Source organism: Malaya genurostris, chromosome 2 (assembly GCF_030247185.1).
Source record: "Malaya genurostris strain Urasoe2022 chromosome 2, Malgen_1.1, whole genome shotgun sequence".
NCBI lineage: Eukaryota > Metazoa > Arthropoda > Insecta > Diptera > Culicidae > Malaya > Malaya genurostris.
This window is the reverse complement of record NC_080571.1, coordinates 228,083,143-228,214,177: the sequence shown is the minus strand read 5'-3', so window position 1 is coordinate 228,214,177 and position 131,035 is coordinate 228,083,143. Positions and strand designations below refer to the sequence as shown.

At 36.2% G+C, this 131,035-nt stretch overlaps 1 protein-coding gene across 1 annotated transcript; it reads right to left on the bottom strand.

The window, feature by feature from the left end:
- Window positions 1–30,716: 30,716 nt before the first annotated feature.
- LOC131427903 (myosin-I heavy chain) lies at window positions 30,717–116,258 on the bottom strand. Its single transcript, XM_058591481.1, is given in 11 exon segments — window positions 30,717–31,891; window positions 31,962–33,352; window positions 36,405–36,571; window positions 36,634–36,869; window positions 37,257–37,619; window positions 37,683–37,855; window positions 37,920–38,091; window positions 51,751–52,124; window positions 67,042–67,195; window positions 67,371–67,729; window positions 115,163–116,258. Coding segments are annotated over 11 exon segments (3,777 nt in total). The 5' UTR covers window positions 115,254–116,258; the 3' UTR covers window positions 30,717–31,594.
- Between the last annotated feature and the right edge of the window lie 14,777 nt (window positions 116,259–131,035).

The following is a 131,035-nucleotide window of genomic DNA, read 5'->3' as shown; positions in this document are numbered from 1 at the left end:
TTCCAGACAGCTTCCTAGCTCGTCATACAAACACTAAAGATTCTACCTACAACCCTAAGAAAAAGAGCACTACTAAAAAAACTCAAAAGCAGTTTTCTCTAATATCGTTTGATAAAACTTCATCATTAAAAAATTGAATTAAGGAAACTGATATTTCTTTTTTGGAATACCGCTCTACATCAGCGGAGAAGAGCGAATAGAGTGTTTCTGATGTAAAAAAGTCTAGCAAATCGATTGCATAGTTTTAATGACAGCAGCATACTCGATGTACCGTTTTACCCCATTTCTAGTTATAACATTCAGTTGAAATATGATCTACAATCCAAAAGCAGATCCAAAACAATATTGATTCATATTACGTACAAAACATCTGTGATCCATTTAAACAGAATGGGAATGACAGTACTAGCCTGTTCAACCCGTTTTACTCCAATTTATATCAAAAGTCGTATTTCTGGTTAAACTTTCTTTCGCATACCGAAAGCAGGCTGATTACGGTTGGTGAAAATCGATTGATATTACGAAGAAAGACCTTGAAATAAGATTACGAACTATCAATATTGGTCCATATTACGTAAAAAACTTTAGCGATCCAAATACATTTTATGGTTTATAATTGTCATTGAAGGTTTTATAACAAAGGAGTCTGGTCGAATCGATTATTGATAAAACAGATTGGTTATATTATACTAACATTTTGTTGAAAATACGCAGTGGCTTAAGCAGCTCTTTGAACATTTTTCCAGTAACATGATCAATGTACCTTGATTTGAAAAATGAAAATTCAACAATAAATACGACTTATGAAATAAATTGGGGTAAAACGGTATAATCAGATTCGTACGGTCATTGAATTCATTTGTAATCTTATTTGTAGGTCTTTCTTCGTAATATTAATCGATTTTCACCAATCGTGATCAGCCTGTTTTCGGTATGCCAAAGAAAGTTTAACCAGAAATACGACTTATGAAATAAATTGGGGTAAAACGGCATAACAAGAATCGTGCGGTCATTGAATTCATTTGTAATCTTATTTTTAGTAATGTCAATCGATTTTCATCAATCGCAATCAGCCTCCTATCGGAATGCGAAAGAAAGTTCACCCAGAGATACAGCTTATAAAATAAATTGGTGTTAAGAGATTCCCCTTAACAACGGGTTAGTACTGTCATTCTAATTATGTCTATTTGGATCACTGAAGTTGTCTACGTAATATGAACCAATATTGGTAGGTCATATTGGTCTGCTTCGGGATTGTAAATCTGAATTCAACCTAAAACTATATTTGTGGGACTATTGGGGTAAAACGATGTAGCACGAAGCATGCGATCATGGAGACTATCTGTTAATTATTTTTTGATGTTATATGCGAAACATTGAGCTGTCTTGTTCAACCATAATTGGTCCAAACACCCATCAGTAGAACTTTTTTTCTATAAATTTATGGAAGAAGATGACTGGGGGTAAAACAGATAACAGTCATTTGCGATCATTCTTACTAAATACAATCAATTTATCTTACTTTTGCACATGTCAGGAATACCTTCCGATTGGTCGAATTCAATTTTTTCCAGAGTTTCATAGTTAGTTTTCGAAATAAATCAGAAAAAAAGGAATTGGAGTAAAACTGGCATGATAGTGAAACTGATTCTACGGAAAAATTTGCATAAGAAATACTAACTTTGATAATATTTGTTTTGTTTTTTATAAAATTATTGAGCAAAGTCGCGTTTTTGGTCGTTTTTCCCCACTGTGCAACGTCCCTCTACAATGGCTGCCTTTCTAAGCCTGTTAATTTTTCTCTTAATACAGATTATTTAGTAAGAGAATATGTGTGCTATAGCAATAAAATTACGCACTTTATTCTAGTGGAGTAATTTTATTGCTGACGAATCACCATATTAGAAACACAGACAAAGGACGTAAATAAATTGGGCTCACCACCACGAAAACGACTAAGAAAATACATGAAAAAATAATTAATTAAATTATTTGTTCATGTATTTAAGCTAGTGAAAGAAGCCTGTGAAAAGAAGAAAACTAAAAACAATAACTAAACGAAATACTTTCAGCGCTGCTAACGAATCACGTCATGAGAATGAGCGATGAGAAACGCGTATGAACTGAGCTCACTGAAACCTAAAGTGAATGAGGAATAACATGAAAGAAGTAAATATTTTTCCAGATTGGGCTATTCTTGAAAACTCGAAGGAACAGAGAAGAAAAAGTTCTTTTGAATATTAGGAATAAATAAAAACACTTTGTGAAACAAAGAGCTAGTTTTGAGAAACAGTGTTCTGGTTACTGAAAGTAGGAGAGGGGAAACTACACTTGGCTGCACTTTTTTTGCCGCCGGATTCCACACGGCCTCTAGACCGGTCCTGTTCGGAGAGAGATATCTCCTATATGACCCAAAGTCTAGTTATCATTTGCCTATCTTTGCGTTCAGTGAACATTGTCCGTGATAATTGTTGTTCCAGCCAGCTGTGAAGTTCACAGGAAAACTTGTTAATCCGGATTCAAAAAATAAAGAGAAGAAATATTTCGTTTATTTTGATTTTTAGGATCTTGAGCTGTGTTAAAGAAAACGATAGAAACAATCGAACTGTTAATTTCTGGATGTAGGGCTATTATACCAAAAGTCATCTCATGAGTAGAATAATCATATTATTTTGCCTATTACTCGATTTTCAACCAACGAATTGTTAAAAAATCGAATATAATATCTTTGATTTGGCTCTAAAATGCAATACCGCAGAAAAAATAGTTCGAAAACTGTGCAATACTGTTGTAATAGCGACGCGAAAACTCGAAGCGAACGCTCCTAATTTCATCTTACTCTTATAATCAACCTATCGAACAGAGACAGCAGATCTCACTCTTACTAATGGCATTTTTTTCCTTTAGCAACTGTGATTGTGTTAAATGCGCAGGTAACTTTATACATACATTTTAGGAGTATTTACGCACCCATTTTTCTCCAGACGGCGCTTTTGGTGTCACGGGTTGCTCAACTGCAATATTATTACACTGGGACATCTAGATGTATTTTATTTATGATTATTGGTTATAGTCAATCAATACTGGCTACTACAGCTACTGCAAAAAAAATTATTTAGAAGGAATGATACATTATTCGTGTACCCGCATCCATTGGTCGGGAAAGAAGCGTCGCTTGTCGATGTCTCATTACGCCTGTCGTTGCCTCTGGTAACGATTATAAATCCATAAACAGCGCCTCTCGATATAAACTGTTTACTTTGCTACCGCTGCATTTGCGCTTTTCTCGGGTACATCGGTAGAGTGAATAGTTATAACGAAGATTTGATTTATATAAATATAAGATTGGATATAAATAAAACACATAAAACGAATATTTATACCTTTTTTATTGAGAGAAAATGTTGGATATAAGCAAAATAGCAATAAAACTTGTTTGGAACATAACATCTAGTTGGTACATTCTCCGATTCATGGCTAGCTAATTACAAACTTTTCTGCTGTGCTTGAGGTTTCAATCCTAAAGTTTCGCATGCATTGTTCATTCTAAACTTCTGAAATTGTTATTAAATAAAAAAGAAGAGGTAAATGTTATAGGAAATCAAAGCATTTAAGTTCTTTTTATTCGATTATTTCATTTTAAAAGTTAGGAACAATTGAACTGTGAGTCCATGACAACTGTGTTCAACTTATCTAAGAAAAAATATAACGAATCAATTGATTTCGGTGCATGCAATGTAGTTGTGATTGTCAGCACCAGATTCCGCGAAGTTTTGACAATTTTTTATTTTCAAATACCTCACCTCAGAGTGCCTATGAACAGAGTGATGACAGCTAGAACGACTTTTGGAATGACTGCTTTGTTCCAAATGAGCAAACGACCTGTCAAATCCAATGTAAAGCTAACAACAAAACTGCCAATTGTGCGGTGTATTGTCACTATTGTGTCTATATTCATTTCGCTGCTAAAAATATCAATTTTGGGCTTACTGTTGACAGATTTCACTGATGAATTCCTCAAATATCCACTTAAATCGTAAACATGCCATTGCACTTTCTATTTTTTTATTTCACACATATGAAGATATGCATTTCATTTTACAATAATTACGTGAAATTTCATAGGATGTTCAGTTAATGAAAGTATTTTTTACAGAATTCTGCAAATAAAAATACTATTTAGCACATGATCAATCGTTTGCAAGAGAAAGACAATGAAACTTTTGGTAAATATTCTTTAATTCACAAGTAATAAAAATTTTCCAGCCCATAGTTTTTACTACCGGGAGCATATTTTGGGATATGTGGCTGGTTACAATAAAAATATCCAAAGCACAATAGTTAAATGAAAAGTTATTTTCTATTTAGAAATCCGAGAATTTTAATCAAAACAACTAATTTCCGAATCATTCGTTAGCTGGCACCACTGAAATTACTGAGCTGTTCGGTAGTTGTTTGCCTGCTTAACAAAATCGGCATTACTGAATTCTCAGTTATCAATTTATTTACCGAACAGATTACCGAACGTTCAGCTGTTAATAATTCCATAAAATATACAAAATTCTGTAAAATTTTCTATATTCCTGTTTCCACTTTAAAGATTTGTACTCAATATAGTTTATTTTGCCTTTCTCCATAGAAAAGTAATTGAATTGCTGGAAAACCCGAATTTTGACCTCAGCTCGACGAGATCGGAAAATGTCTGTGTGTGTGCATCTTTCAACGAATTCTTTTCGCGTTCAATTTTCTTGAAGATAACAGAACTTATTTCAATAACCTTAGGCTCGTTTGAAAGCTACTATTGAGGCATTGATTAAGTTCGAAGATCAAATGGCTGTGACTTCTGGTTCCTGAGATATAATAATACAGAAATTTCATGAGAAAAAGTTATACGACCTCTCAGAAATTCGTAATTTCTCCATAGAAAAATATTAGACATGCATTTTTATCATTTTGCTATTAGGATGATCATTTTATTGTTATGGTGGACAAGAAATCGATTTTTTTGGAAAAATGCCTCTCTTTCTAATTCATAATTTGGTAACCACAGAAACGATTCTTCAATTTTTGGATATGTTGTCTAGAAATGTCAATAATAGTCAATGTTTTGTGATTGCTCAATTGCTTACGGTTTTAGCTGTTTTCATGGTTTATAGATAGAGGGCGATATATTTAGTTACATTTTTTGAAAATTTAAGCCTTTCTACAGAACATATCGTAACTAATTTTAAATCATGCATTTATCAACCATGCTCAATATAAAAAATCATAACTTTTGAATGTTTGGATATGTTCTGCAAAAAATGCTTGATGATTTCAAATTTCAAATCTGAATTTGGTCGATAGATGCAAGACTTGAAATATTCAAAAATTTATAGCTGAAAAACGAAAAATTTCGTTCGGCTATTCTTTTAATATGTTATGTAAAAAAGACTAAATGTAAGAATAATTTCTTCTAAAAAATATAAAAAAAATATCGCCGCCAAAACGATATACAATTGACATTATCAACCACAAAACTTTAACTTGATTTATTTACGAATCTGTTTTTTACAAATTTTGAACATTTATAGAAAACATATAAGAAAATTGAAAAAAAAACGGTTTAAAGGTTGCCAAATTCTGAATTTTGAAAAAAAAAGTTTTCCAAAAAAAAATAATTTTTGATCCGCCCTAACATGTCACCCTATAGCAAAATGAAAAATATGGGTCTAAAAGTTATTATTAAGAACGATTGTATCAAATATTGGGAATTTCTGAGAGGTCGTACATTTTTTCTCATAGAATAACTGAATATAAGAGACGTAATCGGCATAATACGTTATTTTTTTACCGTTCAATTTTCTCCCAGATGGCTGAACTGTTTTAGCAAGCTTTAGTTCGCTTGAAAGCTATTATTATGCTTTTATTCAAGTTCGAAGATGAAATGGCTGTTACTTTTGATTAAAAGAAAACATGTTTTCACAATAAAAATTTACTTTTTCTTTGTTAGGCCCGGGACTTCACATTCCATGTAGTAGCTGAACCGATGTCAACAAGCTTAGGCTCGTTTGAAAGTTTCTTTTGAGCCACTGGTCCAGTTCGAAGATCAAAATGGCTGTAACTTCTGGATCCGAATATATAATGTTATAAGTGACCTAACCGACAAAATGCTCTTTATTTCTTAACGATCAATTTTCGCGGAGATGGCTGAACCGATTTCAACAAATTTAGGTTTGTTTGAAATCTTCTATTGGGTCATTGATCAAGTTCAAATATCAAATGGCTGTGATTTCTGGTTCCGGAGTTATAATGGTATAAGTGACTCAACCAACTAATCGCGCTTTTTCTTTACGCTCAATTTTCTCGTGATGGCTGAACTGATTTCAATGAAGTTATTCCCATGTGGAAACTACTATTAATTAGTTAAACAGGTTTATTGTTCAAATGGTTGTCCCGTAAGTGATATAATGGCATAAGTGACGTAAACGTCAAAACTCATTACCAATCAATAACCGATGTCAATAATTTTAAGTTCGTTCGAGACTGTGGGTTGATTTCGAAGACTGACATTTCAAATTTCGGAGGTATAATCGCACAAGGGACGTAATCGCCAAGTAATTGTCTTTGTCCGTATAATTATTCCAGACAGTGGCCTATGATCACGTTCAAATGTTTTATTGCTTATACACTGGGTTTGAGAAATGTTTCCGAATATGTGACATAAATGCTGAAGCTGCATCAATCTGAAAAAATTGATGTTAAAAATGAGCCCAAATTAGTGTTAGAAATTATCTGAATAAAACGGCAGAAAACATTTCGATGAGACTGTGTTGATGAAGAGAAAGGCATTATCACAACACTAGGTGGATTAAGAATGGGGTTTTAAATGTATTGTTTATAGCGATATCAATTAAATTTAAGTTGTTCATCAAAAGCTTCAGAATAACGGAACTTACAAACACAGATTCTCATCAAAGGTTTTTTGGTTTCATAGCATGTTATAACATGTTAGTAGGTTACGACTTCCGGTTTTGGAACTATAAGGTGAGGAGTGTTAAAAATTTAAAGTTTAAGTTTAGTTTAAAAAAAAAGTTTAGAGTTTTAAAATCTAAAATGGGCTTGCATCCAGTTCTCATATTACCGGTACTGAGAAAGGTACCAATTTAAACATGTTTTTAAATAAATAGTCTGTCCGATTTATACACATTCCTATTTGACTAATTTTTGATCTTATCACCCTTTTAGTATAACGTATGATATCAACTAGAGAAGGTCAAATCAGTTCATTTCTAACAATCGCTTAGAATCTAGGCCTCAGTTTCAGCGGCCTCAATTTCAACGATAACCTCTTTATTCCTGCGAATTTTCTTACCGGCAAACATTTTTTTTCAGTTCTGCCAGCCAGTAGTCGCTGGGAGCCAAATCTGGTGAATACGGAGGATGTGGGAGAAATTCGAAGTTCAATTTATGTAGTTTTGCCATTGTTTTGATTGACTTTTGGCACAGTGCATTGTTTTGATAATATAAAATTTTGTTCTTCGCCATATGCGTTCGTTTTTTGCAATTTCACCCTTCAAACACTCCAATAAAGCTTTATAATATTTACTGTTAATGGTATTTCCTTTCTCAACTTAGTCGATAAATATTACACCATGCACATCCCAAAATACCAATGCGTAACCTTTCCAGCTGATTGTTGTGCTTTCGGGCGCTTTGGGTGAGGTTCGCCAGTTGCTGTCCGCTCAGATGACGATCGTTTTGATTCCGGAGTGAAGTGATGAATCCATGTTTCATCCATTGTCACATATCGACGCAACAATTCCGTTTTTTTACGTTTAAACATGACCACACACTGCTCAGAATCATCAACACATTCTCGTTTTTGGTCAACAGTGAGCAAACACGGTACCCACTTTTAACAGAGCTTTCTCAAATGTTCATGCAATATAAAGTCAACGCGTTCTTTTGATATCTTTACGATGTCAGCTAATTCACGCAACTTCACTTTTCGATCATTCAAAACGATTTTGTGGATTTTTTTAATGTTTCCTGGTGCTGTTTGGACATCCACTGCGTTCTGCATGATCGGTGTCTCTACGACCACGATTGAAGTCAGCAAATAAACTTTTTTTGTTGTTTCTGATGGAGCGGAGTTCCCATAACACTTTTAAAGCCATTGTTTAGTTTGAGCGATATTTTTCCCATCAAGAAGCAGTGTGAAATTAAAACACGAAATTGTTTTTGATAGATTTTTTTCTGAAAATAAAATAGCGTCACAATAACTCACAACCTAATGAATAGAATATCATGAAATTTTAACAGTTGTCTTTTAAAGATTAGTTTCAACTGAAAAAGGTGGCTTCCATCTATGTGTTAGGCCTGGGAGTTTTCAGCCCATGTGTTAAACATAAACATTTTGAAAAATTCAGTTTTGCTGATCTTTGAAAATGTTACGAATACATTTTATCGTATTCCTAAAAACTGTTAGACATTTGCAGTTCATTTTCATATTCTCTTATAAAATTGTTATCACATTCTTCAGAAAAGAATAGATAACTGATGTTCCTTTCTCTTTTTACCTTTTTCATATAGTAAAGCTATGCAATCACTGTGAAAACCGACTTTTTTACCGAGACCCAGAGGGCCGAATGTCATATACCATTCGACTCAGCTCGACGAACTGAGCAAATGTCTGTGTGTGTGTTTGTGTGTGAGTGAGTGAGTGAGTGTGTGTGAATGTGTATGTATGTAAAAAAAATATGCACTCATTTTTCTCGAAGACGGCTGAACCGATTTTCACAAACTAAGATTCAAATGAAAATGGTCCCATAACCTGCTATTGAATTTCATCCCGATCCGACTTCCGGTTCCTGAGATACACTCACTGCACTCACTCACTTTTTTCAGAGATGCCTGAATCGATTTCCACAAACTTAGATTCAAATAAAAGGACTAACAGTCTATTGCTTTCTATTGAATTTTATTTGGATTCGACTTCCGGTTCCGGAGTTACATGGTAATATGTGAAAATTAAAGAAAAAGTGTGCGCTCATTTTTCTCTGAAACGGCTCAACTGATTTTTACAAAACTGATCCGTCCTCCGGTTCCGGAACTAAAGCATGATAAGTGGAAAATTACCAATTTCATGAGTATTTTTTCACAAACGATTATCAAAAACGGGTACAAATCCTATAAGACTGTCTGATAAATTATTCTAGTTTGCAGAGCTTGTTAGTTTGTGGGCATAAAAACTTAATTCGGCACTGATCCCCTTTTTTCCTGTTCCGGAAGCATCGATTTCTCTGCGATGCTTGAACCGATTTTCACAAATCCTGATTTGAATTGAAGCTCATATTATCGTTAAAAAATACTGTGGAATTTCATCCGAATCTGACTTCCGGTTCCGCAGTTACAGGGCGATGAGTGTCAAAGTTTTCAAATCGCCATATAGATTGACAATATGTACAACACCGAAAGAAGAAGAAAACACAATTCAAAGCCACATTTGTAGTGAACCGATTACACATGCTGACTTTGACTCAGATCATCTTCCTGTAACATTCAGACTTTCCAACGAAGCTATAATTAATCATATTAGTTCTATATTCAACTATCATAGAGCTAATTGGTTGGATTACAGATCTCACATTGAAAATCATGTGGATCATGAAACTATTTTAGAAAATTCTGCGGACATCGACACAGCAATTGATAATTTGAATCATTACATTATCGAAACTAGAAATCTTTCAGTTCTCAAAGCTCAAACTAAATTAAATTCTCCTATCATCGATGACAATCTTCAACTGCTCATTCGGTTGAAGAATGTTCGTCGACGACAATATCAACGGTCTCGTGGTTCTGCTATGAAAAACATAGTTAAGGATTTACAAAAAGAAATTAAACCAGAAACCAATTCCTGCTCTCAAGGAAGGAAATCAAATACTTCTTACAAATGGCGAAAAAGCTCAAAAACTTGCTCAGCAGTTCGAGAGTGTCCACAATTTCAATTTGAACGTTGTGAGTCCTATTGAAAATGAAGTCTCACTGAAATATGATCATATTTCAACCCAAGTGTTATCACAAGATGACATTATTGAGACGAATTTTGATGAAACTTAATCAATTATTAGGAAACTTAAAAACATGAAGGCTCCTGGTAATGATGGAATTTTTAATATTCTTATTAAAAATCTTCCCGATGTTGCCTTGAGACTCCTGGTTAAAATTTTCAACAAGTGTTTTTCATTAGCTTACTTCCCAAATAGATGGAAAAACGCTAAAGTAATTCCTATCCTCAAACCTGATAAAAACCCAGCAGAAACATCAAGTTATCGACCAATTAGCTTACTTTCTTCTATCAGTAAACTTTTTGAAAAGATTATCTTGTTGAGAATGATGTCTCATATAAATGAGAATTAAATTTTTTTATCAGAGCAGTTTGGATTTCGTCATGAACATTCAACTACTCATCAACTTGTCAGAGTAACGAACATGATAAAAGCAAATAAATCTTCTGGGTTATCCACTGGAGTTGCTCTTCTAGACATAGAAAAAGCATTCGACAGTGTTTGGCACAAAGGTTTAATAGCAAAAATGTCTGATTTCCAGTTTCCTATTTATTTGATCAAAATGATTCAAAATTATTTAATTGATCGTACTCTTAAGGTTAGCTATCAGAATTGTAAATCTGAATTGCTACCCGTACGAGCCGGTGTTCCGCAGGGTTCGAGCGTAGCTCCAATCTTGTATAATATTTTCATTTCTGATCTTCCAAATCTACCCGTTGGTTGTCAGAAATCGCTATAGACCAATCCACGTGCGAATGTGTTGGTGTGGCTATTCTCAGCAGTTGAAAGGTTAATGCTAGTGTGAGTATGTCGCAATAACCCAGTGAATTTTGTCGAGCCGCATCGTGTCAATTATTGAAGACATATATGCAATAAAAAAACACTGCAATGCCAAGAGAACAGATGAGAAAGACAGAAAATCATTCATGAAACTCTATATCACGTAATGGAACTGTCTTCTACTTGGTTCATTTGTTCATAGCTTACGAAATTCTATATGCATTTTTCGCAGTGTATGATTATGAGTTTTACCTCAGTGTAAAATTGAACCCACACAAACATTCTAATTTCGTATATGAATAGATCTGCGCACTCTGCATCGGTGTGAGTAACAGAGACGTCAAATTGCTCAATTCTGTAACGACACAAGTCTGTTAGCCACAGGTAGAAATCTAAGAGTGATCTGCAGTCGCCTACAAAGAAGTTTAAATTTTTTCAGTGATTATCTGTCAAAATGGAAAATTAAACCAAATACAGCAAAAACACAATTAATTATCTTTCCTCCTAAGCCAAGAGCTTCTTTTCTTAAATCAAACAATAATCACATTCTCAAATTGAATGGCTTGGAATTGACATGGTCTGATCAAGCTAAATACTTAGGTTTAACGTATGACAAAAAAACTCACTTTCAAGGATCACATTGAAGGAATCCAGGCAAAGTGTAATAAATATATTAAATGTTTATATCCTCTTATAAACAGAAATTCTAAGCTCTGTTTAAATAACAAATTGTTAATTTATAAACAAATTTTCAGACCAGCCATGCTTTATGCAATACTAATTTGGTCAAGTTGTTGTTCCACCAGGAAGAAAACGCTTCAAAGGATTCAGAATAAAATTCTGAAAATGATTTTGAAGCGTCCTCCCTGGTTTAGTACAAATGAGTTACACAGACTCACAAATATAGAACCATTAGATGTAATGTCACATAATAGTTTAAGCAAATTCCGACAAAAATCGATGCAATCTTCAATTGAATCGATTCGCTCTCTGTATTAGTTAGTAAGTTAGTATATAAGTTCCTTTTCCCCATTACACAATACAAGTAGGTTTAGAATTTTCCCTACACAAAAATCTTAGAATTGCGGAAGCAAATGATGTCCTCATGGTAACAACCAAATCATATATATAATAGGGCTGAAAAGTCACCACTTGTGGCTGAACACCCAATTTAAATCTTAATAATTCAATTTTAACTCATATTCCAATAAATAGTTATAAAAAAAAACAAACGATGCGTGCTTTTCTATTTCTATTTCATATACGCTATGAAGGAATCGAAACGGTTACGGATCTCTGCTAATGGTGTGTGATATTGGAAAAAGACGGTGAATTGAAAGAATAAACGAATGTCATTGAATTCAACTTATTTAAAAAAATATGCAATTTTCACCGCCAATAGTGCAGTAATACCGTGCCGGTGTTGTAATGATGTCAATAATAATATTAAAAGTAATAATCCTATTACATGTTTTATGCTGCTGATTCATGCTGTTCATGATTTCAAAATGGCCACATCGATTTTCACAAACTTATAGGTTCAAAGGAAAAGTCTTACAGTTTCATACGGAATTCCTAAATTTGTTGTAGATACTACTGCCGGTTCCGGAACTACAGGGTAAACAGGATTTGTAGAGTTTGTTGAATTAGGTCCGAACAAACTTTCCTATTTCTATTCAATAAACAGTTGTTTTAGCGAATTCCACAGTAATTTTTTTGATGTTATGAGTGATATGAGAAAGGCATCATTGAACCACTAGGTGGATTAAAACAGGTTTTCTTAAAAAGTCAAGTTCTGTCAAACCTTTCGTGAACCAATTGCCCGTATATAGTATCGATCTCAACGTATACAAAAATTTCATTCTCATGTCCTCAACTATCACATAACTTTAGCAGAAGAACTTTCACATCATTATGTTGTTTTTTGAATTGTTTAATTATTGAATTTTTAGCTGCAGTTAAATGAGTTTCTGCAATCTTCACTTAGCTACGCTAGGAGACGTTTGTTGGTTTAATATAACTACAAAGTCAATTATTGAAGGTCTAATAAACCAACACTGATTTTTTTAGCACCGCCCTTGGTGGCTCTTTACTAAATGGAATTATTCATTTCGATATCGATACACAGTGCATCCCATTAGTCTAACAAGATGATACTATTGCATTTAGCGAAATTTGGTTTGAATAAATCTACAGTCATATATTTCAAATAACTGACGCAGACGGATGAGGTTATTAATAATCAAGTTTCAGCTTTATTAAATCTTGCAACAGCTTGTAGGTTTTCTCAATATGTCACAGCTTATTTAATTTTCGGAGCTAATTTGATTTAATTTATTATAACCATCGTGCGTCCGCAGCGTATTTAAACGAAATTTTCCAACTTGTGTGGCTCCAATCATTTCACATCATCAAATTGTAAAAGCGCAAGAAACAGTGCTGCCGAGTAGCTAGTATAAATATTCGGCATTGATTAAATTAGCAGTTCATGAATCACAACTGCAAACAATCGATTTTTGTTTATTTACAAAATAATATATATTAGAACTCGTTCCCGGGCAAGCTGCAAAAGGCATCGTTGCACCGATTTCCGACTCATTTCATTTCGCACCAACAGCACCTCCAACTGCTGACCCGTTCCACTCCGCTGAGCGTTGATCGGGTGAATGAAAGTACGGAAACGATGTGAAGTTTAGCTGCTAATCCAGACAGCGAAAAAATAACCCTTCCGATGATGAGCAAGACTTATTCGGTTTTGCTTCCTAGTTTCACCGACCACGAACTAAAAAAAACATCTGTTTTAATCCATCTAGTGGTGTAATGATGCCTTTCTCATATCACTCATATTCTCATGTATAATACTGTGGTGTTCTTCGAAATGATTTTCATTGATTCTTGAAAGAAAATAAAAAAATTATGTGATGCACATACTAGTATCAGATCAATGAGTTAAACGGAGGGGGTGGTTATTGGTTTTAAAATTCTTCTGATTTTCTGGTGCTTCTTTCCAATCAAAACTACGGCTTTTCACGAAAAAATCCGCCATTTTGTAGCTGTAAAACCTCCCCATAGTAATAAACCACAAAAATTAAAACATTGGAGTCCGGTATTTTGCATGCAGAAAGTGTGTGCAAAATTTGAAAAAAGATTGGGACAGTAGTTTTTGAATGACGATGGACACGGACTTTTAAAATCTGCTTTTTATCTATAAAATCGATGGAAACATTTTATTACTCTTGGGAGCCCGTATGGTCTAGCATTTTAAAAAAATCACATTTTTTCTTTTGTATTTTGTTATAATGAAACTTTTCAGGAATGTTCTTAAGTCAATCGAAGCAGAAATTTTGAGTCAGCAAAGATTTAAATAATTTACTGAGTTTTGTTCCAATAGGCTTGAAAATTTCACAGAATATTCTTGAAATATTTTACTATAAGAAAATGTCAAAAAAAAATGAATGATTTTTCAAGTGTAAGACCCTACCCGCCTCTTAAACGACGGTGTAAATTTGTGTTGCATCCGAGGCACAAATCTCGAATTGACTAGGGGAACGTGCCACTTGAGCCAATTAGTTCTGATTCCTGAAGTAACACATGGATCAATAAGTCCCGAGACTGAAGCAGAGATGGCGCTCGTAGTAAACCAGTAACCACGTCTTTCTAGAGTACTAACCTTTGCTTGAAACGGGTCAAAATTTTAAGTCGATCCGACCAGAAACAGCTGAGTTATCGAGGTTGGAGTAAAGTCGTTTTGTAGTTTGTTTAAAAAATGGAAAAAACCGAGTTTCGTGTTTTAATAAAACATTGTTTTTTAATGGGTAAAAACACCGTGCAAGCGAAACAATGGATTGAAAAATGTTATCCGGACTCTTGTCCATCAAAAGCAACGATTTGTCGGTGGTTCGCCGAGTTTAAACGTGGTCGTACCGACACAAATGACGCGGAACGCTCGGGTAGACCCGTGGAAGCCGTTACACCGGAAAATGTGAGTGAAGTGACAAAAATGATAATGAAAGATCGTAAAGTGAAGCTCCGTGAGTTTGCTGAGATGACACAGATATCATATGGAAGTGTATTTACTATCCTTCATGAAAAATTTAGCATGAAAAAGGTTTTTTCCATGTGGGTGCCGCGATTGCTTTCGATGGAACAAAAACAGCAACGAGTCGATGATTCAGAAAGCAGTTTATCGAAAAAAAACGTTGGAACCATTGTATCACCCTAAAAGGTGATTATGTTGATGAATGAAAAAAAAATTTGCAAAAAAATGTTGTTTCCATTGTTAGTCTCGGGACTTATTGATCCATGTGTTAGTACCATAAATCTAGATTTCCCACTGTGCGAAGACATTAATAGATTCTAGTGAGAAACGGGACGGAACTTTTTCCAATAGCTACTATGATTGTGTAAAATGCGCAGCCGAGTTTAAAAATACATTTTAGGAGCATTTACCTTACTATTACACTAGGGAATTGATGTATTTTATTTATGGTAGTACTAAGCAGTAGTAGGTTTGACAGACAACTGGTCGTTTTGTTGTTTTTAATAATCGAGATTATTCTGCGTGAACATAAACTTCTTCGAGAGCAACAACTCTGCCCTGGAACAGTATATGGGGCATTTTATTTCAATATGGTACGTGAAATTTTTGAGATATGATTTTTAGGAATTTCGCGTGTTCGAAAAAGAGCCTTTTTTCAACAGCCTATACTGTAAAGTCTAATAAAGATACAAAAATTCGTCCAAGACATGAAATGTGCGTTTTTTCCTTAACTTTCAAATAAGCGTTAATATAATGAAAAAAGTAAAAAAATTTATAAACAAACAAAAAAAATTCAAATTTGGGCCTAATTTTTTTTCTTTTTCTTTTTTGTTGAAAAAAGAAACCTTAGGGGTTTAACTCAATCTTGGCCAGTGCAATTTTAAGAGTGGAAAGATCAATACTTTCGGAAAATCAAATATAAAAGCATTTTGGTTATAAATTGAATCTTAATTGACTACATTGACCGTCATTAGTGCCAGTGCCTATTAGCAAACAAAACTTGTCGTAAGCCCACTGTGCTCAATCACTGGAAATATTTCGTATTTCTAACATATGTGTCGGTTTTGCACGATACGCTTTGTGCGATGATTCGTTCAATTCATGCGGTTGGAATTTTGCGCGCCTTATTTTGGCACTGAATTTTGTTTTAATAATCTTAATGTCAAACATTTTGAAAAGTACCGTTTTGAGATATTTGTAGTCTCTCATACTACTTAAAATTTTATTATAAATTTCTGAACACATTCCTGATGGTAACGCTAAAATTATGGATATCGGTCAATCCATATCCTGAAAATTGACAGTCAGGCAGCTCTAAAAGCACTCAGTTCGAATGATTCACGGTCTAATCTAATGATCGCATGTCGAACTCGAGATGAATTTCAAATGCTGTTCTTCTAGCACAAGATTCGTTATTGGGCTACATTCAAACATGCCTAACATACTGTCGCAGCTTGAGAACTTGCGCTCAGACAAAGGCATTTTTATCAGATTTGAATCTGAAAATGTCAAAATGTATGACTGGACATTGCAAACTCATCTATCACATGGCTACTATTCAGTGTACTATTCGTGTGATTTGTGTGAATGCGTTTACGGTACTTCATATCATCTGATATGTAACTGTTCCGCATTCACGCAACTACGCATCCGGGTTTTTGGTTCTCCATACATGGTTGAGTCTGTGTATGCGAAGCTAAAACCAAAGGATATTCTATCGTTTCTCTCCCAAGGTGGTAAGGAGCTATAGTTAGAGAGGTTCATCGTTCTTCCTGGATTGGTTTCCTTAAAAGGTTTAGCAGATTTGATTGGGGTACCGAATTTATGAAAATGATGAGAAGCCACGGCATGGCACAAATCTCCAAATAACTAGGGGAACGTGCCACTTTAGCCAATTAGTTTTGATTCCTGATGTACAATTATATAACCGGAACCTGAAGTCACAGCCATCTGATCTTCGATCCTGATCAGTGAATCAACATAGCATAGCTTCAAAACAAGCCTAAGTATGTTGTAATCGGTTCAGTCATCTCTGAGGAAATTGAGTGGCGAGAAATATAGTGCATTTGGTCGATTACGTCATTTATACCATCATATCTCCGGAATCAGAAGCTATTTAATCTTCGAACTTGATCAATGGTCCGATAGTAGCACAAAGACATTTTCCGATCTCGTCGAGCTGAGTCGAATGGCATAAAGCACTATGGTGTTCGAGGCTCCGTTCAAAATCAGTTTTTGAAACAATTCTAATAAGTTGCAACGTGACGACAACTTGTTTTTAATCGATCTCCAATACGTCACTATTCACTAGTCAAAACTGCGCTTCATGTGTCACGCAAGCGGTTCGATGTTCACTCAAATTTGTTGTTGCAAACTAGTCGCAAATAAGCAACTGTAACAAAAATTTTTACTTGAGAGGAACGAGTACCGGGAAACTCAAGAGAGCAGTATTTTTGTTGTTCCGAAAAAAAGCGGAATGTTTTGTAAGAATGAGTCAAGTAAGTGGTAGGAAAGAACCTCTGAAAATAAGTAAAATTCATTGAACTTTTCCGGTCTTTCATATCTGTTATCTTATGTTATCTGTTATGTTATATTTTGGCTAGATTATGCAAAACTCAATCCACCCAACTACCCTCGATTCAAATCGAAGTCAATATGTTTTCTTTGGCCTTAGTAAGCTTTATTACTGAAACATAAGTATGAAATTTGCGCAATGCTTCGGTTATAATTATGTGAGATTAATGGTGGAGTTAAGTGGATTACGGTACCCTTAAATTCTATACCAAGTTATAATTTAAGTGCATGTATTTAGTAGAAATATCATTGTAATGGAACGATTGCGTTATCTCTCAATCAAACAGTTGAAACGTCGCAGTCATATTATCGGAATTCCTACGCTACAGCACCAGTGCATTTGTCCAACAGGGCGTCAACTATCAGAACAAGGCTTAATTTCGTTAAGGAATTGAATTTCTGTGATTTCCTTTTGCTCTCGTGCAAACTTCGGCATATCCGGCAGAACGATTCAACTTTCATGACACAAGTTCCGATCACGTAAAGCTTTGTGAGTGCATTGATGACACGGCGACTATTGCCTTCTACGCTCGTAATAGCATAGGGAATAGTCTTTTAGTCTAGATGAAAAGATTAAAATGCAAATACGTTACTAATCTCTGTCGTATTCAATTTTACTCGAAACTTTTTGCGAGCCATTACTGGGAATGCTAACCAAGTGTTGTGTTTTAGCAATATAGATTTACTCAACTTTGCCACTAGAGATGAAAGTTTATTTTCTGTGACAGTAGCAGAAGTGCTAAAAGGGGCTCCGTCATGTAATTAGTTTAAGCATTTTGCATTCGTATGCTCAGTTCAGAGCTTCATTTAATGGTATGCGTATGAAACATCATGTTTGAAAAGTGGAAATTTTGTGAACAATGTATGGATGCAAGATCTGTTCATGACTAGGTAATTAATTCAAATGAAACTTTATTTTGGGGTTAATGTAAGCTGACTTGAGAATTTAGAACTAGATGAGATGTTTCGGAGAAAGCTAGTTAATGTATCTAGCAGTGAGATGATACCTTTATTCTATCGTTCCGAATATGTTTATTGCATCAATATTGCTTTTAGTTTTATTATAAATTTTTGTTTATTTCGTTTTTTTTTAAACAGGGAATTAGGAAATCATTTGTTGTATAAAAATGTATAGATTTTAAACATGCTTTTGAACGCATTGAAATTTCCGTAAATATACTGTATTATTTTTATAACAAAACATGTTTCGAAAAAAAAAATTTGAAGATAATTTATTTCCATTTTAATTTTTACATGTTTGCCATGTTTTCCATGACAATCACAAAGACAACAATCAGACAACCATCAGAGCATGGACAAGAAGCTCCAAAGGAAACTGAAGAGGAAGACCGAGGATAAAGTGGCTACATCGTTGCGTGCGCTTGACCGGGAGGTCGGTGCAACTGGCCAAACAGTGAATAAGTACCTGGTGAACTTGTACATACATGTCAGGAAGCGGAAGTTGCGTCCACTGGTTTCGGAGCTACAGTCAATGACGCAGCGGCAGTGGCTGAATAAAATGGTTAATCCGATTTTCCCGGCGAACCGCGACGTGGCGGTGGTGATGGGGAACAAGACCTATCTCACCCTGGATGGCACCGACTGACAGGGCACTTCGTATTTTACTCCCCCTACGAAGGAATGAGCTCCGAAGTGAAGTTCATTTCACACACCAAGTTCCCCAAGAAGGTGCTGCTGTGGCTGACAATCAGCGAGAAGGGGATGTTAAAGCCGCTCTTCTTTCGCTCCGGACTGGCAGTGAACGGGAAAATTTATAGTACGAACGGCCTACCGGAGCTCCAACAATTTCGTCGCGTAAACTGAGGAGGAATTATTAAATAAAACGAAGAAAGAACTTAAAAACATGCAAACACGCATGCTTTCGTCCGCCATGGCGAATGTTTCGATTATCTGCCGGAAGGCCGCTCGCGAGGGTGTAGAATTGTTTTGCAAGTAAGCTTAAATAATTACTTTCCATAGGAAATTTATCAAACGCAATTATCTGTCTTAGCTATTCAAATGCAAACGATAGTAGACTATAAGATCTTTCATTTGAATCTAAGATATTCCCACATTTCAAGAACAAATCATAAGTGATCAGTTCACTTTCACATCTCATCCAAGTCAGTCGATATAACAAAACCGCTTACGTTCAAGACGGAAGAAACCAAGTACAGTATTGTGTAGTGAACAATAGAACGATCTCGATATGAGTGATCCAAACGAACAAAAGCTACCGCCGTCACAAAAGAATACAATTATTGTTGACTGCAGGCAAAATTCGACCTTCGATACGAGAACTTGAAGATTTGCTTAAGGAACAAATGCATCTTGACATTAAACTTGCATGCAATAAGACAAATAATGTTATTTACATCCAGTTTTATAAAGAGTTGGATGCAATTCAATTCACAAAGGACAATAACAATGTGCACTAAGTGGAGCACGAAAACATTAAGTACAACATTCCAGATAGTACTATAGAAGTGCGTGTGATCTTCTTTCAAGCGTCATCGATCCTTATATTCGCAAAACTATGTCCCAATGCGTTGAGATTCTTTCTATCGAAAAAGAAAAATTGAAGAACTTTTTTCCGGTGTTCTAAATGGCGTACGTTTGTTACGCATGCGCTTGAAGAGGGCTATACCTTCTTATGTGACTTTCGGTCAGGATACAAGAATCCCGTAGAAATCACTTGTTACCAATGACAATCAGATGACCACGTGTCAATATTGCCAAAAAGCTGTTCACTACAGTAAGTCGTGTGATAAACTGGCCAAGAAGACAACTACACCAAAGAACAACGGTGCTTCCTTCACACCAACCCCAAGCAACCCCAGTACACCTGTGACAGCCACCAACAACAATGAAGTATCCCTTCCAACGAAACCATCAATATCCCCTATAGAACAAAGTACACCAGCTGCAGTTATCAACTTACCCAACGCCTGTGAAATAAGTAACGAATAATCCGCCGATAACAGTGATGCCGAACCAATGGACGGGACCGTGAATAGCGAACCACTGCTCCCCCTTCATTTGCTAGATAACAGCAAAAGCGCCTCTCCTGCAAGGAAAAAAATTACAACAAGATCCAGCAAAAAAAATTTATTTATTGTGAAACGGCCGCGTTAGCTTAAGTGCAAAATAGCCGAATATAAAAAAATTATAAAAAAAATCATATGCTTTTTTGTCATATTAGCACTCCCAGTCGAGTTCGCATGGTATATCTTACATACAAGTAAACGAGAAAAACTCTTGTGTGCGGGGACGGTTAAGTCGATGCTGTTTTTGCAGCCCTCCTGGGCTCGATTCTCTACCCCGCACATAGGGTTAGACAGTTTCTCTGGCCCGAAAAGGTGAAAGGTTAAAACCTCTATAGGATAAAATGGGGAGAAATGCAGCACTTTTCTTTGAATTAAGATAAAATGAACAGGTAGTAATGAACCATTACTGTGTATATTTTTAAAAATACTATAAACATCAGTTATTAATCCAATATATTTATTTGGAGAAAAGTCAATGATTATCATAATAAATTATTGTCACCAAAAATTTTTTTGGTATTAAAAATGCCCTACTTTTTACTATATGGTGCCGGGGGTCAATTAAAAGTTTCAAAAATAGTCGCGTAACCTTTTTTCGCTTTAACTTTTTTCGTGTAATTTTGAACGTTAATAACTCAGTCATTTGTTGATGGATTGATATAATTTATCAACCAATCGATTCGGAAACTTTTAACTTAAACATGTATGGCAACGTCGTTTCAGTGTTTCAATAGCATACTATTGAAAAAATAGTTAGAATTGACCTATGTTTTCATTCATCAATCCCAGCTGACCAAATTGACGTCATTTTCTTGTTCGGCATAGGAGGCTTTGCGTCATGCATAAAAACACCGCATCATTCTGCGTAGTTCGAAGAGGAATCTATAAATATATGCTGCAAATCATTTCTTGATTTCAGTTGATGCTTGACTGTGAATGAAACAAGTTTCTCGTCCAGTGAGGTGATGACTAGATTGTATATGCGTTCGCTCGTTTGACTGTCGCTTTTGCTAACTCTTCACTGTACGAGGCTGGGTGTCAGTTTAAAAAAATGCAAAAATGCGTAACCTTTTCTATCATAATTCTGAACACTTAGAGCTCAGCCATTTGTTGATGAATTTATATAATTTAACTATCAATCGATTCGGAAACATTTAACTTAAACTTATGCGATAACGTGATTTAAGTGTTTCAATTGCATACCATTGAAATATTGGATCGAATTGACCTATGTTTCTCACGAGCCAATGACAGTCTCAGTGAATGCTGTCAAACTCTAATCCGATTTGCGCAGTATGAACTATAACACAAAAGGGAATCTATAAATATATGCCGGAATACATTTCTGCTTTAGTTTACTCATGGCTTATCTTGATTCTCCGGTAACTAGCAGGCCAACTTAGAATTATCGGCGATAGATTTTTCGAACCTAATTTGAAGCGCTTGTATCTCTGTGATTTATTGATAAATTTTCCTCGTTTAACTTGATTCGAATGTTTTAATTTGTCAACGGGTAGTTTGCATACTGAAATCTCTATTTACATACGAACAACACGGTGGCACGCAAATAAATTCAGTATAAAGTTGTGTTTTGATGATAATCATAGATAATTATTTTTCATTAAATGTGGCTAAATACAAGGAACTATGTCTCAGCATAATCCCTCAGACCCTATTATTAAACCAAGCAATAATCGTGTAACCTAATTGAATAGTTACAAATTGATTTAGTCGTATAAAGCATAATATTTTGGTCTAATCTTGCTTCCAAAAATCTTACAGAAGGGATCCAGACTAAGTGTAGCAAAAATAATGCAATGACAATCGTTATACAGTATCGATTTGAACAAGCTGTTGTCCCACCAGGAATAAAACACTTCAACTGATTCGGAACTTAGTACAAAAAAGTTGCACAGACTCACATATATATAATTATCAGATGCAATAAAATACAGTATGAGAGATAAACTCAAGACAAGCTGATCTGCAATTTTACATGTATCAATTAAATCCTTACTAAACTCGGGTCACCGCCAGTTTCAGTTAAATTATCGTTTACATCAAAACAACAAGTGTCTTTTCACTACATGCGTTGTAACAATGATAATGTTCGTTCATGTATTAATAAAATCTAGTTACAATATGAACAAAATTAAGGAATTTTGTTGCGTATGCATTGGTTCCTTAATATGCAAAAGTGAAAATTAATTAAAGTAACAAAATATGTTCTGCGGACTGTGTCATTGTCATTTTCTTCCTTGTATTGCTGCCATTCTATTTTCAGACACTTTCCGAAGATTATCGACGCTTTTTAACGAAGGATCATCAAAATTACACTATTACTGAGTTTATTGGTTGACGGTTATTCAAATTTTTCACATCGACATTTTTCGATAAAAATATTTAAAATCTTCTCTAATAGCTGTTTATAAAATGATTAAGTTTGTATGTTCTCTGTCTTGAAAATTATTATGACATGAAATCGTTTCATTTGTCCAGATTTATATCTTAAGGGTTGTTCGTATCCAAAATTGATCTTTTATGTAACTTTGAAATCATCATAATTGACTTTCATTTAAAGGATATTTTCCAAAAATTTGTGAAAATCTGTTGATGGCATAAAATAGAGTAGAATCAATTGTTCTGAAAGAATCTAATTGTCATTTTTATCATTCGCCAAAAATGTAAACACTAAAAATAGAGCAAGTTTGTAATTTGTGACTTTTAGTGCATCCATTATCATCTTTAGTTTTGTATTTATTATGGGTACCTTAGAATTATTTCATTTTTAAGGTAATCGTGATCGGTCGTGTCTTGCATACAACCATCTATTTTTTTTTTTGGGAGAGATGCAGGGTGAACTGTTAACTGATTCGAGGTAAGTAGAAGAATTGAAAATATCTGCTGTTCATCTTTGATACATCTCTTGGTTGCTTTCAAATTTTCGCGTGACCACAGATTTTGCATTACATTAGCCATTACGTCACGAGTTTCATATTGAAAAGGACCATGACCATGAAAGAAAAAGGACAAATGACCATGCAAAAAATAAAACTTTATCTGTGATTGAAAACAATACCTTCGGAAACGTTATGTCATTATTTTAAGATGGATTTCGCTACCATCTTTTGCGCGGCGCGGAATAAATATTTCGAACACAGCAATTGAACTAAAAACTTACTATCGGTTATAAATATTTACAAATAAAATATGATTCGCTACTTTTGCTTACCTTCGTTGTCGTCTCAAGAAGTGAATTCATATTAACGCTCACAACTCTAGAGCACTTATGAAACTATAAGCTCAAAAATGCTGCAACTCTCCCAGAGCGGCATCTCAACCCCTACTTTACCCTAATCGAAACAAAAAAAACTCTTGTACGAAAGAAAGTCAACTATATCCGAGATGGCTAAACCAATTTCTACTCGTTTGAGAGCTACTATTGGGTTGTGAATCAAATTCGAAGATCAAATGGATATCGCATCAGGATTCGGTGCAATATTGGTATAAATGACGTAACCTACAAAACGCATTTTATTTTCTCCATTCAATTTTATCGGAAATAGCTTTGAAAGATACTATTGGGTCATTAAATCAAATGGCCTTACGTAACCGACAAAATACCAGTTTTTACCACTCAATTTTCTCGGCCAAGGTCGAATATCAAATGGATGTTTCTTCAGGTTCCAGAGGTGAAATGGTATAAGTGACGTAAACGACAACACTTATTACCGCTCAAATTTCTCTGATTTGAATGAATCAATTACTTCCGGAAGTAAGCAATGATCAAGTTCAAATGTATTATTGCTGAAACATTTGGTTTGAGGAATGTTGCCGAATTTGTGACGCAAACGCTGAAGCATGACCCGAAATTCGTGTCAGAAATTATCCTAATAAAATAAGGCAAAAAATGTTTTAATAAGACTGTGTAAATGACAAGAGTAAAGCATTATCACTAGGTGTATTGAGAATAGGTTTTTATTCATACTAAAGATATGTGCAAAGTTTTATCCAAATTGGAAAAAGTCGATCCTGATTTTGCCGCCTTTCCTGTTGTTCATTTTCGGAATTGCTCACATTCATGTTAATATTTCGAGAAAGTATTTAATTTCACATGATTCAGTCACAAAATTCGAGAATTGTCATGCAGAAGAGGTACACTCACAATTACAATTTGTCAGTTTAGTACAAAATCATGTAACTCCCGTTCAAGTACTCAAAACGTGTAGTTAAATTATTAAAATAGTAGACAATACTGGATAGTAAGTTCAGATGGTCTTTTTCGTGAACAAACCTGCCGAAAACCTGCAACAACCTGTTGCAAGTTAAACTGTATTTTCAAGTCTGTGAACTTATTAGTCAGGGTAAACGTCACAAGGCGACTCGTGCAGTCGAACTCATAATCCTTTCTGAGTATGTAAAAATATCGTATGATGGCATTTTGCCGCTCTAATTCGTCTCCTTCGAAAATAACTGCCCTGTCCTATGAAAATTAATAAGCATCGGAAATGTCAATCGCGGATTTACGACTTATGTTTAATAGATTTTCTCCGCTTCCAGCGGCAATCACTGCCAGGAAAAATCGGACGACGACGGTAAAATGAAGGAAATGGCTATTCATAGGAAATAGTAAAATGTGAGCACTTTCATATTTTCGTTTTTTCTTCCCTCTTCAAAACGTGTTCAATAATAATTTACCGCCGTCACTTCTACCGCCCCGGGTACATATGGACTTATCATCCCTGGTCCCTGACCTGCACCCGGCGGACCAGGTCCAATCGGTTCAGGGTGACGGGCCAGCAACGTCTTCAGTGGCAATTAATTTAATTGGACTGGATTTAACAAATCCGATCATCGAAAATCGGCTGCGTTCGTCACCGCCCGTGATGCGCAATTCGACTGCCCTCGTGGCAAACGTGCATCAATCGGCTGAGACCGTCAACGAAGTTTCTGGTTTAAGTGCGGGAAAATTTTAATTTTATAAATAAATGTTGGCACTCGGTTTCAGGTCGATTGTGAACTTAACGCGGGAACTTCCAAACCTTGATTCGTGTGTGTCACCTCACCAATAGTGAAAGTATTTATGGGCATATTTGCGCCCATCTAAATTGTACTCCGACAATTGGTATGAGGTAGTTACTGTTCAAAACGGCGAGAGAATGTCTGGAATGTGGGGAAAATAGTCAAATAATGAATGTCTGGCGAATGACGCAAAGTTGCTTTGTATTTTACTCAATATTTCATGCGCTGTACACAAATGAGCATTCCGGAGATTCCAGAGGTAAAATTTCAAATGAAAATTTTCATGATTTTACCAGAACTATCAACAGGTAATTTTTATTTTTATTTCTTTTTTGTATATTCATCCAAATGCTTCCGTACTTAAGAATATTAAACTTTTTCATCCAATATTGATAGCGTTGAAAGCTCACACAATTCCGACTGAGACTGAGATTTCTAATTCCAAAGACAGAGTAACTAAGACGGTTATTTTTAATGCATCAATGATTGTACACAGCATTCGTTTCTAATGATAAAAAAAATTGGTGCTGTATTATTCAAGAAATCACAGCGTCTCCTTTGAGTTGGAATGCCAATTTTGATTATATCAGCGATTGGTTTGGAATAAGAAAACCAATAAGTTGCAGTATGAGTGTCACTTCGGAGGCGCTCGTTGTCACTTTGGAAGGATAAATGAGACAGCACATTTCCAGCAGAAACGTTTCAACATTTATTCCTTCGAGTGATTCCGAGTGGTGTTTAGAGAGACAATAAGTTTTATTACGAAATCACTACCATTACCTTAGCCGTTGGAGTTATTGCTGTGGTACAGTGTGGTCCCTAAGGACAATATTCCAAGTATTTCTTGAATCTTGGAATTACTCTCACGGTTTTCTATAGACTCCGAATATACTTAGATGGTTCTATGTTATTTATACTAAAATCGAATGCAATTGAAAAAAAAAACGCTTCTTAATCCACCTAGTGGTGTGATAATGTCTTTCTTTTCTTTCATAACAGTCTCATTAAAATAAATTGCATACTTTAATTAAATAATTTCGGATACTAACTTTGACACCAATTGATTCAGATTGATTCGAGTAGTTCACAAAAGCATGCTTCAGTGTTTATATCACACAGTCGGTATCATTTTTCCAACCTAGTGCTTGACTTTTGCGTTGCCTATTTGTATGAGAAGAGTGATGCTAATCTAAAAAACATATTTGAATCCACCTAGCAGTGAGATGATACCTTTTTTTTATCATCCGCATGTGTTTTTTGCATGAATATTTTTCGGTGTTTTAGTTCTCATGACATTGATTTGATGATCGTCGTTTCAAGCGGCAATTTAAAGTTCTATTCACTCATTACCCTGTAATGTCGAAACTGCAAATCGAATCGAATTTGAATCTAAAAGTATAATAATCGATTAAACATTCCATGATATTTTGAAGTAAGTTCCACTTTAGAGTTTTTCGCCTTTATTTACGGTACTTCCATAACCGGTATTCAAGAACCAGCATAACCGAAAACGATTCGTATGACCATAAATTGATATGACGAATAAATTGTAATAGCTTTGAACTTAACTTTGAAGCTTTTTGGTATTGTCATCTTCTATATCGGTATGAATTTTAAAAACTCATCACCCTGTAATTCCAGAATCGGAAGCTGGAATCGAATAAAACTCACCAATTTTGTATGGTACCATAAGGAACCGGAATTCGAAAATCGGTGTAGCCGAAGTCAGTTAAATCCACCTCAGGAGCTGTATAGTTTACATTTGATTCAAAGTGTTTGAAAATCAGTATAGTCATCTTTGAGAAATCGTAGTGCGAATTAAATTTTTGGGTACCTTCAGAATCGAAAACTGAACACCACTACAACTGAAATAAGTTTATTTGGTTATCGACTATCCAAATCTGCAAACCTGATAAGCCTGATTAATTTATGTGAAATAGACATTTTTATATTAATCACCCTGTATCCCCAAAACCGGAAGTTGGGTCTGACTGAAAAGCAAGATGTTTTATAGGATCTTAGAACTTTTCATTTGAATCTTAAATTATTCTTAGATTTCATTTGAATCTTAGATCGGTTCAGCCATCTACGAGAAAAATGGGTTACACAATTTTAATTTCGTTTCACATTTCATCCTGTAGTTCCGAAACCAGAGGTCGGAACCAAACACAATTCTGGAACCTTGTTTAGGACGACTTTTCATATGAATCTGAGAAGAACGTATTGTAGAAAACGGTTGAGTCATCTCCGATAAAAATTGAGTGAAACTATTTGTCACACACGCATTTGCTGATCTCGACGAACTGATGCGAATGGTATTTGAGTGTTATTTTCTTCCAACATTTATTGCTGTGAGTAGTTTAAATCAGTATAATTATGGAATTGCTTTCAATTGGAAAATGCTACCATCATGTGGTTTACATATGTCATATTCGAATGATTATGTTGCCAAAAACGAACCGTGCTAAATTCGGTCCGAAGCATAATGTCATGAAAAAGGATGCTGTATACAGTCTTTTTAATACTTAGAAACAATTGTATGTAACAGTATAAAAAATCGTGTCTCACTTTGCTCCCAAGCATTGCTTTGTCATACAGCGCTCAAAACTCCTACTGCTGGAATAGGAGGAAAAGACGATATCTCCGTTGAAAATGGACGGATTCTAACAATCTATGGCTTGTTGGATAGGTATTATCGTACGAAATCTAAGTCTGGAAACATACTCTGTTTTCAAGGTCAAATGTGACAGATACTTTCAAAAAGATACTGAAAATTTTGACATAAAACTTCGTATTACTTAAAAAGTAAACATCCCATCTCAAAACCATTCAATAGCGTTCTGGGTAACGGGGAGACCTTTCAGACCACACACACACACACACACACACAATCGATTGGTATATGACAATCGGCCCCCTGGGCCTCGAAAAATTTTTCTAAAGTTTGAGCGAATTCTGTACCTATTTTTTATAATATATAAAAAAGCTAAAATACCTTCTTAGTCCATATATCTTGAAATATCACAATAGGGGGGGGGGGGTGTGGAGGGTAATTTTGATGTCAAAAGTCTTAGAATTGCATGAAACGTCGAGATTTAGTGTCATCTCGAAAAAAAATTTCTTAGTCCCAGAAACTCGATTTTTTCAAAAAAAAATTTTTTTAGATAAAACCAAGGATGGCTTTCATCGTATCAAGGAACGTTCACTAGCAACTCTTTAACGATTGAATCAGTGCCATCAAAGAGAGTTGGAAATCATCGCAACAACAAAAACCCGGCATGGCTCATTTAACATAGAATCGACACCAGTGCGAGAGCGAATTTCTCTCGATGACATTTCTGAGTATCAAATGTTATCACGCTGCTGTGGGAATCTTCTCTGAAGCAACAAACGGTCGCTTATTCTCGTTTCACGATCCGATAATTGCGATAGCATCATTTTACTATTGCCGCTTATTCTAACTATGTGCATATAATCTTTGTATAAGTTGTGTCTATTAAAATGTATGTGAATGCTCCACACAAGGGTTTTGGAATATTGCAACCTAGTATGAGAATCATCAAGTTGAATCATCGACTCGATTTTCTGCGATAATTGTCAACTTGCGATTCTCTCTTGGGAAATTCCACACAGCAACGATCATTATCAGACTGTAATTTTTTTAAAGGGCCGTGAAATACTCAGAGTATGAAGTGGAGCGAAGGAATGTAGAAAAATTCTCTCGCGGTTCATGCATTGAGAGACTCGAGTTCTTGTAGCATCTTCTACCGGATTTAAAATGTTGTATACAATATAGATAAATATCGAACAGCTTCTATCAAATTTTCGGCAATCGCCAACACTGGTTGTGATATTATGTCGAATTCGCTGCACATCAGTAGTGAGTAGTGATGTGCAGGTAATTTCGATGTAATATCACAAATGTGTTGGTGTCGTTCTAACATAAAGTTTGTAATATTACACGAAAAGATGCATATTTTCCTATCAGAATCGTCTAAGTATTCAGTCAAGCTGAGGTAATGTACTCAATACGTTGTTTCGTTGTAATAACGTGTGATTTATCTGCCATATTTTTTGAAATTATTGCATTTGATGTTTAGTACGTCTAATTTTTTTTCATATCGATTAATAACTACATTGGGATTGTTACAATTCTTTTTTGCTGTGTAGAAACGAACGCGATTCCTGTGTAAAAAAAAACGATCGGCAGAGCAGGTAGTTTTTTAGGAAGATTCCAAGCATAAAGGAAGTGCCGAATCCCACATAATAAATAAATATCGTACTCAGGACCAATTTTCTTCAAGTCGGTAAATGAAATTTTCAAATTAAACTTCGTGCGAAGTAAAAAAAACATTTCAAATAGCAGTCCGGTCAGTAGTATCAGCGAAAAATATGTTGCATTTTTCTTGCAATGTTGTCATGTTTTCGATAGTCTACATATTTTTTGCATTGGTAAAATCATGCATATAATATAAAATCATCCGTTTAAGATAAAGCCATGCATTTTATATAAAATAATATATTTTCCATAAAGTACCAAATAGATGTGTTTGATGCGTAAAAACTTAGAATCACGCTTATATTCAAAGGCTCGCCAGAACAAACAGCATTTTACTATGGCTGCTATGCTTTCTAAATGTTTTAAGCAAAACACGAATCTACGATTTGATTGCAAATCACCTTTAGATTCGAAAATAAATTTGTTGGAAATCGGTTAAACTTTTTTCAATGTGTTCGAACGGTTGATTCGCAACATTAAACTGACGAATCGAAACCACGGCATTTCGTCTATTCGTCCGTAAACAAGAATGACACTTTTCGATCGAACGAATGATGTTCGAATATACGTATCGTTTGAAGCTAAACTGGCATACATTCTAGCGTTTCGCATATAGTTAATCACAAGAATTGGACTGATTTCATTAAGACTTATCATTTATTTGAAGAAGTTTACTAATATTTGAATATTTTGTGGCGAACTAGTCGCGTTCGAGTTCATTCGTTCGAAAATACCCGTTCGTCGTATGGTCGATACGGACGTGAACAAGAATGAGGGTGATAAGTCGTTTGAGTTGGGCGAAAGTGGTATTTCTTTTCTAACAGTAATAACTTATTCAAATAGCAGGATTTTTCTTTCATTCCAGTAAATAATAAGCTCCAGTTTGAGTAATTCAATATATTGATATTTTATTATAACTCAACGGTAGATTTTTCGAAAAAAAAACTTTCACTGGTACTCATAAATGTTTGTAGTTACTCTCTAGGAATTACTTATCTATTTTTGCATCAAATTTTCGGAATACGTGTCTCAGAACTGAGAAAAAATAAAGCTTTAAATTTGAAACAGAAACAGTTTTACAGATATGGTCTTTCTATGACTATGGCTGGGGTAGGATGCATTTCGTCAATAGATGTGTCTTCTTCGAGAGAAGCGTCTGCATTTCAGCTATTTACATGGCAAGTTCGACATATTGTTTTTTTCCTGTTTTTTTCTAAAATTTTAGGAAAGTTGGACAACGTTTTGGATTGGTATTACTGACATTTTTCGAATAGTTCTATTACGTTGCAGATGAACCCTCTTCCTAGAACAGATGCAGTACACGAAATATTCAATTTTCACGGTTTACTATCGGTAAATATCCTACATAAAAATGTTGGCACTTTTGAATCCTCATAGAATTAACGTTTCTATAAAGTGTGGTTCACTTAAGTAATAAATCAGTATGTGAAGAGAATCTTCCTAACACCTATAAACTATCCTACCAGTATTTATCAGTCCTAATATGTAGTACTTTTATCGTTTGCATTAGATACATGATAAAATGGTAAGTATAACGTTGTTTGAACGATTGTATCTGATTGACCTTACGGACTACTCTAGTAAATGCTATCGATGAATGCTTACAGAACTACGATGTTATTAAATAAACCTGTGGTTGAAGTTGCATTCTGCGAATGGAAGACATTGGGACAGTAAAACTAGGGCATGCAATCTGCCGTAGTAAGTAGTATTAGTAGCGATCGTGGGAGCAATGCAATGGTTAACAGCATAGAATAGAACAAGAGTATCAAACGATTGGTTAAATATTAACAGCAGTCGCATTCGGTGGTGCTGGTGAAGTAGAATTTTTAACCAATTCCATATACTGGAACGGCACATGCAAACTGATGCCGTTGTGTTCAACAATCAGATGGCCCCGGCGATGTGAAGCTCCGGTAACCGTAACGGCTTCTCCCTTACGTAGTTGCTCACTCACAGTGGAAGTGGCAGAATCCTCCGGAAAGTTCATTTTCATGATACGAGTCTGTGGATAACCGAGCTTAGAATTTCCAGTTACTGTGTACGAACGAGACGGTGGCACTGGAGGCGGACGTTCCTGAGAAATAGATATCGATTTTTGTTAGCAGCATAGTAGAAAATAAATTATCACGTTTTAATTTACTTACCAAATCTAACCCAAACAATGTGCAAGTCTGTGCGATTATTTTCGAATCACATTTTTCATTAGGATCTGGCGGTGGTGTGCCCGCAATTGGCTGTGGCCTAGGTCTTGTGGCGGTACCGGTATTATTTGCATTAGTGTTTGGTGTTGCAGTTGGGGGTCTTGTAGCTGCAAAAAAAAGTCACAATTGTTCAGAAAGATATTTAATGTATTACAATTAATTGAACCTACCGGTACTTTTATTTATAGTTAACATTCCACTGCCTACAAGTTTGATGTCGTGTGATCTTCGAATTGTGCCCAGCCGCTTTCTCAAATTCCACCCACGCCACGTGGCTTGAATGAGGGTGGCGCTTTTCATACGCACCTCAGTCCTCAGCATTTCCAAATGTTGTCTAATGCCTTCGCTTAGAAAGATATGTCTCTTGCCGGGTGCCCACGATAGTGTCACTGATCCATCTAATTCGGGTGGGTTTTCCAAGGCGAAATCTAAGATTAATTTACAGTCTTCCAAGGCTTTCTCCTCACAGCGCCTCAACAGTCGGAAAGGTGCCAACATTCGATACCTAGCCGTAAACTGTTTGAATCGCATACGGTGTGGGAAACCACTAGCCATCAAATTCACTGTCTCCAGCACTTGAAGAGCACGAATCTGTCGCACAACTGTGCCGCGGTCAAAACCACCCGCTTTCTCTGCTATGTTGCTACGGATGCATCGAACGAAGTGAGGTCGAGCGTGTACAAGTGTCCTTAGCAAATTATCTAATCTTGTGTGGAAATCTTGCGTCAGGGTTGAAACTGGTTCATCCCCATTCAACAGGTCAGTATGGGATGTGGGCGCAATTCTAAAACTTAATCCACGAGGTACATTTTCCTGGGCATATAGAGCTTTTAGTTCGGTGCCGAAAAGATGCGTTGCAAATCCAAAGTTACAAGTGTGCTTGTAAAAGACCGAAACCAAATCGTCAGGTACTACATCCCTGTTTGTGTCCAAAAAGTCAGTCGTATCATACTCAACTCGACCAGCGAAGTGTCTAATAGCAAACATCCTAGGATCATACGGTTCTGAGGCTCTCTGTTCCAAACGTGCCGAGTTTCTGTGCTGCACCTTAATCTTGGCCACGTAGCTTTCCGCCGTACCCCGGACGGAGCATTCGGCGTCTAGCATACTCAATAGACCCGTCCGAAGCGAAGAAATCAGATCGATACAGGGCACATTATCAACATAGTCCACCTCGGCATCGCAAATGATACCCTCCTCTCGACACGATTCGACGGAACTCTTGAAGATATGCGTGTTGTAAAAATGTTGCATTGTTTCCGCGCACAAATTTATGCACAAGTGTTCCAACTGTGCTGGTCGTGGTTCCTCGAAACCGAACATGTCCAGAATGCCTAAAAATATGATAACAGCGTGATTGATGTTAGTTAGATGGCTTGAAGTACAGAGTGCAGCACTGAACACCGTCGATAACAATTCGGTTCAGGTACGAGATAACTGCACGCTAAACTAAGAAGAACCAATAGAGTGTAAAATGAAAACAACCTATTCAATGTTTTATTTTTGCGTCGGTAAGTAAACTATACTGTGATACTTTTACAAGTTTTCGTTTACATTTTAAAATGTTTAAGTTTGGAAAAATTAACTTTTTTGATGAGTAGGTAAATTTTTTTTATAAAAGGCTTTAAGTTTGAAATGTTTTTAGCTTTTGAGCAATTCCAGACCGACATATAAAAAAGGTTATAAAATCAGGATAGATCTTCTTCGATTTGGATAAAACTTCTGACACGTCTTGAGTATAGCAAACTATCTGTTTTAGCCAATTTGACTTAAGCCTAATTTTTGAAAAAAGGTATTATCAGTAATTGTTTCTTCAAAAATTTATGTCTCAAAAACTATTAATTCGATCCTTCCACGACAAAAGAGTCTAACTGAAAATGATAGTTTCTTTTTCGATTATTACGGATCTAATATAGAATTGTTTTTCAAAGTTTCCATAATAATCGAAAGTTTGTGATTTTGACTTGAAGGTTATGCTAAGAGTCGAACACGAAAACTGTCTGGTAAGTCACGAAGACAAAAACAGCTTCTACTTCCTTCTTCTATATATATAGCCTATTAAATGAAATGATGCAGAAAATCAATTGGAGACTATGAAAAATACATACAAATTTAAAAAATAATTTATACTTGCAACATTTCCATTTTCAAAATCCACATTTGACGATAATTTAATATCTTTTCAATAAAAAAGTTACAGATATTCACTAAGATTCAAGATTTTAATAAAATGCAGTAACTAATGCGCACGGAAGACACTAACACAGCGACAACAGATACTTGAAATTTTATGTCTGATGTATATGAGATGCGTTTAAATACTCGCAATTTCAATGAGATCCAACCTTTTTCCATCGAATAAATAAAGATTCCAAAAAAATAATTGAATATGGATGGGGTTGGGGACGGAATTCATTACTTCAATTTGACCGGTTGTGCAGTGCACGAGGTGCACATAAGGACGAGACGACACTGACACAGACATTTTCCGATCTCGTCGAGCTGAGTCGATTAGTATGCAACACTATGCTAAAACGCACCCATTCTTGAGAAATTCGAAGGACCCAGATTTTCGTTGAATTGCATCGCTTTTATTCAAATCGATGTAACTAAAAAACTGTGAACTGAACGGATTAATGGACATGCTCTAATGTATATGAAAACATGTATTATTGTATTGTTAAAAACGTTCTAATAAGAAATTATTCCATAATTTATCATCACTTCAATGAATTGATGATTGATAGAAACCTGTAGTCCGTATTATGCATGGAAAGATGAATAGTGAAAATGAGTGTTACATGATGAATATTATAAAATTGAAAGAGATCTCCAATATTTTAATTTGTGGTTGAGTAGTTAGTTAGGTTAACGGTGGTATAACAATAACTTCCCCCGTATATTTTCTAAGTCATAATTGATTAAAGTCAAACGAACTCCAATTCTTTAAATTATTAGAGCGTGTGCAAATTTCATACCATCGCATTCCCAAGTAACATGTTTGATATTAATAAATACTTGTAGCTGTCTTCAATGCCACAAGATAAATTTTGCATTAAAACTTTAAACTCCACGAAAGCCTACTGAAAACCACTATAAGAGCAAATTCCTGCCATGTGAACAATTCTTCATAAGGTTTTTAAAGTAAAGTTAAGAATCAATATAAACATACGTAAAATCTTTTTAAAAATAATTCCAAATTTAAGAAAATTTTGTAACCCGCTTAATATTAATTTTATTGGGATGGACTGAACTCCCCAATGAATAAACTGTCAGTTTGATATTTTTCTTGAATATGTGTGTGTGTTATATCGGTTTTTGATTTCAATTTTAGTTTGAGTTTGAGGCTTTTTCTAAATGTAGAACCTGAATGTGCTTTTATTTTTATCGTGAATGTATAGTTAAAAATAAGAAATATAACTAAACGCCTTGAAATAAATGCGTTTTTTTTGGCGAGTCTCCATGATTCATTAAAAAAATTTGTGATGAATCATAATTTTTGTATAAAACTTGTGCATATGTTCTGAAAATGAATCATAAAATATTAAATTTGATATCAATAAATGCTACGGTACAGCTCATAAAAATGGCGGCCATAAAATTTTTTTTAATGTCAACCTAAAAAGTAATAAATCGAATAGTTCACAAAAAATGTGTCATAAATGAATTTTAGAACCATCAAATTTGCTCTGAGTAAAACTATCAGCCAATGAACACGCACAATCACAAAAGTAGATTTATGAAAGAATTGAACTGATAATAATGATTTAAAGAGAATGTTTGAAAGCAATATTAACGGCGAATGCATGGTTCTATTCTAGCTCAAGTAGCTTTCTTTTTAGAGCAGTTTTCAGTTCGGGTAAAAGGTTTTATAGAAACTTTTAAAGCTGTTAGGTACTAAATATAGATGGCATAAAATTGGTAATTTTACTTTAGTCAATATGTGGGTTTTGCGTTTATCATAAAAGAACATATTCAATGCATAATTAGTGTATCGTAAGCCTCATTTTAATATTCACATTTCGATACTCTTCAAGTTGTGTGTAGAGGTTCGAGTCACCACTATTCGGAACAAAACGACTCAAATTCTAAGCAAAATCGTGTACAACAACATCATCATACATGAGACGTCGATAATGAAGACAGAATGATTTATATTTAGATGAGAATAATGCAACCGTCGAAGCAACTTGAGAAATATTGAAATCAAAAAGTGCATGTATCGCGTGTGGTATGGTAGTACATACACATCCAATTTGAATAAAAATGAAAATATCGACAACTGGACAAAGTTATAGATTTTAGAATGGACAACGTTTGCTACTTTACTTAAATTAAATTGATTTGCACTGGATGTATCAAAGTTGTTCATTATAACAAGCGTACCTATGAATCCATCAGTAGCATGTCGAACGGCGTTGTTCAATGCGGCCATCGACTTTGATCCGGCGTTACCGCCACCGATAGTGGACGCATGTTGACTTGCAATTTCTGCTTGGTTGTGTACTGATTCGTTGCTATCGGAACTAAGTGTTCCCAGAGTTGAGCCCAAACTGAAACAAGAGAAAATGATGATTTCTAATTTTGAGCAGTTCATGTAAAAGTTTTCAGTTACCGCTTGAGACTGTTTGCTCTTCGCACGATCGTCGCCACCGTTCGGCAGTAGAGAGCTTTAGCCAGAGAATCTCGTGTCATGTTAGACATATTGGCATCGCAAACAGATTTTATGAGCTGACCACGTGCATTATGAGTGCGAATGGTTAGGCCGCGAAACAGCTGAGCTGGTGGCACTCCTAGCAGGTTGGCCACTGCGTTTAATTCCGTCTCACCACTCACCTCAACTTCCAGTCCCTGTTAAACAAAATTGACATTTTATCTAAGCAAGTTCTACTACTATCAAAGTTTGGTGTAATTGTGGAAAAAAAATCTAATATTTGCTCAGACATTTTTTAAATATATTTTTATCACTGAACATCAGTCGTAAATTACCCATATATTGTTAGTCATCACAGCAAATTTTTAAAAGACGAGATTCGAACCCACGACCCGTAGATCGTAAAGTACTAAATCGGACAGTTCTGTCTACCATGACAGTAAAATAAATATGTAATTTGTGTCCATATTGATATCATTTATGAAAAAGTTAATTTACGTTAACTAAAAGTTTTAATAGATGGAATAATTAAGCTGAGATGAATATGGACACAATTTCCTGATAAGTATTATTAATTCAAATACCTGTCCATCGACGAACTGAACATTGCCCAGTAATAGAACTGCCGCCAGCACTCGAACCACGTCCAGAAACGGAATGCCCAGAATACCCAAACATGCTTTCCATGCTTGAAACCGTGCCGCATCTTCCTGCTCATCTTGTCGAATATCACCGTTCTGCAAGTACCTCAAGTTAGCCGGCGAATAGCCTTCCAAGTTCAGTCGAGCGCATTCTTCCGCATTTAATCCTGCCAACATTTGGTAGAAAATGTGATAGTTTTTCTCGTTCGGTAGCGGCCGTATGACACGTGTCTGATCCAAAAAGTAACAGTGAATCTTGGTTCGATAGAGAGCTCCGTCTGTTACTTGAACTTCGATAAATTGACCCTGAAAATAGAAAAAATAGTCTAAGTCAATTCCCTCTCTTAGTTTACGTTTAAGTTTACTTACAATTCTGCTTGACTCGGAGTTGGTAGACGTTTTAGCGGATCCCAGTGATCGTAATACGGTGAAGGCTGCAGCTAAATGTTTGAAAGCGTCGGTTTCTGGTCCTCCACCGGCCACGGCGAATAGCTGTCGAAGGAGTAACATCGAGCAGTGCGTTTTGCCCGAACCGGATGTTCCTAAAGATTGAAGTTTTCGGCATCAGTTTTTCATACTGCACCATTGATCTAAAACACTACCAACCTGACAAAATGATTGCTTGGGGGTAGCCAGTTTCGGCCTGTTGCCTGACGGCTTCTTGTACGATTTTGCGGAGCTGAGGTGCCAAGGGAACTGAACGAGTCGATGACAGTGTTAGCGGATTTCCTACGTCATGATAAGGATTGACGGCGAGCAGGATAGGACCAACGTTGGTCTGGAATTGAAAAATACAAAATGACTTCAGTGATAGTTGATCTCACACCATTTAATAGTAATATGATGACTGGAGGAGCTAGGTTATATTTGGGAACAGTAATTTTTACTTTTGCAGATACATGAAATCAAGAAAACTTATTTGTAAATTTTGTGTATATACTTTTATACTATAAGCAATGATCAGTGAGTAGAGTAACGGAGCATTTTCAAGGTATGGCAATCGTTTAACAAAATTTGCAAACTCTCTTCTAATATTTTATTTCATTAAACGCGAGAAAGTCTTCGTGGGTGTAGGAGTGCATCACCGACTATTTCAACGACGATGAAAGCAACAGAAAGGTATGCTTCGTTTGCCATTACGTAGAAACAACGAAAAACAATTACTTTCATCCAATCATTCATTTCACTTTTCGATCACTTTCCACTTCGTTTGCCATAGTCCAATGCTCTTCGTGATTTGTTTTCCCACTCCGTTATTACGGTATTTTTAACCTCTTAGACATTCTTTGGGGAATTCATATTGAATTACATTTTTTGTATTATCTCATACCAGTAGCATGGTTTAAAATGATCTTTTGTATACGCTCAAAATATCTAATATTAAATTAAGGAGTATATCGAAAATAAGCTATCCGCAAATTTTTCTTTCAAATTATGACGAAAAACGATATTTTATTCAAACTAAAAATTGATCCTTTATTGTATGAGGTTAAACTTGAGTTCCGGACAAATGTTGCATCGCATTTTTTGGACGCTTGAGCCCCCAAAATCACGTATTGACATTGATTTGTTCTTCATTATTAGAGATATCACTTTCTGGTCTAGTTTCGAGTTTTCTGCCTCTTCCTGGTAGCTCATCCAAAGAATAGTGTTCCCCAAACTTATTAATGATGGTTTTAACACTGGCATGATGAATTCCGAACTGCTTCGTCAATTTTTGCATAGTAATACCCTTGTCACTTAGCCATGTGTACAGAACCTTAATTTTCACTTCCTTTTCAATACACGACATTTTGAAAACGCAGAATTTCAACCGCACAAATAATTAAACAAACGAAAGCTGACAGTCAAACGCACAGCATGCTGTGATCTGAGCATAAAAAACCATCACAAATAGATGCATACAAGACAAATGTATGTGGATAGCTTATTTTCGATACACTCTTTACTTGAGCAAAGTTTTACAGTTTTGTGTAAATTGTTTGCAGGTTTCCAAACGATAATTCTTTGGAAATGAATCTTTTAGTACATACACACTTAAAAAATGTTACATCTTTATAGATGCACATAAAAGGAGCGTCGCGATTTACTTACATTCACAATACAAAGCATTTAAAGATAAGTCATATCATTAACTTCACAGTTGCTTTAGATGAAACTCAAATCGACACAGACGCAAAATATATGTTTACATGTTAGTAGATGTAATATTGTGTCATCACCGAAGAAATTATGGCATACTTGAATTTACGTCAAGCGTAAATTTCATTTTTTCTAAGAGTGTATGTTACCTAGTGTATAACTGATAAATAGGAGACCTCAATACCAAAAGGCAAACAATCCATAAGAGATGAGCATTTTTTCGTTAGATATGAATGGTTTTATTTTAAAAATTTTCAACTTCAGTATATGAGTAATATGTAGGATAGTCCAAGGCGATTTGAAAGCTTTGAATTTCTATGATCTTACTTAATTGATTTACAAACAACTTCTAACAAAGAAAACCTTATTTAATCCACCTAGTGGTGTATTAATGTCTTTCTCATATTACTTATATATATTCAAAAATACCACTAGAAGATTCTGTCAGAAATATTTTTTTAAACTTAAATAGCATAAGAAACTTTCTTTGGGTATAAACTAACATAACCTTTTCAATTTGTAAACAGTTATGTGAAGTGAATAAGAATTTATTTATTTTCTTTCTTTTGCATCGTCGCACTAAATGACGGCGTGCAATTTTGAACACACTTTACTCTATAGTTCCAGAACCGGAAGTCGGATCCGGATGAAATTCAATAGCAACCTACAAGACTATGGGATCTTTCATTTGAGCCTAAGTTTGTGAAAATCGGTCGAGTCATCTTTGAGAAAAATGAGTGACATTATTTGACACTTACACAGACATTGTTAAGCTCGATGAACTGTGTAGAAAGGTATAGGACACTTGGCACTTGGGGCTTATTTTCACTAGTCAATTTTTCAAGTAATTCTAAAACCTTCCTATATGAGAAAGGTAAATAGTATACTTTTATAGAATAGAATCGTTTTCATGATTTTGTGATAATACTAGCAAATTAAATGAAAGAGAATATCAAGGATGATAAACACTACAAATGGTCCCATCTACTAAAGACAGTTTATTTATATTAACTTTTATTGCTATTATTTAAGGGGGGTAGGATCTAAATGATGAAAAAAATCATCATTTTTGCCAATTTTTTCCAGAACTATCGTTCAACAAAATAAATTCAAATATTTTGTATAATAAAAAGCATCATTCGAACAACATTTTGTAATTTTTTCGTGGAAAAATATTGAGAAATAAGTCGGTGAAGAAGCATTTTTGAGGACGCTTCTTAAAAATCATGATTTGCGGTGTCCACTGTATTTCAGCGCAGACTAATCAGAAGTGAACAAATCAAAGCAGCATAGTTAGAGCAGAACTTTTTCTAGACCCCAACGTTTCTGTTTGATATTTTTTTAAATTTTTTTTTAATTTTTGGTGGTTGTTTAAATTCAAAAGTACGATTTTTCACAAAAAATCGGCCATTTTGTAGCTGTAAAATCTTCCCAAAGTAACAAACCACGAAAAGGAAAACGTTGGGGTCTGGTTTTTTATATGTAGAAAGTGTGTGCAAAGATTGTAGTAGTCGAGAAAAACGCGTTTAAAGTTTATTGTCTATAAAGTCGAAGGAAACAATTTATTACTCAAGGGAGCACGTAGGCTCTAACATTCTAAAAAAGCCATATTTTTTGTTTTGCATTTTGTTATAATGAAAAAATTTGAGAATGTTTTGTCAAGTTTTTAAGTCAATCGAAGCAGAAATCTTGGGCCTGTGTGTGCAGCTTCTATTTCTTCGTAGTATTGGACTGGCAACGATAAAGGCCCATAACTTGCTGAGTTTTGTTCCGATAGGCTTCAAAATTTGACCGAATATTCTTGAAATGTTTTACTATTAGAAAATAGAAAGAAAATAATAAATGATTTTTCAAAATTGTGAGACCCTACCCGCCCCTTAAGCGTTATTCTTTATGTTTTCTAAAATGTCTTCTGATAAGATGGGAAGATGGTGGCCTTGGTCATAATGTAAGATAGTAAAAAAACAAGAACGCCAATTACATTAAAATAAACGCTACCTCTAAACAAAAAGTAGCTGTCATTTTCAGATTCGATTTAATGTATTTTTCATTTCGTTGCGCTTTAATTTCTTATTTTTTTCATATACAACTTTTGAATACAGAATTTTGATCTCCCGAAATAGATATACAGATTTTTCTCCTGAAAAATACGAAATTAAACAAAGCAAAGGCCATGGTGTTTTCTTCTTCCGTGCCAGCACCATGCGTACCGGTTTTGCATCATCATTTTTGTTTTTGATTTGCATCGCCATATAATTTCAGAGCTGGAAGTCTGGAAGAAATTGCGCAGTATCTTTTAAGACAATGAGCGTTTTAATTTGAATTAAAATTTGTGGAAAAACGGTTTAACCGCTGCTGCGAAATGGTAGTGAGTTCCGTTTTTGAAGATTTTCGTCACTATTAGGTCTATATGTCTAATAACTAGAAAAAAAAAGATCTGCCAACTAGATGAGTTTACCAGTAAGGGATTTTACAAAGTTGCACCTAGTTTCACCATCACTTGTTAAAAAATTCTCTTGAAATTTAAAATTTTTCACTTATCGCGCTGTAATACCGGAACCGAAAGTCGGATTTGGACCAATGGAAGAATTTCAAGACCTTTTATATGCATCTTAGTTTGTGAAAATCGGTTAAAAAATTTCTGCGATAATTGAGTGTGTATTTTCTCATACATTTGCTCATATTACCTTGTAAATCCGGAACCGGAACACGGATAAAGACAAAATTCAACAGCAAGCAAGGGACCATAAGACCTTTTATTTGAATCTGAGTTTGTGAAGATCAGCCATCTGTGAGAAAATTGGGTGACATCATTTGTCACATACCTACACACATTTGTGTGACATTTTGTGATCTCGATGAACTGAGTCGCATGGTATATGACACTCGGACCTCCGGGCCCCGGTTGTAAAGTCACAAAGTGTTCACAGTGATTGCATAGTTAGTTAGTTTTATAATTTTTATTCATACCCGGTTTTAACCTAATTATGGTCTTATCGTCGGGTTGATTGCATAGTCTTTCTATATGAGAATGCCAAAAATGCAAATAATGTCAATAGTTTTTTTCAAAGATGAGTTAACTGATTTTTATCATCTCAGAATAAACTGAGAAGCCTTCAGATACCATAAGAACATTCCGATACAACTTCTGGTTCCGGAGATAGGGTGGTTAGAGTAATAATTTTAATTTTAAAAGTTTGCAGATCCAGATAGTTTAGGGCCAAATAAACTGATATCAGATTTTCATAACATTAAACTCAAATTACCAGGGCTGAAAGTTCCATAAAAGTATCCAAGTTCGACTTCCGACTTCTAACGTTACAAATTTTCAAAATTTCAAACCGTCATAAAAAATTTCAAACCGTTTGTTTATCTTCTAAGTTGTGGTCATGTTAGTTTATGGTTATACGAAGTGTTTTCAATTGCAGATGCAGAAAAATTCAGGAATTCTATATAATTTAATGATAATAATTTTACAACACCGGTATCAAGTTTTCGGTTCCGGAATTTCCAGAAATATTGCTCAAAATCTTCAAAATGGAGCTCGCGTCATTTTCGCAAATATAATTGAATCGATTTTCCTTAATTTAAATTCAAATGTAAAAATAAGTCTTTAAAACTGAGTTGTAAACTTTTTGTAATTTGTAGTATTTTTTATTGATCTAGCTGTAGTAACAATATGAAGTAAAGTCTTGGCATTACATCCCTTTGGTGGAATTGGGCCTTTCTGTTTCAACAGACTTCGCTGCCGTTTCTTAAGCGTTCAGAATCATTGTATGACTAGTACTATAATAGTCCTACTGATACTAAGGATTCTTCCAGGTCAGGGCTTGAACATACGATAACTAACTTGTACGACCAGCGCTCTCTTCATTGAAACGCCAACCCGGAGCTGTATAGAGCTGTATTCTATAAAAGTTTTCAATATGTTTCGAAAGTGATGTCAGGTCCGCTCATTATTTCAGCAAGATGCAGGCCATATACAAGTTTTCAGATTAGGATTTGTTTTTATTGTGTATGTAATGTTGTAACTTTTATGATTATGTTCTCATGTCTGCAAGTTTTGCGTTCATTTCAAACAGATAAATTTTGCGCAACCTTCTTCAAATTGAAAGTTTAGGATTTTATGTTGTTTTTCTAAAAATAAAGAAAAACTATGCAGGCTCAGCAGATGTTTTTTACAGCAATGACAATCCGGTTGTCATCTTTACCGTGCGGAGAGCATCATTTCGCTCATACATTTTTTTCAACAAGAGGTATATAGCCATTTAGGCAGATATTGTGCCTGTTACAATTATGGCAGCCTTTTCTAAATTTGTTGATAAACTGCACAATTGTTATAGTTGCTTCCTTTTAACGTGACGATGTGAAGTTTTTTGTAACTGCGAATGCAGCATGGACAATTTGATCATCTTCTTCACAATTTTTTGAGATGTAGTCAAAGTTGTTCTACAATCATTTTTTCGGTAGTATAACAAAACTCAATAGTTATAAGTTGCACTACCGATTTTAATAAGCTGAACATATCTAACATAAATAACAATTATGAAACAATTGTAGAACATCTTGAAATTTCAATAAGTTTTATTTTCTACTTCTAAAAAAATAGAAAAAACAAACTAATAGGTGTTTCGATTTTGTGAAAAAGTGATTCTTCCATGACAAACTGAAGAACCGCACACCATGTGGACTACTTCGTCACAAAATCGAAATACCTAGGAGTTTGTACTATCTTCTAGTGACGCTTTTGTTATAATTCAATATTACCATTAATTGGATCAAAACAATCTTACACATTTTAAAATCTCACCCGAGAGCTACTGATGCAGATCAAATGTTCGAAGACAGCTATCTTCTACGGGTACGGAAAACAGCAATCGCAAAGAACTGGTTTGCTTAAACAAAAAATATCCCGCACAACTGCTCATGTCACGAGGAAAAGTTTAGTTTTTTTTGCACTACGTCAACAGTCATTACAGCAATTGAACAATTTCCCTGCAGACGGCATGTTGCATAACATTTGCAATAGGATAGCTGTGCTGCCTCCTGGCAATTCCTATAACATAAGCTCTTGTCTACAGTCGTCAGAGACAGCAAATTGTACACGCGAAGCCAACCATCGCGCTTTTTAGCCTGTACACGTGCATTTTGTATTTCTTATGCTTCATCGAATAGTAAAAAAGTATTAAATATATACCCATAGCTGCGTGGGGAACCTCCGGGAATAGCAATAAAATCGTGGTGTCTTGAGCTTTCATTACTGCTGTACTCACTGTTTGTTCGGAAAAAAAGCCAAACCATTCGTGTGAGAACCGATGGTAACCGGGACAAGGCGGCCATAAAACGCCCTTCAGTGATCAGCATAAAAATCAGTGCTCTGAGTAAGAAGTTAACCAAACATAATTAATGATTTCCCCGGGTAACTGGCTTAGACTTTCGGGTTATGCATAGCAATTGACAATTTAGCATTTTCCATGATACGAACTGGTGCGGAATCATTGCGTGTATTTAAACAGAATACTATTTCACGGAACCCTTTCAGAATGCTAGGAGAAGATCGGAGAAAGCCTACATCAGTCTCATTTTGAAGTTACGAAGGTGAGGAAGGTATCAGGGACTGGAAAACTTTACACGAATGTGTTAATTAGCTTCTTTTGTTGTGCCGCTAGCGGATAATTCAGAGCGTGACAAAACTGTTATGCTCTTTATGTTCGGGTTTAAATTTGTATGCCCATTGATACCACCTAGCTAGAGCGCTTGGCAGGAAATAATTAGGGAGTCTGATTTTGTGTCAGATTTTGAAACTTAGTTTAATGCAGCAAATCGATCGTATAAGAAGCTTTTTGTGTCCCAGATACAAATAATGACGAAAAGACTACAAAACAGAGGCCCTGCCGGTAGATGCCAACAATCGGTTTTTTTCTTTCGGTTTCAACACCGAAGCAAAAGCAATAAACTGACAATCGGTTTCATTGGTAAACGACAGTTTGAAGCTCTCGAAATGAAATTATTTCTATTCGAGCAAAGATTACTTGCATAGAGGACTGTCAGAGGTATATATCTTGGAAAACTATTATCATGTTGACTTCGAAAAAATAATTTTTGAAAGAACCGGACATAAAAAAACTTTAATTACAAAAAGCCGGACAAATAACACATCACTCAATAGTCACACGCATATGGCGCTATCATTGTCAAATTCATATGACGTTTATAAAGTACAAACTTGCATCGGAAAAAAGGCGGCTTTCTCAGTCAAATAGATATAGGCAAACGATTTGTTTATAAATATGTCCGACGTTTCGGCCGTTTTTGATGGCCTTTTTCAAGGGAAACTAAACCAAACACTGTGGCAATAGTGCTATCCGATGAAAAGTTTATCAACGAACCTAGTTTAGTTTATATATGGTACCGTAAATAGACAGCTGACATCCCACTGTTGGAAATCAACGAGACTGACAATAACGATTAGACCAAAGTGACAAAGTACATTACAATAATCCATATACTATAAACGTCTATACAATGTCGTATAATAAAATCATATTTTTAGTTTCGTCGGGCAATTTTGTAAACAAATCGTTTGCCTATATCTAATTGACTGAGAAAGCCGAATTTTTTTCGATAAAACTCCAAATCAGTCGAAGGGTACAAATTTTCAAAAGAATATGTGTGAAATTTCATTTTCATTCACATTTAGATTAGTCAGTTAAAAGTGACTACCAATGTATTCAAAACAATTTCGGGTGTTAATTTATCACTGCTTTTTGATGAAAAAAATTTTGTACAAGCTAAGCAATGGCTTCAAAAGTGTTATCCGAACTCTGCTCCACCGAAAAAAAAAACCATTTGGTATTGGTTTGCTGAATTTAAGGAGCAAGACTCTTTGCAAGCGTATGAGTAATGTCAACAATATGGTTGAACAATAAACCAATCGGATCATTTTGCTTAAAATTACAATTCAAGAAAAGTGAAAATCTTAGTCTGAAACTCTTCCGCTTTCCTTAAAACTGATTGAGAAAAAATATTTCAGTTTCAGCTTACATCCACTAACACATTTGATTAGCAACAAACACAGTCCTATATGGATTTTCTCCTGCAGCAATTATTGCGACATAAAGATTTACGTACCTTCTATAAGTAAACCCGAAAAAAGGAACCTTTAATTTAACACGCGGAAGGCAATGGATATGGAATGTTGTCGTAAAACTATTTATTTTTCCGGAAAACTGCTTTTGTAATAGAAAATATTTAGTTTTGTTTATTTTGTGTAGCGCAATCTAATACAAATCTATTGAAGCAGTGTTGCTAACTTTTTTATTAGGGAAAAACATTTTTATTAGGAAATATTGATATTTTATCCAAAAAGTCTGGCCTAACGTTCGTTTGAGAATAAATTACTGCTAAAAAAGATTGTTTGAAACTTAATCGTGTAAGCCACTTTGATAAACTGGTTGCACTGCATATATGAATACATATATCTATGACATACGTACCAAATAAAATGTACGTAATACACAAATTACCAACACAAGTTAACTTGGTTTACTCTTGATCCTTAAACGTCGTAGTTCTGACACCGATGACAGTGATCGTTTTGGTCGTCCAATTGAGTGGGCAATGTCAGAGACATAACTGGATGACGAGAACACGAATAAAACTGTTATGCTTTCCACACTTCGAAAAATTGTTCTTTAGTTAGAGTGAACTCTACACCTAATTATTATAGAAAAGGTAAACAAATATAACAGAAATACTTTTGTGTCGAATCTTGGAAAATTGAAATAATTGCATTTTTCATGATACTGTAAATAAAATGATGGCGACGACCGAATTATAACATGTAAAATATCAAATGAAACCAAATATTTTCAATTTATAACGAAAAATCTCGTTTTTAGGATTTCCAGGAGCACCTTTTGTGGGTCAAAACATATTTTGTAAGTACACAGCAAAAAATTTTGAAAGTTGCAGTTGACACAAATCCACATATAATACAATTCATAAGAACGTAATCCGTGAAACGACTGAAATTTACAAGATTGATATAAATATATGTCAAACATACCCCGCCTTTAAAGAAAACGTGTGAATTCACATGTTTTAGCTCCTACAAAAAATGTCAAAATGCATTAAATATAAATTAGATTTACTGTAAAATTGAGTCATTTTTGACGCTTATATATGTCGGTCTCAGAAGACGTAAATTTACATGATTTTTTCTAGGTGTGTGAACACTTAGAAAAATTTACATGATAGATGCACATACAAGGAGCGTCGCGATTAACTTACATTCACAATTCAAAGCATGTAAAAATAAGTCATATCATTAACTTCACAGTTAATATAGCTGAAGCTAACATCGATACAGAGACAATTTTTATTTTTACTTATTATTAGATATAACATTGTGTCATCACCAAAGAAATGACGGCACACTTGAATTTACGTCAAGCGTAAATTTTATTTTTTCTAAGAGTTTAGTTGTATCTGAAACATATGTATAGCAATGTATAAGCCATAAGGTAACAATAAGACTAAATTTCTTAGAATCTGTTCGGTTTTCGCTATTGAAATTTGGAAATTCAAAATTCATAAGAATATTAAAGAAAAGCATTTTTAGAGATTCATAATAACAGATCGGATTCGTCAATAGGGGCTGGGGTCCACTAGGAGATTGATAGTACCTATTAGCTCTCTCCGGACATTACCAGCCTAGATGCCGTGTGGAATCCGGCGGAAAAAAAACCAAGAATAGATCCACTGGGTTCCTGCTTCCATGTCGTAAAAGGCGACAATTGCAGAAGTTTCTTTTTCCTTTCAGTTATCAAATATTTTCAATGTTTCACTTCTGATTACTCTATTTTACTATTACCTACTATTATTTTACTTACTATTACCTCTTCATTCAACCTATCAATTTCCGTCTAACTTCTAAGACGCGCGTGAAATCTGTTGACCTTTATTTGGTGATTTAAAATGATTTCATAGCAACTGTTTAGAATATGTCAACGCAATGAATAAACTATTTTGTCTAACTCCTATTCACTCGTTTATTTTGTATCACGTAATTTCATTTCTAAAAAATAGGGAAGTTTTTATTCTTTACGTGATAGTATTGCAAATTTTTATTCAGTTTCCTCGAATAAGAGCTGTGAATCAAGACTTCCCGGGACTTTAATATAGGATATTGTTGAAACGTTCACTCGGGAAGTCAGTGAGTTTAGTGGTGCATCCGAGCATCTTGAAACCGGAACATACTGAGTCGCGCGCGAATAATACCAATACAAGTAACATTAACTTTACTTCTGCCTAGCGGTTCGTGTTGAACCAACAGGTCGGAGGTAGCAGTTCAACATAAGCTGCTACGCTGCTAATGTCGTTTTTCATTGATTTCACTCGCTCGGTGCTAGTCTTTTGCCCTGACAACCGATCAATGAAACAGTTTTGTAAAGTTTGGTTTGCACGCTTGCTGCTCGGAAAAGAAAACGGGTGCAAAATAGTTGCCCGCGAATTGCCCCGAGAGTGCATTTTTTCGTGCGGTGCAAATCAATGAAACACAGTGCACCTATTATGATTGCCCGACACGAAAAGTCCACGAATCGAGCAAAGCACTCAACGAGTGTTCTCAATGAAAAACGACGTAGGACGAAACGTGAATTCGAGCATTCTGCCTAACGTTTTGTCGTAAATACGATTTATTTTACTATGGTGCGCCTTTTCAAAAAGTACCCTCTGAGAGAGTGATAAGTTTTTGATCGTGAATATCTCTTGTTGTATCTAACGAATCAACATAATTTTTGCTACATACCATCGGAAATATGATCACAATTTTATGATAAAATTTTCAGTTGTATGACATAATCTCAGGTAATTCAAAATTAAACTTTTCTGAAACGTTTGGTATAAACGAGTATCAAAGGGGATAATTCATAAGGCGTGTTTGCCTTTGTCTTAATTTTAAAACTAATAGCTCAGTGATCTGTGAAAGAATTTATATAATATAATTACCAAGAGAAATATACGTGTATAGTATTTCAATAGTACACTATTGAAAAACCTGTCTCATTTGACCCATGTCAACACCAGCCAATCAGAACGCGTTCTGAGGAAGAGAACAAACTATCTGCTGCTGTACAACAAATCGTTCGAGAAAAATGATCCGAACAGTGCTTAATATCGTAGTGAGTTCTACAATTTGGTCCTTCTGAAAGGCAGGAATGAATCCCGTACAGCATTCTGATAGTTTCTTTCAATGAAATGCAAATCCAAAATGAAATAATCGACATGCTGCTATTTTTATAGCCGTTTATAGTCCATTAGTGAAAAAGCTACAAACGAAATCACGTTAAAAGAAACCTCTTAACAAAAATTGGATCAGTTTGGGTTCTATCGCCACTGCGAGCAGATGTATTGTGTGTCGTTTGCAAAGCTAGTTTCGCTTCCGACAAGAGCGATTACGCCACAGCTGCTAGTCGTTTGCAATGGTGAAAAAACAACGAAAATAGGACAACGGTGGGGAGCATCCACAAAATCAGCCCATCTAATATCTCTAAAAGTTTTCTGAAGAACTATTAGGATTTCTTCTTCGCAAATCGAAGGTAAATATCTTCAGTTTAGTGCAAATCTAGAACAGCTTGATTAGATTTGTGCACTTTTCGCTGTGGGAAATTCACAGTAATCGAGATCAAGTGAAGCCTTCTTTGTTTTTGCGAAAAATGTGAAATAGGGGAATGTTTAATCAACAACAGAATGTATAAAAATTTCAGATTATTTTCTAATTTATAGCAGTAAATCGTTTGGTTCAAATAATGATATTTAAAAATAAGAGGAATATGTTTTATTAAACTCAAATCGTTGTGACTATATTAGTATTATATTAAGATAAGAATTTTATGTAAAAGTGATGCTACGGCGAAGAAAAACTGCATAATTCATACAATTGATCAACTAATTGATATTCGGAAGTGTTAAGGGACATGTCAAATGTTTTCGTATTCACGACATTCGGTTATGTCTTTTACATTACCCACCCGTCTTTTTTATCACGGTTTTTCTCGACACGGTTTTCTTTCGCACGAATCTAAGATGAAACGTGAATTTACGTAAATATCGTTATGTGCTTCTAGCATAAATTAGGGAGTAAAAACTTTTTGCCCCTTGAACTTATTTAGACAGAATGACTTTTGACCTGTTAGTTCTTAATGATATTGTTATGTTGAATGTTGATGTGAAACAAAAGAGTATTTGTCGTGTTCTATTCGCGTAAATGCCGCGCACAACAGGAACAAAACAAAAGCAAAGTATAGTTTTCTCGCATAGCTTGGATTAAAATTTTAAAGTTTTTGGTTTAAGTTAGTATTAAAATAATCAATCTAGCTACATTTTAGTTCTTAGTTTTATTAAAAATTATGTGCTAGCCGGGGTGGCAGAGCAAACAAACGGGGGGCTGCAAACGATCGAAAATTCTTGCATAAAAGATAATCCTTAGCTGTTGCTTTACTAACCGTGTGAATTCGGTAATTAGCAATGCAACACGCTCATTTGAACGATCATCATTAGCGCTAATTCCAACACAGCCGCCCGATGCGAGCGTTGTTATTAAACCTTTCCTTCAAACATCCACCTGTTGGCAATTATTATGTTTTTTTGTTTACACACAGCCGATTTTCGGTTTTTATTTCTCAATCAGTTGTCTTTAGTGTTGCAATAAAATAGAGAGAGAGGAAAAAAAACATCGTCTGGCTCGCCAACGATACTGCTGTCTGAACGGAAATGCGTTCGTCGAAATGACGGAGCAAAGCCACCGGCGCTGGTTGGAATTTCCAGGGACTTAGAAAGCTAATGGCAGAAAATGACTACATCTATAATTGTTGGGCAATTTACCAGACTCAAAATTAACACAATTAATGAAAAGCAAAAGTGGTAAGCCAAAAAGTGAAATAGTGTTTGCTGCGTTGCTCCGGAAGAAATGAAAATAAGCTCAGATTCATACGGCTTGACCCAGATGTGACGTTGAAGTTGAAAAATATGATGTGCCTTCGATAGATTGATTTGATAAATTGAACGGGAGTCAAACGTAAACTTCAGTCGATGGGAACGACCATAACTCTTTTATTGCTGTCGATTTAATGAATGTCGTTGCTAATGTTTCAAGTGCTAAGTAAACTGCTTCGCCGTATGATCTAGTTTTGTTTTACATTAGCGAATCGTTCAGTTAGACATTTTCTTGGCATTGCAAGAAAATAGCGTAGAAATGTGTAATAAACATAAAAATCAACTGTTTTGCACTTACGAAGAATTTCCCCTCGTTGAATCTGGTTTGCAACGTTCGCATTACAGCGTCTTCCGTTAGTGGTCCTGGAAGATGTATCAGGTCTTCCAATTTAGCTGTCTTATCAACCGTCCCGATGCCGTTGGATGCACCACCAGCACCGTTTCCGGATCGACCACCCGTCGAATGGTGGTAAGTGTGAGTACCTACGACCATGGTACCACCCCCTGGCCCAGTTGTTGTTCCTCCGGTAGAGTTTAGAAGCATTCCGGCTAGGCCTGCGCTGGCACCATGCAGGTTCTGGCCTTTGGCGTTGAAACCAACTGTTGTCCTCCGTGGCAACGTCCCGCCGCCCGTCATACCGCCACCTCCACCACCGCCGCATTGAGCTGTGTCTGAAAGAAACGTTTAATAAATGATCGTTACTACACTTGAAAGTCGCGGAATGTGTTCGGAACGCGGATGGATTATTATTTTTATTAATCCGTTCTGCACAGCAACCGAAAATATCGGAAAGTAATAATAATTATAATTTTAAAATTACATACTTATAATTTTAAAATAACAACCATAATTTTGTCACGCCCTTCATTTAACCGAATCCGTTAGTTGTCAATTCCGATAAATACCACTAAAATGTGAACAGCGGTGAGTAACCTGTTGGCATGATGGCGAGATGCTTTAACAATATGTACTTGATATACCGTACGCACACACTTTCGTGTAGGTATGTATGTTTTTCACCCGAAAGAACCACTTTCGTGATATACACAGGATAAGATTGTGCGTGGCAGGCCGGCCGCAGGGAGATTGCGCGTGTAAGCAAAATGATTGGATTATAACGGAGCGGATTAATGTCTTTCCATTTGTACCTTTAAATGAGTTGGCATTTATCAGTCAATAGCTGGTGTATGTATAATTTACGGAATCCCGACATTGAATCATAAATAATCTTGTTCTACGTGAACTTTAAGTTTTACTGAAGAGAGTAAATTTCATTGGTATGTAACTGCTAAAACAATACATTTTTTTGTTCCTATTATAAAGTTTGTAACCTTTTGGTCATTCACCTCTTTAGACCAGAAACATTTTTTGATCCTATGTTGGGAATCGAACCCAGCTGGGTTGCGTGAAAGGCATTGACTTACCTATCACGCTATACCCGTTCCCCAAAAACAACACATTGTTTGCCGAGAACTTACACACGGAACCAACAGCGATTGTAGAATATTAGATTGTTTTCTGATTTCGATTGGTTAAATTTTGTACAACTAATAGATCATTGTTTTTTTCTGAGCTGTCATTTTTGTCGTGAATACGACTTACTTTACTATGGGGCGCCATTTCAAAATTAATCATCTGTGAGAGTGATAATCGGAAATATGATCATCAATTTATGATAACATTTTCAGTTGTATAACATAATCACAAATAATTCAAAATTTGAAGTTTTCTGAAATATTTAGTATCATGTTCAGTTCAGTATTGAGTCAATTGCGGGACGTTCGCAGCACCAGTTTTTCTTCTAAGAAGATCGACTGCTGCTCGTCTACATTGGAGCAAAATACAACCAAAAGTAGATAACGATGGGGAACAGAACCAGTCCTAATCGAAGAACATCAATTTTGTAATTTGATTATTTTTGTGTACTGCTTCGCGTTCGAAAAGAATGCTCCGAGCAGTGTAAATTATCGTTGACTTTTCTGAATGCCTTCCTCAAAAATATGCACATACGATAGAAATAATCGACATCAAAATTCTATACCAACCACCCATTTGTGAAAAATCCGCAAACGAAGTCGCGTGAAAAGAAAGCTTCTAACCAAAATTGGTTTAGTATGGAATCAATCGACACTGTAAGCAATTCTGCTGTGGGACGTTCGAAGAGCCAGTTCCCCTTCAAATAAGAATGATTGTTCCATCCTGTTGCTGGTCGTTTGCATTGAAAAAATATACAACGAAAAGTGAACAACGACGGGGAACATTATACAAAATCAGCCCTTCTAAGGGCTCCAAATGTTATCTAAAGAACTATTAGAATTACTTATCTGTTGAAATATGCAAAACGGAAGTGAGATTATATTCACTTCAGTTAAGTGAAGGTTTACAGTTTCCTCGGCTCTTTTAGGCGTGAATACGTCCTAGTTTACTATTGAGCGCCCATTTAAAATTTATCATATGATTGAGTGAAAAGTTTTTAATCGTTTTTTCGGAGATAAGATCAGCAGTTTGGAATATAATTTTCAGTAGCACAATATGCCCACAAATAACTCGAAATAAAAGTTCTTTAATGTGTTTCATAAGTAAGTGAACCCGGAAATATAGACTTGAAATTGAATTGTGAAACAGAATTCTGAAGCTGAGTTCTGAACCACAGACCAAAATTCAGGACCGAACTTCGGACCCAGAATTCAGTTGTAATTCCAGAATTCAGTTCTTAAATTCATTCCGGAATCCAGGTTCATGTCAGTTCCAGAATGCTGATCTAGAGTTTGGTTCCAAAATTCAGTTCCACAATTCTGGAAATCAAACTGAATTCAGGATTCTGAAAATTTTTAACAATATTCCTGATCAAGATTCTAGAACTCAATTTCAGAGCTGAATTCTGGATCTGAATTTGAAACCAGCAGTCTGGTCTAGAGTTCGGTGTTCAGTCCCGAATCAGAATTTTTGTCTCGAATTCAGTTCCAGAACACAGATGCAGTCATCAGTTCTACAATCCATATCTTGAATTCAGTTCTAGAATCCTGTTTCAGAATTCAGTTCGCGAGTTTCAGAATATAGCATCAAAATCAAGTTTTAGAATTGGGTTAAAACATTCGGCTCCAAAATTCAGCTTCAGAATTCCAGGTCCAGAGTTCAGATTCTTCAACAACGTAGAAACTGAACCGACCATTTTATTTGTATTCACATCATCCGGTTTTGTCTCTAACATTACCCATCCGCCTTTTTTTTGCTTTTCACGAATCAGAAGTGAAGCGTTGAATTTGCAATGCTGGCAGTTTAGCAAAGGCATACGTCTATCAAACTTGTTTGAAAAAAAAACTAGAAACAAACAAATACTTCGTAGAACTAATATGGATGAGTTTTTATAGGTTGAACGTTAAAAGCGTTTTATTTTATGGACAAAACTCAAGCGCTAAACTTGACTCAAGCGCCATTTTGAATAAAGCATTATTTACTGAATTTATAAAATACTGGTTGGAGTAATCTAAAATCATCTTTGAAATATCTATGAAAACAAACCTCGTCGTTTTCAATTTCGGTTAAACAGCAGCAGGAGAAAATGAAATTGTAATGCTTTGTTCATGAAACAGCATTTCAGAAATCTTATTGTACCTGATAATGTTTAAAAATCAGTTGCTGATGAGTCGAATGCAACATGTTACATTTTCAATAAAAAAATTCAAAACATCATTATTTCCCTTCAACAACAATCTAATGTTATGTTGCTTCGGCCTTAAATTGTTTTAAAACATAGTAGTTTTTGAATTTTTTGAAAAAAATTACAAGGTTGTGCACACTATCTAGGATTCCAAAGACCTTCAATTACTTATGTCGTTTTCGCTTGAGAACACTGAAACTGACCCAGGGTAGTTTCTTCAAACAAACACTTTTCACGAAACTGTGTTGTTTTCGCGCTTAGCAACGGCGGTTTGAGCAAACCTGATATAACAACCAGGTTCGAAACTGACTCGATTTTCAGTTCAACAACGTTAAAACTAGGTTCGAAACTAGCTTCAAACAAACGGTTTGACAGCAGTTAGGGTGGAAACTGGGTTAGGTTTGGTATCAAGCGAAAACGACATTATATATCATCGTCAAGGGTGTTGAAGAAGTAGGTATCTATAACAATATTCACAACAAAAACTGTTTTGCGAACTTTCGTTTTCGTTCACAAATATAGATTTCTGTACATGACAAGCGCCACCAGTGATTTGTTTGCTATGTTTTAAAGCTTGTTATCAGGTGCGTACCCAGAAAAATTTTTCGGGTTAGGCTCAGAACATGTTTATCAATTTCCATAGTCCGAACACGGGGCTAAACCGGACAGCTTAAATGTCTTCTAAACCAGCAAGATCAATTGGGTTGACTTTGTAAACGCGCTTTTATGTGACAAACAGACGTCAGTCAGCTGGATGATACTGTGTCAATTCAGTTTGGCGTCAATCGTGTCAAAGGGTGTACGTTTTTTCGCTAAATTTTTTTAACTTTTAAATTTTTGGGTATATATGATTAAGGCCTTATTAAGGCCATCGTCCAAGTACCATGCGCGCGGGTGGTTTTAGGAATTTTCGATGGAAATTTTGAAGAACTTAACAAAACCGAAAACATACAGAATTGAGAATTGTTATCAAAAATAGCTCAGAAAAATAAGTTTTTTGTGATCTTTTACAATTATCTGAAAAAGTAATGCGATGACATGAAATATTTTTTTCAAATAAACCTTATGAGGACTACAAGAATTACATTCGGACACAATTTTGAAAAACCTTTTCACGCTCTTCATGGAAAATCATCGAATTTTAAAAATACAACGAAATCGGTTATATGACATTCGTTGATTTTCCATGAAAAGCGTGAAAAGGTTGTCCAAAAATGGGTCCGATTGTAATTCTTGTAGCCAGCGTAAGGTTTATTCGATAAAAAAATCATGTCATCGAATTATTTTTCCAAATAATTGTGAAAGATTACAAAAAAACTCATTTTCCAGAGCTATTTTTGATAGAACTCGGAAAAATCCTCCGAATTTTCCAGTTATTTTCACCCTGTAGATAGATAAAAGTTTTTCAAAGGGCTTTAATTTTTTGGTTTTGACAAATTTTTCAAATTTTCCATCAAAAATGTCCTAAAACCACCTGCGCGCATGGTACTTGGACGATGGCCTTAAATGCTTTCGATTACGTGTAAAATAATAGTAATTGCTATTGGGTCTCGAAAATTTATTGTCTGTGCGGGTCTAATTTGAACAAAAAATTGAAATTCTTAACGGATTGTTGAAACATACCTGAATATTGATATCTATATTAAAATTCTACTTCTTATCACTTATTAAAAATAAATTTACCATAAATCAAATCAAAAATGTTCCTTCTATGTAACGAAGCAATCAAATAGGCTTCAAGAAAGACTCCAAAGTCAGTTTTAACATCAATAATTTGTTACTACAGGGCGTGAAGTATCGACAAATACAAATTATAATACGGAATACTTCGACAAATTTTTAAGGACACATTTTGCATCGTGCGGTACACTGTCATGATACACTGTCAGAGTGACAATGTACTTTAACGAGTTTTCTATAAAACTAGCAACACTGAAGGGTAAGAACAAGTTCACCATAGTTACTGTTTATTATAGTGAAAAATAAATAAACAAACAGTTTTTATCTGATAGTCAAGATCACAAGCGAAATGTAAGTTAAACAATAATCTAGAATGGTTAAGCCACCATGAATATACTACTAGCTATATTGATATTTTTAGATTCGTGGGTTCATCTTTTGTGCTAGTGCCGGTGATATTTAGACTGATTGTTGCAGTTTAATACAGCAACGATAAACATAAAGCGTTGCCAGAAACGATCTCCTTCCACATTTTCAAACTATCGCAATGAAAGGGAGTAATTTGCTAGGCTTACTTGTTCAGGCTGTGAACCAAACATTAACAGTTCGTTTGTATGGGACTTAGGGGTATTATTATTTGTATTTGGTTTCGATACAATTGTTATCTATATATATAAAAATGCAGAGATCATTCTTTGTAATCGCATCACGTAAGAACGGGTGGACGGATTTACATGATTCTTTTTTTGTTTGATCAGGTTTTACCCCCACCGGGTTCGTGCTTAAAAAAAATTGGAAAACTGGCCGGAAAAGTGGGAAAAATCCATGAAGTTATTTTGTATGGACAATGGAATTTTCCACTGAAAAAGTCGCCAATGATTGCTAGATCTACGATTGATGTTTGGCGCATAACGAACTGCATAAGTGCTTGGCCGTCGAAGGAAAGAATACTAGATCGTAGAAAAAATCGTTTGGCGCGCAACGAATAGTTGCGTGTGGAGATTGCACATGCATACTTGATTCATTTTAATTGTCATTTTGAGTCACGTGCTTAATTGGATATCACAATTATTGCTTGCCAAATAACTCAATAGCGGAATGCATATGACTGTTCTAGAAAACCGCTGTAGACAGGAGAAAAAGTTCTGATATCGTTGACCAGTTGATGGAGTGTAAATAATATTGGTCATCGTGAGCGCGAGTTTAAAAAATCAGAAAAATTTTGATTAAATCAATGAAGAGATTGTTCTGTAGAAGCGCTAATGTCAAACTAAAATATTTTCCGTGATTTCTAATGATTTAGCGCACATAACAAGTGGCCATTAAATATCAATGTTCAATATGATTATCATGATGGATTTATTTAAGCCTGGTGCCTGAACAATATCCACTTTATTAGAGCCCTAAAGTACGCGTGGCACTTTTTGCGACTTGAATATACAGAACAAGTTCTGAGAAAACTTTCTCGCTGCTTAAAAACTGTACAAGGAACTGCTTCAAAGTTTATTGTGTTGCATCGGGTGAACATTCAAGTATGAGTAATTCCCAAAAACGGACTGTTCAGATTGGTTTGTATGTATGTGTTAAAATTCTGGTTAGTGACCTTTTTTATCCATTACTGAAGCCATTAAAGAAAGATTTTTTATTGACTCAAAGGATGGGATGACAATCTATGCATTTGCTCAATTTTTTCTTAACAGAAGTGATTGACATTTTTACATCAATTTCTGGTGATAATTCGTTTTTGAGCTAAATGAATGTGTGTCAAATTCCGTTGATTGTAGGATAAGTAATCACAAAAATAATGGAGATATACGTTAACTACTTAGTCGTTTGACAATTCTGCTGTCCGAAAACATAAATTCGAACAAATATTTTTTTGGAGAGACGAAGTTCGATGGGCTAGTATTTTTATATATCCATTCAAGCACGATTTCATTTTTTTTGCGCTCGTTAAAGCAAAGTCTTGCATTACATTCCTTTTGTGGAATTTGGCCCTTCTGTTTCAACAGACTTCGCAGCCGATTCTTAGTGTACAGAATCATTGCATGGCTAGTACTATGGATCCTACTAACACTAAGAATCCTTCCAGGTCGGGGCTCGAACATACGACAATTGGCTTGTAAGACCAGCGTCCTATCCATTGAACCGCCAACCCGGGACATGCGTTCATTAACTTTTATTAAATTTTGGGGCCCTACCGTATCCGTTCTTCATTTTTGAGTGAAACTTTAAAGTCTGGTTTAGCCCCAATTTGGTTGGTAATTTCATGGTAAATTGGTAAAAAAACTAATGCTTGTTTTTCCTATTCACAAATTGGGAATTGTAGCTAAAAGTTAAAGCTGCACAACTGTATAGATAAATGGATAAAAACCTAAGTGTAATCGATGCTTTATTCAATTTCCTCAAAGTGACCGACTTAGCCCCGGTCTCCCCTAAATTTACTTGAACAATTTTTGGTTTTGAAGCCGTTTGTTCAAAATTATCCATTTTATAATCGAAAAGAGTTTTAATATAGGGGAGAGCGGGGCTAAGCCGGACACTTTTCGGAAAAACAGTTATTTCTCTTGTTAAACCTTCAGCTACAACTCCTAATTTGTGAATTTAAAAAATACGCATTAATTTTCGTACCAAGTCGTGCAGAAGTGACCACCCTAAAATTCAATTCTGGAAACACGGAGTTTATAATTATAAACTAATACAATGGGGTGTGAAATCTCGAGATATCTTAATTTCAACTATTCGTGAGACTGACGTCTCAACCTCTAGCTAACTGACGTCTGTCTGTCGCATGAAAGCGCATGGATCGAAATAATTGCAAACTTAGAAGATATTCACGCTGTCCGGCTTACCCCGTGTCTGGTCTAACCCCGCTCTCACTCAATAATTTCTCGAGTTTCGAGGGGAGGGGGTTTCAATCCGATTTCTTCAAACTACTTATCGTAAATATCAAATTCTTTTGCTATTCTCGTTTAAGTTAAATGTTCTCGAATCTACTGGCTGTTTAGATTAGATAACTTTTTCAAATCACCTAGTTAGAAGTGTTTAGAAATACTTTAATTCTGATCCTACATTGTTAATACAACTTTGTTTGCAACACCTGTGAACCAAAATTTTAGCGAACTGCAGTGCCCATACAAGCAAACACGGTGTGCAGTAAACGAGTGAATGGTGAAGCGAATTTCAACTATCCGTTCCGCATGAAAGCAGCCACCGACTAAACTAGAAAATGTGACAGAGATTCCGTTTTGAGCGACAGTTCGGATGAGGTCATTATGGGATACTGTGATAAGTTCGAGAAAACAGGTCAATTCAAACCAAATTTTCAATGATGTACTATTGAAATACCAAAACGACGTTGTAACAGGTGTTAAGTTAAATATTTCCTAATCGGTTGGTTGTTAAATTATATTAATCCATCAACACACGATTGAGTTATAAGCGCTCAAAATTGTCACAGGGAAAGGGTTAAGCGGCTAGTTTTAATGCCAAAAATTAGTCAGTACAATAGAAACTCATTTTATTTAGTTACCAAAAAAGTAACGCTAGGGTAGACACGTTGTTGATTGAACCAAATAATTCTCGGTTAATTTTTCAGAAGGCTGTAAGAGCAAGTGACAGTTTCCCTTTGTTTACTTTCAAACATTAAATTATATTGATCGTTCAGTCGATTCCAATTAAGATTTCATCAATTTTCTCATTTTTTTAAACAAATCTTTTACCTCTTAAAAATTACCCTTTAATTCATAGAAATTTTGTTCGATAAGTTCACTCATCCAGATTAAGGTTAATAGCGATAAACTTGGATTTCCAATATTTGGAGTACTAAAGTACTAAACGTTATAACGTCGAATGTTCCAATCACAAAGCTAGTTTGATAAACAGCATACTCAAAAACAACGGAAAGAAAGGCTAAAACAAGGAATTTACTAAGCAGATCTATCGTATCAAATTTCAACACCGTTATTAATACTTTATCAAAAGAGAAATCTACCACCTTCAATATAGACCAATTCTTTTGGCTGTTAATTTTATATACCAGACTTCGCTGACCAATTACGTCAAACTAACGTCAGCATAGTAATTAAAGCTGCCATCAAATGAACGATCTAATCTTTATCTCACCCGTAGTTTTTGGATGAGCGGGTTGGTATGCGTGTGTATGTTTTTTCGGTATGCCGGAATAATAGTATGAAGCTACCTGGGGAGAAATATTTCAGATCGGCCGCAGCACCACCGCTAGGCGCTGAGATAGCAAAAAGAGAAAGACATTTGGAGTGGATCGTTTTTCGGAAAGCAAATTTAAAGGCAAATGCCTTAACAACTTAGAGCCGCTCGAAGCATCCATAGCTCCGAATAGCCGACTGACTAAGCAACTCTCTAGTAACAGTTACTTTTAGAGTTCCTTCTTCGTCAGCAAACGGATGGATTCAAGCTTATTGGGTTTTCGTTTTCCTTGTTATTCGCTATTAGATCGCGCCCACTTAAAATTTAACGCTCAAAGCCACCTCATCAGACTGTAGGCTTTGTTCCAGGTGCTGGCGATTCAAAAACACCATCACCGCGCTGACTACCGAGCATACAAATGGCCATCCTAGCCAAGACTAAGGAGCGGAAAACTTTGAACACGAAGTCGTAGCAGGGTAATAAAATTCAACATGTTAACTCTTCAACACGGAGCGCCGCTTTTCTCGATAAATGAGTGCAATATTTTCAGTTCATTCAACTTTAACTCTCTGAACTGATGGATTCGGCTTGCGCTGTTTGATTGGAAGTTAGAAAAATGAGTAGATTACGAGACATTTGTATCATTGTATCGTTTCCGGAAAAACATGTAGTTTCGTTCATGAAGATAAATAATTGTTTACAATTAATGTGATTTTCTGGTCATACAGAGTGGCGTTAAATAAATGACCATGCCATTAAACAAAAATCTATTTGGCTTCTTGTATAAAGTTTGTTAAGCTGGAAGTCACGATCTTCAAGTAACAGTGGCAGAAATAAAACACGAAAAAATTATATTCCCAACTATATACTACTAAGAGAATTATTGCTAAACTGATAAAGTAATACGTAGGAATCCAGTGTTTTACGGATATTCATAAAGATATTCGTGTAATGAAAGTAAGGTTTTACTTTTGTATTGGGAATACAAATTATTTCGGTCCGTATTTTTGGGCTAAAAAATACATTTATTTTAAAATAAAATGAATTTAAATATTAATCAAAGCATCGTCCATCGCTAGTTACTACTCCCCCCCCCCTTTCGGACAATTTTCGAAATGTCATATACCATTCGACTCAGCTCGTTGAGTACGCAAAATGTCTGTGTGTATGTGTGTGTATGAGCGTATGTGTATGTAATGTTTTTTTTTCACTAGCTTTACTCGGATATTCATAAAGATATTCGTGTAATGAAAGTAAGGTTATTAACCGGCACAAATCTCCAAATAACTAGGGGAACGCACCACTTGATCAAATTAGTTCTGATTCCTGATTCCCATACAAAATTCCTTTATATAATTTGGATCCGACTTCTAGTTCCGGAAAAGTGAATAGGTAAATGGAATACAATGGTTGGTGGAGGGGGTGCAAAGCGAGCGTAAACGAACGACGGGGTCAGAATCAGAATGTAGATCTAATTAGTTATCAAAAAGATGGTGGAAGACAAAAAAAATGACGGGGTTAGAAACGGCATGTAGATCTAATTAGTGATAAAAAAATGGATGGTGGAAGACAGAAAAAAGAGGAAAGGACTACCGGGTTAGCGAATCTAGTTAGTTTCAAATGAAGATGATAGAGAGACGGAGTGGGAGTTGCACGAAAATTAAACATTAACTATTTCAGACGAATCCTAATCTGACAAGTGACTATGAAACAATCGATTAATCATATTTCGAGATAAATGATTTTCACAAACTTGGATTCAAATGAAAGTTCTTGCAGTTTTATACAAAAATCCTGAATATTGTTTGGATCTTACTTCCGGCTCTGGAGTTATGAGGTAAAATGTGCAAAACAAATATGAAAATTCGTATACTATTTTTTTCTTAGAGATGGCGTGATCAACTTTCAAAAGTCTTAGATTCAAATCCATTGTGTTTTGGTCCTTTTCAACACTTCTGAATTCCATCTGAAATCTACTTCCGGTTTCGGAATTATAGGGTGATTATTGCAAAATTTCCAATTTCAAATTACTTACTATTTTTTCTCAGAGATGGCGTGATCGATTTTCGCAGTCATAGATTGAAATGAACGGTCTTATTGCCCTATACAAAACTTCTGATTTTCATCTGCAGTGTGTTAAAAATTTCATACAATCATTCAAAGGGACGAAACAAAAAAACGTAAAAAGTTTTCTGAATTTGCCTCAAAACTAATCCATTTGATAGCCATTATCATTATAGTCAACCAAACAAACTAATTTCGGCAATACTGGTTCCTGGTTTCCGATTCCGGAGGCACCGGAAATAGTGGTCATATTTTCCAAAATGAATCTGACTCACCTGGTCAATCTCAACGATGGTTTGACCGATTACAACCAACTTGGATACAGAATCCATAAATTTCACCCGGATCTGACTTCCGGTTCCGTAATGTTAAAAATTGTATACCATCACCTAAAGCGGCGAAACAAAAAAACGTAAACAATTTTATAAATCTGCCTCCGAACTACTGCAATCGGTAATCATTGTCAGTAGACGACCAAACAAACCGATTCCGGTTATTCTTACAAAAATCGAAGAAAATTACTTTGAAGAATACCACGGTATTATGTATGATAGTACGATTGATATGAGAAAGGCGTCATTACACCACTTGGTGGATTAGAACAGGTTTTTGTTCATTAATTTGTTTAGTCTAGAAGCAATTTTCCAACATTTTGCAAAAGATGACGTCACTAGTCGGTTTTCGGCAGGTTTAACAGATTAAAGACCTGATGGATGGATGGAAAAAATCGTATACAAATCGGAGTTCAAGGTATACAAAAAATGGTTAGATAGATTCTTATAATTTCCATGTGGGTAAGATGAATCGATTAAGTTGTGGATGAGCTGCGAACCCTCATTTTAAATTACGCGAAGTCACGGATATCGGAAATTGGAGGCAGCGTGATCTTCAACAACGGGTCAAAATTCATCAAAATAACGGGGCAAAACGCATGACAACAACGCACAGTGCAATCAAAAACGGCAATTGCATGCCTTTAATTATTTTGAGGCCTTATCGTAAACTTTTTCTTGTTGCTGTCTTCTGAAAGAATTGTAGGGGTTATTGACGCGGTCCATAGCCGTTAACTCATTATTCGGCAGTATTACTAAAAGGTTTCAAAAACTCAGTTTTTATTCTTTTTCCACGTGATTTTTAGAGGAATGATTTATACAACAAAGTGTTAGATTTTGTAGAAATACTTATATCGTAGAGCTCTATGACAATTTTTGAAATAGTTATGGATAGTTTTAAATAAAAAATGGTCACATTTTGTACTCGATTATTCCAGAGGGCTTCAAAAAGTTACTGATCGAACCAAAATCAACATCAAAACCTTGAAGAAATGGTTTGTATCCGACGGTATCCTAGGATTCTATGAGTGAATGTATATCTGATGTGTGTTATATATATTGATTTTACGTATTTAAATATTTTCTTTAAATATAAATGAAATGAACATAATATAAGATATACAAGTTCAACTAACTCTATTTCATCTTCTGAATCGTATGGCCAAAACTTTTATGAGGAATGCTCACTTGTTATTGAAGCTGTATCGCATCCGGTGAAAAACTACTACGCCAGTTAGCTACTACGGAATAAGAAGACAAAAGAAGTCGCATGTCTACGATTTTCTTGTATGACAATAAAATTCTAAGTTCTTGTTATAATACTTTCGAGAAAGTTGATATTGAAAATGATTTAATTACTTGCGATCCATGGAACTACGTTTTATAGACAGTAGCCAACAAGTAATAGCGTAAATTGTTGCGAATTTCGAAAGACCCTCCTCCATTGAAACAAAATTTTACATTTTCATGTACTTTTCCCTACCTTATATATCTATTGGAAATAACTCCGACTAATAAAGCAAATAATTTCAAATTTTAAAATGAATAAATTTTTTTTAACTAAAAAAATAATGCAAATGGTAAATAAATACTATGCATCACTTATTAGTGGTATTGATTTTTTCCAACGACCACAAAATTACCATCAAACCCCAAAATGGAACAAATTGGTCAAATTTCGAAAACCAATAGAACAGAATTATCTATAAAAAAATCCCACGATAAATTCTGCCCCCAACGGAAAAACCTACGCTCGGGCCTGGTTACAATGATAAGTGTAAGCATTCTTCACAGTAGTTGCAACGTTCATACTTGGGGTTTAAACGATTAAGAAACTGAAATAAATATTAAAATAATATTGAAATAAGTAAAGTCCATAAATCTAACACACATCAGCTATATATTTGCTCAACCTATTTTCACAAACTAAGATTCCAATGCAAGATCTTATGGCCTCATACGATTTTCTTGAATTTCATTTGGATCCAATTTCCGGTTCCGGAATTACAAGCAAATATGTGCAAACTTATTAAAAAATGCGCACTCAAAAAACTCTTAACCAATTTTCCCAAATTAAGAAGAAAGTCCCCGACAAGTTCATCCAGATCCGACTTCTGGTTCCGGCTTTACAGTGCGATTAGTGGAAATTTTCAATTTCATGAGTATTTTCTCTCAAGCGATAGCAAAACGAGGAAAGTTTATGCAATCACTTGAAAAATTGACTAGTGAAAATTGGCCTAGAGGGCTAAGTGTTCTATTTTCTATGACACAGTTCATCGAGCTGAGTAAGTCTGTGCGTGTATGTGTGTGAGTATGTGTCAAATAATGTCACTCATTAAATAAAAAAAACCTCTTAATCCCATAGATGGCTATTGAATTTCAAACCGTTGTTTAAAGCGATGCAAAAAAGGGTAAAATTGCTCTAGATTTGGCTTAAAACTGATTAAATTTGTAGGCTATATTAGTTTCTTACTAAACGAACCGACTTCGGCTATACTGGTACCGGAAATAGTGGTGAAAAAGTTTAGAACGAGACACATTCAATTTTCTCAGAGATAGTTTGATCTATTTCGACAAACAGACTAAAAAAAGCTTGCATAGTCTCATAGGTTGCTGTTTAATTTCATCCGAGTCCGACTTCCGTTTCCAGAACTATTCGATTCTTAAAAGAACAACCGAAATCGGTTTGTTTGACCGTCTACTGATAGAAACTGTCAATTGCAGAAGACTTGAGATCGATTTAGAAATTTTTATACGGGTTTTCGCCCTTTTCAGTGATGGTATAAAATTTTAAAACACTTTACCATATATTTCCGAATATGGAAGTCGGATCCGAATGAAATTCAGGATTTACGTATGGAACAACAGGACCTTTCATTTGAACACATATTTTCGTAAGGCATTAAATTAGAATTAAAAAAACAAATTTTTGGAAAGTTACCAGAAATTGCAGAGTTACAGAAAAGTTCACAATGAACCAATTAATTAAAGGTAGGAAATTGCAGGTTTGGAACACTGTGCAACGGGGCGAAACTCATCATTAAAATGCTTCTTTTAAATTAAAAAAATGGTTTTGTCTTTTTGTAGATGAAATATTTTCCAGAACGAAGACTGTTCAATATTATTCATTAAATTGATACTGTCTACATAATTTTTGTAAGCCAAATATTAAGCATTTTGCCGCGCACAATTTGGTTTATTTTACCCTCATAAAAATGAGACCATAGTTTTGACGATAATTTCATTTAGTTGCAAATACATCATCTGTATTGTAACAGAATTTAAAAAATCGATCTTGTTTTAATCGATGAATAAACTTCACTCCAGGAGAGGAAATCTGAAATTGGCATAATGTATCGAAAAGTTCGATCGGAATTTTGATCAATACGACATTGTTTATCGTTTTTATTCATGTAAATTATGTAGATTATCTACATTGTTGTTCGGAAGATATGCAAGCTTGGAACAGTTTGCAAAAACTTGGTCGATTCTCTCACGTTCATAATTGTTCAGTAGTTAACCACTAGGGCCATGCCAGCCTGCAAACACGATATGCCAAGTATTTTTCATAACCATACCAGAGATTTATCCCCATAATGCTTAGCGGGGCCAGAGTGATCAGCTAAGCATGGATTCAGAGGGAACGAGAGACGACAAATAGTGAACAATCAGGATAATGCTTACCTGCAACAAGTATCGTTCCGGTGCTGTTGTGATGCGGTAACGGGTAGGGTATCGAGGTATTTCTCGGCGAAACTAGTGGTATGACATTGCCCGGATGGTTCAATGTGCTGCTGGCTGGAGGTATACACTGTGCTGCGGCCAGTATCATGTGACTCTGTAAGTGGAGGGAAAGAACAGTGTTGCGGTGAATGGAAAATAGGCCACATAAGGCCTGCAATTTTCAAATAAATCAAACAGCTCAAATGGGTTTAATAATAGTCATTGTGAAAATGGGCACAAGCAGGTTTTTATAGCCACACGGTGATTGATTTTTGGAGCCTGAATTATACCTTGCTGTTGGTGGTGTTGCTATTGCAGCTGGCACTGTTGGCAGCGTTCAGGTGTGACAGAATGCTGATCCCGTTTGCACCAACGGTCGTTGCTGAAAGACCTCCTCCGGTTCCAGCACCGGTGGTTGGAGCAACAGCAGCGGTGGCCGTCGTTCCGTGACCACCAAGCGTTTGGGGATTTGTATTTGGCGTTGCGGCTGGTGTAACGACTGGATTGGTGACGGCTACGGCCCCGTTCGGTCCTGCCGCTGGTGTCGTTTGACCGCCGGTGTGAAGGCGACTTCTTAGTGTGACCAGTTCGGTGCTCAGGCTTTTCAGTTTCTGCTGTAGGTGGACTGCTTCGTTTGAGGATGATGCATCTGGAATGGAGAAAGAGATAGAAAAAATTAATCACGATATGCATTCTCATATCTAAAAACATCATTCAAATTTTAAATTCGTAGTTTTTTATTTATCAAAGTTAAGTAGTTAAGATTGGAAGTGCTCTACCACAATTGGATTTTCCATCGCAACTAGTACAAGTTCTGAATACTTTTTGAAATCTCAAGCATTCGGATGTCGAAAGTACAACAAGTCCCAAAACAATTACAATTTTGAGAGTCCTACATCAGTTGAATCGCACCGTTACTTGTTTTGCCTCACTAATAAACAAAACACATATGCGAATAATTGCCAGCTGCCATGGTAACAAAACCGGTAATTACCTCCCAGACGGAACGATGTTCGCAACTGACGTTGATCTTAATCTTATTATATCATTAAAATTCTCCCATAACACCATCTCGACGATGAGCGGAATGCCGAAAGCACGGAACTTATCCTCGTTTGGCCATCCAATTTCCAATATTAGCAGAGTGCAACTGTCAAAATGTCCCGAGTGGCGCAGGTTTACTTGCCGAGGATGACAGGTGACAGCAGCGGATCATTACTGCTGGACCGGGTCTCCAAAGGTATATTTTATTTATGTCGATGAAAACAAAACCCGGCTAGCAGATAAACAACAAACAGTCCATTTCGGGGTTATTCCCAGCAGGCCCCCGAAGGCCAAGACAAACCATTTCCCGTTATAATAATCACTTCGCCATCTCTGTTTTCTTCGTTTTTGTTTTTAGTATGAAACCCGTCATCAAAGTGGAGTTGACTGAGTAGCGAAATTACGAAATAATTGTGAGCGTAAGAAATGAACGTTGTTTTGGTTTTTGGTTTTGTTTTCGGAAACCTTTAACCAGCCGGAGCTTTGCACTGTTGCACGGCACGAAATTGCCCACCAAACAGATATAACCACTTGATTGTAGTGTATGGCAAGAAAAACTGTCCGAGGCGGGCGATAGTGATTGTGGTGGGATGAATGGAAATGTTACCCTTCGCTGGAGTTCCGATCGTAACTGAACAGTTTTCAGAAGCTTGCATGTGACAAGTAAAAATGGAAAGCCAAAAAGGGTATATAATTGTAAGTTGACATCGAAATTATAGGTGTTACAGGAAATATTAAATTTTGAGTAACATAAATAGTTATTTTACACGTGATAAAATCAAATGTGTATAATTATTTTTGAAAAAGTAAAGACAGTTGAAGAGGTTTTGAGTATCTGGATTTTTTCCTGACAAATCTTTGCTGTGATAGCGAATTCATACGTTCTTTGTGTAAGAGGGAAAGTTGTATATTAACATAATTGTATATATTTTGTAAAAAAATTGTATATTAGCATAATTTCGAGTTTAAATTAAGGGGTCTTCTACTCTTGAAGCCAGAAAATCACTGTTTTTTCGAAGAAAATTATACTTTAAAATTAATGAATTGTTTTTTAAAAATAACTTTGAAGTCACTAATTAAATTTCGCGACCTTCAAATGCCATTGATATCTTGTAGTTGGGCTTAAGCTAGTAATCTATTTTGTGCGAGAATTATACATGAATTTTGCGCCAACTCGAACAAATGTTGGCAGCACTCTCTCTGATTTGAATGAAGCTTTCTGGACATGTAGACTTTGTCACAAAAAGCCACTTTGCATATTTTGTTTTTCGAAAAGGACCAAACTTTTTTAACCTAGAGTTACGGTTTCCTATTTCATCTGAGCGCCTATTTCCATCTCATCCTTTCATCTTATTACTTTGAACATAAATCATATCTTTCAACGTACCTGAACCAAACTGTGAGATGTTTTAAGATGTGCATTTAAGTTATTTAGGTTTTAGTACCTCGTGGGTACCGGTTTGTGCTAAAGCGCACATGAATGTATTGATTGTTTTACGTTTCGCATTCAGCTCATTAGTGCATTAGCAGATTATGTTGGACTGCTAATGCCACCTTGCGGATCAACGTAATCCGCTACGCAGACTTAAAGCCATTGCTATTTACAACGCACTTTTTTGCACCGAAGTGCAATGTCTACCCTGACGTCTTAGGCGAAAACGAATTTACGACTTTATGACTGCAAGCATATGGTAGTCATTTAGGTTTTGGTGATGAACTGAATGCGAAACGTAAAACAATCAATACAGTCATGTACACTTTAGCACAAACCGGTTCCCACGAGGAATCGTATTTATATATGAGAATATGTCAGATGTGAGAAAGGCATCATTACACCAATAGGTGAATTAAAAGAGGTTTTTCCCAAATAAATTTATCAAGTTGTGTAGTTCGTCATGTTTCTGAATATTTACCAATTGATTCGTCTTCAAACATGATTCCTTTTTTCTATAATTACACCACTTTTCAATGTTGAATTACTTGATAATTAGTAATGTTCACTTTTCACTTGTTCATTGATGGAAAACTTCATATGCATCTTCAAGAATATGAGATGAAAATTTAAACTTAATTTACTTGGTTGCGCGTTGTTTTCGTCTCATTTCGTATCGCAAGGCTGCCAAGTTTTCTCATAATATTATTAAAAATTTTTCTTTCTTCTTTAAATTACCACCAGCAAATATTTTTTTTGATATCAGTGATATAATTTTAATTATGTTATTGATATTTATATTTGAATAAAAATGTTTCGGCTACGAATATTACTAGAAAGTGCGTGTTAAATACTATTGAAATAACCATTATGGCAAATCTAGCAGCACTGGTTCCATTTCGATATATGTCAACATAAATCTGTTAAGTTCATCAGTTCGTGCTCGCATCTCATCCGACACAGTCAAAAATTGCTTACGGTCGAGACGATAAGTAGTGTATCGAAAATAAGCTATCCACAAAATTTTTCTTTCAAATTATGATAAAAAACGAAATTTTATTAAAACTAAAAATTGATTCTTTGATTATTGTACGAGGGTAAACTTTAGCATAATAAAAACCGGATGAATTTTAAGTTATTCCTTCACGAATTTTCGAACTTTTGATCGAACGCTCTTCATCAAGTTCCGGACAAGTGTTGCATCGCATTTTTTTATGCTTGAGCTCACATTTTTTTGAACTTCTGCATGTTCCCAGCTGTTTTAACAGTCTTCTTGAAGACCCTCTTCACGATTGCCCAGTAACGTTCGATGGGTCGAAGCTGAGGGATTTGGTGGATTGATATTTTTCTCAATGAAATTTGTACCGTTTTCCGCAAGCCAATTGAAAGTGGTTTTGTCATAGTGAGCCGACGTCAAATCCGGCCAAAACAGGGGAAGTGTATTAGGCTTCTTATATAAAGGCAGTAATCTCTTCTGGAGACACTCAGATCGATAGATATCTGCATTTATAGTTCCAGTAGTGTAAAAAATGGTTGACTTCACACCACGGGATCATATTGCTTGCCATACCAATACCTTTCGACAGAATTTCTCCACTTAAATCGACCTGCCCGCATCACTCACATTCTCCCCAACGACGACAGTTAAGTAATGTGGACCTGAAAGGGTTTTTGAGTCCTTCTTTACGTAAGTCTCATCATCCATCAAAACACATGCATCCGGACACTGCAAAAGACGCGAATACAATTTCCGGGCCCTTGTTGCTGCTCGCTTCTTCTGTTCTACACTTTGTTTCGAGATTTTCTGCTTCTTGCAGGTCTTCAGGTGATTTCGCCTCTTGATACGCTGGATCATTCCGACACTCGTTCCTGCTTTCTTGTCCAAATCACGTATTAACACTGATTTGTTCTTCATCATTAGAGATACCACTTTCTGGTCCAGTTTCGGGTTGGAAGAACTGGGTTTTCTGCCTCTACCTGGTAGCTCATCCAAAGAAAATTGTTCCCCAAACTTATTAATGATGGTTTTAACACTGGCATGATGAATTCCAAACCGCTTCGTTAATTTTCGCATAGTACAGGGTCCGGCACTCGAAGTGTAACCAATTAAAAAGGCCATAAATTCAGTTTGGAAAATTACTTTTACTTAATTCAAAGTATAAAATGTGTAAAAATAATACAAAATTCAGAATCAATTCAGTTTTGCTCGATATGCTCGAGTGCCGGACCCTGTAATACCCTTCTCACTTAGCCATATGTCCAGAACCATAATTTTCACTTCCTTTTCAATACGCGACATTTTAAAAACGCAGAATTTCAACCGCACACACAAGTAAACAAACGAAAGCTGACAGCCGAATGCACAGCATGCTGTGATCTGAACAAAAAAACATTACAAATACATGCGTACAACACAAATGTATGTGGATAGCTTATTTTCGATACACTCCTTAGAAACAAAGACAATACAGTGTAGTGAACAATATAGTCTACGAAATGGGCGAATACGATTTAACAAAGCCTGAAACTTGGCCTACAAGACCAAATTCAATTTGTATTGATTTCAAGCACTGCAAAGTTAGACCAGCAGCAACCGAAATTGAAATCTTGCTTAAGGAACGAATGCATCTAAACGTTAATGATGTTAATGTGTACATTATGTTCAAACGTGAAAGAGATGCAATTGCATTCGCTTCGGTTAACAACGAGGTGCATAGTGTTGATCATGACAATGTTAAATATAAAATCCCTGTGTTCATGGTGGACAATGCCATAGATGTACGCGTGCATGACTTTCCCCCGCAGACCAGTTTGTTCGGGAAAGTATGTCGCAGTACGGTGAAGTTCTTTCCATCGAAAGGGATGTATGGCGGAATTTTGGGTATCCGGAATGGCGTGCGATGGGTACGTATGCAACTACGTAAAGCAATTCCATCTTACATCATTTGTGATCAAGATGGGATACATCCGTGTAAAACGCTGATTACGTATGAAAATCAGCTGGTTACATGTCAGTTTTGTGAACAACCTGCAACTACGGCAAACCTTGCACTAAAACTACGAAAAGGACATCTTCAAACAACAACAAGGACAACAGTTCAACAACGGAAACTAGTGAGCGCAGTGCTCCTGTTTCACCATCAAACCAATCAGCAACTGCAATTAATGTACAACAAGGCGCGTCTACAGCAACTAACAACGAGCCCAAGACTGCGAATTACAAGGACAACGAAGGAAAACGGAAACCAACAACGATACCACCGATGCGGCAATGGATGACGAGACGAGCCACGAACAAAGTACCCCTCAATCATCGCAAGATAAAAATAGAAGCTCCTCTTCCCCTAAAAAAAGATTGACAACAAGATTCAATGGTAAAAAAATTATTTATTTTTCTTGTACGCAAATTGGCCTGAATAAAAAAAATTATATAAAAAAAAGCTGTTAAGTGTGTGTGTTTCATCGACTGTGCATCTGATATTTTCATATTTTTAAAAAGGCCAATTCAGATTAACCTTACAATAAAATTTTAGATGTAAAACGAAAGGAAACGAAAACGGTCCAATAATTTTTAAAAGTCGAATTGATTCCAAACTGGTTCTAAAAATAACGTCGTTGTCTCACAGTTGGCATTATGTCCTTTTAAGAAGAATACTTACATTTTGAATCTGAGAATTGTGCAATATTTTGATTTGATTGCTATCGGTAATTTATTTTGTTGAATATAAGACCAACGGTAGGATGAATAAAAATCCATATTTTTATTAAATTAAGCTGAAATATAAAATAATTACGGTGATTTTAGTGGCTAAATAAGGTTTTTGAGGTAACATGAAATAGGAAGCCGTTACCCTATATATTTTTGAATTAGTTCTAGTGAAAAAACGACAAATTCTTCCAAAAAGTATTGTACTGATGATTTTCAGTAAAATCAGTCAAGTTTTCGAGTAAAAATTCTAAAAAAAAAACTTATGGAAAAAATTGAACATTTTAAACTGATTTTCAAAAAAAAACATTTTTAATTGTGATAAAATTTTGTTTCCAAGATAAATAATTTCATAATTTCATTAGAAACCGTCCATACATTGCAAGATGGGCACTTTTAAGGAAAAAGTTGTTCTTGTTCAAACTGAATTTTTTAGCTAGCGTCCTATTATCGAAAACTAAACTTAACTGAAAGTCATTATCATCCAAGATTCCAATAAAACTCAATTGTCATACTGTGGTTTGGTCAAATTTACAAAAAAGAAATTTGTGAGAAAATTACACCGAACACCCTATTGCTTGCCCGATATTAGCAAAAAGTATCAATGCAGGACAAGAAAAAGTTGTTGTTACTTATGTTGGAACAATTTCATTTAAACAAAGAATGGTGTTTTTCTTTATTTGACTTCAAATTGTGAAGATCGAGTTTTTCAGTGTATGGTTCGATAAATAATTTTTCTAGTAATTTTATTCGAAAATTTAACTATTTTTGTGATATCACTAGCACAACATTTTTTTGTAGGATTTGTCATTTTTCGATTTAAAAAAATGGTAAAAATGAAGTCTAGCTATTTTCAAAAGACAGTCTAGATCAATTTTGGACAAACAAAGTAAGCAAAGTGGTTTCCTGTGATAAAGTCTACATGTCGAGAAAGTTTTATTTAAATCTGAGAGGATGCTGCCAAATCCGAAAACAATTTGGAACTAAATTCGTCGTTTCGAATTCTATACTAAAAAAAAACAAAACGTTTTTGAAAATTTAAAATCGATTAATAAACAAACATCGTTCTCGAATTGGGTAATTGTTGCAGGGATAAAAGTTTTTCTAACAAAAACTTTAATTTGGGAAAATTTTGCAAATTTCTTGAGGTGCCTGAACTTTTTTTTTGTTTCGATTATAGAGGTTTTAACCTTAAGGTCATTCGCCTCTTCGGGCCAGAAAAACTTTCTGACCCTATGTGCGGGGTTGGGAATCGATCCCAGGCGGGCTGCGTGAAAAGCATCGACTTACCCATCACACTACCCAAGTAGCAAATGTAACTTATTGAACTTTCAAGATGTTTTACAATTGATTTAGAAATGTTATTTATGTTAGATATGTTTAGAAAGATTTTTAAATATTTTAAAATTGGTTGTGCAACTTATCACTGTTAAATTTCACAATACTACCGAAAAATTACTGTAGAATAACTTTAAGTATATCTAAAACAATTGTGCAGTAAATCACCAACTTGTTAATGTTTCACTAGAAGCTCTGCAAAAAAATTCACATCGTCATGTGAAACGGGAGTAAATATAACAATTATGCAACCTGTTTTTGCAACTCCAGCACATGGACTTACCAAAATAATGCCTACAGTGCGTATCACAAAAGTCGGACCCGCTAAGATGAATGACTATACTGTATTGTTGTTTAATTCAACTAGAAGATTACTGATAGAAAAACAAAACGTAGAGCATTTCTTTCCGAAATATTAATATTGTAATGTTTTCTGTTATTTAGATAACATAAATCATTACGTTGGGTTAACCATTTTCTATTCAACTCACTGTTACCATCGATGCCATATTGGAAAATATTCAAGCAAAATTCATTTCGAGATTTTTCAGGATTAATTACACATTAGTTTGATCAAAACCGACTGAAAATTTCAAGAATGTTTGAATTCATGTATTTTAAACACCATTCCGATGATTCTCATTAAAAAATACTAGACTGTTATTTTCACATTAATTGGTGCACAATCAGTAAAACACGTTAATTCAAAGGCGCTTGAAAATTTCGGCCGTACGAATACATGTTTGACCATAAAAATGCAGTTCGTTGCCGATTTTTCGATTACGAAAACACAAAAGATCAATTCTACAATATGTAAGATTATCATTTTTCATGTGCAGATTGTTTTTCAAGATCCATGTTTGTGTTAAGAGCAGTTGTATTGAAAATCAAATGTGAAGCTTATTCATTCGAAATTAAGTTTGCATGTTTTTGTAAACGTCATTCCATTTCTTGTTTATATTACGTAGTAGTTCTCACGAGTTTCACAATTGTTTTTTCGCTAATTTTATTACTGCCTCTGTGATGGGATCAATGTATAAGTTTTTGTATCAGTTGCACAATCGTTGTGAATAAATGTTCGTAATAACGGATGAACTTGAAGATATGTTGCACAACACAGAAAAATTGCGCTTCTTCCATAACACAACAGTTACCAGAATAGTAATATAAACTAACTTGATAAATTGCACAGTCAGTAGAAAAATACAGGACAGCAACTCAGCATGCTACTTGGGTATACCCGTCCCCTGGTGCCTAAACTTATGAGCACTTGCGCTTTGCGAAATTAGAGAAGACCCCAAAACATTTGCACCCTATTGACCATAGATGCTAATATTTTGTATATCAGACTGAAAATATTCAATATATCAACATCAGTTTTGTAGTTCCTGTACAAGATTTGTTCAATTATTGAATTTTCAATTCTGTTTCTGATAAACATTTATATTTCCATTGTTAGCAGCAAGACAGTGTTTGTGTCAAGGAATGTTTGTATTGTAATTGTCCTTTTGTTGAATTTCTTAACCTTGTCGGTAGATCGGGGGGGCTTCCATTCTTTCTACATAATACATACATAATTGTGGTATCGTTCCGAATACCGATGAAGATGAATCACGCAGCTTCCTTTAGGGAGAGAAACGCTAACAGGTTATTGTAGTGCGATTATTTCAAGATTTGCTGAATTCAACGATCGTTCTTTGTTTTACACAAGCGAAAGCATGCTATCGTGTAATTGATGGAACTTTGCGTTAGCTGGGCTTATTTACAAATCTTCTGTACCTTTCGTTCATGCTTGTTCGTTGAATTTCGAGCCGTTTTAAATTTGTAATAATCTGGACCCCACGAGACGATCTCCTTGATAATTACCCGTTTCATTATCCTTCATCTATCATTTTTGTTTCACAGTAGGAACAATGAAGATGAAGATGACGTGGTATTTTTCCATACAAATAATTAGTGTATGACAAACACAATGATTTTGAGAGGAGTTATGAGGGGTTGAAGAATAGACATTATAATAAAAAATGTTTTTATCAACCTAGCCATGAGATGCGAGTATTTTTTTATCACTCTGCAAATGTTTTTTTCCGTCAATAATCATTGGTGTTGATCGTTTTGATATTTTTAAGATTATAAAAAGCTATAAGTATTTTCAAATAATTAATAAATTTCTTACAGTGTCCACCACCACGGTTTGTACAGAATGGAGTATTCTTCAACGTGAGAAATTGTTATTTAATTGATGAACAAGTCAAAGAAATACAGTACAGATAATGTAACATCTGGCTGACCTAGTTACATTTGGTTTGCGTACAAAATGTGTCATTACCTTTAAATATTGAAGTAAAATAAAAATTCGAAAATTTAGCAAAACAATTATTGATGCCAGTATATCTTGCATTACTCAACGATGTACGTACTTTGTTTTCGCTGAATCTCTGCAAAATAATTCCCGGGATTTGCACCGCCAAGCATTCGGCAAAAGATAAAATTGCTGAGTCTCGGTAATTTCAAATTTGACAAATTATTACCGAAATTGTCAGCAAAAAGTTTATTGTCTGTTCGGTATAACATCTACTGAATGTTCGACAAAAGCAACGAAGTGAGATTTATGAATTATTGAGCCTTCGGCGATTGAAAGTACATAATGAATTCGTTTTTTTAAATTTTGAACATTCAATTGGGGATCAAGTTTTTATTTTATTGGGGTAAAATATGGAATGCGGAATGAACGCCGTCTGTCAAATATGTTGTCTATAATGACTTCCCGACAATGAAAGCGGGATCTGGAAGAAGCTTTCTATAAATAATCAACAATAGTTTGTTGTTATCAGACTTACTGAATAGATCGTAGATTATCACGTCCTACTTTTGGACTAACTCCATTTTGTCTAATGACCAGGCGCGTATCAAGAAACAATTTTTGGGAGGTGTATTCATAATATAGGGGAGACCGGAGCTAAATCGGACACTTTTTAGAAATTGATAAAACATCAGTTTTAACCCCTAAACCTCCATGTATAAGCGCCTCCTAATAACCATTAGAATTTTGTCCGAATTTTTTCGTCAGAAAATAACTGCGTAGAGCCGTTATTTGACGTACATGACAGTTGTCTAGCCGAATTTCGGCAAAAGCTTACATATATTTCGACATATTTGAAAACATAACGCCTGAATTTATGTGGCAAACATTACCATCGTACCAGAAACACGCCTGAAGTTATATTCAACAACGTCAAGTGCGTTACGCTCAAATTGCAACGAAATCAGTCCAAATGAATCATGATCCGAGAATTTTTGATCATGGTGTATTATCATAACATGAAAATATACTATTTTCCACAAATCATGACTCGTTTTGTTCATTTCTAGAATCGGAATTTTGTCCGTGAATATAATACAAGAACAGTGTGTGTAGCCCATTGGACATACTCGATAGCGTCCAGAAAAATGTTATGCAATTGCACTAATAAGGATGAATATTTTACTATACTGGGAGTTGGGATCTAACGTTTTCATGTTCGACTCTATGGCAATTGTAATGATCAGCGGTAAAAATTTGGATATTACTGCAAGAAACTGAATAAATATCGAACTATTAATTTTGTTAAATTGAATTTCTGATATTATTTCTAATTCAACTGTGTTTAGTTTTTAGCAAAACTTTAATTTTTATTCAAGCTCCTTGGATCGTGGATAGCACCAGCGTCATTTATCGTGGTTCATACTATAATTTGATATTATTATTAGTACACAAAACAAAGTCTTGGCATTACATCCTCTTTGTGGAACTTGGCCTTTCTGTTTCAACAGACTTCGCAGCCGATTCTTAGCGTACAGAATCATTGCATGGCTAGTACTATGGATCCTACTGACACTAAGAACCCTTCCAGGTCCGGGCTCGAACATACGACAACTGGCTTATAAGACCAGTGTCATATGCATTGAATCGCCAACCCGGGACGAGTGGTAGTACACGGGACCCTCAATTTACGCGCAAAGCCAGGGGTGCGTAAATTAAATAAAACATCACGTTATTTCAAATTTTTCGCGCAAAAAAAGATTTTTTTCTCATTTCTATTCTAGTTTAATGTAAATGACACAAAAAATCTAACTACGCTCATACGCAAAAGCATCTAGGACCTACTGAGTATATTCGTAGACTTTGGAAATCTCTAAGAGATATTCCAAGGTCCAAGAACTACTAGACATATTGTCCTTAGAGACTACACTGTGCCACAAACTACAACGGCTAATATCTATTTTTTGTTTACTGTTGATATTTTTAGGACAACACATTGCGTACTTGTCTATTTATAGCTGTTCCAGTTTTGTTCTCAGTAATCCAAGAGCTTCAGTGAAAACAGATCTTAAGATCTACACGAACAATCAGTAACTTATGTATAGTTTCGGGTCTAAACGATAAAAAATTATCATTGTCGCGAATTTTTTCCAGAATTATCGTTCAACAAAATAAATTCAAATGTTTTGCATGATAAAAAGCATCATTCGAACAACATTTTGTTATTTTATCGTGGAAAAATATTGAGAAATAAGTCGGTGAAGAGGTATTTTCGAGAACGCTCCTTAAAAATCATGATTTGCGGTGTCCACTATATCTCAGCGCAGACTTATCAGAAGTGAACAAACGAACGCAGCATAGTTAGAGTAGAAGTTTTTCTAGACCGCAACGTTTCTGTTTGATTTTTTTTTAATTTTTGGTGGTTGTTCAAAGTGAAAACTACGATTTATCACGAAAAAATCCGCCATTTTGTAGCTGTTAAACCTCCACAAAGTAACAAGCAACGAAACGGAAAACGTTGGGGTCTGGTTATTTATATGTAGAAAGTGTGTGCAAAATTTGAAAAAAATTTATTATAATGAAACATTTCAAGAATGTTTTGTCAAGTTTTGAAGTCAATCGAAGTAGAAATCTTGGGCCTGTGCGCCGAGCTCTTGCTTCTTCGTTGCCTGAGATAGCCTTAGATAAAGGTCCATAACTTCCAGAGTTTCATTCCAATAGGCTTGAAAATTTCACAGAAAATTCTTCAAATGTTTTACTATGAGAAAATATAAAGAAAATAATTATGATTTTTCAAAAGTGTTAGACCCTACCTCCCCCCTTAAGGTCTGAGGTCAGTGTGTTTTAGGGTGATTTAGAGGGCTATTTTCACGCTTCAAAACTGATTATTTCCAGAAACGGTGACGAATATCAAAAAACCCAAATCACAATCTTATAGAAAATTAGTTTAGATTATTCTGTGAAAATTTCAGAATGATTCATTGACTTTAGCGGTCGGGAAAATCTTTTTTCTGAAGGAAGAATTACTTAGCTGAAAGCGCCGTCTTTCAACTTGTTCATTGAATATCTCGCCCTCAAAAGCATGGATCAAAAATCTATCCTGACAATGTCTAGGGAATTTAGTTTAGATGCGATTAGTGCATGAAAACATATATGTTGTCGCGATAAAAATTAAGTGAATGTTATTTTTGTAAAGGTAAGTCCATTTCTATGGCGGCACCATTTTTTTCTGCTCTTGTATCCTGGTAACGTAACGAAACACGAGAGAGAAATAAAATCGGCTCAGCAAGGCTGCCAAACAAGATTGGATTTTATGTGATGTAGTCAAACTTGTAACCGAAAATATCAAAACTTTCTTGGCCAATCGGCCACATCGAGATCTTAATAATTTCCATAGACATTATCACAGTATGTCAATTTACTGAATATAGAACTACGAGCACATACCACACTCGAAAGACATGCGAAATTCCCCTGACATGCGTTTCTATACTGATTTTTTTCAGAGAATTCTTGGATACCCACGATCTCAACAGGATTCTATGAAATAAAAAACAATTGCGTAATGTACATTCCATAATTTTCAATTCACTGAAATCTGTTGGATTGCTGTATATACGTATAAAAGATGTAAATTAATTGTAAATTAAATAAAAATTCGTGTAAATTAAGTTCGCGTAAATTGAGGTTATATTGTAATAGTCGTAGTAGTAGTAGTCATAGTAGTGGTAGTACTGACGCTGATCATCTTCCATTAAGAATATGGCTTGGTGGACAAAGCTTTGTAAATTATGAGGAATTTAAGAAAATAAGTTAAAAAGCTGCCACTGCAGTACGAAAAATGCTTCGAAGTGAAGTAGATTTGTAGGAAACTAAATGTGCTAATAAAACCTATTATGTATGATAATAGTTATTACGTTAAATGACGGTTTGAAATTTTTCCACACACTCTCCCATCTCTCATAGAGTAGTCACCGCTGCGACAATAAGACCTTTTATCTGAAGCTAAGTTTATGAAAATTGGTGTAGACATCTTTATCAAAATAAGCTCCGTTTTGGAGTTTTTGATCAATAATTTCAGTACTACAAAATATCTACATAATATCTAAATGAAATTTAGATATTTTTATGGCATCTTAAGGCCTTTCTCTAAAAAAAATTAGGGGCACACTTTTTCCATTGTTCAAAAGTAGTACTTTGTAACTTCAAATATAAAATAATATAAAAGGGTCGGGAATTTTTTTTAGCTTGTTGGAATCCTTTGGTTTTCATATGACTTGTTTGTGTTTTGTTTTGCCTGGTGTTGGGCTTGATAACTGTGTCTTCTATCGTCTTATCATGGTTGCATTGCAATTAACATTAAATTCGATATGGTACAAAATAAATGCAGGAAAAATTTCCCATCAACTTCTTCCCACATACTTGGCTATCACTGCTGATTCATCGGCTGTCAACTGGCAGTCCTCGTCAAGATATGAATCAGAATGGAATGCGCAGGCACATGTTCATACACACACACGCACGGCCAACCACGGTGATAAAGCAGTAGCTCATACTTTGCTTTTCCCACCAGCATAAATATGTGCTTGCTTTCCAGCCATACTGTCCCCATCGCACGGCGATTGCAAAGGAAGATTCGCATCAAATGTTGAGATATGAAAAAAATGTAACCCTTACTTACTGCTGGACACCAATTAGACACAAGAATTCGCCCCAACACTCCATCAAATCGGACAGTTTCTAATCATACGATCGATCGAGGTCTGGCTCCTGAAAAGCCTTCAATCAAGCCGCAATCGAAGAGATTGATGGTAGACGGCTTCTGACACGCACAGGCAATCTGTTGAGCCACTTTTAGTCACATCCAGGACCGGGGGGAAAGAGACTTCGGGTCATAACTAATCGGCGACGCCCGGTGAAAGTTTACAGTTCGCGAAAATAGGAGACACTCTTCAAAGGTAATTAATTATAGTTTGAAAGATCAACTATGAAGACCCGACAAACCTGCATTTCTAGTAGATGTTCCTCCACTCCGTTGAAACTCTCTTCAAGTATTACCCGGAAAACAAGCGCTTCAGAAGCCTTCTCATTATCTGATCCACCTGTTATTTCCATTGGACCGTTTCACCCTTGCCCATTTCAGTCTCACTCGAGTCGACTACGACTCATTAAAAATCCAGAAAGAGGCCCTGATGACCCGGTTTTGCTTTGAGGTTTGCGTTTGAGATCGTTTGTTTTGGTTACCAGTTTCGAAGATAACAAAAAAAAAGTATCTAGATGTGATTCGTCAAAAGCATGCGCCTAATTGGACTTGATATGCTGATAAATTTTGATGTGTGATTATTATATGCATTTCAAGGAACAATGCTTGCATAGTCTTTGTTTGATAGAAGCAAGTGCTTAAGCCAATTACTTTATTGGGATGTTAAAACAATAAGAATCTGAAAAGAAGATCTGAGTCAGAAAATTTTACAAAAGTATACAATTTATTTCTGCATCATGTGAAATAAGCCTACTTGATCCATTTAACAGTGAGATGGGACTTTTATTATAAGTCTATTCAATGATGATCTTGCGTGCCCATAAGTTTATTGTTTACAACAGTGAACAATGAAAACCTCAAATGAACGGCTAGAAATTTCATTTCAATTTTATTGAACACTTGATATTTACAAATTCGAAGTTTTTCGCCCATATTGGCTTTAGATACGAATGGAGTTTACCACTGAATGAAATACAGAGGGGTCTCGTATAACGCGGTACACCGGGGGCGTGAAAAGCGAATCCGCGATAAACGGAACCCAGAGCATATGGGATTTCGACTGATTGGGGCTGTGCACGATTATCTCGCTTCGCACGACAGATAGAGCTATACAATCTTCGGCAAACTTGTTGTAGATACTTAGACCAACAATTTAGTGTAGTTTGACCGACAATTTGTTGAGAACTGCACCGCCAGGGGCGCTTTGAGAAGAGCATGAAATAATTCATATGTTCACAATAAAAAAACAGTTTGAACATGAAGTATCGCAAATATTTTACTTTCGCTGGTGTCGGCGTTTTCGGAAAGAATGTTCCGGAGGTCAAAACAGATCAAATTGTGTGAACAGTAATTGAAATTTCTCGCATGGCTGACTCTTGTGTGCCATTCAACGTTCGAAATTCTTGCAACTCAAAATCATGTTGACTTATTAAGATGGTTTCTTCGAGAAGGTGTTTCAAGGTTCCAATACCTATTGAACAATTGATGAAACAGCTCTTATTGTATTTACAATGTGATGTTCTGTAACTGAATACCATACTTGTTTATGAGAGTAATCTTATCGATCAGTTTTTGAATAAGTTGATGAAGGAGAGACAGATTTTGAACTGTTTTTAGTAAGTAAGTTACTAAAGTATTAAGATGAATAAGCTATCGACATCTGAAATCTGAGGAATTCGATAGTGTGAAAACTAGAATTTCATAATTAATGATTTGATTTTTTATACAATTATATAATGTCAAGTGCATAAAATGTGACATATATTGCTCATATAGTTCGATTTTACTTTTTATTTGAATTAAACCTTTTTTATTGAACAGGGAAAAGCCCAATGGAGCGAAAATTTCATAGTCACACTCTTCATCAGGCAGTAAATCTATAAATTCAGTTTTTGTAACAAGTGCGGATAACCAATTCGAGATTGTAACAAAAGCTGCTACGTAAACGACCAAAGACATATTTTGGTGAACTGATAAGAAGCAAAAATCGAAAAGTTTGCAGGGATCACTGCAAGGAAAACTACGAAAAGCAAACCGAAGAAGTTTATTCTGAATGGCTTCGACGCGGTGGATGTCAAGTTAACAATAAAGAGCCAAAAAGACAGTACCATTGCCGTAATCAATTTATCAGCGATGATGTCATCAATTTCCTCACGAGAAAGATGTTCAGCACCCATCTTTTCACCGAAATCCTTAATTTCAGAAATTATTCTTTCGTTCTCAATATAATCAATTTGTGTACCAGGCTAAAAAAAGATGGAAGTAGTTTTTTCCAGAAATTTTTCAACGTTGATGACTTAATTTGAACTAAAACTGATTGAATGCAATCAAAGCAATTCCGATGTTGCGATTTAAGCAAAATTATTCTAACTCGGGAATGAAACAGTTTTTCATTCAATCTTGGGAAATTTCTCGAGTCATCCAGCCTTTTTTATTGCTCCGGTTACTGGGAGATTCGAACGCTGAAAATTTTTTAAAGCACGTGATTTGGTACATTATTAACACTCCAAATATCAAGCCTGAAAAAAAGTTGGAACGGTTACTTCGATCTGTCATAGCTCAACTGTTTTTCAACGAATCTTAATAAATTTTACACCCACGAATTTTGTGAAGTTCGTAAATTGAATCAAACATTTTGTAGCAGACCGTTTTTTTTTCGTTCCAGGTTTTTTTTCACGCGCCCAAAATGCCCTATCTGCTTAATTTCTACTGGATGCTCAGAAAGTTAGCTACAACGTATATATAGGAAAAAAAATACATATTCACGTCCCTAACACAACCAAATAAAACGAAAGAAAAAAATCTATGATCGTTCTCTCTGTTGCACTGTAGTTGTTTTTATATTCTAGCTTTCAACGCGACTCAACTAGTATATAGTAGTATGTATGCGAGACAGTAATTCTTCAGAAACACACTAACACAGTTACGATAGCGTCGCGTAGGATGTATGCTTAGTAGATTTGTTAGAGAATCGCATGACACAAAATCATTTTATGACTTAGGGAAGCACATGAGTTCGCATCATTTGGCGAATCCTCCGAAATAACAGATATTTTAACAAACCGAAAAATTCAGAAAATTATATAGAAACCGCATATTTCGAAACTTGAGAAATCCCATAACAGTAATCATATTTCTCATCAAATCTGTTCACGACCAGACAGCTATGAATTCCTACACAAGCATTGTATAAGAAATCTCTACCGTCAACTAATATAAATCACGAAACAAACAAATATAATTTTCCCAAAAAATAGATTTCTTAGTCATCATGATCACAATAGCGCAAACCTTTTTTTCGAATACTAAACTACTGTTCACATTATCGAATACTTTTTGATAAACCAAGCAATGTTGATGAAGATACACTGCTCTTAAATTATCACACACAAGCTTTTATCAATCTTCTAACCAGTTTGTAAACCCTCGAAAAAACGATCTTAATAAATCAACAAAATCAAGATTACAGGAATTGCCAACCCAGAATTGCACACCAACGTCACAAAGTGAGAAAAAATTTTACAACTGTTCACACTATTTAATCTGTTTTTACCTCCTTTACTTTCTTTCCGAAAACACCGCCAATCTATATTATCAGGTTTTAGAGATATAACATAATAAATTTTATGTGATCACAATAGCGCCATTCTGTGGGAAGGTTCTAAACTAACATAGTTTTCATAATGTAAACTATAACATTCCTAACAACTTTCCAACAAACAAAACCGCTCTATATCCTTAAGTTCTTTTTATAGGAACAAAATTCTGATAATTGATATTTGTATTCAAGCACATTAGCTACATCTGATGGAGTAAGTCCGAGTTAATACTTTTGCTGTTTGACAAACTCCCGAATTCCCACATTCTTCAAAATACTATAATTTGTGAGTTACAAATCGTTTTGTCTGTATTAAGCGAATGATTTATATCATGCATTTTTCGAAGCGCCCCTAGCGGAGCAGTTCTTAACTAATTGTCTGTCAAACTACACTAAATTGTTGGTTTAAGTATCTACAACAAGTTGGAAAGTTGTTTGCCGAAGATTGTATAGCTCTATCTGTCGACCGAAGCGAGATAATCGTTCACAGCCCCAATCAGTCGAAATCCCATATGCTCTGGGTCCCGTTTATCGCGGTTATCCGGCAATAACGAATCCGGCAACAACGAATACCGGCAAAACCGAATCCGCGTTGTACGAGACCCCACTGTACGTAGGTTTCCTTGAGCATAAACGAACAGGAAATTACAATTGAAAAATTGAATTCCTGAGTTGTCACTTACGTAACGGTAAAATTTGTTTTAGCACATCAACCTGTAATTTCGCAAACGTAGGTCGAACCTGGATGCAACATAATAGATGGATGTTGTGTTAATACATTAACACTGTTCATAGATACAGTTTTTGTGAAAAAAAACTTAGAAGTGTCTGATAGATAAAAATTATACACACTTAGAAAAACTCGGGTAACATTACGTCATTTAAGACCGACATACTCGAGCGTTGAAAAAGACTCAATTTTACAGCTGATCAAACACATGTTTGATGCATTCTGACATATTTTTAAGTGAGAGTTTACACACATGCTTGATAGGCGGAAGGGAATGGGGGGTAGGAAGGTGGATTCCCTCCGGGCCTGGACTTTTTTAGGGGGGGTCAGAGATTCGAAGATTTGAAAATGTTTTTATTGCTCATAATGAAATATACCTTGGGCAAGGGAGGCTTTTATCGTATCAAAGAACGATCACCAGCAACTCTTCACATGATTGAATCAGTGTCATCAAAGAGAGACCGATATCATCGCAACAACAAAAACCCGGCATGACTCATTTAACATAGAATAGACACCAGTGCGAGAGCGAAATTCTTTCGATGACATTGATGAGAATCAAAGGTTAGCACGCTGCTGTGGGGATCCTCTCTGAATCAACAAACGGTCGCTTATTCTCGTTTCGCGATCCGATTCTATATAGGCAGTTAACAATTGCGATAGAATCATTTTACTATTGCCGCTTATTCTAACTATGTGCATATAACCTTTGTATAAGTTGTGTCTATGAAAATGTCTGTGAATGCTCCACACAAGGGTTTTGAAATATTGCAACCTAGTATGAGAATCATCAAGTTGATTCATCGATTCGATTTTCTGGAATAATTGTCAACTTGCGATTCTCTCTTGGGAAACTCCACACAGCAACGATCATTATCAAACTGTAAATTTTTTTTAAGGGCATGAAATATTCAGAGTATGAAGTGGAGCGAAGAAATGTAGCAAAATTCTCTCACGGTTCATGCACTGAGAGACTAGAGTTCTTGTAGCATCTTCTACCGGATTTAAAATGTTGTATACAATATAGATAGCAATATAGAAGCTTCTGTCAAACTTTCGGCAATCACCAACACTGACCTTGGGACCTTTTTTGCTTGTTCAATTCTTCAAGATAAAGTGAGGCTGTGTTTTCGAAGAGGGTCCGCCTCTCCTATGGCCCCTTTTTTATCGGCGACCGTGTAGCTTAGTACGTGAAAATGTATGGATCTCCTTGTAAATATTTTTATTAATTGTGAAGTATTATGAATGCAAAAAATAATGTGAATGGGCGTCAATATTGAAATTATGCTGCATAAAATATTACCAATTTCGAATAGGGCCGGCTCAAGATTCATTTTTGGTGTAGGCAAATTTTGTTGTAAATCATTCAAAATCTATACCTAATTGAGTCCTTACCGTCGCCCTTCCTCGCGTTAAAAATTCCGTTTGTGAAAATCGCCCATTTAACTTTGCATATTGAAGAAAAAATAATTTTACTTTGCATAGTAAAACAACTGAAGCCAGAATCGTTAGTTTAACTTTGCATATAAAATTAATTTCTGAATTTCGGCGCCCCGGGAGTTTGGCGTCCTAGGCGACCGCCTACTTCGTCTATGCCTTTATCCGGCAATAATTTTGAAGTTTCGGCACGAAATAATTGCTCTAGAAGGATTCAATACTGCAAAAAAGTGCACAAAAAATATTTAGCAAAAAAAAATTGAAAAAAATCAGGAATATTTGAAGAATTATGGGAAAACTTTCTGATTTTTTTCAGAATTTTTCAAATTGTACTTCATGTGAAAAAAATGTTCAAAATTTTCGATTTTTTTTCAATCGCACTTACAATTTTGGTACCACTCTAGATTTTACATCAAAATTAAATCATTTATGAGTAAATTACGCTGTAATTTTCTTCAGTTTTAATAAAAATGTGGACGGGTATAAATCAGACTTTAAATCATTCGGAAAACCATGCGTCCCCATCAAATTGTCATCATCCGATGGAGACGCATGGTATTTAGTTCTAGAATCATATCACATGTCCTTAGAACTAAATACCATGCGTTTCCATCGCATGATGACAATTTGATGGGAACGCATGGTTTTCCGAATGATTTATTCTGATCAAACACATGTTTAAAACATTCTGACATATTTTTAAGTGTAGGTTTACACGCATGCTTTGTAGGCGGAATATAATTATTACATAGCTTGGTACGTGAAAATGTATGGATCACTCGTTGAATATATTTAATATTTCTGTATAAAATGTTCAAAACGACGTATGTGACAATGAGAGATTCTCTTTGTTTACTTTCTCTTTTGATTATTACGGCACTCTAAGCAATCTCTCTTTCCAATCATTTACCGATAATAATAACTAAAGCTATCATCTATTAATCTGCTCTGGAGAAATTACCGAAAAAAGCAGGAATATTTCGCAATAATCGAAAGAGAAAGTAAACAAAAAGTATCTCTCATTGTTACATACGTCGTTTTGAACATTTTATACAGATTTGTGAAGTATTCTGAACGCATGAATTATTGCCAATTTTGAACAGGGCCGGCTCAAGGTTCATTTTTGGTGTAGGCAAATTTTGTTGTGAATCATTCACAATCTATACCTAATTGAGTACTTAACGTCGCGCTTAAAAATTCCGTTTGCCAAAATCGCCCATTCAACTTTGCACATTAAAAGAATTGAAAAAAAACTTCGCCTTGACCTTTATTCGGCTATAATTTTGAAGTTTCTGCACGAAATAATTGCCCTAGAATTATTGAATACTGCAAAAAAATGTGTAGCTTAGAAGCGACAGCCATTTGACCTTCATATTTTAGTGAAAGTATACGGCGAACCGACAAAGTTCGAAGATGTAGATTTGGTGTCGTCCAGTGCGGTTGATTGTCAGTATATCCCTTCTCATTCATTTACTTTTGCTGTCATACTCAAATGAAGCTCCTAGAATTCATCGTCAATTGAATGATCGTACCTAGTCATTTGAAGTTGTGCTTGCTTAGTTTCAAGTGCCAAGTGTCTGTTTCATTGTCTTCGCTGTTGGTAGTGAGCAAGTTCGAATAGGCATGGTCATAAACACGATTAGGTTTTACACGAACATGACATAACCTCACAAAATGAACAGAATGAACTTTTTTTTACACCCGCCGGTGGTTTGTCCCGGGTTGACGGTTCAATGCATAGGACGCTGGTCTTACAAGCCACCTGTCGTATGTTCGAGTCCCGACCTGGAAAGATTCTTAGTGTCAGTAGGATCCATAGTACTAGCCATGCAATGATTCTGTACGCTAAGAATCGGCTGCGAAGTCTGTTGAAACAGAAAGGCCAAATTCCACGGAAGGAATGTAATGCTAAGACTTTGACTTTGCTTTGCTTTGCGGTGGTTTGTTTACAGTTTAAAAATTCATCAGAGGTTCATCGTTTGACTTTAAAAATTGCAAGTCGTCTCATACTAATCAGATTTATACAAACATCGGTCCATGATACTGGAAACGCAAACAGGGCAATCATTTTAGTTCTTTTCATTGTGGAACACGTTTTTCACAGGCACTTTTTCGTCAGTCGTAAAACAAAACAAACCACCGGCAGCTGTCAAAGATGAACTTAATTCATCGGTAGTTCATTTGTGTCGTCATCGTGTAAAACCTAATAACCAAAATTCTCTCCGACCAGAATTATAAATAGAGGGTGGCGGTTCTCATTTGAATGTTCAATTATCACCAGCAAGTTTAAATCGATAATTTTCGACTGTTTGAAACATAATGAAATGTGTTCCAAAATATTTAAAAATGAAAACAGAAAGAGGAAACAATTAAATTATGCTTCTTTTGTAGTTGATATTTTAGCTACCATGACTGATTTACCTTTCACCCATTGTCTTGAACCAATTCGAATGTTTACATGAACCTTTCTGATTCACTACTAAATATTTTGATTAACTAGGGTTTTTATTATTTTTTAGTAAAGATCCAAGATCCATGCGCGTTAGATCGCTAATACGTTCGTAGTAACCAGAGCTAATAAAAGTCATTTTCATTGCGCTTAAAATATACGAAAATGACGAGAAATAAATGTAACCCTCAGCTCCACTTGCAATTTATGATTGAATTATGTTCTATCTTTCATTTTCCTCTTCAGTTATTTTCGGTTTTTCTGTGAAAATCGTGTACTGTGCAGTGTCGATATTCAACCAAAGCTTCGAGAATCGATAATGATGAATACGATACACCTGTACCTGTTGGTGCTTGTATCCATAGTAGTTTTGGTTTCCAAAGATGTTCTGGGGTAAACTAATTTATCATATGGTTATACTTGATTTCGACTGGGGTGATAATCGTGTAAATCAGGAAAACGGCTCTCTCAGTCTTATAATACAAACGAATGTTGTTTACTGTCCGACGTTTCGGCCTTTGGTGTAGGCCTTTTCAAGGAAAATAAAGTCTACCGTTTATAGTCAAAGTGCCGATGTCTGACGCTACGTTTCTGGTCAATTTTAGAACATGCTTTAAGATACTACGAAAACAAATGGTCATTCAAATAAATATTGAGTCAAAAATGATTTTAAACAACTCTTACTATTGACTGCATGACAAATATTTTCAACAAACATTTATCATATAATAGACATTCTTTATAGTGTAATATATTTTTAATACATCGATGAAAGGATACAAATCGAAATACGACTGCTTCGACACCCTGCAGACGTTATTTTAGTTCCGTCTTATCATAGGGGAACGAGTGACGTTGGCATTGATACTCTCTTTTGCTTCAATAAGAGATGAAAATGCTTTGTCTCTCTTCGTTTGTTTTGGATGTAATCATTTACGAATGATAAAAAACGAATATGTGGCTGTTGGATTGGATTTCTTCATTGGGAATGCGTGATAATTGACTCTGGTATTCACAGGTACAGTACAGGCTGTAATATAATCAGGTATATCATAACCTAACACAGGTATACAATATTCAATACAATGTGAAAATGATAGGCATATGATGAGCTTCTAAGCAAGGCACTTAAAATGTCTTCTACAATAATTCTCAATATGTTTTGAAAACTAGAATTTTCGTTTGGTGGAGGATATTTATGAATATGTAGAAGATTTTTCTTCGGGTGCCCTTATTATTGGAGGAATTGAACGTGTGGTTAGATGAACCAGAAGAGAAAGCAGTTAGATGAAGATAAAGAAGGAACAAGGGTAACATTAAAATATTCACTACTTTCAAGAGCATTTGAGTAAAAATCTTCCAACAAACCGATTGCGTGCCTGTGACCCTGTACACGCGAAGTAAGCGGACATTCAAGTTACCACCGAAAAAGAATCGCTGAAGGAAGGAAAGCGCAGAAATCCGCATTGTTAACCGTACTGAGCATCTTACGAGCATACAACAGGGAAACCTCCAGCACAGCAGAGGCCACGATAGCCAGTCCAGCAACATCTCGGTGGACTGAACATAAAAAGCCAGCCAGCCACTGATCAGGACGGAGTTAGATAGCGCATCGAATGGAAATGAGGTGCGGTAATGGCTTTGGTTCAGCCCATTCCGGCACTTCAGACGGGTGCGCGGACCTTGCACCATGTGTGGAAAAGCAAGGGAAAGGCACCGACGGCGAATGAAAGATGAAACATTCCCTCCGGTTTGTTTTGGTATTTGCGACTCGTGCATGATTTGTATTAATAGATCTTCATGATTGGTGGCGAGAGGTTCAGTTGTTGAAGAGGTCAGAAAGAAAAAAGCAAAAAAAAAAGTCATCCGCTTCGACGGTCCGTGGGCAACCCGTGGTGTAAAATGAGCTCGGGGTACCTGGTACTGGTTTAAGGTGTTTTTGGCTCACAAAAAGCAAGCGACTAACGTTATCTGCGAGAATCTTTTTTTGTTTTTTATACGTCGTATTTTTCCCCAGCATACCTTAAATAACCGTCGGTAAGCTATCATGAAAGTTTATCTCACAGCGGTCAATAATGCACTGCCGTTGCTGTGGTGATCCAACAATTATCGACGAGTTTGCTTCAACGCTAATAGCATCTCATTTTGTTTTAGGTTCGTTTGGTTACTTGCGATGTTCCATGGACTCCTTTTTTTGTATTATTTATGCATGCACTTAGTACAACATACACTCATTCAAAACGTCCATGAACTGAGTGTATTCTTGTGGCCAAAACGTTCTATCCAGTGTGTGCGATTATTTTGAATTTCAATACTCTGAATTCTGTTCACCTAAATAATTAAATATATTCAGTCTAGTACTACATGATTCTGCATGGTTTGACCAAGAGAAATTATTCGAACTAGCAGCAATTCCCAACGCGAACTGCAGTCAGAATTGACGGTTAGCTCAAAAACACCGAAAAGAAACAGTTCCGTAAACGGTCAATAATATTCTTTCGAAAATATATGAAAGCAATAAAATTATTGGCTTTAAAGGTGATTAAACCATATAATAATTTAATTAGGTCTCTCGCACAAAAAAAAAACGGCAACTAATTCTCGCCTACCATACATTGTAATGGCGAGTGCAAACGGTTCCTTTACTCTCGTATTGATCAAAATTACAGCGCTTTCCAGCCAACCAAAACTGCTTGCGGTAAATCTTCAGCATCATTGACCGCGACGATGAAAAACTGTCGAGCCGCTTCTCCTTAAGCCATAATTTGCATAAATATATGTCTGTCGAGCGGAATCCCCTTATCCGGACAGCAGGCAGGAGAAACTGTTGTTGTGGGTTAGGAGAACTGTTGAACCTGTTGCTAAATTGCCTCTAGAGAAATCTCGAACACAAACGAACGCAACCGATGCTAATTTGCTTCGGTTTTTATTTTCCTGCAGTAAAAGATCGATCGAAATCATTGGAATCAGAGCCACAATAACATTTGAGTAGGCATGTGAGTGACTTAACCGAATTCGATATTTTGTCTCTTTGTGTGTATTATAACATGAACTACTAAACTTCCTATTGCGCATGGAAAGTTAACTTCGATCACGTTCCTTATCGATAAGTGAGTAAGTAGAAAAAATCAGCAAAACTCTACTATATCGATTTTGATTGATTCTTTTCGGCAAGCATTAACTGAGAGAGACGAAAGATATGAACTTTTTCTCAAATTTTCACATATTACCATATAACTTCCGAACCGGAAGTCACATTCAAATGAAATTCAATAGCAAGCTATAGGACCATAATACCTTTTATTTGAATCTTAGTTTGTGAAAATCGGTTCAGCCATCTCTGAAAAAAGTGCATTTTTTTCCTTTTTTTGGTACATATCATCCTATATCTCCGGAACCGGAAGTCGGATCGGAATGAAATTCAATAGCAGGCTATGGGATTATGAGATCTTTCATTTGAATCTTTGTTTGTGAAAATCGGTTTAGCCATCTCTGAGAAAAGTGAGTGCATATTTTTGTTACATACACACACACACACACACACACACACACACACACACGGACGGACGGACACACACAGACATTTGCTCAGTTCGTCGAGCTGAGTCGAATGGTATATGACTCGGTTAAAAAGTCGATTTTCACAGTGATTGCATAGCCCTTCTATATGAGAAAGGCAAAAAGCGAAAAAGAACATATTTTGACATCAGTTTTCGATATATTGCAGAAAAATTAAATTTTTATGCATTCCACTGATTATATTTAGGAAAATCCTAGTTTCTGTGAAACGCTCGCACTTTGGACTTAACATTCTTCATTAAATTCTGCAGTTACTTTTGTGACTTCCCTGGTGGCAGCTGTCCAGTTTTTGTTGAACTCCTGCATGTTTTGGGACACTGTACCGTCCTTCCGAAAGTGCCGCTTGACAATAGCCCAATACCTTTCAATTGGCCGAAGATCCGGGCAGTTCGGTGGGTTGATATCCTTTTCCACGAATTGTACATTATTTTTTGATATCCACTGTAGAGTGGAGTTGGCCTAGTGGGCTGAAGCCAAATCCTGCCAGAAGAGAGGAGGAGCCTTATGCTTTCTGTACAGTGGCAGCATTCTCTTCTTCAAACATTCTTCCTCGTACACCTTGGCGTTAATTGTGCCCTTCGTGAAGAAAATCGACGACCGCAAACCACAGGTACAAATTGCTTGCCAGATCAACACCTTCTGCCCAAACTTTTCCATCGCCACCGTGTTGTCAGCGTCGTCCAGGTCCTGGTCCGGGCAGCGCTCGAGAGTCTTCCTTGGCGTAGGTTTCGTCGTCGATCAGGATACATCCGTCTTTGTTCTGTAGAATCCGGTTATACAGTTTTCGCGCTATTGTTTTGGCCTGGGACTTTTTCGGCACCTTTTGTTTCTTGTACGTTTTCAGAGAGCTCCGAACTTTGATCCGTTGAATCATCCCGATGCTGGTGTTGAACTGCTTGGCCAAATCCCGCGTCGACGCCGATGGATTTTTCCTGATGTACTCAACCTCTTTTAAGTTCCGACCGGGCCTGCTGGGACCTGTTTGCCTACCGGATCGGGGCAAATCCTTCATGGAAAGGGTCTTACCGAACTTCTCGATAATATTTTTGACACTGGTGTGGTGCACTTTCACCTGTTTTGACTCATCATTGAAACGATAAACCGTACCGAAACCAATCGATTGCGCAGCTGTTATTGACATGTAAACGAACACGCTGCAAAAATTAAGCCATTTCATAGTAATAACTGTTTGAATGTTGCTAACTACTTATCGATACACTTCTTATATCCTGTTCATCAGTGAATGCATGAATGCAGGAATTCGTCTTTGTTTTGACAAGACCGTTAGCTCTTGGGAAAGGAAGGATCTTCCACCGGTTTCAGTAGTGGGATAACTTTAGCTAACTTCCACACTGAAAGGAAGCAACCAAGTTTTCTGCACCTGGTAAATATTTTAGCTAAGAAAACAAATGAGTGACATGTTTTAGCTTGATGTTAAAAGTGTTGTCAACACAGGGGGGTCCTTCATATTTTTAGATTTTTTCCCACTAACCATAAGCTCATTCGCACTGGCTCTGCTTTCCTCTGGAACCAAGCTGTCTGATTGGTCAACCTCAGCTACGCTATCAGCAACGGCTCTTTTATGTGGATTCCTAGATTGTGAGAACACACGAACTGCTGGCCTAGCGCATTTGCCTTCTCTACTGGTGTGATTAACGATATTCCTTCATCTAAGTCCTGGGGTGACATCAGAGGAGGAATAGGTTTCGGGTTTTTTCTTAAGCACCTTCGTTAAAGACCAGAAGGGGGGAAGAATTTATCGAAGCTCTTGCTAAATGTTTCGCAGTCGGATAAGTTTCTTGGAGACACTGTCAATTTAAAGAGAGATACTAGAACCGTTCTCTCACGAGCGACTGCGATTGAATGCTGGATGGATGATAGCGCCGCGTCGATTTCCATCGGAGAATCAGATCACAAATCGATGTTTATAAGTTGGTCGGCGATTTGTTGAAGCTGGACCCAGTCGGTTCGATGATAGTTCCTCCGATCTTATTGCGTTTTCCTTTCTTATATAGTAGTTTACCACGCTGGAAAGTTTGAGTCACTGTCTCTTCATTTGTTTAACTGCTTGTCCTCGGCAAGTGACCACAATACTCATTTAATGACGGTCGATTATGACCCAGTTGATTTTAATTACAATAATTTATTTCCGAATGAATGGAAAGTACCGAGAACAATAAATCAAGCAATTATACAATATTTTTTCTCTTTTTCTCCTGGCATTGCTTCGACTATAACTTGACCGATCGTCCTGAAGCGGCGTGAAAATTTGTTCCACAGAATGTGTTTCACGGTCGAAAGTCTCACGGTACATGGAAACACTCGCTATAAAACAGCTTACATATTTCTGCCAATTTGCAATGAAATTTATTTTATTGTCACTCTACTCCCAAAAAGAAATAAAGTGAACCAGGCCAAAACCCCCTGCTTGTGATTGTGATTTCTTCCGATTTCATGTGGCTCATCGCATTACATGACGCATTCTCAAACAGGAACAGGTTTTCCAACGAACCTATCAGCATTCACCAGTTCAATGCCATCGAAGCGCGGGAAGGCTCAGCTTGATGATAACAAAACGAAAAAAAACCATCGTCCATTGACAGTCGATTTATGGACGAGCGTTGTTAGTTGAAATTGTCTGAAATCAACCATTGAAGGTTCGGAAACGAAGAACGGATGCTGCGAATCGCCACCGTACGGAAGGAGAACGCTGCCCTCTTATGCCATCGTTGAAATGCACCACTCGGCACGAAAAACATGTAATCATGATGAAACGCAACTCGTGTGGTGGCAACGCTGAGCCCCCTATGGAAGCGAACGCACAAAACGAGGGTCCCAAAAACAACAGATTTTCGGAGCAGGTAGAGCTGCAAAACCAGTCCCAGTCACATACGACAGCGGCGAAGCTTTGCCTGTGTTGAACGTCCACTGGACGGTCGAACGCCGGAAAGACAACGGCGGTCATGATGTCTGACGATGAGAAATAAACGAAGAATCTTGAAGGGAAAGCATTCCGAACCACCATCGAAGGTGGATATCAAGTTCAAGGCAACGTGGCATGGTCTGATGTATGGTTTCATAGCGATGCAGTTTAGCGTGTTTAGCGAAAGTTCGAAGGTCATTTAATTGACGGGATGCCTTTCGACGGGCTTAACGGATTCGCGTTATATGAAATTATCCAATTAGAACTCGTATGTTCATAGATGATCATCGGTGGTTAGTTTAAACAAGATTTATTTACAAATGAAGCATCAATTTCATTTAATTATTAACAGGATTTTCCATTTAGCTTTAGCAAATAACTGGCATAAAATTTGAATTTGTAATTGTAATAATTTTTAATTGTCAACTTGAATTATTAAAGACCAAAACAATAACAAAATTCATATCAATTTGTCCGATGGCAACGTTAGGCAAAAAATCGTCTGCAATCATGAAACGATTGGTGCTCATAAACTGGTTCTCTTTCTCTGACGTAAGTAAATGTACGAAATCGCGAGAAGAAACTTTCGAACCAGCAATCGAGCCTCGTTAGCCCGTAAATATAAGCCTCAAGCTTCCGAACGAACTTCACCTCAGCACGATAGTGTGACCTAGAAATCGTTTAGCTAGTAGCCTCAGTGAATTTCCATTCCGTTTGTAAGACTGGCTAATACCCGCAATTTAATTCAAATTGCCTAGGAGGACGCCTGCCGCCGCACCAAGCGCGGCGACTCTGCTGAAAAGACGAGAAATATTTAAGCGACGAACCTGATCTAGTCTTTCACTGGAATGCGAAGCGTTGCCTGCGTATGGAAGCGGTAGGGACCCTGCCCAATCTGTTCATAGTCCAGAAGCGTGCTCCTCTTTTGGTCGACAAAGCCCTGGCCTGATTTTTGGCATATGCGTATGTACTTTCTAATAACCAACGGCCGTCTCGACTCGTAGTAGGTAATATGATAAAACCGAACAATCAGACATGTATAAATCAAGAAACCACCTCGTTAATCTTCGAGTAATTATTTGAAATATATTTAGTTCTGACTTCTGAGTTCATGAGGTTTCTCTGTGGAAGCACAAAAATCAAAACAGCTCAACGACGGAGATGCAAAACCCGATTAATTCCACTAACATTAAAAGCCCTCTAATCGAATCGAAATCAGCTGCGCAAGTAAAAAAAACATCTCGACGTAATAAATACCTGCTGTATCGATGTTCCTCCTCAGAGTTCGTTGTGTGCTTTCTCGTCATTCGTACGAAGAAAGCGGGAAGCTGGAGGCCGGGCATAAATTCCTAAGGTATTATCATCGAGAGGCTGATGACGATGGAAATCACAAAATATAAAAATTAAAATACGTTCCACTCTCCTGGGCTGCCCGCCAAGGGGTCCGACTTGTGAAAAGGTGCGACTATCAGAGGGCCATCGTTTTCAATCAATCAAAACACGAAACTGTTTGGCACATTTGGTACCGGCTTGTGGGTCAAGCCTCGAAGACAGGTGCGAAAGGGACAGCACGTAACGGCGATATCGATTGATGAAAGTTTCTTTAGATAATATTAGAAAGTTTGGCTATCAGTTGGTGAATTGGATGCTGTGAGTTTAGGTCGGCGTGTATCTTTCAAACAAACAAGATTTTGTGCTAGTGTGGTTTCGTGATCGAGTTATTAGTTAGTGTTAGTGTTCATAAAATATTTCGGAATATAATCGAGAGTGAGCCATAAATTTTTATTACTCAATAGTACATAACTTATTTTTTACGAGAGAGTTTTTCAGCCTTATATGTATACGGACGGCTTTACTGCATTACAACAGTAACATTCAATTTGGAGTTCCATAGACATTTAAAAATAAATCATTAGAACACAGATTGTACCTGGTGCGACTACTTGATTCGGTTTCGATTCTAAATACATTTAAAACATTTTTCAGTACTAGAGAGAGACATTATTATTTTGGGCCGCAAATCTAGTTGGTTCTCGAACAGAAAAAAAATATATAAAGAAATACTTTTTGTCAAAAAGTATGCGATCTGTTAGAATCTCAAAAGCTCTGGTAGAGTCGCACAACGGGGACATTTTGTTTACTATTTAAATGAGTTTTTCATTGCGTAGCAAAATTTGTATTGTCTTCAGTAACTAAAAACAATGTTGTTGGCTGAACCGATTTTCTCAGGCTTAGGCTCGTTTGAAAGCTACTATTGGGCTATTGATCAAGTTCCAAGATCAAATGGCTGTCTATTCCGGTTCCAAAAATATAACGGTATAAGTAACGTAACCGACATGTGCGTTATTTGAACACCGCTTTATTTTCTCAGAGATGGCTGAATCGATTTCAACGAGCCTAGACTCGTTTGAAAGCTACTGTTGAGCCATTGATCAAGTTCGAAGAACAAATCGCTGTCATTTTCGGTTCCGGAGATATGATGGTATAAGTGGCGTAACCGACAAAACACGTTATTTTTTTACCGCTCAATTTTCCAAGAGATGGCAATACTGATTTTAACAAGATTTTTTGGCTCGCTTAGAAAGCTACTATTGGACCATTGATCAAGTTCGAAGATCAAATGGCTGTCCCTTTCGATTTCGGAGGTATCATGGCATAAGTGACGTAATCGAGTAACTACACTTTTCTCATCGGCTCAAACTTCTCGAAAAATAATTAACGAATTTTCATAAACTTAAGCTTATTTAAAAGCTGGAATGATGTCTCTGATCAAGTTTGGGAAATATAATCTTATATATAATGTATATATAATCTTATATATGACTTAACCGACAAAAGTGGTTTTCAGTGCGTCAAAATTTCTCGACGATGCCTGAATCGAACTCGACGCTTGAATCTTAGAAGCGCTTGAAAGCTACTATTAGGTTATTTGATAAGCTCACAACACGGTCGTTCTACACATAACTGTTCCCGCTTTGTCCCCTTTTTTCCTAGCATATAAATAATAAGGAAAATCCATCGGGAGAAAATTGTTTTGTATCGAATTGGAAATTTTACACTCAATGCATGCTAGATCTTTTATGATGGTTTAGCGCGTCTAAAGATTAAACATTGCTTGCCAACTGAAAAGCTAAATATGAATACTAGATTATTAATAAAATCGTTTGGTGCGCAACTAGCTGTGATGTGTGGCTTTTTTACTGAGCCAACTTCATTCATGTGCTCATCTATTTCGAACCACATGCTTAATTCAGTATGAGCATCACATGAACAGCATGCATGTTCCCAAAATCCACAGTTCCACAAAAGTTAATCTTATATGCGATGCGCTAAAATATCAATCATAGACAACAAAGTGTCTGAAAGGCACCGTAATATCAACGTAATTTTAAACGTTAAATCTACCTAACTTTCTATATAATAGAAACTCCCATTGAATCGATTAATTACTTCAAAAATTACGTTCTTGCGTTGGCCTGTTATACGATTTAACAATTAAATTTCAATATCCACTGCCACGCCACTACACTTTGTCTAAGGTGCGTATAACAGATCGGCTGAAAAGTTCGTATCGTTTCTATGAGAGGGCGCCACTAGAATTAAATCCATACCATTTTCAGTTAGTACCCACCTTCAAAAGATACGGGTATAAATTTGACAGCTGTCTGATTATTAGTTTGTGAGATATTGCATTTTGAGTGAAGCTACTTTTGTTATTGTGAAAAAAATGGAAAAAAAGGAATTTCGTGTGTTGATGAAACACTACTTTTTGATGAAAAAAAGTGCCGCCGATACCAAAAAATGGCTTGATGAGTGTTATCCAGACTCTGCACCGGGCGAAGCAACAATTCGTAAATGGTTTGCAAAATTTCGTACTGGTAATATGAGCACCGAAGACGATGAACGCAGTGAACGTCCAAAAGAGGCTGTTACCGATGAAAACGTGAAAAAATCCACAAAATGATTTTCAATGATCGTAAAGTGAAATTGATCGAGATAGCTGACACCCTAAAGATATCAAAGGAACGTGTTGGACATATTATTCACGAATATTTGGATATGAGAAAGCATTGTGCAAAATGGGTGCCGCGTGAGCTCACAATCAATCAAAAACAACAACGAATTGATGATTCTGAGCAGTGTTTGGAGCTGTTATATCGAAATAAAACCGATTTTTTTCGTCGATATATAACAATGGTCGAAACATGGCTCCATCACTTCACTCCGGAGTCCAATCGACAGTCAGCTGAGTGGACTGCACGCGATGAACCGAACCCAAAGCGTGGAAAGACTCAACAATCGGCCGGTAAGGTTATGGCGTCTGTATTTTGGGATTCGCATGGTATAATTTTCATCGACTACCTTGAAAAGGAAAACCATCAACAGTGACTATTATATAGCGTTATTAGAGCGTTTGAAGGACGAAATCTCAATAAAACGGCCTCATTTGAAGAAGAAAAAAGTTTTGTTTCATCAAGACAATGCACCGTGTCACAAGTCGATGAAAACCATGCTGAAATTGAACGAATTGTGCTTCGAATTGCTCCCTCATCCACCGTATTCTCCAGAATTGGCCCCCAGTGACTTTTTCCTGTTCTCAGACCTCAAGAGAATGCTCGCTGGTAAAAAATTTAGAAGCAATGAAGAGGTAGATCGCTTTAATCGCTGTATCGCCTCTGATGGCAATTATGTTGAATAATAAAAACGAATTTTGGCAAAAAAATGTGTGTTTCTATTAAACGATACGAACTTTTCAGCCGAACTGTTACACGGCGTTCAAACCGCCCCCCCCCCCCCCCCTTCCCCCAGGAACACAAGAAATTTTTAGGAGAGACAGTGGCTAGACCGGACACAGTCTTGAATCGGGGAGCTTAAATATCTTATAACCTTGCAATTATTTCGATTCATGGATTGACTTTGTAAACGTGCGTAGAGATGACTTGGATAAAGGTAAAGATGACTTGGGTAAAAACCCAGTTGTAATGGATATATTTTTCAATTTCGAAAAACTGTCCGATTTAGCCCCGGTCTCCTCTATATTATGAAAACCACCTAAGAATTTTTTTTCTGGGTACGCACCTGCTAAGGTGTAATTCTCACAATACCAATAAACTTATAAAATGAATACAACGATGAACAATAAAAAGTAATTCGGAATTGGTATCTGTATAGTAATTATTACCTTATTGATAGTACAGTGACGTAACAGTGTACAGTAGAATTCAATGGTGACAAAGAAAATGAAATTAGTTTTTAATGATAATTCCCAAAAACAACGATTGATTTAAAAAAGCATTATAGATTTTTGAAAAATTATGCATGTAGACTACTATCAATGTTAAGAAGGATTTTCACGAGATATCCGAAAGACAAAATTGCACCAATCAGAAAACTAAGCAATGGTTCATACAGTCGTGATAAATGCGTTGAAGCTGATGAATAGCTTTAAGTACACGATTCACTAATTTGCTCAGTATAAACTCAATATGGTTACCAATTTTTAGGATTTGGAAAGTATTTATTACTGCAATGCACTTAAATATCGGTCGGGGCTACAAAAATATCAAATTCTAACTGTTGACTCAACTGACAAAACCGGCTTTTTTTCTCTAAAGAACTAGAATTAGAACATGTTCTACAAAAATATCCCCACATAAAATATTGATTTCAACACAATGTTGCTTCCTATAAGTAGTTAAATTTAATGTATATAAAAGTTAAAATGTTAAATAAACTTGTAAGGAAAAGTCAAAATGATGCACAGTCTTGAACAAAAAATGTGTAGTTTAATATTATTAATGATTATCTCGGAGCAGTAAGCATAGAAATCAGGAATCAGAACAAATTGGCTCAAATGGCACGTTCCCCTTGATCAATTAGAAAATAGAAAACAATTTTTTTTTAAATAAATTATGTATAAAATGGATTTCAAAAGGTTTGAACTTTATATATCCGTTTTTTTGTGTTAGATGTATAGTTACTTCGGGGATGGTTTTTTTTTCACTAAAATTTCTAAAATTTTGTAGATAACATAATTTTACTATCTCTTAAGAGAAAAAAGCTGTTGAATTAATTTTTTATCGTAGCAGACTTTGCACATTTTTATTGTATCAAAATCAAATTAAGAGGTATATGAGTTCTTCAAAGAAACGGTGTGTATCAGATTAATGAGAATTGAACCGACAACCCTGGATTCACTAGTTTGACAACTAGTGGAAACCGAAATAATATATGAATCTTTTTTTTATTCATAAACTTTTATTGCGGCTCATTCGGCTTAACGTGGCCGTTTAACAAAAAAAACCTGTTTTAATCCACCTAGTGGTGTAATGATGACTATATTACTGTGGAACTCGCAAAAACAACTGTTCATTGAATAGAAATAGGAAAGTTTGTTCGGACTTAATCTAACAAACTCTACAAATCCTGTTCACCCTGTAGTTCCGGAACCCGAAGCAGTATCCACATTGAATTTAGGAATTCCGTATGAAACTGTAAGTTTGTGAAAATCGATTTGGCCATCTTGAAGGAAAGTGAGTGAGATCCTTTTGCTGTTTTTAATAACCATTTCCAATTCTTCCGAAACCGGATTCAGATGACCGGTATAGCCGAAGTTGGTTTGTTTGCCAGTAACAAATATGACCTAAAAATTGGAACAGTTTTGAACCTGGTTAAACCTAGACTTACTATCTCATGCTCAATTTGGATTAAATCAATTAAACGAAATCTAACAACGAACCGAACCTGCGTTACTGTTACTTCTGCTCATGTAAGTCAAGCTAAATAGCATAAATCAGCAGTATAAAACATGTAGTAGGATTATTACTTTTATTATCATATTATTGTTGACATCATTACACCACCGGCACCGTATTACTGCACTGCCGGATGTGAAAATATCATATTTTTTCAAAAAAATTTAAATTCATTGACATTTGTTTATTCTTTCGGTCGTACTGATCATAAAATAGCTATAATTTTTATCAACCGTAGCACCGTCCCGGGTTGGCGGTTCAATGCATAGGACGCTAGTCTTACAAGCCAGTTGTCGTATGTTCGAGCCCCGAGCTGGAAGGATTCTTAGTGTCAGTAGGATCCATAGTACTAGCCATGCAATGATTCTGTACACTAAGAATCGGCTGCGAAGTCTGTTGAAACAGAAAGGCCAAATTCCACAAAAGGAATAAAATGCCAAGACTTTGCTTTGCTTTTGCACCGTCTTTTACCAATATTACACTCTAGTAGCAGACATCCATAACCGTTTAGATTTCTTCATAGCGTGTACGAAATAGAACAAAGCACGCATCATTTGTTTTGTGTTTTCTTCTACTTCCGGTGTGGTACGTAATGTCGTTCTATATGGAGATTTGAAAACTTTCACACTCATCGCCCTGTTACTGCGGAACCGGCAGTCGGATCCGGATGAAATTTCACAGTAGCTTTAAAGATAATATCAGCTTTAATTCAAATCAAGATATGTGAAAATTGGTTCAAGCATCATAGAGAAATCGATGTCAGTTCTATTTTTTAAGTTTTTCTACACCACTTTCGGTGCTTCCGGAACAGGAAAAGGGGGAACCAGTAGTGCCGAATTATTCTTTTATGCCCACAAACTAACAATCTCTGCAAACTAGAAAAATTTATCAGACAGTTTTATGGATAGTGGGTAATTTCCCACTTATCACGCTTTAGTTCCGGAACCGGAAGTCGATTCTGGATGAAATGTTTTAATTTTTAGGAAACTATAAGACCTTTCAATTGAATCTTAGTTTGTGAAAATCGGTTGAGCTGTTTCAGAGAAAATTGAATGCACACTTTTTCTCTAATTCTCACATATTACTCTGTAACTCCGGAACCGGCAGTCAGATCCAAATGAAATTCAATAGCATGGACTATGGGACCATAAGACCTTTTATTTGAATCTTAGTTTGTGAAAATCGCATATTTTTTTCCATTTTTTGGTGCATATCATCCTACATCTCCGGAACCGGAAGTAGGATCGGGATAAAACTCAATAGCAGGCAATGGGACCATGAGATCTTTCAAAGGAATCTTAGTTTGTGAAAATCGGTTTAGCCATCTCCGAGAAAAGTGAATGCATATTTTTGTTATATACGTACACACATACACACGCACGGACGGATACACACACACACACACACACACACACACACACACACAAACACACACAAACTGTAGAAACACATTTGCTCAGTTCGTCGAGCTGAGTTGAATGGTATATGAAATTCGGCCCTCCGGGCTTCGGTTAAAAAGTTGATTTTCACAGTGATTGCATAGCCTTTTTATATGAGAAAGGCAAAAAGAATTTTTTTTCATTGCTGGATTTTGTTGTCATTTTCTTTCTTGACGGAGAAGGTTTTTCAAGGCTATCCAGCGGTAGAAGGGGTAACAGTGGCTCGCTGTTCACGCTCCCGTCCATTGGTTCGGTGTCACTGTTGTTGGCGGAATCATCGTTATTGCTTACATTTGTCCAAGCGTTGGGTGCGTTGTTAGTTGTGGTTGGGGTACCTTGTTTTTTGGGGTTGGTGTGGAAAGAGCGCTGCTGTCCTTTGCTGCACATGTCTTCTTGTTTAGTTTTTCACATGGCCTACCATAGTGAACAGCTTTTTGACAATATTGACATGTGGCTATCTGATTGTCATAGGTAACAAGTGATTTGCACGGAATTCTTGTATCTTGGCCGAAATTCACATAAGAAGGTATAGCCTTCTTCAAGCGCACGCGTAACAAACGTACGCCGTACCTGGAAAAAGTTCTTCCACTTTTCTTTTTCGATGGAAAGAAATCTTCGATGGAAAGAATCTCTTCGTACTGGGACATAGTTGTGCGAATATAAGGATCGCAGACGCTTGAGAGTAGATCATGCACACGCACTTCTATAGCACTATTTTCCATATACACTGGTATGTTGTACTTGATGTTTTCATTTTCCACATAGTGTGCATTGTTATTGTCTTTAGCGAATTGAATTGCCACCAACTCTTTATAAAACTGAATGTGAACAACATTGTTTATCTTATTGCGTTGAAGTAAATGCACACGTTTAATGTCAAGATGCATTTGCTCCTTAAGCAAACCTTCAAGTTCTCGTATCGAAGGTCGAATTTTACACTACCTGAAGTCAAGACTTAAGAATAATTGTATTCTTTCGTAGCGGCGGTAGCTTTTGTTTGTTTGGTTCACTCATTTCGAGATCATTCTATTGTTTACTACACAATACTGTACTTGATTTCTTCTGTCCCGAACGTAAACGGTTTTGTTTTATCGACTGACTTGGATGAGATGTGAAGGCGAACTGTATTGGTTCAATTGTTATATTGGAATTGTATCCGTCTATAAATGATACAGTGTTTATTTTGACAAAAAAAAACGAAAATTATAATGCCACATCTGGAGTTCATTGGCTTGTGTAATATTTTTCGGGGAAATGAAAATATTTTCGTCGGCGTTCGAATCATTGAAAAATACAACTTCCTTTCTAAAAACATGAATTTGTTTATGAATCACGGAACCGTAACTATGTAGGCTGCGATAAGCTATATTCGCTATATCCCTGACGGGTGACCGATGCTTTTCGCGCAGTCTACTAAACTTTCTAAATGGTAAAACTCAAGTGCTATAACAGTTGCCAGAATGAGAGTAGCTATACAATACTCTAGTGCATTTCGCTAGTAGTGAAATTGTTGAAAACTTTGACCTAGTTTACGAAGTAAAACCATACTGCATGGTGATAGACGTTCCCAATCTAGCTTTTAAAAAAGCATTCAAATGAACATGCATTTGAAACGAACTGAATGTAATACAATCCGTCGATACATTTTGTCAAACCCCGGTATTTTATTCCACAGTCTGCAAACTCACAAACGATACCCGTTTGCCCTTACCGAACAAAGTACAGAAAAAGCCGAACGTAAAATGCCACCATTCGCTTGAATCTCTGCAGGATAACTGGAATGGCGATTGAGCACCCCAACGACGAAGAAAAATAATGGAAAATCGTGACAGACAATTTTATTTTATGTGCGCAGTGAAAGACTCCATAAAAGAACCTTCTTAGGTTTTCCCCCTTTGCCATCACGAAATGTAAATGGCACAATGAGCGAATCGAGCGTTAGATGAATTATTTTGCGCAAAAGCCTGCCAAGATCTGAAGATCTCCGCTCCGTGGACCCCAACTGCCGAAGGCTACCGCTGGTGAGGTCTTTTGTTGTTATATATATATATGTACATGTACTTGTGTTGTGTATTTGCAAGCCGTGGTCTCTGTTGGAAAGCTCGACCAAGCAGACCATCCGAATGGCGAACGATGATCGAGACGACTGAAACGGAACCAAACGGGATGCTTTAACGGTGTGTTTATTGAAGAATGGCTCGCTAGCTCAATGGCCGATCGAGTGCCATTGGGGCTGTGCGTATTTTCTTATTTTCTACTACGGTGCTTCGGTTGTTTTGCGAGGAATTCCAAATACCTTAAATACCCAAGTTGTTGAAATTATCAACTAAAAATGTTCAGTATATACCTAGTAGTCTGAAAGTCAGTACTCAAATGGAATGAACTTTGCGTCTGCTTAGATGGTTTAAATTAAACTTCTAGGTGGGTCAAACAGTTTTATTTAAACTGCTTCACCACTGATTAGTCAAAGATGAAACGCGGAAAAAAATGAAAATAGGTAGGGTGTCTAACCCAAAACAGACTGCCCGCCCTCTGCGTATTGTTCAGTTTGAGCTTATTTTAAGCAATTTTTTATTGGTTTTAAATGAAAATCATTATTGTTTGTTCTAGGTTTACTTGCTATTTTATCAGCCTAGGCCTAATGCTGTAAGGAATATTTAATTCAACTCCATTCACAATTAGAAACTGTTATAGAGTCCATTTCAGTTCGGGCTCGTCGCTTGTGCACATAACACGTATTGCAGTCTTTTTTTGACTTTTTGTGGAATCTCAGAACCGCAGTCAATAAAGAAGAAGACTTGTATTCCACATTTCTCCTTGTGGGCAAGCGAAATACCTTTCGGTTCTTGTGCAAAATATACAAAACGCGATAAAACGTCTGCTTCCTTCGAAGGACCGGGCAGCATTGAAGCCAGCGGAATAATAAAAACAAGCCACGAGTAAAATGAGCTTACAGAAACATAAAAAAATCAAGTTTTCCTGGGCGCAGCACGGTTTCTCGACAAAGAAATCGAATCGATCAAGAGTATCGTGATATTGCGACTGCTAAACCGATTCGTAATGTTGTTACTTTTATTTTGCGCAGGTGTGTTTAGTAAATACTGTTTGTGTTGTTTAGCTGAATCTTTTAGTTTGCCCAACATTCGATAGACTGATAGATAGTTTGTTTCCAAAACAAGGCAACAATAACGACGCAACCTTCCTTCGGCACAATTTCCTCGAGCCAAAAATCATGGATGTGATTGTTTCTTGGCGATGCAGCGGAGAAAATGGAATACATAATGTAAATAGAATGAGAATGAAAAATATAATATAAAAGAAAAATTTCATTCCATTTGTTCCAAACGAATGCCAGAATTCATGCATATTTATGGTCAAAAACGGACAACGTGGCAGTCAGGCTGAGCTGTCGCTTGGTGGCCCTGCTGCCATTCCACGGTAGAACCATTGAATGCTTCTGATTCGTACGGTCATAAACCAGTGAAGTACGACTAAATTATAACCGCAATAAATGTGTAAAATGAATTCGCAAAAACAACTGCTTCATTGCTGTAAACGTACAGTGGGTATAAAAAAAGAAAAATATGAATATTCTGAATTTAATGTCTTCTGGCATTTTTGAGCTGAAAAACAGCGCGCAGCTTTTCGCACCAAAACATTAACCGGTCAAACGTCGATTGAATTACGTCGATTCGATCGAACGAGTTTCCTTCAAAGGTAAATTTTACAAATACTTCTAATCCTTTTGTTGAATGCACCGAGTCGTGTGAAAATGTCTTGTATCTTGAATGTAGCGAGCATGCCCAGATTTGGAATGAAGTATGTGCATAAAAACGTCCTACAGTCCTACATTAGTAATCCGTACTAATGGACTGGAATGAGTCGGTTTTCAAAAACCGGAACCATTTCACAGACGAAAATAATAATTTCAAGAATCGAAAATTTTATGTCCTTTCACGAGTACAGTAGAATTCTTCGAAATTAAATATTTGATGAATAAATGATGCCGAGCAAAACAGAAGAATGCACCTAAATTAGCTGACCAAACAAAGCCATCATTACGGAGGCTCCAGCAACCTGCAAATGCGGTTAGGAACGATCGACACACAGAGAAGTGAAACCATTCACCGAGATGCTATCGCCAGCCATATTTCTTCCGCCATCATCATTCGTGCATTAATAAAAAAAAAAGCCCAACACTGCGTATTGGTTTCGGCCAACCTTCCGTTCCGTTTCTCCTTCTATTAATGATTCTCGTCATTAAATTTGGCTCGAAATTATACTATTTACATCATAACTCATAGGTCTGAATGTGCGTGAATATGGTAGGAACCGCAAACTGTCTGTGCCGTGTCGAACAACGAACAGCACTAATGAGACCTTTGAACAGACAGCTGCTAAGAAACGCAGCAACTAATGGTCCCAAGACAAACCACCACAAAAATTATACGGATCGAACAGAATTGCACGTACATTGGCGCGGTTGCCATTCACCGTATTCTATTGGCCGCATATTCCATCGGGTCGGCCGTCTGAGTCAATCAAAAGGCCGTTTTTATGCATTGTTTTTACCTTGTCCTGAGGGCTTCGCATGCTTATGCCAACCCATCGCAGCGCCAACCCATCGTCAGTCTCCGTCGTTGGTCGTCGATCAGGCTGCTGAGCGACAGTATTTTTTATGGCCACATGGAATGGATGGATGATACAAATATTACCTTTCTTTTTGTTGTGATCGATTGACGGGAACCATAAGGGGACCGATGGTTGCCTGCGTTATCGTTGGAAAAATGGTGATCGGACCGAATTCTCCACTCATGAATGTAATTTTATGCAAGTAACGTTTGGTGAAGCACATGTTCAATTTATATATTAGGAGCATGGTCTTAGGAATATAAAACTTTTGCGTCTGGTTTTGTATGGGGCAGGTGAATTAAAACGATGATTTAAGTGTATAAACAGGTGCGAAACATTATTGGTTAGTTGGCTGACATGCCATGCAAATCGCTTTGTACCGATCAGGCAAATAACCTTCTTATATGTTGAGTTGCTTGAATTAATCGATCCATTATCACAGAATTGCCCATTAAGTGGAAACATAGAGTGAGTTGATAGCATATCATTTTAAGATTTTAAAGTGTAGTCACACTATTGTTTTCGTTAAACTTTTTTCACAGAAATAATTGGTAATAACGTGTCTCCGTTTGTGAACATTTTTGTCAAGAATAACTATACTAAATCCTTCATTTACGCGAATTTTATTTGAGCAACTTTTTTTACGCGTAGTATTTGAAATAATTGCACGGTTTTCTATTTAAATTACGCGATAATCACGTAAAAAAGTTTATGCATGGTGATGGAAATTTTAATTTATATTAGTCTTTTAAACAGCACCCGGTGCAAGGGTACAAACTTGGTTCTGTGTTTCGTTTTGTGCGCTCGATCGGTGTTTGTACTGAACTCGATCATTTGCACCCAAACCGGTGCCGGGAGCATGGATGAGGTTCACAGATGGTGGCCCGAACCTAGTTTGTGTCGTCGTTTCGTACCTTTTGTGTTTTTAATCCATTGAAAATAATTACGCGTATTTATATACGCGTGTTTGTATAGCGTCACATCGGGTATTGATCCCATAAGAATGACGCAAAATGGAACATGATGAGGCTATAATTCATAAATACGGGTTATAAATTGAATTGAATTAGATGTAAAATTAATTATTTTCATTGTAGTCACATTATGACGGCTCACCACTCAAGTAGCACCTGAAACTTATTCATAGCAAAAGAAAATGAAACATATGCTACATAATGGATGTTGACAACGCAGTCAAAATAATGTTACGAATTCATATCTCATCAAACTATACAACAATAAGATCCAACGTGACATTTTACCTTTTTTATTTATATAAAAAATAGGTATGTGTGTGTCACAAACGGAAGGTCTCCCCGTCACCTAGAACGCTATTGAATGGTTTTGAGATCGGATGTTTACTTTTTGAGTTTTTGAGTTATACGAAGTTTTATGTCAAAATTTTCAGTTTTTTGACAGTATCTGTCACACTTGACCTTGAAAACAGAATATATTTTCAGACTTAGATTCCGCACGGCAATAGCTATCAACAAGCCATAGATTGTTAAAATATGTCCATTTTCAACGGAGATATCGATATTTTTGTGTAAGCGACTTTTCGCCTTGTTTCAGTAGTCGGAGTTTTGAGCGCTATATGATAATGCAATGCTTGGAAGCAACGTGAAACACGATTTTTTATACTGTTACATACGTTTTTTTCTAAGTACCGAGAAGACTGTACAGCATCCTTTTTCATGATATTTTGCCTTGGACCGATTTTAGCACGGTTCGTTTTTGGCAACATAATCGTTCGATTATGACATAACCAAAAGATGGCAGAATTTTCGAGTTGAAAGCAATTCCATAATCATATTGTTTTAAACTACTCACAGCAATAAATGCTGGAAGAACATAACCCCCATATACCATTCGAATCAGTTCGTCGAGAACAGCAAATGCGTGTGTGACAAATGATTTCACTCATTTTTTCAGGTGATTTGAAACAAAATTAAAATTGTGTAACTCATTTTTTTCGTAGATGGCTGAACCGATCTAAGATTCAAATGAAATCTAAGAATCATCTAAGATTCAAATGAATAGTTTTAAGATCCTATAAAACTTTTTGTTTTTTAGTCATATCAAACTTCCGGTTTCGGGGATACAGGGTGATTAGTATAAAAATGTCAATTTCACATAAATTAATCTGGTTTATCGGGTTAGCAGATTTGGATAGTCTTGAAGCGATATTCAGTTTTCGATTCGGAAGGTACCCAAACATTTAATTCGCACTACAATTTCTCAAAGGTGTCTACACACTCCACTGGTGAATTTAACTGATTTCAGCTACGCCGATTTTAGAATTCCGGCTCCAGTATCGAATCGTTTCTCAAAGCTCAATCATTTTCTCAAAAAGGCCAAATCGAACTTCAAAAACAAAAATTCAAATTAAAGGACTTATGGTCCCATACAAAATTAGTTAATTTTATCCAATTCTGGAATTACAGTATGATAAGTTTTTTAAATTCATACAGATATAGAAGATGCAAATTGTTTGGCGTATTAATTAATGACCATACGAATCATTTTGGGTTGGGCTAGTTCCAGAATACCGGCTCTGGAAGTACCATAAATAATGACGAAAAACTCCAAAGAAGTGGAACTTACTTCGACATCTCATGGAATGTTCAATCGACTGTCACACGTTAAGATTGAAATTCGATACGATTTGCAGTTTCGACATTACAGTTAAATGAGTGATGAAAATTTCAATTTGCCGTTTAAAACGACGATAATTAAAATAATTTCATGAGAACTAAAACACCGAAGAATATCCATGCAAAAAACACATGCGGATTGATAAAAAAGGTATCATCTCACTGCTAGATGGATTAATCACGTTTTTGTAACCTAAGGTTGATGTCAGAGTGAGCGCGGAATGCGATGCGAAGCGAAGCGATTCAATGCAATGAACCGTTATCGCATCGCGTTCTTTCCGACAGGCTTGCTTTGATCAAACATAACTAGCTCGCACGCGTACCTCGACGCATCGCGTTACGCTTTCACTCTGACAGCAACCTGATTCTTACAATATGTTTGCATTGACTGTTCTTGATTGTCAACTGGTTAACGTAATGAAATTTGTAAGTGAAAAACTGATTCAACAAATAAAAAACAATTGTCAATTTCCGTACATTTTTTCCGAACAATACCATTACACCTATAAGTACACAAAAATCACTCAATTCAAAAGGAAACAAGTGTAATTGAGTCTGCGCTTATACGAAACGCTATTGGAATTCTGGAGATTTCTTTCTGGTATTTGTGCGAAACAAATAAATTAGAAATATTATATTTCCTGCAGTACTGCGACGAACTTACACTGCGACATCAACTGTTATATATTGTATCATAGCATATTACTTCATATATTATCGTCTTGTATTATAATTTGTTATGTTATATTATGTTGTATGGTTGTATGTTGCATTATATCATACCTTATGATCAAAAAAGAACCGGAATTTTCATTTTAAAATTCCCGCGCTTGTCAAATCGGTAAAATTTTATTCTCTCAACGTTGGCAACACTTTTATACACATTCTGTCAAATTTTGACGCTTATCGTACCATTAGTTTTTGTTTGGCGTCTATACAAAGAAGTTGAAAAATTTTCGTGTGGCGATTTTTATAATGGATGAAAATTTAGAACAACGTGCGTGCATCAAATTTTTTGTTGCAAATGGATTTAAGTGTCCCGAAACGTTGAAAATGTTAAAAAAGGCCTTTGGTGAATCGTGTCTAGGAAAAACACAGGCATACGAGTGGTATAAACGCTTCAAAGGTGGTCGTACCCGATCAACAGAGCATAACAGGGTTCTATCAGAATTATATGTGTTCCTAATATTTATATCTCATTATGTTATCTAACAAGTTTATAACAAAAGCTTGTTTTCGTAGCAAGTGGTGATATAAGTCTGGTCTCGTTAGTAGTTAAAATATCAAAACTTTCTAACAAGTATCAACAGGAGAAATAGTTCAGATACGATATGTTGATCGGGATACCATGAGAAGAACTAGGCAAGAAGACGTTCACACATGACGACATTGGTACTTCTTTTACGCCGGCCCCAACCAACTCAGTACTACTGAGACGAAACATTACAACAATTAAATACTCTCATCAACGAAACCATCACCTGCAACAAATATACAAGGTATATCTGTCACAGCTAGCAAAGAACCCAATGCCTGGAAAACTAAACCACACAAACAATGCTTTTAGCAACAACAGTGATGCCGAACCAACGAGTGAGGACGTGAATAGTGAACGGATTCTAGTAACATAAATCGTATTTTTTTATTGTAAATTAAGACAGACCCGCTACAGTTAACACCATTTACAACACACCGAGTAGCATCGAAGAAACGCAAAATGACACCCCAGACTACATTAAAAACTATGGCTACAGTAACGACGAAGAAATGAACGAAGATGCATCCCAATCCCCACAAGATGACAATAAAAACGCTTATCCACAAGAGAAAAGGATAACAACGAGATCGATCGAAATATTTTTTTACATCCATCGTAATTATTAGCAAATTAGCTTATGACAGTTGGTTCGAAGAATGCATCTTCGTTCATTTCTTCGTCGTTACTGTTGTCACATTTTTTAATGTTATCGGAGGTGTCATTTTGCGTTTCTACGATGTTGCTCGGTACTGTTTGTGTTTGAGATGATCTCAAGGAAAGCAGTAGAATCAAAATATCGTGCTTTTCAAACTTTACGAAAAAAAATAGCAAGACGCATAAATCATCATCACATAAATCTCTGAAATCGCGGTATTCAAAAAAATAGTGGAAAGACGGTTTGATCCACGATTTAAAGACAACACCGTATAATGTATGCACGGAGCTGTTATACCAATATTTATCTCATTAGTAAAGCTGCAATATTATTTTGCAGATTACTAGACTTTTATTCAACGAATTATGATAAAATCGAATACAATATCTTTGCTTCGACTCTAAGAAACCGTATTGCAGAATTTTTTTTCAAAAATTGTTCAATACTGCTGTTATAATGACGCGAAAGCTCATAGCGAATACATATATTTTCATTTTACCCTTAATGTCAATATATCGAACAAAGACAGCCGATCTCACTCTAACCAACGGTTTTCGTATACGAGAAGACAACTGGATCTGAGATGACTACTGGAACCGGTTACCCTATTTGAAGCAGGGAATTAAATTTTATGCTACTGTATTACAGTTCTTTATTTTTCAAAACACTTTAAAAGCGAAACTAAGCGTAAATTAAAAAATACAGTCTCTGAAAAACAAATGCATTAAAATTTAGTTCTACATGAATTCACCGATGATGGTTTTCAACTAAATTTTAAACTGATGTCTAATTAATATTACTATTTTTCTTGGACATGACTGCTGTTCGAATTAGCAAATTCAATTCCATTAAAGAAAAAAAAGTCATTGAGTTTTACTGCTTAGCTTTAGTAGCCTTAGTCCAACTCTATGCAACATAAAAAAAGATTTCTTGTTTGACTCAAGAATATATCCCGTACTAATCTGCATTAAAAATAGACTTGATTTAGCCAAGCCTGACGCAAACAATTTCCCTTTACTTCCTTGCATTTTAATTGCGGATCTCTGGAACACCCAGTATAATCCGGTCTTCTTAACCATGCACAACTTCGCAGATATCAAAGAAATCTGTCCGGGCTCGGCTTAACGTAAAGTCCCATAATCATAAACAACATTAAGTTATTGTTTTTGCCTATGCGTAGCGTGTGTATCATAACGGTTCGGTGCCATAACTCGAGAGTTTGGCCCCGAGGTTTCTATCCCGGATCCGCCACAGGTGCAGTGCGGCAGCGTCGGGCACGGTATCGAGGAATGGACCAGACGCGGGACCAACCGGGCCCGTCTGATCCCGCGCTGGCCAGCAGCGTGATACCGGTCGTTGTTTATGACCGACTGGCGCGCAAATACTCACCTTGCAACTTCTTCTCGGTTTCCCAAAACTTCTGCAACTCGGTAAAATACTTGTCCAGTATAAACACCTTCGAGAGGCCCAGGGTGGCCATTTTCGGGGCGATCTAATTTATGAACGCTTAATTGTTGTGTTGTGTGAGCAGTACTACACGAGTTTGCCGAATGTGCGCGCAGCAGACGATGAATAACAACAAAAATTCAGGAGAATAACAAGACACCAGCGAGAAGGTGGTTGCAAATTTTGAACTCAGCGCTCTCCACAAGTGACCAATTAAGCAGTACACAAAAAGGAGAGTATAAATTTTAATCAAATTTTTTTTATCGCCTCTTTTCCTTATTTTGTTTTGTTTTGTATTTTCAAGACACTTCACACTGGTTGTAATTATCGGTTAGTTGATTCCTCGTTTGGCTATGTTCTTCTGCTACGATAGTCTTATGAGCTTTGTTTCAAAGTATGAGGAATCATTCCACTTCTACACCTTCTCAGCTCTCAGATTTTGTATTCTATTGGCTTGTTTTTTTCGTCACGATTTCTTCGGGCTTCCTCGACTCTTCACTACTCGCTTCTGCTCATGTATAGGTGTGTTGTTTTGCTGTAGCCCACCGAGACCACTTCTTCCTATCGTTCACTTTTCCTTATCCCTTGCGCGAGATCCACCACAATTTCTTATTTATTTTCATTTCTTTCTGCTAGAGCCTATGATTTATAATATACTTCTTCTAGAAGCCTTTAAACCTTATTTTTCTTTCCGCGCTGTTCCCTTTTTCTACATTCCCCTTTCAGTGGGTTTTTACTGCACACTTAGGCTTATATAAGGCAACACGGCACTCGAAAATCTAGGTAATCCAATCTTTTCCAATCGATCACTGCGAAACAATTCCATTTTATGGCAATCAACGACCGACTGAGCGAAATCCTTTATTCTTCAAGCAAAATTACTTTCCAATTAGATTCACAGTAATAACAATTACGCCTAGTTGTACAAATCTTTCCACTAACTGGCCTGAACCTGTTGGCGATTGGTTCATTCATGAAACAAAAATAATATTTGTAATCAATCATACACCAGAGTCCGACATACACCTCCTATTTGGCCGAAAACTTTCTCAAAACTGAAGCCAGAAAAGCGCCGATCATGCTTCGGAACCAGTCCCTGCGGTAGAGATCTTACATACAAATGTAACCATGGAGCGAAAAACGCGAGAAGACGAAGAACTTGACCATAACCACCACAACGGGGTATGATCGGATCATTGCACAAACACCAGCAACCGGGCCAAGGTGTCTTTCAGATGCTGTAAGAAGTGAACTCTCGCTGCACAGGTAAAAGCTCTTCAGGTGCACGAAAAGTGGAATCCGTAGGATAGAATGGGTAAAGTAATGCAGAAAAAACATGGCTAACCGACGAGAGACGGGCGCAGAAGTTTCAAAATTGAGCGCTTTCGACTTTGGATCGATTCACCTGACAGTGTGCAAAATATTTACAGTACAGAAAAAATATATCAAGATTGTTCGAAGTTCAGATTTCATTTCTATAAACCAAAATATTTTCTTTTCAAAACAAAATAATAAGGCCAATTAGAGCAATGGGAATAATAATTCATGTTTACATAAAACCATGTCTTGAATTTTACTGATTGAAGTACTTTGTGTCAAGCAAAATGAAATTAAAATTGATCCCAACCATTTTCCTCGATGCCTAATCAAACGGAGGTAAATTCAAACATTCATACCGAGATTTATTCATGCTTTTTATTCCTCAATCACTCGGTCACCCACCTCATCCTGATTCAAGATTCGATCAAGCCTCATTCGGTGTGCGCCAGACGCCAACAGCAGCGCACTAATACTGGTGCAAACCCCAATGGGAATCGAACCAACTGTTGGTACGCTTTTTATGCTTCTCGTATATTTCAGTACCTGTAGGAGCTTTTCGGTCGCACTTGTGCCACTCCGGGCGTTGACTAAACTCGTCTTGGTGGTTCAGCGACAGATTTGCGTAACTTTAACCTATCGAACCACATACTTCTGAACAAAACCATCAATGTTTGCCTGGATGGCCCATCGATGAAATCGGAGTCGTTTCGAGGAACATGCATTTCATGTACTGGAAAAAACGGCCCACGGTTTGGAATTAAGTCACGATTTTGTCTCATGAACTAGTCAGTCATGGAGTTCATGTAAAGTAGCACATGCCAACAAAGTTCGAGTATCAATATTTTTGCTTGAGCTACAATGTTGTTTTTGAAAGCATTTGAAATCCTTCTCATGAATATGGCGTCAAAAAATTGAATCTTACCTTAAACCGGTTTCATCCGATCGCTTGAACTCATATTCTTAGGCACTGTTGATCGATGAGAAAGCTCTAGAGAAAAGCCTAAAGCTTTGCTGTATGTTGTTCCATGAATTGTTTTGCAAGCTTCAGAAAGTATATACATTCATTTCTACGATATTAATACACGTGATTTTATAAGTATGATTCATCAGCTTCGTTTTCCTGTTGAATAACACATGACGTTTGGTCTAAATTACTGTTGAATATATTGAATTCAACTAATTTTTATAAGGGAAAGAGTTCGAAAAACTTCAATGACAGGTAAAAGAGGAACCTGAATAATACAGAGCGATTTTCACTCTTCAACCGAGTTCATTATTCATATAAAAAAAATCTAAAGCTAAATGAACTAATTATGATCATAGAAATTTTATTAAAATAATAACTTTATCGTTGCTTTTGGTTCAGTGAAGTCCAATTCAATTGAACACCAAATTTTCCCATATGACAGTTAGAAAATCATTTTGAACTGTCGTGAGTTTACACTTTCTCGGATGTGTTCAAAACTTTTGCTGAACTCTTCGATTAACGCAAAGCTTGAAGCTTGGGCTAGTTTTACGATACCCGGCACATTTCAATAGCTAAAAAGCTCTCCAAACTGGTATGAGCTTGGAAAGGCTTTATGTGTTCATGTGAATAAGTTTGTTCGGTTCAAGCTTTATCCCACCTTCTTTTATTGTGTAGGAAGAGGCCTTTGAAAGTTTTCTTCCAGTCGTGAATGTTTAGGGTTGATCATTTTATTACTTCAAGGAAATGTGTTGAAATGCATAAATCAATCTTGATTAAAGCTTGAATCATTTACTATCTGGACGTGTTTATATTGCTATTGCGCTCCTAGTTTTCGGACATGGATTGCTTTGACAGCAGTTCGTTCTGAAATATTTCGTCACAATTCATTATTGTCGTTTTCGCTTGATGCCAAACCTAACCCAGTTTCCACCCTAACTGCTGTCAAACCGTTTGTTTGAAGCTAGTTTCGAACCTATGTTAGTTTCAACGTTGTTGAACTGAAAATCGGTTTCGAACCTGGTTTTTATATCAGGTTTGCTCAAATCCCCGTTGCTAAGTGTGAAGCCAACACAGTTTCGTGAAAAGTGTTTGTTTGATGAAACTACCCTGGGTCAGTTCAAGTGTTCTCGAGCGAAAACGACATATGTTTCATTGAAGTATGAAATGAGCGCGAAGGTAGATTACGAGCACTTTCACGGAATAAAGTTGGTAGAGGTACAGGTTCAAATTCGTGTTGACTGATTGGCAAGAAATTTTATGATCTGGCAAGGCTTTTATTGCTACGGCAAGGCAAACTTGACAAAGGGTTCCCAAATGTATAAACAGGAGCGCCAGAAAAATTAAAGCTCTCAATTGGCCTGATATGATAAGGTGTCACTATAGCGGAGAGGCGCTATAGGGCTATTCGTAAAATCGTCTAGAAAAATATACTATTGTCTGTTTTGTTCAAGTGTTGATTTTTTTTTTTTTTTCAATTATATAATTTATTAAGGCACACTGCTTAAGCTCTAAGATGCCAAGGGCTTTTTCTAATTTTAATTAACAAATAACTTAAAACTAGGATAGTATATTAAGATAATGTAATGACTTTGGCAGATCCCGCCTTCAGCTGGCAATCGGCACCGGCCGGCGTACTGAATGTAACACGTTGGTAAGTATCTTGGTATTAGCCGCTTTTTTCTGTCCGTGTGGGTTCGCGGGGAACACCCCCAGGCTACGAATACCAGGCGGGTGGCCCATATTCATCTCATAGACTACAGCGGCCGTCCGTGGGCAATGATGATGATGTTACGGAGGAAAATGAAAAAAAAGAAATATATACAGAGAAGTAAATATTACGGAGAACAGAGTAAAAAGGGGATATGGGAACAAAATGACTAAGAACGACAAAGATCTAATTAGTTGACATCGAGATGGTGAAAAAACGTGGGAGGGGGAAGCAGAAAATTTAGTGACAGCAGGAAGATCTTGTTAGTTCCAATGAAGATGGTGGACAGACGAGGGATGGGGAGATTCGGGCGGATGTTAGTGTCGAACCTGTGGGTGGAGTTTCTTCTTAGCATCAGTCGAGGAACAGGGGTAACTAACGCAGATTACACTTGTATATTAATGTGTTTAAGGAATTTATATATGAGCAACATATATGAAATATCCCGACTCGCCAACACATCTCGAACCGGAACATCAGGTGGTCTACCTCGGGCCCTGAGGGAGTCCTTTAAAACAGACCTGGCGTCACAATACCCCACACATGACCATACGACATGCTCGATGTCCTGATAACCGTTGCCACAGGTGCAGAGACCGCTCTCCATGACCCCAATACGCCGAAGATGTGCGTTGAATGTGTAGTGATTAGACATGAGCCGAGACATAACACGAATGAAATCGCGACTCACGTTCATCCTCCTGAACCAAGGTTTCGTCGATACCCTAGGGATAATGGAATGTAGCCATCGTCCCAGTTCGTCATTACTCCATGTAGTTTGCCAACTTTCAAGTGCTCTTCGACGAGAAATACTGAAAAATTCATTGAAGCAGATTGGTCTTTCATAAATATCACCTTCTAATGCGCCCACTTTAGCCAATGAGTCTGCCTTTTCATTTCCCGGAATGGAACAATGTGAAGGGACCCAGACTAACGATATTGAATAAGACCGTTCAGATAAAGTTCGCAAGTGTTCCCGTATTTTCCCCAGGAAATATGGGGGATACTTTCCTGGCTTCATTGCCCGGAGAGCTTCTATTGAGCTTAGACTGTCCGTGACAATGAAGTAATGGTCTTTGGGCAACGTTTCAATGATCTCGAGGGTGTACTGAATAGCAGCTAATTCTGCGACGTAAACTGAAGCCGGATCACTGAGTTTGTACGAAGCGGTGATGTTCTGATTGAAGATGCCGAAGCCTGTGGACTCGTTGATGTTTGATCCGTCAGTGTAAAACATCTTTTCACAGTTGACTGTTCTAAATTTATTATAAAAAATATTTGGGGCCACTTGAGGGCGCACGTGTTCCGGAATTCCACGAATCTCTTCTCTCATGGATGTGTCGAAAAACACAGTAGAATCAGAAGTATCCAAGAAATGAGCACGGTTGGAAACAAACGAAGAAGGATTAATATTCTGAGCCATGTAATCAAAATACAAGGACATAAAACGGGTCTGAGAATTGAGCTCGACAAGCCTTTCGAAGTTTTCAATCACCATCGGATTTAAGATATCGCATCGGATTAGCAATCGATATGAGAGATCCCAGAATCGATTTTTCAACGGTAAGACGCCCGCAAGCACTTCGAGACTCATCGTATGAGTCGACTGCATGCAACCTAAGGCAATACGCAAACAACGATACTGAATTCTTTCCAGTTTAATGAAATGGGTGTTCGCGGCGGATCGGAAGCAGAAGCATCCATATTCCATTACGGACAATATCGTTGTTTGGTACAGCCTGATCAGGTCTCCTGGGTGGGCACCCCACCATGATCCGGTTATTGTACGAAGAAAGTTAATTCTCTGTTGGCATTTTTGTTTCAGATACCTAACATGACATCCCCAGGTGCCTTTGAAGTCGAACCAGACCCCGAGATATTTGAATGTGAAGACCTGAGCTATGGTTTCACCCCTTAGTTGAAGCTGTAGTTGTGCTGGTTCTCGCTTCCTTGAAAATACAACCAGCTCAGTTTTCTCCGTAGAGAAGTCGATACCAAGTTGAAGAGCCCACGTGGACAAGTTGTGGAGTGTATCTTGTAATGGTCCTTGCAGATCGGCAGTTTTGGATCCTATAATGGACACAACGCTTTCGTCGGCAAGTTGTCTTAGCGTGCAAGATGTGTTGATATATTCATCGATATCTTTTACGTAAAAATTGTATAAAAGGGGGCTTAAGCATGAGCCCTGAGGAAGACCCATGTAGCTAAATCGTATTGTCGACAAATCACCATGTGCGAAATACATGTGTTTCTCGGACAATAGATTATATAAAAAGGTGTTCAAAACCGGCGAAAGACCATGCTGGTGCAGCTTCTTAGATAGGATATTTATAGAAACTGAATCAAAAGCCCCCTTGATGTCTAGAAATACTGATGCCATTTGTTCTTTACGAGCAAATGCCATTTGAATTTCTGTTGAGAGCAACGCAAGACAATCGTTCGTTCCTTTACCCCTGCGGAAACCAAATTGTGTATCTGAAAGAAAGCCATTAGTTTCGACCCAATTGTCTAGACGGAAGAGAATCATTTTTTCGAACAACTTCCGGATACAGGAAAGCATAGCAATCGGCCGATACGAATTGTGATCGGAGGCTGGTTTCCCAGGTTTTTGAATGGCGATAACTCTCACTTGTCTCCAGTCGTGTGGGACAATATTACCCTCGAGGAACTTGTTGAATAAATTCAGCAAGCGTCTTTTGGCGGTGTCAGGCAGATTCTTCAACAAGTTGAATTTGATTCTGTCTAACCCCGGGGCCTTATTGTTACATGACAAGAGCGCAAGTGAGAACTCTACCATCGAAAACGGTGTTTCGTTTGTATTTGATGTCGCGGCGCGGGAGATCTTCTGTTCCGGAACAGAGTCTGGACATACTTTTTTAGCGAAATCGAATATCCAACGGTTGGAATATTCGTCGCTTTCGTTCGTGGTGTTTTGGTTTCGCATTCGTCGGGCTGTGTTCCAAAGAGTGCTCATCGATGTTTCTTTTGTTAATCCGTCAACAAACCGTCGCCAGTAACCTAGTTTCTTTGCTTTAACTAAGTTCTTCATTTGCTTATCTAGCGCTGCGTAATTTCTATAATTATCAGGTGTTCCATATTTTCTGAACTTTTTGAATGCTAAAGATCTTTCCGCGTTCAGTGATGAGCACTCTTTGTCCCACCACGGATTGGGGGGAAGGATGTTAGTTTTCGCGCCGGGTACACGTTTCGTCTGAGCTTGAATCGCGGAGTCGAGAATCAAGCCAGCAAAAAGCGTGTACTCTTCCTCCGGAGGAAGTTCTTGTGTTGTTTCCAGTTTCTCAGACATCGAATTTGCGTAATATTTCCAATCAATATTTCGTGTGAGGTCATACGAAACATTGATTGTCTCCGATGGTCTTAATCCGTTGGCGATTGAAATTACGATAGGTAGATGATCGCTACCGTGGGGATCGGGGATTACCTTCCACTTGCAATCCAACCGTAGCGATGTCGAGCAAAGGGATAAGTCTAGCGCACTTGGTCTTGCTGGTGGTGCAGGAATCCGTGTCATTTCTCCCGTATTCAATATTGTCATATTGAAGTTGTCACAAATATCACAAGTGTTGATAATTTAGTTCCATTTGATCATTAAAATGATTCCCAAAAAAAAGTTGAACAAAAATAGAATAATCGAATGAAACTTTTACAGATCGCAGATAATACAATGAACTTGAACTTATAGTATATAAATGTATTCTTTTCATAATTATTTTACACATTATTTGAAATGTTCTAGACTTTTGCCAAATCGTAAAACATCTGTTTTATTCCTCCTAGCTCCAATGCCTTTTTCATATAACTGATGTTTTCAATAAATTACTAAGCGATTCTTCAAAACATTCCTTGAATATTGAATAAGAACAAAAAAGTTTGTTTTTGGATACACTAGCATCACCTTTTCAGTATTTCACAGTTTTGACTCAAGTTTTTAATACGTCTCACGCTGTTGCTCCTGAACCGGAAGTCCAATCTAACAAAGAGTCAAAAGCAGTATATTTTTGAAGCCGCAAACCCTTTCATTTGAGTCTAAGTTTGTGAAAATCGACTCAGCTGTCTCTGAGAAAATATGTTTATCTAATGATGCCATTCGAATTGAAAATTCGACGGAATTTTCCTTTTTTCGGAAACTTTTAATACAAAAATTTTTTTTCACGTTTATTTTGGAAAGTAAATTTAACGATCAAATAGAACCAAATTTTAAGTTCTCGAACAAAAAAAAGGTTTTTTTTCTGGGCGATTTTACGAATTTTAACCATAGGATCAGAATTCGTAAAATTGCTCAGAAAACCTGTTTTAATCCACCTAGTGGTGTAATGATGCCTTTCTCATATCTCACACATTTTCATATTTAAATGTGTGGTATTCTTAAAAAAAAATTTCTTTGATTCTCAAAAAACAAAAATGTTTGTCCATAAACTAGTATAATCTACAGTACTCAGGTCGATTAGGCTGAGGAAACGAAAAGAGGAACTTCCGAAACCGGAATCTTGGAACCGGTTTATTCGATGTTGATTCGAGAAAAAGGACTAGGATCCTTCATTGAGTCTATGGCTACAATCTTCGGTAATTCATCAAAAACCTAAGAGCAAGGAAAGCCAAATTAATGTTTGGCCGTCTACTGACAATGACTACCGATTGGAATAGTTTTGAGGCAAGTTTAGAAATTATTTTACTTTTTATTTCCGTTGCTTCCGGAATCAGAAACCGATAAACCGGAATCAGAAACCGGGTTGTTAGGTTTGTCTATTGACAATGGCTACCAATTGGAATAGTTTCGAGGCAAGTTAAGAAATTTTGTTGCTTGTTTTGTTTCGCCGCTTCAAATGACGGTATTAAATTTTTAACACACTTCACCCTATAATTCCGGAACCAGAATTCGGATCCAGATGAAATTCGGAAGTTTTATATGAGACCATGAGACCTTTCATTTGGATCTAGGTTTGTTGAAATCGGTCACGCCATCTCTGAGAAAAGTGAGGAAATAATTTGAAATAAGATTTTTTTCACTAATCACACTGTAGCTCCGGATCCTGAAGTCGAATCAAAAGAAAATTCAGGAACTTAGTAGAAGACAACTGTATTTCAGTCTAAGTTTGAAAAAATCGGTTCAGTCGTCTTTGAGAAAAGTAAGTCCACTTATTTTCATTTTTTTGGCACGTATTGCTCTGTAATTCCGGAAGTCGAATTCGAATAAAATTCAGGAATTTTGTGTGGGGTTACAAGACCTTTAATTTAAATCTAAGTTCATGAAAATCGGTTCAGCCATCTCCGAGAAAAGTGAGTGCAAAAAATGAGCTCACACACATACACATATGCAGACATTTTGCGTACTCGACGAACTGAGCCGAATTGTATATGACACTCGGCCCTCCGGGCCTCGTTTCGAAAGTCGGTTTTCACAGTGATTGCATAATCTTTCTATATGAGAAAGACAAAAACCTTTTTTTAATCCACCTAGTGGTGTAATGATGCCTTTCGCTTTTCACTTATATTTACAAAAATATCACCACAAAATTCTGTGAAGATATTTTTTTTCAATCTTAAATAAGTATCCGAAGTCGGTTCGTTTAGTAATTAATTAACATAGCCTACAAATTGAATAAGTTTTGAGCCGAATCTAAAAAAATTTTATTCTTTTTTGCATCGTTGCTCTAAATGACGGTGCGCAATTGTAAACACATTTTACCCTATGAAAGTATGATGAAATTCAATAGCAACCTATAGAACTATGAGATTTTTTATTTCATGAGTGATATTATTTCACACATACTTACACACATACATACACAGACATTACTCAGCTCGATGAACAATGAACGAGTGATATGGAACACTTAGCCCTCCGGGCGAATTTTCACTAGTCAATTTTTAAAGAGATTGCATAAACTTTCTTGCTACCTTTATAGAAAAGCATCATAATCATGATCTTGTAATAACACAAAACAAGTAAGTACAAATTGAATAAAAGTTTTACAAATTTACATATTTTTCATCTGAAAAATATAGATTTAATTGTGGCAACCCTGCACGCTATACGAAATTGAACAAAGCACGCTGCAAACGGAGCAAAGCCGCACGTACCGACGCATGTCAGTTTTGCGTCGTCATTTACAATTACGATTTGAATGTTTTGACACTCATCGCTCTATATATTCGGAACCGGAAGTCGGATCTGGCTGAAATCGCTCAGCATATTTTACGACAATTAGAGCTTGAATTTGAATCATGATTTGTAAAAATCGGTTTAACCTAGAAGTCCCAGTATTTTTTTATGTTCTCTAGCTAACAAGATCTGCCAACTAGCTGAATTTATCAGTAAGTTCTATAAAAATGTGCACCTCGTTTCACCATCGCTCGCTTGTGAAATTGGAAATTTTCACTAATCGCTCTGTAATACCGGAACTGGAAGCTGGATCTGGATCAACTTTTCGGAAACTTTTTAAAGAATTTTAAGACCTTTCGTTTCCATCTTAGTTTGTGAAAATCGGTTAAGAAATTTCCTAGAAAATTGAGTGCCTTTTTCCAAAATTTCCATATTGTATAAGACCATAGGACCTTTCATTTGCATCTAAGTTTATCAAACTCGGTTCTGCCATCTCTGAAAAACGTGTGTGACTATATTTTTCCTTCATTTGGTGTATATCACCTTGTAATTCCGGAACCGGAAATCGGATCAGTATAAAATTTAACAGCAGTCTATAAGGCCGTAAGACCTTTCATTTGAATCTGAGTTTGTGAAAATCGGTTCAGCCATCTCTAAGAAAATTGAGTGCCATTATTTGTCACATACATACATACATACACACACAGACAGTTTGTGATCTCGACGAACTGAGTTGAATGGTATATGACACTCGGCCCTTCGGGCCTCGGGTTTCACAGCGATTGCACAGCCTTTCTATATGAGGAAGCAAAAAAATATTGGCAGCATATATTTGATGTCTTTCATAACTCCTACATTCTAAACTTATTCTTTATATTCTAAACGTTTTCTACGTAGCACATTCCTAACAACGTAAACTTATTAACGAACTACATTCCAAATAACGTTAACTTGTTTCACGAACTGATTTGATTTACGCTCGCTTCATTAAATTGAGGTTTGGGTGTAAAGGATAAAATTGTGAATAATGATTCAACCGTCGTATATCTTCGAATCTTCTTAAAACATAATTAATAACGAAAAGGATTAAAAGCAATATATTTCGATGTGCATGTAATTATAAAAACCGTCTACTTGCAGCTCACATCGTCTGCTGGGTCCAAAGAAAAAAAAATTTGGGAAAGGCTTAGGTTATAATAAATAATGATTAGGTTATATTTAATAATGAGTATAAATCTTTTTCTACTCTAGCTTATTCAGTAATTGAAATTTATCAACAATTTTGGGTGTTTAAGATCAAAGTGAAACACTCTGACTTGAATTTAAAAAAAAATATGTCATAGTTATCAATTATATGAAATTTTTAATGGTTTTTAATTTAATGATTCCCATATATATGCAATACAAAATGTCGCAGCGATGCGACTTTGAAAGAAGTTTCTAGATGCTGAAATTGAGAATCAAATCCTGATGCGATTTCGAGTGTTTTTTTTTGTCAATATGAGAACAAATTGTCATGCACTGGAATCTTTGATTGGATTAGTATTGAACTTGGTAATTGCTACGATATAACCTATAAAACCACTTACCTGTCTCCCCAGTGAAATGCAAAAAAGATAAAAGCAGGGGTTGAATAAAAGCAATATAATAATAATAATAAGCACCTATCTGTCTTTGAATTTCACGATTTAACGATTTCGATTTAGACGGTGTTAGAATCTGTCGGTAAACCTAACCTAATATAGTTTGAATTAAAATTTATAAAAAGTGCTACCAAATTGCAAGAATAAGTAATAAGAATCTTGCTTACGAAGTTAATATTTTGATATGAATATGTCTTATTTCAGTATGGGGTGCATTGATAAAATAACAGGTCAGTGAGACATTTCACGTCCGTTGCTCACTACAGTGTTTGAAAGACTGAATCGTTAGTCTTCAAAACCTGTTACCCCAGTTTACAAGTGTTACCTTGTTGATTTAAAGTTTATGAAAAGGGGAGATGCTATATGTGAACCATTAATTAATTATTTATTCATGTTTATTTTATTTATTATTACTATTATTATTCTTATTATTATTATTATTATTATTATTATTATTATTATTATTATTATTATTATTATTATTATTATTATTATTATTATTATTATTATTATTATTATTATTATTATTATTATTATTATTATTATTATTATTATTATTATTATTATTATTATTATTATTATTATTATTATTATTTTAACTCCTTAAATGATATGCTTAGCTAATTTTTTAACAGAAGGTCAACTATTATCATTGAACAAGTATACCAAAAAGAAGGAATGTTAAAAAAAGGTTCAGAGCATAGTCGTATATTTCGTTCACTAACAGGTAACAGCAAAACATTGAGTTGTATTCGACGCCCAACCTGTCCCATACATTCTATGGTTTTCCTCACAGATCGCCGGCCATTGATTGACGTAAAGAACCCTTCTCAATAACTAAAATAGCACCCAGATATTTAGTTGTCATAAAATTGCTCTCCACTGTGAGAAATTAATACCCGCTCTGCATGGTTCCACAATTTATCACCACGGCGTCAATAAATTCAACAAATTTTACGACTCATCAATAAAAACCGTGCGCTCCATGGTAATTTCGTTGCCTCAGGCATTTAACGTATCTACGTGTCATTACTGTCGGGATGCCGTTGACTGATGGGTTGACTGATGCGTGTGAATGATTTCTGGTAGATTACGATGGGACGCAAGGCATAAATTATCATCGGTCAGATAATTGACGCGTGCGAGAAACCGTATTACGTCAAACAATTCATTATCGGATCACTAATAAAGATGTTCTCAATGTGCCCGATAGCGCTGATAGCAGTGTGGTCGCATCTTATCGCGATCTCGAACAAACACACTTGACTGAGAACGATCTTGTAAGATCGCCCGGTTAACGCCCCGCACAGGTTCGATACGATTTGGTTGAATGTGAAGTGCTCTGGCCCCTGGGGAAGGAACCAGAACAGAAAACGCGCTACGCAATCATCTTCTCAGCACTGTCTCAAGTTGCCGTGTCCTAGGGGCGTGTACGTGTCATTATTGTTATTAATTTTATGGGACACCTTGACTGCACCGGTTAGATGATTGTACACTAAACGCAGTGCCGATTCCAATAAAAAGGATTGATGGCCACGTTTCACGTAAAATGATGCAGATTAATTGCTGTGGGCAGGTATCATGCTTCATAGCAGCAATAATGGTAATTATAAATGGAAACTTTCAATGGTGGAATTGTGCTTTTATCTGCAGCATTTACGCTTCGCCAGGTATTATATCACGTGATTCGTGGTTGCATGGTTGTTAACTACAAAAACCGTTTAGTCCGCCAAGAGGAAATAAAAACGCTATAAGAACAGAAGTTGATTCAATGTTGTTTTGAATTCATATCCTTGAGAAATTCGTGCATCGGAATGCAGTCCCTGAGATTTGAATTATTCACGCTTATCGTTGGGGATACAATTGCTCACGTTATATACGAATAGCGTAAATCCACGCTTTCGAGAGCGTTCGTCAACAACTGCAATATACTTAATGGTATGAGCAGTGAAGAAAATTTAAACGAGTTTTGAGGTGAATAATTCCATCATATTGCAATTTGGAATAAATGTGAATATATTATAATATTTCTTATAATTTCAATCAAGTTCCATTTTTTGTGCGTGTAAAAAGAAGTGAATAAAAAAACGAAAGAAAAATTTTTACTAACTTCTTTTTACACTTCAAAAATCTAAACCCACCTAGTATGCCTTTATCAAATTATTTATATTTTCAAACACATCACTAGAAGAATCCGTTCAGATTTTTTTCAAACTTGAATAAAATTAAAAACTTTCTTTGGTATAAACTAGGTGCTAGGCGGTGGCGTTTTCTTTTTCCGTACCAGCACGTACCTACGCGTTTGACGGTTTTGCATAATTTTGTATGACAATTGAAATTTTTGATACTCATTGTCCTATAATTTTAGAGCCGGAAGTCGGGTCTAAATGAAATTGCACAACATGTTTTTAGACACTGAGAGCATTAATTTGAATAAAGATATGTTAAAATCGGTTGAACCGTTGTTGAGAAATCGATGTGAGTTCCGTTTTTGGAGTTTTTCTTCACTATTACCGGTGCGTTCGGAAGCGGAAACCGGGAACTAGTGGTCCCAAAGTAGATCTACTTATCCACCAACTTACAATGTCTGCAAACTAAATGAATTTACCAGTAAATTTTTATAAAAATTTGCACATCGTTTCGCCATCACTTTTGGAAAAACTCTCATGAAATTGAGATTTTTTTTATATATTGCGCTCAAATACCGGAGCCAAAAGTTGGATCTTAATCAACTTTACGGGGATTTAAAAAAAATTCAAAACCTTTCATTTGCATTTTAGTTTCTAAAAATCGGTTTAGAAATTTAACGAGAAAATTAAGTGCGCATTTTCTCATAGATTTGCACATATTGCCTTGTTATTCCGGAATCAGAAATCGGATGAAGATTAAATTTAATAGCGAGATATGGGATCATAAGACCTTTCGTTTGAATCTACATACGTACACAGACATTTGCTTAGTTCGTCGAGCTTAGTCGAATAGTATATGACATAAATTCGCTCGCAAACAAAATAAAATAAAATCCACGTGAAGGCATCCATTTACCCATCACGGCGTACTCGTCCCCAATTTAATTTATTTGTTGAGATCCGTTATACCCGAAATAACTCTATTTGATTGTGCACCAAGCACATCTACACAACTGAAGAACTGAGCTGAAACTAGCTGAAAGTTTTAAATTAAATCAGTATCTAACGCGGAAAATACATTTGAAAATTGTTACTATCCGGGGAAATGGTGTTGACAATTAAACTACCCCATATACAGCGAAATAGAAAAAAACGAAGTCTCAAATCAGCAATCCACGTGAAAGGCATCCATTTACCCATCACGGCGTACTCGTCCCCAATTTAATTTATTTGTTGAGATCCGTTATACCCGAAATAATTCTATTTGATTGTGCACCAAGCACATCTACACAACTGAAGAACTGAGCTGAAACTAGCTGAAAGTTTTAAATTAAATCAGTATCTAACGCGGAAAATACATTTGAAAATTGTTACTATCCGGGGAAATGGTGTTGACAATTAAACTACCCCATATACAGCGAAACAGAAAAAAAAACGAAGTCTCAAATCAGCATCTGACGGCAAAGCAGAGTGTGAAGATAGTCTTGTGATACGACGTGTAGTGATTGCTGACGGAGGGGTTGCCATAGAAATATGACCAGAGATGTTCATATCCTCTGTGTGACGAAGAGCAAGCAAAATTTCTCCCCTCGCACTGACAACTTCAACGAGAGCTCTTCTCTTTCACATATATACACCACTGTTGTATAAAGTGTGCACGCATCATGAGTGCGTTTGTTTATTTTCTTTTACCTCCTCCACTGAATCGCACTTAAGTGCTAGAGCATTAGCTAATAAATTCTCTGAGGTGGATGCAGATACTTTCACAGAGGTGTACACGCCGGTGAGCACTCTGCTGTATGGTTTGCGTAGAAGAAGCGTGGACACGCAAAATCAGCTAAATAAAACAATTTATCGTAAAATTTTCGGTTTTACTTACAAATTTTTCATAGCAAGGCCAGATCTACTCTCTATTAATTGAAGTT